The 106868-nt window shown below is 47.8% G+C and overlaps 20 protein-coding genes across 20 annotated transcripts; 10 read left to right on the top strand and 10 right to left on the bottom strand.

The window, feature by feature from the left end:
- Positions 1-5402: 5402 nt before the first annotated feature.
- On the bottom strand, positions 5403-6132 carry N7471_013917 (uncharacterized protein; the record flags this gene model as incomplete). Its single annotated transcript, XM_057286635.1, has 2 exons — positions 5403-6040; positions 6105-6132. The coding sequence occupies 2 exons, from the start codon at positions 6130-6132 to the stop codon at positions 5403-5405; spliced, it is 666 nt and encodes a 221-aa protein (XP_057129114.1).
- Positions 6133-36258: 30126 nt separating this feature from the next.
- N7471_013916 (uncharacterized protein) lies at positions 36259-36477 on the bottom strand (the record flags this gene model as incomplete). The annotated part of the gene is made up of 1 exon (XM_057286634.1): positions 36259-36477. One exon carries the CDS (start codon positions 36475-36477, stop codon positions 36259-36261), a length of 219 nt encoding a protein of 72 aa, XP_057129113.1.
- Positions 36478-46507: 10030 nt separating this feature from the next.
- On the top strand, positions 46508-47055 carry N7471_013915 (uncharacterized protein; the record flags this gene model as incomplete). The annotated part of the gene is made up of 3 exons (XM_057286633.1): positions 46508-46550; positions 46602-46687; positions 46942-47055. 3 exons carry the CDS (start codon positions 46508-46510, stop codon positions 47053-47055), a joined length of 243 nt encoding a protein of 80 aa, XP_057129112.1.
- A 4232-nt stretch (positions 47056-51287) lies between these two features.
- N7471_013914 (uncharacterized protein) lies at positions 51288-51554 on the top strand (the record flags this gene model as incomplete). The annotated part of the gene is made up of 1 exon (XM_057286632.1): positions 51288-51554. The coding sequence occupies one exon, from the start codon at positions 51288-51290 to the stop codon at positions 51552-51554; it is 267 nt and encodes an 88-aa protein (XP_057129111.1).
- Positions 51555-51632: 78 nt separating this feature from the next.
- On the top strand, positions 51633-52087 carry N7471_013913 (zinc finger protein; the record flags this gene model as incomplete). Its single annotated transcript, XM_057286631.1, has 2 exons — positions 51633-51817; positions 51868-52087. The coding sequence occupies 2 exons, from the start codon at positions 51633-51635 to the stop codon at positions 52085-52087; spliced, it is 405 nt and encodes a 134-aa protein (XP_057129110.1).
- A 1190-nt stretch (positions 52088-53277) lies between these two features.
- On the top strand, positions 53278-53565 carry N7471_013912 (uncharacterized protein; the record flags this gene model as incomplete). The annotated part of the gene is made up of 1 exon (XM_057286630.1): positions 53278-53565. The coding sequence occupies one exon, from the start codon at positions 53278-53280 to the stop codon at positions 53563-53565; it is 288 nt and encodes a 95-aa protein (XP_057129109.1).
- A 1157-nt stretch (positions 53566-54722) lies between these two features.
- Positions 54723-56332, bottom strand: N7471_013911 (nucleic acid/nucleotide deaminase domain-containing protein; the record flags this gene model as incomplete). Its single annotated transcript, XM_057286629.1, has 2 exons — positions 54723-55747; positions 55810-56332. The coding sequence occupies 2 exons, from the start codon at positions 56330-56332 to the stop codon at positions 54723-54725; spliced, it is 1548 nt and encodes a 515-aa protein (XP_057129108.1).
- A 511-nt stretch (positions 56333-56843) lies between these two features.
- On the top strand, positions 56844-57326 carry N7471_013910 (uncharacterized protein; the record flags this gene model as incomplete). The annotated part of the gene is made up of 1 exon (XM_057286628.1): positions 56844-57326. One exon carries the CDS (start codon positions 56844-56846, stop codon positions 57324-57326), a length of 483 nt encoding a protein of 160 aa, XP_057129107.1.
- Positions 57327-57650: 324 nt separating this feature from the next.
- Positions 57651-59729, top strand: N7471_013909 (uncharacterized protein; the record flags this gene model as incomplete). The annotated part of the gene is made up of 1 exon (XM_057286627.1): positions 57651-59729. One exon carries the CDS (start codon positions 57651-57653, stop codon positions 59727-59729), a length of 2079 nt encoding a protein of 692 aa, XP_057129106.1.
- Positions 59730-61225: 1496 nt separating this feature from the next.
- On the bottom strand, positions 61226-63067 carry N7471_013908 (fungal specific transcription factor domain-containing protein; the record flags this gene model as incomplete). The annotated part of the gene is made up of 3 exons (XM_057286626.1): positions 61226-62098; positions 62219-62874; positions 62926-63067. 3 exons carry the CDS (start codon positions 63065-63067, stop codon positions 61226-61228), a joined length of 1671 nt encoding a protein of 556 aa, XP_057129105.1.
- A 1290-nt stretch (positions 63068-64357) lies between these two features.
- On the top strand, positions 64358-64976 carry N7471_013907 (uncharacterized protein; the record flags this gene model as incomplete). The annotated part of the gene is made up of 2 exons (XM_057286625.1): positions 64358-64411; positions 64485-64976. 2 exons carry the CDS (start codon positions 64358-64360, stop codon positions 64974-64976), a joined length of 546 nt encoding a protein of 181 aa, XP_057129104.1.
- Positions 64977-65133: 157 nt separating this feature from the next.
- On the top strand, positions 65134-66783 carry N7471_013906 (uncharacterized protein; the record flags this gene model as incomplete). Its single annotated transcript, XM_057286624.1, has 4 exons — positions 65134-65625; positions 65676-66047; positions 66104-66247; positions 66304-66783. The coding sequence occupies 4 exons, from the start codon at positions 65134-65136 to the stop codon at positions 66781-66783; spliced, it is 1488 nt and encodes a 495-aa protein (XP_057129103.1).
- A 2594-nt stretch (positions 66784-69377) lies between these two features.
- N7471_013905 (Male sterility NAD-binding) lies at positions 69378-70191 on the bottom strand (the record flags this gene model as incomplete). The annotated part of the gene is made up of 3 exons (XM_057286623.1): positions 69378-69723; positions 69830-70074; positions 70138-70191. 3 exons carry the CDS (start codon positions 70189-70191, stop codon positions 69378-69380), a joined length of 645 nt encoding a protein of 214 aa, XP_057129102.1.
- Positions 70192-70249: 58 nt separating this feature from the next.
- N7471_013904 (dynamin family protein) lies at positions 70250-71998 on the bottom strand (the record flags this gene model as incomplete). Its single annotated transcript, XM_057286622.1, has 1 exon — positions 70250-71998. One exon carries the CDS (start codon positions 71996-71998, stop codon positions 70250-70252), a length of 1749 nt encoding a protein of 582 aa, XP_057129101.1.
- Positions 71999-82373: 10375 nt separating this feature from the next.
- On the top strand, positions 82374-82900 carry N7471_013903 (uncharacterized protein; the record flags this gene model as incomplete). Its single annotated transcript, XM_057286621.1, is given in 2 exon segments — positions 82374-82802; positions 82817-82900. The coding sequence occupies 2 exon segments, from the start codon at positions 82374-82376 to the stop codon at positions 82898-82900; spliced, it is 513 nt and encodes a 170-aa protein (XP_057129100.1).
- Positions 82901-84187: 1287 nt separating this feature from the next.
- On the bottom strand, positions 84188-85110 carry N7471_013902 (aminoglycoside phosphotransferase family protein; the record flags this gene model as incomplete). Its single annotated transcript, XM_057286620.1, has 2 exons — positions 84188-85027; positions 85081-85110. The coding sequence occupies 2 exons, from the start codon at positions 85108-85110 to the stop codon at positions 84188-84190; spliced, it is 870 nt and encodes a 289-aa protein (XP_057129099.1).
- An 8627-nt stretch (positions 85111-93737) lies between these two features.
- Positions 93738-95656, top strand: N7471_013901 (nucleic acid/nucleotide deaminase domain-containing protein; the record flags this gene model as incomplete). The annotated part of the gene is made up of 2 exons (XM_057286619.1): positions 93738-94101; positions 94161-95656. 2 exons carry the CDS (start codon positions 93738-93740, stop codon positions 95654-95656), a joined length of 1860 nt encoding a protein of 619 aa, XP_057129098.1.
- Positions 95657-97163: 1507 nt separating this feature from the next.
- On the bottom strand, positions 97164-99296 carry N7471_013900 (RNA-directed DNA polymerase; the record flags this gene model as incomplete). The annotated part of the gene is made up of 1 exon (XM_057286618.1): positions 97164-99296. The coding sequence occupies one exon, from the start codon at positions 99294-99296 to the stop codon at positions 97164-97166; it is 2133 nt and encodes a 710-aa protein (XP_057129097.1).
- A 4383-nt stretch (positions 99297-103679) lies between these two features.
- On the bottom strand, positions 103680-104772 carry N7471_013899 (HNH endonuclease signature motif containing protein; the record flags this gene model as incomplete). The annotated part of the gene is made up of 4 exons (XM_057286617.1): positions 103680-104061; positions 104105-104142; positions 104195-104514; positions 104583-104772. 4 exons carry the CDS (start codon positions 104770-104772, stop codon positions 103680-103682), a joined length of 930 nt encoding a protein of 309 aa, XP_057129096.1.
- Positions 104773-105065: 293 nt separating this feature from the next.
- On the bottom strand, positions 105066-106121 carry N7471_013898 (uncharacterized protein; the record flags this gene model as incomplete). Its single annotated transcript, XM_057286616.1, has 3 exons — positions 105066-105112; positions 105544-106033; positions 106074-106121. 3 exons carry the CDS (start codon positions 106119-106121, stop codon positions 105066-105068), a joined length of 585 nt encoding a protein of 194 aa, XP_057129095.1.
- Positions 106122-106868: the final 747 nt, after the last annotated feature.

Here is a 106868-nt window from a genome sequence, read left to right as displayed (position 1 = left end):
GAAGTGCAGCAGCCACATGAGAGCTCCAATTCCACTAACAAGAAGAAGACACGCAATCCCGAGTAATGGAGGGTTCTGGATGGTATGCAAAACGGTACGGCCGGCCTCGTTGGCTTGCAAAACCCTTTCGACCTGATTCAAAGTTTGCAGCGAAGTGAACGTGCCGGGGATGACGAGATAGCCGGCCAGCAGTGCCCAATTAGCCACACCGACCGTGATATTGAAGCTGATGTCCATTTCTGCCTCTTCCCGAAGCATTCTGACATAGGTAGTCTCAATCGGGTGGTCGATCTGGCTGGCTCTAGACAGCGCAGGTGTCACATTGTCAGCTGAGCGGAACGGAACAAGCGCAGGTTTCATTGTAGGAAGGACAATCTTTTTTGATCCCATTTTACCTATCATACTAGGATGATTGCCTACAGAGGTAATGGCCAAGGAATGTTAGGGTCTATCACGATGAGGACATAAGCCAAGAAAGAGCTTTAAAACTCGTTATATAGTCCGTAGTGCAAGTTTGCTACCTTTCTAATATAGAAGCCGCAGTTTTGACTCGCGGTGAGCCTTGCAGCTGGCCTATGTTTCAAAAAAAGGCCTCTGATAGAAAGCGACACTTGTTTAAAACTTGGTTCAAACGACCCGCAGTTTGCAGATGCACACGAAAAAAAATCTGGCGCCCAAATATTTTCGCCTGAGATCAGATTCTGAGACGAGAAAAGACCACGCCAGTTCCAATCTGAGGACCCAACAACACTTTGAACCGCTGCATCTCTTTTCCAAACGAGTGCCCAATTATAAAGCCTCCAGCAGATCCCCTTTTTCTTTAGATCTGCCACTTTATCAAATGGCTGCTTGGCTTGATCTCGTCAGCGAGAATGAAGCATGGAACTTAGTGGATACCAATCGCCTGGGAGAACTCGTGCAGGAATTGCCCTATCCAAAATGTCAATATCCTTACTTGCTTTACTTTACCGGTAATTTAAACCGCATGAAAGCTTTGCGGGCTCTGTTTCCATACAACAACATCACACGCAAAGGCCCCGCAGGCTTGATCCGTCTTCATCTCAGCACCAAGACCGCCCATACACAGAGTCCCATATTGTTTGCTGAAAGCAGTTTAGGCCTAGAGCACAGAGTGGGGGACTCTAAATGGCTCAAGCATTCAATGACAAAGCATCGAAGCTTCTCTATAGCGGGCGCAGAAGGGCTGTTGCCCCCTGCAAGGCTACAACAAGAAGTGAAGAGGCAACTTGTTTTACCATGGACCCAGATCCTGTGTTTATTCCTCGATTCCGCCCTTGACATCCAGGCCGCAAGAAACTTACTTCAACAACCACGTCGACAGCTGACTATTGGCAACGAAGGTATTCCCGCTCCCACGCAGATAATCATTGTCTTGACCAACGGCAAGCATGCAACAAAAGCCTTCGCAGAAGAATGCGCACAGCTCCAAAAGATGATCAAGACCGGGACAGTCACGATTCTCGATCTGCGTCCACGTAGCGGGCTTTCCGACAGCGTCGTTTTTGCGCCACTGCAAACCTTGATCCTCAAGCAGCTTGGTATAGTTCAGGCCGAGCAAATGTCAGCTTGTCGACGGTTCTCAGCAATTCACCTCTGTGCTTTCTGGAACGCTCATATACAAAGCCACAATCGGCTCCTGGATGCACCGCCATTTGATCTTTTGGCAAGGGCCCGAAGGGACTATACGAGAAATGACACGGTGGGCGAATGTCTTCGAGAGGTCAGTCAATACAAAACATCCGTTGACTGCTCAAAGGAGGATTTTGATGACTTTGTAGCTACGGCTTTCCTGATGGATGCCTACCCCCCTGGAATGCATGGTAAGTTCAATTTTGTTTTACTCACACTTCCGTGTCTTGATTTAAAAGCTAATTTGTCCAGGATTCTCGCCTACCGCGATGTTCGCCGCACTTTATGAGAAGCTATGTCTCGGCATCTGGGACGAAAAGTTCCAGAGCCATATTGCTGGCGTTTCATCCCGCTTCGTGCAACATTTCGTGCAGTTGAGCTCTGTGAGGACTTCAGCAGCCATTCGAAAAAGAGACGCTGCATCGCTTGTATCGCCGGTGGGGTGGTCTTCGCTCCACCACTACTTGCTTGGTCTGTCTGTGTCGACCCCCGGAGCATATGCTCCCCTGCAAACATGCAATATGTGACACCTGCGTCGTGATCTTCGGAAATCCAAGTTCGCTTGGGGAGTATCATTTCGAGGTCGCTCAATGTCCCATCTGCGAGGAGAGGTCCAACGTCACTGTCCGCCAACTACCTCCGACTAAGCATCCGGTGATTCTCAGTTTAGATGGCGGTGGAGTGCGCGGTCTGATTCAACTAGGCCTTCTACGGGCTTTAGAAAGGCGCATTGGTGTTCCGATCGCGTCTCTGCCGGATCTGTGCACTGGAACTAGTGTAGGTATGTACGACTATTGGCCGAGTGATTATTGTTGATAGACTAACAAAACCGGTTGTTCAGGCGCATTGTCGGCTATTGACATTATTCTCAATCAATCTTCGGTCACGCAATGTTTCAATGCATTTCCCGACCTTGCGCGAAATATTTTTCGTCGTTCATCAAATAGCCCAGTTCCTCGCTGTATCCAGTGGCTTGCCTCCGCGTTCAACTTGACCACAGATGGTCTTTATGATTCCGATGGGCTGTCACAAATCTTCAAAGCAGCCGTTGGCCCATCTCGCCGCATGTTCGATGTTGCCACGGCTAGCCCTGCGGGTTGCCGAATCGCTATTGTGGCAAGTCGCACCTCCGATGGTAAAGCCTGTGTATTGGCCAATTACCGAGGAACAAGCTCGCGTACCACCAACACCGCCTATCAGTTTCTAGCTCCACGCAACGGCGGAGAAAATCCTGCCTTATGTGACGCGTAAGTCAACCCTCCGCATCCACCCAATTTGGACAGTGGTAGTCGATTTTGCTAACAGTTAGCTTTTGACAGATCGATATGCAGTGTTGCAGCACCCATGTGAGTCCAAGCACCATGAGACATTCTAACACGCTGACATTTTCTAGCTACTTCCAACCAAAAAGGTTGCCAGGCCTTGGTCTCCTGCAAGATGGTGGGGTCCGTGCGAACAATCCGCTAGCCATTGCTTTGCGAGAGTCGGGCATCATCTGGCCCATGGCGAAACGACACGACCTTCTCCTATCTGTCGGAACAGGGTTCTCCACGTCTACCCCCAGCGATCCAACGGGATTCCTTGGTCGAATTTTGGAGGGTGCTCTTCCTCGACTGTATCGAGCCATGATGTCCTCTCCGTCTATGGATGGAAAGCAAGGGTTTTTGGAAGCTCTCAATTACCTTCCCCATTCGTCGACACCCGATATTTTCCGACTGGACCAGGCCATCGATGGTACACTGCCTGCATTAGACGATACGTGCTCGCTGGAAAAAATGTCAAATATGGACTTTGCAGTGCCAGCTGAGCTTGTGAGGACCATTCTTGCGTCGGCCATGTTTTTCTTTGAGTTAGATGAGTCTCCCGTCCAGGGCAATGCTTCCTTTCATTGTCGGGGATCTGTGCTTTGTTCACGACCGAATCCTGCCGAGATCTTGCAGCGAGTGCTTGTGGAGTTCCCCAGCGCCAGGTTTCAGTCTGGTCAGGACCACGATTTGGGAAGCATAGATCCAGTCGACATTTGCCAATTTTGTGGATATTTCAGAAAGCGCGTTGATTTTCGGGTCGCCAGCCTTGAGGAAAGGATCTCAATTGAGATTGCCAATGATACCTTTCGCGAAAAGATTGGCGGCTTCCCCAAATCGGCGCTAGAATTTCTCGATGAGCAGAAGGCTTACGCTCAGTTTGGACGTGCAGATCATCAAAACCTAGATTGGCCGCCACGGAGATCTTGTTACTGCTATCGTGGGTCAAAGCGACTAGTCCACTTCTTGGAGCCTGCTTTTGGGCAGAAAAGACGGCGGCTGTGAGCTGTGTGGATTTGTCATTCGGTGTTCTAGGAAGATAACAGTTAGAAGCAATATTCGGTTTAGACTTTGACGGGAAATCCAGGAAAGTACTGGCACTCAATAAGACGGGGCCCGTGCCCCGTCTCGTGTGCCCATTCCTTTCATGTTTACCCTGGCAATAATAACTAGTTGGGAACAATCAAAACAGATCAATATTGTAATTAGGCAGTCTGAATTTAAGCTCCAACATGTCGTCTCTGTACTTGTACCCTATGCACACACGTGATGGTCGCCCTTGTTTGTGAAAATCTAGATATTGCGTGTAGGGGCGTCACAAAAAAAGATCGTCATGAAGGTCACTCGATGGCAAAGAATCATGCGCCGTCTCCAATATACCACCTTTAGAATGGCGGTGCAATTGGCGCCTAGGAACATTGTTGAGATTATCAACAGGCTGGCTTGGCGCTTTGCCGGTGCTGGTCCGCCAACGGTGGTGAGAATGTGAGGAAAGCCGTTCAGAAAATATCCAAGAGCACCAATCGACTGCGTTCGCCCATAAAACAGATCTTCCGTTCTTAAAGTGCCTGCAACCCTCAAGCCCGACCTCCGTTTCAGATAGCCGAGACGTCGTCAGTCTGCGACCGATATGAACCCTTTTCAACATCAAATTCCCGGTCACTCTCGCGACAACACTTCAAGCATCTACAGTCGATCCACCGACACGGCCAAAGATGCTATCCCTATGACTACCATACCAACTACCCTACAGATCAAGCCATCTCTTCCTGAGATAAATTTACTGGACCACCAAATCTCTATGGCTCGCGGATCTACCATGGCCTTGGAAACCACCCGGCCGCGACTGAGAAAATCCAAAACACAACCCCAAATGTCGATTTTCGAGTTAAAGGCCGAAAGAATGCAGCAGCATAGTCAACAGGGGCTTGAGAACGATTTTTATTCCCAGTGTTTTGAGACCTTCCACCAACTTGTCAGCACCACAATGGACGCAACCCAAAGCCTGGCTCTGCAGTATCATTTCAACCCCGCAAACAGCCCTTCTGGTGATCCGCGCCTGATTCGAGCTATCGTTTCATTACGAGTCGCTCTTGATAAATCCCGAGCAGAGGAAACCAGTGCAGAGCAGGAGTGGAAGCAGCAGTGGAAGGTCTCTTCTGTTAGGCAGTCTTCACTTCGATGGCTTTGACACTTTGAGAGCTGTGTGTGCCTTTGACACCTGTCAAACAGACAATTCAGGACAGACGGTCAAGCTGAATTGGGGATGAAAGCGGACGGAGGACTTGAGACCTAGACCAAGTTAAATCTGTGACTTGGGCTTTTCCCACAACAATTGAAATCATAAGAGCATATCAGAATTGATGCTATGTATTTCTCATATTAGCCACAGCAGAGACGGTGCAGTTCACCGTGCACTTGACGTTGTAGGGATGAACCGACGACCCCCTAGGAATTTTTGAACTCCGCGCGTAAGAACTGTTCCACTTTAGAGACGAAGTCGTCTTCACTGCTCTGAAGCACTCTCTTGACCGCTTCCGGAAGCAAGATCAACCGCCGATCCAAATGTTGGGGGCGGGCTTCACACAAAGAAATCTGTAGGAGGGCCTTTTGCTTTAGCTGGGCTGTCAGCTGGTCGAACTCTGACAGCGCTGTCTTCACCAAATTTTGAATGCGACAAAGACTTTTGGTGTCTCTAAAGCCAGCGATGCGTTTTGAAAATTTAATGGCCACGCGAAGCATCTTAAGGATTGTTTTCCGATCGTGTGGAATGCGGTGCACAGCTGCGTGGCGAATGCTAGTAATCACGCGACACCATGCTGTCAACGCTGTCAGAGTCAACTGAAAACATTCGTCCTTGACTTTTTCTTGATGAACTTTCAAAAATCGAAAGAGCTTGTGTAACTCTAAAGCCTCTGGGCACGTCCATCCGGCCGCGAGGGACTCCGACAGAAGCCATTGCTGAAGGAAGCGGAAGGCATGATTTTCAAGTTGTCGTTGTATGACCTGCAGGATCTGGTGTTGAGCGCGAAACGGAAAGTAACCAACCGAAAATCCGGGTAATGAGCTTATGATTTCCATCGCTCCTATTCGAGATGGTTAGCTAATACATATCCACTGCAGTTGTCAATACCTAGGTGTCCGACATACCCTCATTTAGCAAATCATTATGGGCCATGGAGATGATTGGAGCTGCGAATTTCAGCCCTTTGGTTTCGTCAAAAAAGTTGCAAGTCAATGAAACGACATGGAGCCGGCGAGCTGGCAAGTACTCCCTAATATACACCGCTGTATGCATGTAAGGAACTTGTCGAATAAGCCACTCATAAAATTGAGGTGACTGTGCCAGTGGGTCGCATGAAATCCTCATGTTTTTGAGTGATAACATCAAATTGCTGCGGGCTCATCAATTTAAAATTGTGGCTTCACAGCGGTCGGTAGCTCTCTCATACCGCAAACACCACTTTATTTGTTTGTTTGGATTACCATGGAGGCGCCGGGTATATAACGGCGGATTGTTCCTCTTCTTTGCTTTGCGGTGTTTTCAACTTTTCTGTACAAAAAAGATGATTGCGCTGGGGATCTTCATTCTGAGCGTCCTGCTGGTTGCGATTCCAGTGGTATGGCCCTTGATTTAGCCGTCCGAGTTCGAGACATGCTAAAATTTCACTAGGCCTCCAGACCCTTAAAGGCGATAATGTTCATATCAGAGCCGGAAGTAAGCGATGCTGTTCATACAGTACGGTATCGCGAGGACTTGCGCTGATATTTCTTTTGCAACGCAGAGACCTGTCCCACTACGCGCCCACAGCGTGAGACGAAACCACGACCTGCCTAGTGACCCCATTAGTGAGTGTTGTAACCCTCGTAGAAACGGTATATTTACTTATGGCATGTTCCAGTTGTTCTCGATTCAAGCGCACAACACGGTCGACTCCACCGGCATCGCCGGCGGCACGTTACTGGTAAGGTAGCGTCAGAGACGGATGCGGGATAAGGTTATTCCGATATATGTCAGTAAAAGTGGAGAGGAATCTTACTAGCGCAATTTGATTCGTTCAACACCCACTGCTTCCTGATTCCCAAGGCATCAACTGCTGAATCAGCATATGGGAGTCCCCTGATTTTACTATCAGATCTATATAGGAATACACATCTCAAGTATTGGGCAATGGTCTCATTGCTTAATTCTAGTACTGGTGCATACTGCACCTCTCGGAACCCATAGATTTTCCTAATATGTAGCGTTTTGACCTTGGGCAAGAGGAAGGGGCCCATCAGATTATGTAAGTTTCTTAAATAGGGGGTTCAACTTTTGGAACCCTTCACCATATTCAGTTATGTATCTACGTCGGTCACTGTCACCTACCTCCAATAACTACTAATAATATAATAAAGATGTATCCTATTATTTAATATGTAGCACTCATAGTAATTCTGTCAAGACAACCAGTGTAGAGTATATTGCGAGTGAATTAGTAGGCTCAAATGCTTTGTTGTTATGTATATATTCACTCAGTGTGGGCATATCACTGCTTCCGCGTATCATGAATAACAATTTCATTTTTTCCATCCAAACTCGACATTTCACTATCTTATTAAGTTTTATCTTAACAGAATCCATTCATTATATATTTTTCTACTCATGTGGCCTAAATACGTAGTACAAAATGTTTACGTGGCTAAAATATTGTGAAATTCCGAAAATCTCATGAGAATCAAATTCTTATCAGCAAGTGGCCCGTGGCCGGGTCTAGGAGCCTTGCTGTTTGATGCACCCACCACTGCTTCTGTCAAGCTAAGAATACGCATAAATACACCGTATGTAATTAGCTACAGTGAGACCTCCAAAGTATTAACACCCCCTAGACCCACACCCCTATCATTACATAATATTCTGCCGTACAAAAACTCGACGATTTCAATACTATCCAGTATAATGTTTACTAACTTATGAAGGCATTGAAAAAGAGTTGAAAAAGGCTTCCTGAAGCGACATAAGTACTAGGAACAGAGGTTTAGGCAGATAAAAAAGCGAATATACGCGACCTATAGCTAGGCGGTGTTGCTATAAATGGTAGGCGGTAACATAGTGGGTCTAGAGGGGTGTTAATACTTTGGAGGTCTCACTGTAAGAAGGTGTGCACCTTTTTGGCCGAGCGGTCACGCAAGTTTTCCACCTGACAGCTTCCTGATTCCCAAGGCATTAACCGCCGAATCAGCATATGGAAGACTTTATGTCGGAACTCGGTCTGTACAGTATAGACTAGTACGGGCATAGCCAATCGAGAGAGTGTTTCCTATACTATAGTAGGTGCAAAATAAAAAGGGGTTTGGGACGTTGAATCTTACCCGGGCCCACTAGTCAAGTTGCGCCCCTCATTTGTCGACACCTTATTTTAGTATCAATCAGAAATACGCATCTCAGGTATGTACCATGCAATGGCCTCATTGACCTGCTCTAGTACTAGTGCCTACTGCATCCCTCGGATCAGATTACTGTCCCTCTTATACTATACCACAGTCCACAGAGCATGTATGGGGTACACAGAAAACATAGCAAGATTTGCTAGCAACCCAAAGATAGTGAATGTCATACAGAACTGATATATTGCTTCAGTGACTGCGCTGAGATCTGCTAATTCTCGAATCCCACTGTGCACCAAAGTGAACTAAGTAGGCGCAAAAGGGTTCGATTATCACGAGAACATGCGACGACTATTCTCCAAAAGCTGCGCTAGAGCTTCCCATCTGTTGTATTGACGAACCGGAGCGCAGAGGACGGGGAGGTCTTTGTCGACTGGCTGAGCAGAGGCCATGGAGCTATAATAGCGAGGCGTTCGAACAACAGTAGACTTGGGGCGTATTTTCTTTCACCAATCAGCGGCAAATCACCATTGCTCATGTCAACATCGTCTTACCATGTCTTCCCTGGAGGGTGGAGGGGTATCTGGGTGAGAGTGATATGTGAAAATCTGACCATCAGGCGATTCCATGATGAGCCAGCTTTTCATCCCATATAGAAGCCAAAATTCATTGTGGCGCCGTAATAGATTGTTGCGGCGCTTGCGGAGTTGCTCTCGCTTGACACGGCGCTTGCGGAGTTCCTCTCGCTCGATACGGCTTAAAGCAGGCGCCATCTGTCGATTAATTTACTGCAATCAAACAGCAGTTTGCCACGGCTGCATGCAGCATTTATTTATGTCGCAATGCCATGGCCTGAGCATCGAAGCCTACTTCTTCAACGATGCTCACCGCATTCACGGATATTCACAACGATTCTCACCTGTTACGATTTTAACTGCGGGCTAGATTAATTGCGGGTTAAGGAATTCAAGAAATGCGGCTCGACGTTGACATGCAAGATTGACATTTTCTATCCCCAGCATGAGACATAAAGCAACAATGTGAGTCTATGCGCCTTTGATCTTGCCGCAAATCCTAATATTTGATACATGGGATCATATCAGCGATTTAGAAAAGACCCAATATATTGAACTAGTCAGCTTATATCAGTATGAGACTAAGCGGAGAGACGTTTTGGTCTTCCCATGCTTGATTGATTTCACATTAAGCCTGTAAAGCAACTTGCAATGGAAAGAAACAACTACCGCCCAGCAAACGTACGTATCGTACATGCCTCTATCCCGACTTCCCCATGTTTTCTACGGCATCTTGAGATTAGTTGTTGCTTTTCTGGACATATAGCTGACAAGTACGGACATGCAGCCGGCATTGGCTTCGCAAAAGCCCACGTTCAACCAAGGCACTGACTCTCGGATAAGCCAGGTACCACCTGAGGACAGTTCAAGACTTCACGAAACACCAGTCTCAAAACAGTTTCCCTCGCCGAACTTGCACCGACCATTATACTGTGGTCATTTGCGATCAAACTCCAGCTCTCCAGTCAACACCCTTGCCATTGTATCTGCGACGGAAGTCGACCACAATGGAAGAGTGACCGAGGTAGATCTATCAACTGGTACCACAAGGGGACAACACATCAACACTGGCTTTGATGACCAAAGCATCCTACCGAAAGCAGATTCAAAGAGCGACGCTACAACCTTGCTTCGAAAAGTCATTAGCAAAATTACGCTTATGCCGGTTGCGTTCGATCGTATCCTTCAGCAAAGCTTTGTGAGCTCGGATAAATTGCACCTTGACTATTCGTCGGAATCCTACGTGGCGCCTCTAGACCCTTCTACGAGCCAGGAGCATACCAAAGATGTCATGGGCACGGAAATTGGCAAGGGGAACTTCTCACAGAAAGAGACGACAAGCTATAGACATTCTGGTACGGAGCGGTCTGTTGTTGCTGGTCGTATCAATGAGACGACGAGACATTCTTTACCTGAGGTCCCTACTCATGATTTCCAAACTTTGTCAAGAATGTTGGCAGAAACGACCAGTTCTCATACTAGTTCGCAGATGATAGGACCCACATCAGCCACAAAAACCTCAAACCCTAAATGGCAAGACACGGCAATCTCAGGCAGTAACATATCGGTGGGGCTTTCAAAACAGGGCGTGGTACTGGTACTTGGTACTGTTCTCGGGGGCATACTTGCTTTGATCGGAATTTTAGCTATACATCGCTTTATCCTACTTCATTTCCACAGGCATGCTGGGGGGTCGGTTATCGTTCGCTCGCAACCAGCTGAGGATTTCCCCGATAAAAAAGAGAGAACATTACCTAGGACAGCTGAATTTTCGCACTTTTCAATTGACACTTGAATCCATATCTCATAGTGACTGGCATTCGGTGAAGTTTCTTGCGTACACAATTTGTAATAGCTCTCTAGATCTGGATGTTGATAGTTTAAGCCAACAGTTCTTCTCAGGGCGGCTTGCTCTTCCAACCCGACTTTGGGATACGCAATCCAAGCTTGGTACTCAGTTGATATCGAGAAAACTCTTATTTCAAGTCCCGGCTGCTTTCCAGTGGTCCATGCGAGTCCGAACATGGAGTTAGAACATGGACGCTCCCTAGCTGAACGACAATGGAAGGAGTAAATATGGTGAAGATCATCATGGTCAACACAATGTAAGCTCGGTCGTGCTTTGAGCATGTATGCTACGTTTTCTAGATGTTGGCGTTGGGCTGGTATCCCATAGCGAGGCTACACAGCGTCTAATTCTGCTGCCTGTCAGAACGATCCTCATCCCGTTGATTCTAAAGGGCCCGCAACTATACAAGTAGCTTCAGAAATCGACAATGCTGACCGGGGTGGCATTATAATGTACTGCCAAATTCAAACTCGTCTCAGTTATTATCTCGTATTCAATCACTATTTAAGGTTGTTAGTCCCGTGCAGTAAGGTCAGTCTATGCACAATAGGTCCCACACTTACGGTGCAAGTGAAAGCCCGCGGTATCTGTGACAGCCAGGTCATGGCTTCTGAAAATTGATTGGTTGAGCAAAGTCTCGGCACAGCTTTACAAGCAAAGAAGCCGTCAAATGGGTGAAGTCAAATCTCCGATGAAAACTACATCAGTTGCATGATCCTGTTATTTTTACTCTTTTCGGGTACCTCCCCAGTGTATCGTATCACTGCCGTCGAGAATGAAACAGAGCAGCCAGCAGGTACATCGACGGCGTCAACGCCCAAAGTTCATCTTCCACCTTTGGATCTAGCATTTGCCCCAATGACTTTGGTATCGGATCTGTTGGCCCAAGCACAGCGTACACAAGTTCCGCAGGGAAAGAAGGGAAAGAAGGGAAACTACAAGATAACGTTCCCTATCAAGAAGGCCCGGCTACCATTAGTGAATTTAGTGAATACAAGTCAAATTTTAAAGAAACGAGGCTGGCCCAAGCTGAAGAGATTGAGTCAAGCTGTTCATCGCAATTCGCGACGGATTTCGCTTCTTCGTGCACACCTATCATTATTACAATCTGAGCTCGAAGAACGGACATCTTCTCGAAACGGCTCAATGAAGACAACTGTGTGCAAGCAGGAGCTGCCTGAAACTCACCTTCCCCCGGGCCGGATGTATCTACTTGGATTTCTTTTGATCCAGCATTTTCTCAGGAAATATAATGAGGGGCCAGTTGATGGAAATATAGTGAATATGCCCGATTTGACCGCTCTGTTGATTGACCAATTCTATTGCCTACGCGCCTTATATGATCCGTTTTGTGTTTCCTTGGCTATTTTGGGTGGAAGTGCTGTCGATATGTCGCTTTGTGGGTCATGTAGTAGACTATACCTCTTCCATAGGAATCGACCGAACAATGATTAAATTAGGGCTGATACTGCTTTTTAACGATTTCATACGGCAGCGCGGCGTATGCTACTTCAAATATTTTGAAGAATGTTTCTTGGCAGACGACAGCCTTTAGCACTATATAATATGGGCATCACACACGCACAGGCTTCAAGAAAACCAGCTAACCCATTTTGAGTTCTATAAGATTACCATATTGCAAAGTACAACTTTCGCAAGTCGAATAGATGTCTACATACAAAATTCTGAAAGATCACTTCCATGCTACAATTGATTGCCATACAATTGTTTCTGTCAATCGCCTTCATAGAATAAGAAGACTACGAGCCCCAAAAGCACTCAGGCACAGAAAAGAATCAGTACGGAGAGTACTGGTTCTGTTACCCATATTGCAACCTCTAGCTGCGAGCTCCCGGACAAGAATACATCAACGTCTGCGAGCATGCCATAATCCACAAGCGCACCTAGCGAGACACCTAGCACCACCACAACCCCCCTGCCAAAGAATTCGGGGGTCCTCGGCCTGAACACTTGCCTCATCAAGTAGGTTCCTTTTTTATGTGCTGTGCAAGGCATTTTTTGTTACCTTATTCGAAGGCAGATTATCGCGCAGGCCGTCTTTGTCATTGCGTCTCTAGATCACCACGGATATATACGTCAGAGGAATTTACTCAGCTTCACTGAATTTCAGGAGAAAATACCTTCTTGTCAAATTACTAGCCTAGTGATTTGACTCTCTTTCATCATGTGATATAGAACCCTCGATAGTCCCAGGAGTGCGAACTTGAATTGTCGCGCTATGTATTGAATTCAAGAAGAATATAGAAATCGGAGAATAGTTCAAGTTATAAAGTTCGCGATGGCTATGAGACTTACTGTCTAATGTTTAACGCAGGAATGTGTAAGCTAATGAACATCAATGCCGAACTTCTACCTAGCTTCTTTCCAATAAATATTCTCCCAGCAGCGAACCACATTGCGTCTCATCAACTAAGAAGCGCACAACTACTTATCTCTGAATAGATCTAAAGAGTATATACTATAGATTAGCATACTTCAACTTGTTTTTCCCAGGTTAAGTTCTTTGATAGGCTTATTTATCAATAACAGAAACAGATTGGATAACATAATGGTTTACACGTCTCACTCACACCATCTATAAACTACTATCGTCTATGTCGTGATGTCTCTCAGAAACTTCGGGGGCCTTGGTAGTGATAATCCAAATTCATACCTCCTTTCCCGTCAACTTTCTCCTTCATCAATATTACGCAGATCCGGAAGCTTGCCAACTTGCTCCCGTAACCATATTTTCGCTCTTGTCATCTGCTGACGTTCTTTAGTCCTCCCTCTCTCCCTCCCAGTGCTCATTTGCGTGGATGTACTAAGGTACGCAGGCCACTGGTCTTTTCTGAACACGGCATGGAGCTGCGACGAGGGAAACTCCAGGTAATACCCGTAGCATTGGTCCGGGGTTATGGAACGCCCATCCATCTGCTGGACATTGAAGTTGTTATTAAAAAGACCAGATGAAAATTCACTAAAAAAGGCCTCATGGATTGGTAGGCCCAGGCTTTGTGTAGTTCCTCCTACGGTGATTTTCATGACACAGAACGACGGTGGCTGATCCGCTGCCGGAGCAACAACTACCGCATTATGAGTCAGGGCTGTTGAGGGGGCGAGAGGGCTCTCTGTGACACTCTCAGAATCCACATCCATGTCTTGTGTCGCTATCATGTCCCCACCAACAGCTCCTCGATTCAGCTGTTCGCCGTCATTCTGAATGTCGATGTTGTTTTCGGGAGGATCACCACCGTATGTTTGACCATTGCTATTCCACAGATAGCCAAAGAACGCCTTGAAAACAGACTGTCGGAGAAAGCCAGCTGTCACGCGAGCTGGGATCTGGCTTTGCTGCAGTGACTCTGCGGACAGGGCGAATCGATCGGCCTCGACAGTATTCGAGTATGGCTTTCCGCACCTTTTCGCCACATCTATCTCTTCGGATATGTCCTCTGGGTATTCACACGGCCTGGGGGAAGGTAGCTCCACTGTTGCGAGTGAAGTGTCGTTTGTGACCGGTGCTTGAAATGCCCTTGCCCTCACGAGTGCAAAGAAATGGCGCCAGATATCTTGTCTGGGGAGAAAAGACGAATCGGAGCTCTGCTGATCAAACAGATCTTCGGGTTCACCGTCCTTGGACCACTTTAGGCGTTGGTAATTGGTCATCTCAAATCCGTACTGGAAACTGAAGCGCCAAAACTCAAGTAAGTCGTTTCCTAGCGATTGCTGTCTCAGCGCCATCGAGACGGGAACCGGAGTGTCGTACTTCCCGTACACACCTTGGTCAATGGTAATCTTTTCCCTCTGCGGTTGGACGAACAGTCGCTTCATGACACATTGAGCGACCTCAAGATAGAGCCGATCTTTGAAGAAAGTTTTCAAAGTTGGAATTGGATAATCAATCGTAGTCAAGCGCGCCCATATTTCCCGTCGAGCTGCTTCTGAGAAGTTTGGAAAAAGCCTGCCCTTCTTCATATTATCCTCCAAGAATCTCAAGTCTTCGCTGGAGACCTTAGGGACGCGAGATTGAAGCAGATCAACCGTGACCCCATCTATCAGTGATAAAAGCTCGTCTCTTCCTCCAACCAATCTCGAAAAAGTGCTGAAAATCAATCCCCAGTAGCATGCGATTGGCTGTATTTCCAATAAAGTTAGCTGGGATGAATGCGATTGGCTTTGGACTTCCGATTAGACTCACCTCGTCGCAATGCATGGCTGTCACTTTATGAAGTAGCCCAATCCGCATGCCCTCCCAGAGACCCGGAATAACGAGCAATGAGTTTAGCTTTTGGTGCAAGGTCTGATGTTTGAAGAACTGCTTCAGATATTTTCCTTTCTTGCTTCCTACCACTGCCTCCAGTATAGCCCACCAGTTATTGGCAGCGAGTGCATCCCTAGGCGAGTTGAGATAGCCCTCGTAGAAGTTGATACGCTCGTAAATCAGTCCATCGGGTGGGCGGTTGTCGTTTGGGTATCGCTCCCTCAGCGATTGGACGAACTTGTGACGAAGAGCCTCCGGCTCATTCCTGTGGCCATCTGGCGAAGCTAGGAAATTGTCAACGAGGATCTCCGAGAGCTAGGGCTGAACAAACTCACCTTCTTCATTATCTGTCAGATACACATCTACGATCCACCACTGGTTGTCATGATCAAGGACGCTTCTTGCAGCCGTGATAAGGTTCTCGTGGTCGTATGCGCACAAACGATAGTCCAACTCCATGTCCAAGCTAGGAATAACTCCACTGCCAGATCGCGGGCGTACACAATCTTGCCAATGAGTTCTGGGAACTATCACTGGCACATGGTTTTCCCTAATCAAACGCTGACAACCTTGAATCTTCATCATTTGCTTCAATCGACGGATATTTTGCCGGCCGTCCATCCGTCTTCTGAACCCGGTCTCAAAGACGAGGTGTGAGAGATGCACTCTGGCAGATAATTCGAAATGGCGTTCTCGATAGTCGTATAACTTGCGCTCCCAATGTTCAACTTCTGACTGTCTGGAAGATGACATGATGAGCGCGAACAGGTTATTTGCAGTGTACAGGTAAGTAGGTGTATAGAATGAAGAGAGAGACAAGTCCAGATATTGGAGAAACCACATACGATAGCTTTTATAGCAGCTTGAGTACTGACGCTTATTTGAATTGTGAGCCTTAGAGTCAGATTCCATCGACCTTATCCTTTGACATTGTATATCCTTCTTTTCCAGCGGTCAAAGTAGTCAATTATCTGCGTGCCCAACTGCAGCTGATTAGTATGTGAAGCTCATTTTTGCTGGTAGTTTATCCACCGCACTTATCTACTGCCCATGGAACGACACGAAAGTTGCATCAGCCTCAGGTATTGGTTTGCCGAAGGGTGTTGAAAAAGCATGAGCTGGTCATATCCTAGTATTGTACATAAGATCCTGTTTTCCCTGATTGTCGAATACTGGTACGCAGTTAACAAAGACTCCTTCAGCTTCTCGCTACCGATATCATGAAGTTCTCCACTAGGAGCAGATTGGATCAGCTAGTTTCAACCACGGCATTGTCATTTTCCGTCGCGGTTCTGGTCTGTCTATCTTTTGTCTTTGTCGGATGTACGTCGCCTTCCTCTCCAAGCGGTCTACATTTTTTGAAAGTAAGACACTCCTGAAAATATCTCAAGTTATCCACTTGGCTAAGCATTCGGCAGGTAGACCTGGAAGATTTCCCAAAGCTCCGTAATTTGCGAATTCGGGATTCATTCAATATTGATACTGCACCTATCAGCAGCGGGGGGAGAAATGCCGTCAAAGGAGTGGTCTCTAGCATTGATACCAGCCCAAATGAAACAATCAATGCAGCAACATCAGCTGCCAGCGGTAGCATTCAAGCTCAGATACACGGTTTGAAGTCCCATCTTTCTGGGTACTATTTTGTTGGTCTCTGGAGCTACTGCAAAGCCCAGAATGGCTCGGGGATGGTTTGCTCCGACCCTAGCACCTCATTCTCTTTTGATCTATCTGCCGTGCTTGACTCCACGCCCATAAAGGTCAGCGACATACTTCCAGATTTAGACCAAAGTTTGTTTTCCGGCTACCGTCGATTTTTCCAGAGTGTGATCTGCTTGTATATTTCCGGGTTTGTGACAACCACATTAACGCTAGTTTTGGCTGGCCGCAAGGTTTTCTTTTCAAAAGGCAGCAGGCTACTGGCTATATTTTGCACGGTATGTGATGGTCGAAAAAATATTGAAGAAGGGTGCTAACAAACCAAGCTTTCGTCGATGCTGATCACGACTGCCACATTCGTGGTCACGGTGATGTACGGGGTTTTTACTTCTAAGATAAAAAACACCTTGCAGTCTTACGGTGTCGAAGCCATTCTTGGAGCCAAGATGTTTACCACAGCATGGCTGGCAGCGTTCTTTTCTACTGGCTGTTCAACCATATGGCTGGTCCATCTTTTCTGCTGTTGCATCTGATTTCCAAGCCCGTAAACCGTCATCAGGCTGAGGAGAATTGGCAAATTGTCTATGTGGTCCATAGCTGTTGGTGACCTGCGACATTGTTTACTTTTATGTTGCACATTATGTGGTAATCGGAACTCCTTGATCGCTGTGTCTGAGTCATGAGAAAATGTGTTGGTGAGCTCCTACATGGTGTATGGCCTTTTGGTGCAAACTGCTGTGGTACATAGGATACATTATTGTTGTCTTCATGCGAATATACAGAATCACGGAAATTTCGCCTTTGTATGTAATAATTACTCAAGTAGAGGAAGTTTCCCTCCATCGGCCCAGGCTACAATGCTAGCTGCAGATGTTCCACAGTCAATTTCTGCCTTGCGATGAGACATGTGGGTCGGTGTACATCCTTCTGATGGGATCGAAGACATCACGCGCTGAGAATGATGCATTCACTGAACAAAACCCCTCGCATTCCGCTTGGGCTTCGCAAGCTCTTTCAACCAGGTTGCAGATTGTGTTCTGGAAATTCCGGAGAAGTTGATGGACAGAATTGGTCGAGCGCTCGGTGCCGGATTTGTAAAGCTTTTGTAGTTCGTTTAAAGTATGTTCTGTGAGGTCTTGGAGTAGCTTGAAGAGGGCATAACAAACACGGTAATAAGCATTCTGTGCTTGCTGTTGACCGATCTGACGTACAATCTGTACAATGTCTTCCATTGTGTTCATTTGCTTGAGGCGCTCTCATCCACGGGAGAAAGAAGAATCATATTTGACTCTCAGGCCCTGCCTTTGCATAATGAGGAACATCGATTACACAAATAGAAGGAGGACAGTTTGTATGCCGTTGAGACCAAAAAAACTCTTCGGCAATTCAACGTAAACGTGCTCTTTCTGAGGCTCTACTCTAACCTTTGAAGTGGTCATTAAAATATGACGGTACCTCCCTTCACCGTTCTGGTGAACACCGCACAAAGCGTTATCTCAACTCTTCATGTGCCATAGGAAACACCTAGTTGCCCAGTCAATGAGTACAGTCTGAGCTCCACATTTGTCTATAAAACCACACGCTCGTCCCAAGAATCCTGCCCAAGACGGCCAGTACATATACTTTGACTTTACAAAATGGACACTCTCGATTACCGAAACTTGCGCAACTACGCCATCGGTGCCATCATAGGCATGCTCGGACTGTCCTACTTTGTCATTTATCTATTGATGTTCTTGGTTTTTCATTTCCCTTCATCCCAAGAGTCAATTCCATACGCTCTAGCAGTGATCGCGTTTGGTGGAGGAATTGCCGTGTGGTATCTGTGTGTTGTCCTCCAGAATGGCTTCCGTGCATTCCACAAGAACCGAGAAAAGAGCAAGATTCCATGTGGTTTGTAGGTCTGTTCCTGGTATGGACCGCAGCACTTCCGACGATCGCTTTTCTCTTTCCGGCCCAACCATTGCTACAGCTTGGATACGCGTCGGCTTTTACGATGATCGCTGTTGGAAGCCTCTCGGATGGTTATCTTAAAGATATGGACACAGGGACATTTTCCAGTCGATTGTCTGTCCAATTTGCTTCTGTGGGCCTGTTGGCCTTGGTACCAACCATTCACGCATTGGCCGAGCCGCTCCACGCTCCCTCCCCACTGGCCGCTGCATTCGGCCGACTGGTGCTCATCAACCTATTCGGCTGTCTCTCTACGCTTTGCGCCCTCTTGAGAGAATTGGAATGGTCCAGACTTGGCAGCCTAGTCTCCACGGCATGTACTTGGTCTTGACATACAGCCTCGTGGAGTATTCCAAAGCGGTCATGCAGGTAGCAATTCCTTACATGTCTTGATATTGAGATTCGAATGGGGTGGACCGAAAAGGCCAACACACGTGAGACGCTATATTCTGTTGTCCGATATTGGGGTCATTGCCGGTGTACTGTCCAGATCAGCCGATGGCATTCAATTGCGTGACTGAACCACCACATGGGATGTTTGCTTCATAATGATGATACTGTTTCAAATTTGTTTCTCGCTTCTTATTTCTGTCATCTTTTGTTTCTTAGTTTGGGGTTCTGCCTATATTCGAGAAGCAAGGAGAAACTTGATCAACTTTACTAGTCCTGGTTTCGGGGCAGTTTGAAACTAGACCTAAATAACAGAAGTACTTTCGTCATGTCTATCGACGTTATTTGCACGGTGCATGCTGTAGATCACGGACAGTAATCCGAAATACCCTGTAAACAGTTGCCTGAACCCTTCTGACATGAGAGAAAAAAGGAAAAACAATATTTATACCATTGCGGAGTTTGGTCACTTTGCGCCGTTGGAACAACAACTCATCGGCCAACGCAATATAGAGGCTCTTTGGTCCGCCAGTAAAACCGAAGAGTGGTTAAGACTCAATGAATAGAGCATGTTTTGCTTCCTTTTGAGGTTTTAGTGATGTAGCTATCCATTTTGCCGCGTTCCATAATGTTGCGACGAGTCACAAAACACTATCATGACGATGAACAGATTTTGTAAGCCCTGCTTCCGCAGTTGCATATCCTAACGCCCTTGAAAGGTGACGAGTATTTATTTTTGCCGATGATGGAACGCCAATTGAAACATGGATCATAAGCAAAAGCATCTCCGTTGTCCCAGTTCAAGCGATATCCTCTGGAGCCTAAATTAGCGATGACAGCAAAGGTGCAAGTAACGTTTTCGGCCAAAAGAAACAATGATTATAGGGCAATGAGAGTTCGCCCAGGACAGACAAGCGTTGGGCGTTGGAACTGATAAGGAGAATCGAGGTTATATGAATTCATTATTTGGGTCATGTTCACAAGACTCCGTGTACTGTATATCATTAATCAGCCATCTTCAAGGATGAGAGGCTGTTTCATCAGAGCCTCGGGAGGCTTCCAGGCATATTGTAGCCAACACACACTGTTTTTTTGAGGATTCGGGGGCTGAGACCTGGGAGAATCACAGTGATCTCCAGCGGTAGAGTTAGGTATTCAGATATCCACCAACTTGCTGCATTGCTTCGATATCTGCTGGACAGGACGATGCTGCAATAGTGATTGGCCACTCTGAAACGTTGTCTGGCTGCACCCTATCCCTGACAAAGCCAAATGCAGATGGTCACTTGCTTTTGTCCGCTTGATTAAGCACGATACATATTGGATCAGAAATTATACTCCAGGCTTTCAACACGGAGCCTATTCTTGTGTCCGCACAAAGAAAGAGCAAGAATGTTGCCGCGGAGCCTCAACTGAGGGTCCTCACTTTGTCTTTAGTACCTCAAGGTTGCGGAAAGATGTTTCTTATAAGCAGGAAATTGAGTATGCTGTCCGTCAAGGAGGTCCTAGAACAAGATGAAGAGCTCCTGGGGATTATACAATATTAAATGGGCAATATGCCTCTATTTGAGTATATAAGTCTCGAGTTCTCATTCAAAAAGCATATCGGCTGCAATCAGTCATGGGCATGATTTCAGAAAACATCGTCAAGTCCGTTTTAGTGACCATTCTTCTTGTTCTCAGCCTTGGAAGACTACTTATTTCGTATCGGTTTCCCTTGAATTGGCCATGGCACAAAATCGATTTAGCTTTGTGTGCCTTGCCTTGTATTTTCTTCGCTCTTCTCACTGGATTGTTCTGGAGCAACAGGTTTCCAGCATGGGGTGAAGTGCTCTTCTGGGTTACTTCGATCTTCCCACCACTACATGCAGTAGGTCGACAGTACATGGAACTAGATTATGGTGGGTCTCTTTTAGGCTAACCACGCCATAGTACCTCCCTATAATCTTCCAGCAGCGGAAATACCCAAACACGCCTCGATTACTGCGCACCATGTATCCTTCTTTTGCTGCACTTTCCACCCTGGCTAAAGTGGCATTCTCCCTCGTTGGAACTTTTGTCCTGAGCTCTGTTCATCTGGGCGGCCTCTTTATTCTCTCTGTGGACTACCTCGGTATAGCTGCATGGTATTGGTGGTTGTTTCGACAGTCAACTCTAGGCCGAGCTCAGCTGCGGTTTATCTCGTGTTACCTCTCTGTAGTAGCACTTCTTTTGCTTGTGGTTGCCATCATAGGCATGTTAGGTAAAACATGGATATTTGCACTGGAGGTAATCGCAATCATTCCCATATTACCAACAACACTGACACTCAGCAGATCGAACTGATCCTTGCCTTGGTATCTTCTTTGCAGTTAACCAAGTGAGCCACGGAGATGTACCTTTGGGTACCTCCAAATGAATTACGCCATGTCGACGCCATGGGCAGGGTGACTCAGGCAAGGCTTTTAAACCAGAATTATATGGTTTCCCGCCTAAATGCAAAGAAATTCGCAAAGGAGACTGGAGGATAATTTAAATCCAGCCTTCTCATTAGCTAGAGCAAATTACAATCTGATTGTCCATGAACTCGGGAGATATACCATAGAGTGCTTACTGCTTGAAGTCACTTGATTGTATACAGTGTGATCCTTTCTTAGTCAAATAGTACATGCATCAGGACTGGCGTCACTAAAAAATAGTGTTCGAGAAACAATCAAAGAGAACGAGATAGTGAATCCAATTTCGATCCTCCCTGTATACCAATCGATAGAATGCCTAGCAGAGTAAGCTCCTACATAGAGAGTCCATTTTGACGGGCTGACCTATCGTGCACGGTAGACCTATTTCATACTCATTTTCTTGCAAAAGATTTTCATATATTTAACGATACACGGACGAAACTAGAGATTGCGACATGCTACACTTCGGGTCCTCGTGTGTGCCCTGTATCTGTCTGACCTAGCAACGTCTATGGGGCTTGGGACGAAGTCGTCGCATCCAATCCAGTCGAGTTGCCTCTCGCTCGGAAACCGCTCGCTCTTGGCGCGGGCCATTTTCGGCACCCGTTCTTGGGGATTCGCCAGGCTGTCCTGCTAGGAGCGTAACATGTGAGCCATGGGATCGAAGATGAATCCTCACTTGAAGGATTTTGTTGGCTCGCCGCGAAGAAGGTGGGCTCGGCGAGTCAGCGCGAATGTTGCGACCGGCATTTGTATCATGGCGAGTGGTCATCTTTGATGGTGGGAGCTTGGAGGAGTCACACAGGAATGGCGCCAGGTCGCAGTCGCTTGCTAGTTTTTGGTGGCGCAGCCGGCGAGCTGTTGCAGTCATTGCCATTTGAGCTGACAGGTGCAAGGGAAACATGGAGTCAACCCGACCCTGCCCATTATATATATTTCAGAGGTCTTGCTGAATCTTTTGAGAACTTTGTTAGCGAGCCCTATAGTCTGCTTAGTGGCATCAGTTTTCAACCCGCCATCAATTCATTATGGGTTCCGCCGGAGTTTTGAAGGCAGGAATGCGAGGCAGCGTGAAAAGGACCAGACTAAATAGATTCCGGTGTTTTGCTACCAAATCGCTATGAAAGCAATGCTTAGCAGAAATTGAGGGTCGCGATTTTTGTTTTTTGTTCACGCGTATGGTCATGAGGCCTCAGTAAGTGAAAAGCTTACTGGACTTTCAACCGATTCTCAAGTAATCCGGGTTTCTCAAGTTCTTGAGTCGCAAAATAAGAACTTGCATGGTGAGCTAGTGCAAAAGAGAGTGGGTATCGCTGGAGCAATACAGACATTGAGTTCGTTGCAAACAGAAGGAATTGAGCTTACACTTGACACTCATGGCAGTCAATCATCAGCCATTGGTATGCACTCTGTAGCGAGCGAGGTCTAAGCTTGCCTGGACAGCACCCGACGGATCACCGATATGCGCTGAGAGCGCACCGAATATTCTATTTGTCGTGCATTGCATAGCGTGCATACCTCCGGTGATACGCGCTACATTTTGACAACAAGGCTCATCTAGATCCAAGCCGTCGCCGATGTTGTAGCAAATAAAATATATCAATAATCTTTGTAGGAGGGCTACCAGCGAACGAGTAATAGCTGTCTCGAGCCGGGCGTTTGGCAGACACGATTTCCGAATGATATATGCTGAGGCCAATATCGTATGTTTAGCTTATGAAGATGATTGTAACATGTATGGTTGGTTTCCGTGGAACTCACTTATGTTGTATCTGGAATTTTCAGTCGATGAGTATGAGATATTAGGTCCATTGAGGGCAGAAATGATAGTCAACTTCGTCCAATCAACGACATACAGGACCTGTCAATTTCTAGTTGCGACACGGCGCTTTCTCCTAGAAAAGCTAAGTGAAAGATTACCGATCATCGTTCGATACTCTGCTAACTCGGTCCAGACAAACTCACATTCTATTAGCTGCATCAGCTCGTAGACACACGCCTGGCCGTCCATCAAACATGGAATGTGGCCTAATGATTGCCCTGTCTCGTGACACATCGTCAGTTCCCATCGCAGTATCAAGTTTATTTCAGGTTTCTGCTAAATCTATCGTTTGGTGGTAGCATTACGTATTCTTGCACCTTAGTCGTGTCTGTCATGGTGGGACACTTCACGAATACCTTACTAGCAAGGAACGCCTTCATAGTTGCACCGGTATCGAGGGCACAGTGATCAATGATACTTGTCAATCGAAAGTCATATCTAGCCAGAAGTAGCGGCGTAAACCATATATATGCGGACGTGAATTTTAGGACTGTGAGAACGCCGCAGTTTCTTAGGTCAACCTACGGAGCGTCGTGGAAGCCGGCGACACTCACAAAATACTGTTTTTGATAGATAATACTGAGCCCTGGAGCTTCTGGGTGGTATCTCGGGCCGATTAAGCTTTTTATCATGAGATAGCGTTGTCTGTAATAACGTACATCTTTATGCGGACTTGTTGATCGCATACTCCAGGATAAAGCGGCAGGTATTTTGTGCGTCGCGTTTACGCACAGTACTCAATATTTGATTTATGATCCTGATTTTGCACAGCTGTTGGACAGGAGTGAGACCGCTTTCATTCATTTTCAAATCTTGCGCCTGGGCCTCCACCTATTCCTATATAATATCATCTTCTCGATAGTCACTGCGGAGAGCTCTTTCAGCCCTTCTACATCCCATTGGATAGTTGCTCATTCTATAATCGAACAGACCGAGCATGCCAAAAATTAAAAAGCCTTCTCGGGAGCAGGCAGGCCACAGGTCTGACGAAGTACAGCTGCATGCTGCACCGTCGTGTTATTCCGTTCGGTCTACTGCCTCCAGATCCAAGGATGACCGGAACCCTCTCAAACCGGTGACTAGGTCGCACAAGCATACGGTACCAATCTCTCCTTTCTTCCCATATGCTCTGACTCTTTCGTGACCAACACTGTGCTAGCGGCGTAACTTGATGTACTCTACTGACTATGCTAGGCATCCTCCATCACGAAAAACCCTAGGCCGAAACATGATAAAGCGACCCATAGAAAATGCCTCCAGATTATGAGCAACATTGAGGAAGACATTCAAAAAGCACAAGAGGAAAGGGACGAGGAGAGACGCAAGCATTGTCAGTTCCTGGAACAACTTGAGGCCGAGAAAGTCGAAGAAAATTCGAAATTGCAGCTGGCTCTCACAGCACGAGATGCAGCATTAGCCGAGAGTCAGCGGGTTGTGCGAGAGGTCTGCGAGTTGCAGCAGCAGCTGGAGTCCACAAATGCCGCTCTGCAGGATCAGGTCCCGTGGAATGATATTCAGCTGGTGTTGGATCAGGCACACGGGGACCTGGTGTCAACGACTACTCGATTTTGGAACACGGTCGATGCCCTCCAGAACAATCGACTGGCATCTTATTTGCCGGGCTCTGGGGTCATTCACGCAGACTGGCCCGAGCAGGGAGGCGTGGCTACTCAGGGCCACGATTTCTCCCTCAGCTTGTCCGAACCGAACGTCCCGCTTCTTGATCAGCAGGAGCCCTCTGCAACCAACCAACATGGATCTCTAGAGGGATGAATATGTTCTTTTGGACCTAGTTATTCATGTAGTAGAGCTGGCTATTTAGCATATAGCCAGTACACAAGTAGCTTACGACAAGTATCTGGCAGCACTCGCACCCTACCATGACGAGGGTAGAAGTAACCTATTGAGAGTAATACAACCCGGCTTGAGCCGGTTACCGGAGGTAAACCTTTTACTGTTGGCAAAGTCTGGAAAGGAGGGCCGTGAGTGCTTAAGTTCTAAGTTTCTCCCATCATTGAGAATTGAATCTTTGGCTCTGCGAACTTCTACGGAAACTCAGCACATCTTGTGCGCACTCTCGTGGTTCATCACTAATCTTTGGCACAAACCTGCCATGAATCAAATTCACATCCAGCCCAAACACGTGTGGAGCAGTTTTTTCTATAGTAATGATTTTCAGACACTGTACCGCTTTTATCAAACGTCAAGGATCTTGTTTTTGCAATAATCTCGACCGATGTCAGATCATTTGCAAAAACGTGTGATATTGTAATACTACTCTGAACTTTCGTTGCTCCAGGCAAGGCCTTCGATGATGCAGACCGGAGTATAGAAATGGTAGGCCAAAAAGAGTACAAATGACCAACATGGCTTGAACTAAAGAAAACTTAGATGATTCGCCTAAACAATCTTAGACTATAGCCGGTTGGCCTTGGGAAATCCTTTCGGTATGCTAAGTTACATTTCCACTCCTAGTCCTAAGATGTTGCGTAGCTTGGTGGAGGATTGGCGAAACAAGAGATCTCAATGCGCAATGACAAGATGGTACAGGAGTGGACACGTTGTCAGTTGGGAATCGAGCCCATTGAGAAATATTCAGCGGCCAACCAATGAGCGGCTATTGGCTTGCTCACATTCTATTCCATTTAGTATTTGGCAGTCGAACAACGTACAGATACCTCAGGACTAACACGAGCTGATACCTTGCTCTGGTCCAAATGGCCGAAAATCAAAATTTAACCACTGTTGCCCGACGCAAAGATCGGCCGGTTTTCTGGCCCCCTGTAGCTTTGTTGTTGCCCTGTTTTGCCACTTTATCCATCTCAGTCTCCACGATCGCCAATCGAGCAAAGATATCAGCCAAGTCATTGCGAACGGTTTCATTGCAGGTACTTTGGACATACGATGAGCTCTCAATGGACCTGCATAGAAGATTAGCGCTTTATGCTTTCACTAGAAGGTTGAACCGCAACTGACTTCATTCGGGTATTTAGTCTGGACGTTGTCAGCAGGCAACCCCGAAATCATGTTCTGTGAAGAGGTCGATACTTACTCCGCCACACATTCGAGGGCTACCGCATTGCCTTCTCCATGGAGCTGAGGCTGTTTGGGTATTTCCAAGTCTCTTTCACGTTCACGCTTCATTCTTCGCTCTTGTAGGGCGTCCTCACTCTCGTCCGCTGAGCTGTCGTTTTCCTGATCGTCAGAGGAGCCGTTTCCGTCCGGCAAAACCTCGTCCTCTGTTGTATCGCCTTCCTCAGATGCCGATGGACTGCTCGTTTTCTCAGACTCGGAGGATGACAAAGACAATGCACGTTGCAGTCTGCTTTTAAAGTCTAGTCCTCGATGAGTGTGCGACACTTTTCGAATTCCACCCATGCTTGCGTTTTAGCCACGAGTAGATGGCGAGTGTTCCCGATTATGGTCGAGTGTAGAGTAAAAGGAGACGGTCCACCGGATTTAATAGATATTTGTAGTGAAAACGGAATTGAGTGCTTTGCTTGCTTGCATTGGGGGGCGCAAGGTCAACCAATTCCCACCCATACTTTCCACAACCGGGGCTTTATTTAGAATGAATCTTAGGCCATGACTCACTAAATGATCTTAGACTTTCATCGTTGACACCCTCATATTATGAATTCCACATTTTCTGTCAAACCAACGTTGGCAGATGAATTCATGTGGACGATGGACAAGAAGGCAACGAATGTTGTACGAAGAAAAGGCGGCCTAGAAGCACATGCTCCAACGAAGCGGTAGAACTATGCTGTATGGCCAGGAAAGAAGGGCCCCAGCATTGCCTTCGCTTCAACGTCGCTGTTTCTCAACAGCCCCCTATTTCCCAGGGTGCAATAAAAGCTGAGGGCATGTTTGGACTGGTGAACGATGAGGGCCTGAGACCAGCTCACCAGACTGAGCCATGGCTCATAATCAAACAATGGTCTTTTTTAATGCAACCGTAGGTTCTTTCTTAGTTGACCGAGTACTGAAAAGATTTTTAAACTCAACAAACCTACACCTTCGAGTTCACTTTGTGCTGTTTTCATCACCCGTTCTTCCCACTGCTGCCAATTGCTTGAAAATTACCATGTCCCCACGTAGCGCATCGGGCTGGCCGGAATGGGAGGAGAAGAATCTTCTCTCTTGGCTGGATGCCCATCGGGAGCTGTCGTGGAAAGCCCGCTCCGATGCATATTACGAGCAACACCGCGTGGCCCGAAGCGCTGAGTCTCTACGGGGGAAGAAGTACCACATTCTGCGGAAGTGCCGTCGCACCGGCGCCAGAGCTTCTAATCGTTCAGGCAATCAAAAACAATCAAAAGCTGTTCGCCGCTCGACCAGCCGTAGGGCTTCATTAGCGACTCTCCCAAACAAAGTTTCTACCAAAAGTAACATTGACAAATGGTTTCAAACAATCTTAACGGCTGAGGCCAGCCAGACCGACAGCAATGGATCAAGTCATACGAAAACCCCCAGAACAGGTACGAAATACATTTCCTGGTATCACCAGCTATCATTTACTCATTACAATCTGATCCTCTGTCACAGGTCGTGCGACGCGAGTATCAATCCCGTGTTGGCCTAAAGAAACTCGATCGTCATCTTGGATGTGGGACTATGTGCATCGTGTTTGTGCAGCCAGGAAGCTTGAATAGCACTGAATAGAACGCTCATGCTAGTAGCGTGTTGTTTTCACGCGGTTTACGTCGTGATATCGAGCAACAGTGGTCAACTATCTCGATACCTAGCCCTGGTGCACGTTGCTATAACAAAAACCTGTGATAGCTCCGCAAGGAAGCCGCAGCATGAGGAATTCCGTCGTGGCTGTACATATTCCCCCATGTAATTATAAAAACAAGAGAAATCATCCTTCCTCGGAATTTTAACACCATTGGAGGCCTCCCAGATGTCAAACGTTGTGAAATGGAGCACTGTTCTCGTGCCCTTGGAACACAGCCGTCTACAGTGCTGTTATGAATCAGCTATACATGCACGTTCTTTCTTCTTGTCTCTAATCCAGGAGAATGTCATCTGAGTCCCATGCGGTCTAGAAAATACTGCGGGCAGTGTATAAAGACTCACAGACCTATGAGTGTCCTCGGAACGAGATCAGGGCGTGGTAGCAAGGGGCTCTCCGGAAATTACAAAATTCACTTAATTCTTGTCAGCTCGAGGTAATATTTTTGGTTCCACTTTCAAATGGATTCGGTTAGGTCGGGGTCGAAAGCAGAGTGATTCGTAGAGTAGAATCTGAGGCATACGATTTATCTTCGAGCCACTCCCTAGTCATGTTTGACGAGAAGCGAAGGTTTTCCCGAGTCAGCCCAAGACTGGCAGATTCAAGTCATGAGGAAAAATTGTTTCACACAGACCGTGGAATCATGAGCGGGACCGTCGATCAGTAGTCGAATCCCGAATCAATTCGACAACAGAGTTTTGAAAACCATGGAAACGCTCGCTCGGTGAGAGAAATCGGTTGTCAGAAGGATTCAAGCTTGAACTTCATCGAAAGCTTATCTATAGGCATCTGCTCCACTGGTGTGTTGGATTCCCGTGATTAAATCTGTCCCAGAGTCCGAAAATTCAGAGGGAAAATCGGGTACTCTCTCCAAGGTCTCACGCAGGCGAAGTATAGTATATTGTAGAAGGAAACAACATTATTCGTAAATATTCTCGGTCGCCAGAGTAATGGTCAAGATGCACTGGGTGCTTGAAATAAACTTTGTGGGTCGGCCCGGATCAATCGGTTTTCTCGGTCTCTAGTGCACAAACCGGAGACTTTGTTTAAATCTACGATCTTGTTCTTACACAATTGACATTGATTTCAAAAACTATCTGCTAGAATTGGCAGACTGGCCACCGAGTTGGAGCAGATAGGGAGAGGATGGGTCGGGCTCAAAGAGAGTATACTTTCTACGAGGAAGGTTTATGCAGGACAGAAGACATAGCTTCTAGAACGTTCTATAGACCAGATAGAGGTAGCAGCACCTTCCCACTCCACGGAGGACCAATCACTCTCTTGCGAGGGCAACTGAACCGCGGATCAGATCTCTGTTGCCAAAACTCTGTGTGATATTCCAAATACTCTCCTGCCCCAGCTATACCTCCTAAGTAACAAAGACCGCTGTTCCATCGGGCCCTAACGGCCGTCAGGTTTGGGTTTGTGGATCGTGTCTGGACCCTTGCAGATCCTTCCGATTTCTTCTGCGGGCCACAAATAGAACCTCCATGATCTACTGTCCCGTGGGTCGTCCCTGGGATCTGCGTCGCGGAACCGTACCTGCGTCTGTCTAAGTTCACGCGCGGTGTTTGATTGGTCCGTTGGGTGCTATTTGTGTCCAGGGCCTCGTCAATGTGACAGTAGCGTTGCAATCTTGCGAGGGGGCGATCACGAGGACCTAGCTCGTGAGCCATGGTAGCTAAAATAACTCACTTTATTGTCCTGGAAACTGGACTCGGGTTTATTCTAGGTTTCCAACAAGGTCTAGAATTTGATTCTCTGTCAAAGGAAAACAACCGATACCCTGGATTTGGGAGTACGTGCATAGTGTCTGTACCGACAGTTAGCAGAAGTGTTAGGGGAGGCAACATCAGTTGGTTGCGAGCAACAAAGAAAAGTACCGTTCGAGTAGCGCGAAACTAGAAATAAGCAGAGGATTGTAGTGGGATCAGTGGGAGGCACGTCCTATGGCCAACAGCCGGTACAATCGAATGTCACTGTCTGCCACAGTCTCCAACCCATCATTGCGGCATCTGTTGAAGCACTTCAACCTTCATGAAAGAAACGGTGAACGTGGCTAGAACGGGCAGATGGAGAGTGCCACCGCGTTGAGCGATTTAATTGCAATTTCAATGATATGTAGGAATCAAATTTTTGCGGCGTTACTTTCTGCTCAACAAGTGATGATAATGGTTCACCACGCTCAACGTACGATTTTGAGAGGAATGAGTCCAGGCTAGACTTGACTCTGTAGGCCACAAAGTCTCCAGACATCAGTTCAACGTCGTTGCGATCTCTCAACGCCTACCAACGAAGTAATTGTTCTCGCTACCATCTGCGCAATTGGTTCCTTGGTAGAGACGTAGCCAAAAAATTATAAAAGGGGCCAGGTTCCCAGCCGAAAAAAATCAGGACTTCGGTCTTCACACTCCGATGTGTCATGGTGTCCCTCTTTTGCCTGCGGGCTTGGGAGGTTCCGTGACCACGGCTATCGCTGCCACGAGCCCAACGATGTAAGAATGTGCTCCCTCGCTGCCATGAGCCCCGCGAGTGTAAGAAGGTGCTTCGCAGGACGGGCTCTGCGTTATCAAGTGTGCTTCGCAGGACGGGCTCTGCGTTATCAAGTGTGCCTCGCAGGACGGGCTCTGCGTTATCAAGTGTGCTTCGCAGGACGGGCTCTGCGTCAACAAGTGTGCTTCGCAGGATGGGCTCTGCGTTATCAAGTGTGCTTCGCAGGACGAGCTCTGCGTTATCAAGTGTGCTTCGCAGGACGGGCTCTGCGTTATCAAGTGTGCTTCGCAGGACGGGCTCTGCGTCAACAAGTGTGCTTCGCAGGACGGGCTCTGCGTCAACAAGTGTGCTTCGCAGGATGGGCTCTGCGTTATCAAGTGTGCTTCGCAGGACGGGCTCTGCGTTATCAAGTGTGCTTCGCAGGACGGGCTCTGCGTCATCAAGTGTGCTTCGCAGGACGAGCTCTGCGTTATCAAGTGTGCTTCGCAGGACGGGCTCTGCGTCAACAAGTGTGCTTCGCAGGACGGGCTCTGCGTTATCAAGTGTGCTTCGCAGGACGGGCTCTGCGTCAACAAGTGTGCTTCGCAGGATGGGCTCTGCGTTATCAAGTGTGCTTCGCAGGACGGGCTCTGCGTTATCAAGTGTGCTTCGCAGGACGGGCTCTGCGTCAACAAGTGTGCTTCGCAGGATAGGTCTGCGTCAACAATATTCCTCGCAGGGGGGGTGCTGCGAAACCAAGGACTTCAGAGCTTCCGTGACCACGGCTGTCGCTGCCACGAGCCCAGCGATGTAAGAATGTGCTTCGCAGGATAGGTCTGCGTCAACAACAATCCTCGCAGGGGGGTGCTGCGAAACCAAGGACTTCCCTCACAGCCAATGAGCCCTGTGACTGTAAAAATGTGCTCCCTCACAGCCAACGAGCCCTGTGATTGTAAAAATGTGCTCCCTCACAGCCAACGAGCCCTGTGGTTGTAAAAATGTGCTCCCTCACAGCCAACGAGCCCTGTGATTGTAAAAATGTGCTCCCTCACAGCCAATGAGCCCTGTGACTGTAAAAATGTGCTCAGTCATACATTAATTGGCTCGCCAAGGACTTGTTATGACTCCCCTGCGATGTGCAGGCACCTCTCCGTGGTGCTGGGGACTAGTATTCGAGTATCCCAAGAGTATTCGAAGAAGCAAAGACCTGCGCCACATTTTCATATTTTTCGTATTCCAAACCATCATTGGAGATTTAGATTGAGCCCTAGATAGATTCGAAAATTCAAGACCCAACCTTCGTCGTCGAGCGCCGTATTCCTTACCCTCCTGTCTTGATAGTCTGCGATCTAGCTCTCCCGCCGCAATAGAATGCATCTCTGCCATCAGGGCGTAGAGCGAACCGAGACGTGAGTGTGTTGGCCCGTCGCAGATGTGTTAGTAAAATTGTTGGTTATTGTTGATGAGCGTTGATGAGCGTTGATGAGCGTTGATGAGCGTTGATGAGCGTTGATGAGCGTTGATGAGCGTTGATGAGCGTTGATGAGCGTTGATGAGCGTTGATGAGCGTTGATGAGCGTTGATGAGCGTTGATGAGCGTTGATGAGCGTTGATCAGCGTTGATGAGCGTTGATGAGCGTTGATCAGCGTTGATGGACGTTAATCAAGTTGATCGTCGTTGATGAGTGTTGATCATGTTGAAATATCCCGGTTACTGAGATGATAATGAGGCTGGGATCACGTGCATACATATATACCTGTTCACCAGCCTACTTGTATCTTAGACAACATGCAACACAACACACAATAAACTCCCATCCATAATATGAACACTGAGGCATCACTTATCAATCAACAGATCAAGTTGATAAACGTTGATGGACGTTGATGAACGTTGATGAGCGTTGATGAGCGTTGATGAGCGTTGATGAGCGTTGATGAGCGTTGATGAGCGTTGATGAGCGTTGATCAGCGTTGATCAGCGTTGATGAACGTTAATCAAGTTGATCGTCGTTGATGAGTGTTGATCAAGTTGATAAACGTTGATGGACGTTGATGAACGTTGACGAGGGTGTTGATGCGTGTTGATGGTGGTGGTATATGGCCAGGCGGTGAAGTTGAGTGGTGGTCATCGTGTCACGGCCTAGCGCGAGCCCCTTTCTTACCTACCATCTTTCTCACCCACATACATGACTAGACTTCAGCAAAGCCCAACCAAGCCCATTTCTATGCACACAACTACGGTATTGGCATTCATAACCCTGCTGATTAATGTCTTTTTTTATGCATGTTCTAGTCTATAAGCTCAGATCTCGGCCCGACGTTTTCCCTGGCCCAATCCGGGGGTTCAACCACTCCAAGAAGCAAGATATCAAGGTTCAACGGCAACGACCCGGTAATAAAAGTCATGGAAACAATGGCTACACTATAGACCCGATTGAATAGCAATTACCAAGAAAAAGTCGAATTTGACCAGGATTTTGTACTATTCTGGCACTTAAAGGATTAGTGAGCGTCAGCACATAGATATATATATTTCATATAGACAGAAGTATCTTCCCGTTCAAGTATGACACTTTCATCAGTGGAACTCGTCATTTGTAGGTTTATAGGATTCAATTTCATACCAAAAGCTAGCTAACTTCTCACAATGAGTGTCTGTTCCCACAGATAATTGATACTGGGAAAATCTGCAGTTTTTATGCAAATGCCAAGAATTGGCATGTCTGTATTGTTTTCGGCCCATAGCCCATCTGCGGGTTGGGGTCGGGTTGGGCTTTTGGGCCGGTCCGGAAGTCTACATATGACAGAGATAACAGTTTCATTGTTTCATTCTGCACCATTTGGCATCACTTGCTACGGTGGTCCCCTGGTGTTTACCCAGTAAAGTTCGCACACAGCCTCCAATTCGATCGAGCTGGTCCAATGCAAACACCAATATCCCTCGGTGAAGCTATAATTAGGCAAAACACCCACGATCAGACCTACCAGGTGTAGATGAAGCATTGGATGAGCGCTCGAAATACATTTTGTTGCTCAGATAATTATGGTGATGCGATAGACTGTTCCTCGCGTAGTCGAATTTGCCGCTTCAGGCGGCTTGCAAGTCACTTACTCCTACTCTGCTGTAGAATGCCTACATCCACAACGGTCGCGAGTCAAAGTGGATTCCCAATAAAGACAACGAAGAAATTGAGGGGCTTGGCTCGAAAATTTCCGATTGGCTGCTTCTACATGGGAGCCGTCGCAACCCCGTGAATAATCCCGTAAGCAACTACGATTGATATCGCCTGTCCTCTCCCATTATCAACATCCACTACTGCACCCAAAGCGATCGCCATTACTTTTTGGGCATAGTACCCGAGTTCACGCGATCGAGCATACTCTACTGTGTAGAGAACATGGTTGCAGCTCGACCGGGTCTAGCAAACGCCATCTTGACCAGATCTGGTAAAGGCGATTCCGCCGGCATTTACGATGAACTTTGGTGATGCAATCTACTTGGATTGGAGCCGCAGCAGACATGCGCGTAACCAATCCCGCCGAAAGCAATCATATGAATGCTGATTAGGGGTAGAAATTTTAGCATAGGCTGTCATAGATAGTCAGAGAGGTCGCACAGAGGATGGCTCCGAGTAAAGTTGTGCAGACATCCAACTTTACAAAGGATCTGCTTGAACAGTGATATGCCAAATGTCGTCCAGGGCGCAGTGAGGTTTGACAAAATATATTTGATGCCCAAGGACAGGGGACGTAGGGGACGTAGAGAGCTCGGCCATTCCCTGAGAAAATCGCTTGCACGCGATATGTCAGAAGACGATTTCGGTGATAGATACACGCGCTCGGGTTGACTAACCTGCAGATGCAGTGACATCCAGGGGAAATGGTCTTTGCACACGTTACTCGGCTTGGATAGAAAAAAGCGTGCTTAGGCATCAGATCCAGCCAGCGTATATTCAAAGACACCACAACAGTTCTGACGGTGCTCTTGATGCAGCGTCGTGCGTGTCTGGTTGATTCATTTTCACTTGTTCGTTTCCGCTTGTTAGCTCCACCCGCTGGAATACATCGACCGGCTCAGCAACGCGGAGTAGGATCAGGTGAAACTATCGGACGGCATCTCTTTGCTCGTGCTCTCTAGTTGACTCGGCTATGACTCGACACCCTACCGCCTCCTTTTATCGGTTCGTACCTGATATGGCCAATGTTCATCTGTAGGCTCGAAATAATGGGGTCCCGCCTCACCTTCTCCTTGCACGCAGACTTAGACTCACAGCCTGCTCGTCGGCGAAAGTAGGACTCGTCCGCCATGAGCCAGACTGAAACATGAGCTCATCCCGGTGCCTGTCGAGCTGCCAGGCATCAAAAGACGTGAGATGCGAATCGAGGATAATGAGGATCACCCATTGGACGTTAGGAATTTGATCTACAAGGAGGCTATTCTTTCGTGGTGTTCGAATGCCGAGACACGGTGGTATAAGCCCATTGTGGCTTGAGCTTTGTATCGGGTAGACACATCAGCACATGACTGATGCACAGAGTCGACTGAGAGAAGGGCCGAGACGATCTGGACCTTACATTGGCTCATCATCGATGCCACCAGTAGTTATGTGGAAATGATAGATAGCATGCGATCGCATCGGTATAGGGGAGCTCGAGCAGAGAAAATGAGGGCGTCCTGTTGTACGATGCGAGTCAGCAAGGCTTACCACTTGGACGAGTTGTTATGACTTACCTGTTCATAGAGTTTGCAGAGGGCACGCTGTGTACGCTTGAGACGAGACGATCAGTGAGCTTCGTGGTCATATGAACTTGCCAAACAGATCACTTACAATCCTCTTCGGCAAGGCAATGCAGCACCATTCATGCCATGTTGTATTTTGGTTCGTCGCACTCTCCGGCCGTTGCTCCAAAAAGGCCGGGCTGTGGCGCAACGCGCATTCTCTCGGGCGGCATAGGCCGTGACAACCTCACCAGGCACAAGCAATCATATAGTCGTAATGGATGAATGTTTCGCAATGCGGACGACCAGAGACTCCGCCATTCATGGAGTGAAGGCGGTGAGGGCGAAGACGCGATGGAGCACGCGTCGTAGTGCCACCTAGTCTTATCTCCGATCCGGCGATAGGACTCCCAACAGGGATGTTTCACGGTGGCGATGGGCTGCCCTCATGTACAACGGCACGAAAATCAGCAATTGTGTTGATGTTCTGGAGCACAAGAAATTGCACAAATAACTGATGTAGCGCAGCGGAGGACGCGGTAAGCCACTCACACTATAAGGAAGAATGGATGTCTCAAGCTTCCATGCAACGAAGCTCGCACTCAAATATTCGCACCCGCTATTGGCCCGCTCCTCTGGTTTATTCTTCGTATGTTGCGTGGTTTGAAAGAATTGTGTAAAGGCCATGGCTTGTTTTGGCTACTAACGGGGTGCTGTATTCTCGGGCCCTCTGGTGCGATGTCAATGGTTCACTGTCAATCATTAGCTTGCAGATCGGGGAGACAATCCATGACTCACATTTTCTGGTAGCCAAGTCTTGGGACAAAGAGACGGCAAAGAGCTGTGGTCCTTGCGCTCGTGCATTTGTTCGAATGTACTCGGTTCTATTGAAATCGCATCATCTTCAGGATCAGTGAGACAGGCCAGGCTAAGATTCACATACCTGCGACGCTTTGCGGTTGAGCTTTTGCGGGGCCACAAGGGCCATGATTTCGTTTTGAGAGAGGTAATTGGGCCAGTCTCCTGCACCGGACTTTTGCATGGCAAAGCCCTCTTGTCAGGAACTTTCGGCCGGGTTGGCTGGTGAAGGGGGAGCGACGATGTGATCGGCAGCTGCCCAAGGTGACTTGAATTGGAAGGTGTCCTGAGGTCTAGGGGTGGTGGGAACTAGGGCATCTTTTGTGTTGAACGGGTTGAAAGGACCGGGAGAAGGAAGAGGCAAAATCTGGAGAAGAGGAGGCAGTCGGCGCTCTTCGCCCACATCGGAGGTTCCCATGCTGGTGGTTGATTTGAAAGAACTTAAACCATGTTAGTACCATTTGATATTCAAAGCATCATAGCAAGGTGACTCACGGAAGAGAGCAGCGGCGAGAGTTCTCGTTATTCAAGCTGGCCATCTCTTCATACATTGCTGTTGACATACCTGCGACGCGGATATTCGCCTATCTCTTGGGAGCACACACAGTGGCTGTACAGTAGATCAGCTAGTCGACTGCTGTGGCGGAGGCATCTACGCATAGACACCTTGACCAGCTAATCCAAAGCTCGTATCTTTAACCGGCTGATGTGAATGGCAGTGCATCTGGTGGGAATCATACCTGTATCTCTCACAGGCACTGTCTGGCTTGTATCCTCGATGTATCCTATCAATGTCAGCACAGTGGAAATTCGGTTCTGGGTCAAAGGGGAGAACTTATCAGGTGACTCAGACACAAGCCTGCTCGACTTTGCAGAGTCAGGTGAATGAATTGTAGAACGAATTGCCGGGGGTTAGAGGACGTATTTATAGGCTTCTCGGCTCATCCTGTCGGGTAAGTGCTTGGTAGAAAGCGTTGAGGGACACCTCTTGTAACTGAGGCCTGTCGAAACCCATGTCTTCTATGTACCGCAACTATTTGCAGCGACAATTTTCTGCCTTTAGATGCTCAGCGAGGGAGACGAGCAATAGTGGTGTTGGGACTTTCAACGAAAGTGGAAGTGTGCGAAATATATATGAGCATTCATATCTGGCCCTCAACATCGTGAGGCTTGATCAGTTTCCCGACCGACTCGTTGATCACTATCCCTTCTATCAAATTGACTGCCAACCGCCCGCTGAAATTAAAAATAAAATCTATTCAAAAACTGACTGCGTTGATTGACCAATGTGGTGATCCATAACCACCTCCGTTTGCATATTCTATAAGAGACACCAAGGCCTGATAGAAACGGTACTGCCCAGATCTTGACATTCTCCTGCGGACAAAATGGATGCCCCGAACAGCTCGCCAGACTAGGAAAATGAAACAGAACAGCAGCCCAGTGAATTGCCAATCCTTATCGAGATAGACAACTCACAGGAAAATCCTCATCATGTCCCCCCATTGGTAAGTGAAACGATTCGGCTTCAAATATTTTGGCAGACTATCGCAGTTCTCCCCTTCACAGCAGGAGGTAGAAACAAGACATACCTTGGCGACTTTGCCCTTTCAACCCATTGAAGGTGCTAGCAGACCTCGGACGCGACGATCCCAAGTTCGCCTTTCCAGCAGCTCGACTTGTTGGACTCTATCGACGCCTATGGGAGTCGTGTGTGTCCAAGCACATTGATGGAGAGAAGCTAGAGCAAAATAATCAAAGTTGAAGGAGGCTAGCATGAAATTAAGCAACGAGAGAGACAGCCTCCAGCTTCTCCACGACAAGCAGCTGCCTCGACTGCTCTATATTGAGGAGGTATTGGAAGCATCTCGGGAACGGCTGATTAGCCTGCTCGATGACTGGAATCACCCTTTCAGGCCCAATCTGACAGGGTTTCCGGATGTTGAAAGAGAAGTGTGAGGAATTGCCTATTCCGGATTGCCCTGTCCTATCTTAATGACAGAGAAATACTACAAGCGGCGACGCAGTGCAGGGAAAATTACCGCATGTAAAGCAGCTATATCTTTCCGATAGTTTATTGTAACAACGCATAAAATAGCCATTGATTCATTATCAACGTCTTCACAGAAATGTGTCTGCGAACAATCCCGCTTGATCCGGATCAATCCCACCTGTAATTACCGGATCTATTATGCACAAAAAACCGTGGATCCAGGGATAGCGTCGGGGGCAGCGCAGTCAACTGAGAATGTGTCGAGAGACTCGAATAAGGTAGAGAATCCGTACGAGGCCAAAGGGACAGTCGGAAGCTAGTGCCTGTTGCACGAACAGTATGCCAGGTGATTGTGTCCAGCAGCTGTCTGCGCATCCGACAGAGATTTCCCAGGGCCGTTTCAGCCCGCGGCAGGAAGAACAGATCTTCTCCTGTAGTCTCACCAGATGTCCGGTCAAATTGCACAAATCGAAATTCTATCCAGTGCACGTCTTTAGGGAAAAGGAGCGCTGACATATGGAGGAAAATGTCGCTAGCCTGAGTAGATATGGACAGAGGATCTGGCCCTGTCCACTTGAAGCCTGACAGACTGTCGATATTGGGGTAGAAAAGGCATTCGATCAAGGAAGACCCTGGAGTTTCGCATCGTGCAGGGTCGACTTTGCCAAGAAGATCCTGCCACAGATCATTGGGATCAGTAGCGAGACAGGGAGGCGGTGTCGGTATGCCAGAGGATTCATGCCAGATAGCGTGAAGGTCGAGATCCAAATCGTAGTCTACTAATGTTAGCACAAATAATTATGAAAGCAACGGGTACAGACCATTGTTGTTCAATTCGTTCATTTCTGTTCTAAGACTGGCCGTCAAAGGCTGTAGGGAAATACAGAAGTGTATAAAATAACAATTTAACGAGGGTTGGGAGGAACAGATGCCGCAGGGTGAGCAGAGATTGTATTTATCGTCGATAACGGAAGGTCGACGCAGATTATGATGGTTTTATGGCCAGATGCTAAGTTCTTGAAACTAAGCGATGAATGTATCAACGGCCGTGGAGCGTTGACGACCCGTGACCAAACCCAACGAAACTTCACCGGCGGTTGCATCGGCCTCCTCTAAGATCAGCGATAATATTTAGTAGAGAACGTAAATAGATGGCAGAGCTATCCAAATGTTATTGTAGCCCACGATCGCCCAACAACACTGAGACCTCATCAAGGCCCATCAACATGATAGGGCTGGGGATCGCTCGCTTGCAAGGCTGAAACCACACCGTTACAAAGGGCTTGAACCGCAAGATTTCGATCACGCAACACCATTGCCTGTTCACCGCAGAGCTGCAGAAGGATGTCGCTGTCGCTTGCTAGCCACTCATTTGATTCAAGAAGCTGTCGCTGCTCATCCTCAAGTCGCATTTTGTCGGCAGATTTGATGACATAGCATTCCCATAGGGAAAAGTACAAGTCAAGCAGCTTGAGGGCTGGTGTAGTGAGAGTGTCATTGTAGTGTAAAAGTTTTATAAACTCCACCGTAAGGGCACTGGGTGTCACTGGAATCTGCGCAGTATTAGTGTTTTTGTTCGTTTCCTGCCGAAGAGGATATGACCGACCTTGGCTTCGATAGTTGTGCCGTTTGAAGATTGCTGTGGATGGTTTTCCAACTTGGACTGATCTTTTGCATCCTGCGATACCCGACGCTGTCTCTTGGCTGGCCGGTCGATTGGGAAAGGCAACGTGGGATAGTCCATTTTTGGTCAGTTTGGTCATAAGATGTTGGTTGGGATATCGTGCTGGAGAGGGATTTATAGACCGACAAACGCCGCACCGAGTCTATTGTTATCCACCATTGTCCTCCCGGCCTGGGAATAGACCGCACATTGAAAGCGTCAGTGGAAAGTTCATTCAACTGTTGACATCGATCTCACCTGCTGCTCACCGCAAGCTACTCAATTATATGCGAGAATAAATCACAGATGAAGCATTGAAGCAAGGTATTGCAGAAACCACCTCCTAATGGTAGTTTGCAAGTGTAAATTTGACGCATTGGATGCTATGCATTAAGTAAAAATCGTAGAAGTTTTACTGTGACGTTATTGTGACTGAAAGCTATTCGAAGAGTGGAGGTGCAGATAATTGATTCCGAGTGTTGATATCAAGTGACGCTGAAAACAGTCATTCTCGCATTTTATTACGAGAGGTGTAGATGTCGTTAGCTCTTACAGACCACCAAACCTTGTCCCCGGAGACCGCCTCAACAATGTTTGAGGGATGTTGTCGTCTTCCATTCTGATTCGAATGGCCCTCTTGATGCAATCGTCCCTTGCTATATCCAGGGATCTCTTTAAACTGAAGTATTTGAGTCCGGGATTTGCCACAAGTGCATCAACAATCGAGAAATGTCCACCCTTGACCGCCAGCATCAATGGATCCTCAAACCATCGATTTCTGATGTTGACATCAATTTGGCCATGGCGTAATAGTGCCTGGACCATCTCCAAGTCACCACCACGGGCAGCAATGCAGAGTGCAGTGTCGTGAGATGCGATGGTGCTCTCATTGATGTTCAGACGTGTGCCTTGTTGCACTAATAGCCTGAGCACATCGTGATGGCCGTGTGCGGCCGCTCGGCAGATTGGCGGATCTATTAAACCCCTCCCATTGATCTCCACGCCTCCCAAATTCAGTAGACAAGCAACCGTGTTCACGCATCCGTGCGAGGCGGCAACCGATATTGGAGAGTGACCTGCAACACAGAGGTTCAAATCAATCCCTGGCACCACAAGCAGCTGTCGTAGGATCACGGTATCCAGTCTGGTCGCGGCGTGGTGTAGAGATGTAGATGGCGTCTCGAATCTCCCGCGGCCTCCAACAAAATTAACGTTGATGTCTTTCTCGGCTAACAGCCTTTCAGTTACCTCGTCGCATGACGAGTAAGTAGACAGCCAAAGTGGCGTATTGCCATCTTTGTCTTTGCAGTTCACGTTGACATGGGGGTGACTTAGGAGCAAATTGACCATTTCCAGGCGTTTGCTTTGAATGGCGAGATGGAGCGGCGTATAGCCTTTCCGGTTCTGGATGTCTAAAGTCAGACCCTTTTGTCCGAGAAGTCGTTTGACAGCATCTACCGACCCATAGGATACTGCTTGGTGAAGACGTAGCTCAGCATCCTGTGATGATTGAGTACCAAGAAATACCTCGGACTTCGGATCGTTTGAAAAAATCATTTCCATCATGGGCCTGTTGAAGCGACCTGCCCAGTCCCATGGCGAGTGGCCTAAATCATCCTGTAGATCAGGGTCGCTGCCGCTAGAAAGAAGCAGATGCACGAACCCTATTCTGCCTGCGAAGACTGCTAGGTGGAGCGCCGTTCGGCCGTGTTTGTGTTTGACGTCAACTCTGACGCTGAGTTGTTCTAGGATGCTCTTGACAGTGGAGAAATTTCCATAGTAGATGGCATACGACAGGGCGCTGTCGCGCGCTTGATTTTGGATGTTGATGTCTAAGTCTCGACGATTGAGCAAGAGTTCACGCACAGCAGCGGAAGAGTATTTTAGCGCCCTCATTAAAGGAGTTTTGCCTCGATAAAATGCATTGATGTTGGCATTGTGCTGGAGCAAAACCTCCGCAAGACCAACGTTGTCATATTTGACGGCCAGGTGCAACAGATTGCTGCTCTGAAATTTGATGTTGTATTTCCAGATGCTGGGTTGCAGTCTAAAATGAAGGCTTTTGCATGATTTTGCGAGGGCAAATAATGCACTGCCGTCCAAACGCGACACAATCCACAGCAAAAGCTCGTTGGGCAGGTATATGAGGTTTGGCTGTGATTTGTTAGCTCGTCGGTATATTCAGTAAGAACGTATTGAAACAGACCATGATTGGATAACAGGTTGGAGCTAGGAAACAAACGAAATGTAGATGACGGTGAGGTGAGATTTGTGAAAGTTGGATGGGAGGCCTTTATATACTCGCCTCGGCTAAACCCCGTGGTCAGCTAGGAGTGTAGCCCGTCACTCTGCTGAGATGCGTAGCAATCACACGGCAGCATCAACACCTTGAGAACAATTTTTAGGCGGAGTTGGAGAATCTCTGGATTCCAGCTCCTGGGAACGCCAAATCAGTTCCTGGTAGTGTGTCGATGGCCTGGAAACCGAATATATCTTAGTACCCACTTCTCGCATCTAGCGCATAAGCGTTGAAGCAAATCACAACCTACACGCAGTTCGAAATGTATAGAGGCAACTCGCAATTTTGCCGACTATGCTGCCAACAACAATAGCCAATCCATTTGCCAATGCATGGTCGTCGCAATCTACAGCCACAAGTGTAGCTGATTTGGGCAGCAGTGACTTGGAATTCTATCCCTTCTCGCAGGCCACTGATCGGCCTATACCTGTGCATAATGCATCCGAATACATTCTTCGACGTATCGAGTGTTTCAAGGAAGGCGTCCCATGCCAGCAGCCACGCAGCCACGTAGGTAAGGAGATTATGGCGATGGCATATAAAGCTGGCGAGGGAACGCTGCAGAGATTGTCCAACACCAATTCCCATCCGAAGCATTTTCTGCCTTTGTCCACCACCTCAATGTCCACCATGCTGCCTTGGAATCCGCTTCTTGTTTGTGAGATAGAAGTCAGCCTCAATGGCGGTCCTGGCTTCTGTTGCGGGATGACGAAAAAAGGCGCTCCATGCAAAAACTCGATCAAACTTGAAGACACCAAGATAGGCCATCAAAAGCTGAACACTGTCGCCAGAGAGCCGTTTGACCTGTCAAATTTGCAATCGAAGCTCTGTGCTATTGCCAAAGAATTCCTCTGTGCAAGGTGGCATAGGCAACGACAGGCCGATGGGGTTGGCCAGCAGTGGTATGAAGCAGCCGTCCGCAACCAGGCGCGAGTGCCACATGACTCTAGAGTTGCATCTCCATCCATTGTGCATCCGAGCCAGCGTCAGACATCGTCAGCCTCCAGGCGACGCCCTGCATCAGACAACACTGACCGGTCACCACCTCACGGGCTCAGACAAGACCCGCCGGTGCCCCTGTCGACCAGCCCCGGGCCAGAGCAATCAATCAACCCCTTTGTGACTGCCGCAATGTTGCGGACCAACAGTGTTCCATGGCACGTTTCGCCGGCTCGACCAGCTATCCTGACGTCGGTCACTAATATCTGGGCGGGTGTCCAAGACTTGACGCTCCGGAGTCTCAGCTTGAGTGAAGAGCTCGAAAACATCCACTGTGTGTTTTGTTTGGCCGAAGATGAGGAACAAGCCCACGAGTGCGTGATCCTGCGTTGCGACCAGTGCCGAGCGCTTTCCCATCTGTCCTGCGCGGAAGAGTGGTTGGAAAACCGGCGTACAGGATTTGGCATATCATGCTGCGCGTGGTAAGTATAGATGGTCTCAATTCTGTAATGCCGGGATGCTGATGAATGCAGCCGAAACGAAGGAACTCTAGACGCATTGATTCGTCCACTCCGAGTCCCCTTGGCAGATACCGAAACAAACTCTGTCCACTCGGCAAGCGAATCATCAACCGATAGAGAGCCTGTCATCGTCAGGAGTCCAGCACGAAACGACCCGAGTCAGAGTCAACCGCGTCGGGGGTCAGTGGAATCCCTAGGGGTATCAATCGAGCAGAGTGGGCCCCGTCGCTCAGCCAGACTAGCAGGGGCTCACCTACCGCGAGATTCTTCTACCTCTGCATCGCTTCGCCGGTCGGCACGACTGAATTCCAATCAGCGTAGGTGATTACAATTTACAGCAAACGCGTGACGGAAATGGGAAATTAGCGAAGCGGCTGTCAATCACACGTGACTCCATATCCTGGTGATATGGAGTTTTGGAGCAAGCTTAGCAACCAAATAAATTAATTCTGAACGTCAAACCCCACAGAACACTACGCGATCAGTTCATATTTGCAAGTGCTAGATGTCAATGTACCTTGAAATGCTATTCGAAGCCTGCTTCATTTCAAATATTTCTTAGCTCGAAAACCGAGCGCCGGTAGATAAAAGCGCACATACCTAACGGCGGCGGCTAAAGTAAATGCCGGCAGCGAGTTCAGCTGAGCCTTGTGGAGCGCGAAGACGAACGTTGTTGGCAGAAAACACAGCTCACGCGTCGGCGAGCCTCGACAATTCTATCCACACTGTCTCGCGACCTATTAGAACCAGCTCATCTATTTAATCGTCAATCATTGTTAATTTGTCTCTGGGAATTACAACATTGATCCTGGAGACGCCAAGGGATATTATAGAAGCTGTTTATTCCCTAGGAACTTCTCTTTAGCTCCTAGCACCAGTTCCTGTTTCTAGGAATTTGAGGTCTACCCCTGGGAATCCACTCTACGATCCTGACTGGTTACGAACTGGCTCTGGGAATACAATGGCTAGATCTGGGAGCTGCCGTGCTCCTGGGGCCCTACTTTTGGATCCTGGACTCATTATTCTGCTTTCTGAGGTGGCGGAAAGCCCTCACAAGATACCTTTACCAGACCTGCGCACAAATATGAGTCATTCAACGACTCCTGGAAAGGCCAGCTATAGCCCCAGGAACCGCACCTGAGGTTTCAGGAGTTGATAGGACTGTCAACAGGAACATGACTTTGGTTCCCCGAGGTGGAGGTACAAGAACCCAGAAGCTATTTTGGGCTTCCTGGGGGCTATTTGGCTCCTGGAAGCGACTTCTTTGCTCCCAGAAACCGCACTGAAGCCCCTGGGAGCTACCTTGCTCCCAGGGCCAAGCCGTCATTTCCAGGGCTGATAGAGCTTGATCCTGGAAACCTCAAAAGCATTTATAGGAGCTGTGTATTCCCTGGGAATTCCTCTTTAGCTCCTGGGGCTATGTCCTGTTTCTAGGAAACTAATCTACTCCTGGGATCTTCACTCTACGTTCCTGAATAAACACGAAATTGGTTTGGGGAACGCATTGCCTGGATCTGGGAGCTTTTGCACTCCTAGGGCCGTATCTCTGAATCCTGGAGTCAATCTTCTGCCTCCCAGGGTAGGGTACTAACTCACGAAACACCTTCTCCAGACCTATGCACAAATCTGAGTCACTTTATTATTCCCAGATGCCTAGCCTATGGTTTTAGGAACCGGACTCAAGGCTCCAGGAATTAATAAGCTATCAACAGGGATATGACGTTGATTCTCCGAGGTACAGGTAAAAGCCCCAGAAACTACGTCGGGCTTCCCGGGGCCTACGTGGCTCCTAGAAGCCGCTTGTATGCCCCCATAAACCGCACTAAAGTATCCGGCAGCAAGATAACTCCTAGGGCTAGGATGTGAGTTCCTATCACTGATAGAGCTGTTCATAGGAACGTGACTAAATTGCTAAAAGTAAAGATGGATAGTTCTATAAGTCACGTACGATTTCCTCTGGCTATGTGATTCCTGGACTACTGACATGTCCCAGGGTCAATTTTTGAAGTTGTCGGGACATATCGCTCTGTCAGAACAAGCTGGCGGTAGCTTACCGCCAGCGACTGATAGATCACATTTCTGTGCTTAGTTATCTGCGTATGGGATTGAGGGGTAATTCTGAACCTGACCTGAAGAATACACACATCGAACATACATGAATCAATCAACTTTTGCTTTAGGAGCATGAACACTGTTCACTTAACTGTGTACACGGTACCTAGCTGGTGATACCAACAAAAACAGTATTTGGGCTTCCACTGTCGTCCTCGTCGTTCTCATCTTGGCCAGAGAATGTGGTGTCCATGGGTAATGATAGGAACGCATAATATGACAACGCATCGTAAGGTTAGAAGGCTTTATACTGAAGGAAGACGCGTGTACTGGCTTTTTGGCTGATTCATTCCTGCACGGATTGCTTGCGTGACTTCGACAACTCATTCTTCTTTTTTGGGGAAGCCCACACGAGCGTTGAAAAATCTGCTGGCCAACTGCCTAGAGCCCAACAATGACTGTTCGGAAGTGACCAATGGAGTTGGTCCACATGTTTGCCGATTTTTCACCGCTCATTCTCTTGTATCCTTTTCAGTCTCGAGCATCAAGATAAGTCTTCCCTCTGTAGATCCGGTTGACTGGTTGGATAATTGGAGCTACGAATGCATGGCGACTATTGCAAATTGTCTTGCGTGAATCATGTTCCTCTCGCTATTCGTCGGAGCCTTTGGGTCAGACAGTGAACTTTGGAACAGCCAATGTACGTGATACGTATCGATGTTCTGAATGTGTCGGTGCGAAAAGGATTCATAGCAGCTGCTACGTAGATCCCTGTTTTTTTTTTTTTTTTTGGTTGAAAACGCTCAGACCTTGAGCCAACGCATACTTCACCGGTGAGATCCGTCCGACGCTCTTGGAGGTACAAAAAATTGTCACTTCGTTCTTGACTCTTTCGCTAAATTGCTTAAACCACGTTTTCCCGGCTTCATTTCTCTGGACCCAAAACTATCTCGGGTGCTTGCTGACTTAGAGTATATCGCTATGGCCACCTGTCAATCGTCAACATATAATTATGCTCAGAGCTGTGAGTCTTCTGCTACGTTTATATTTCAACATACATGGCTCTCTAATACAGTTTCAGACCAGCTCGTGGGAGAAGCGATGTTCCGCGCAAATGTCACACTAGCCCTAGCTCGGTCCAGCGAACCCCATAATTTACTGGTTAGTTTCCCTGTCCTTCAACCTGGAAGTAAGTTCTCTGGGATGCTGACTGAGTAAAAGGCTGATACTAGTCGTTTCATTGGGTCATATGACTATGTTGCAGGAATGCGTTACCTAGAATCAGCGCGTGGTCTTTCCTTTCACAATCAGGATAGTGACCCGAAGGTAGCTGTATTTCAAACCATCGGCTTTGCTTATCACTCGCTACCACCTCCAGAGGCGTATGCTCTGCTATGCCGCCTACTTCAGTGTAGTCACACTGGGCGCACCACAGAGCCTCGGACAGGTACTTTGCGCCCATTTACGGAGCAATCACCGCAGCAGTCCCGTTGGAGCAATCCAACAAGCGAAGCAACCCTGCGGTCTGAAACACACAAAAATAATTTAGCCAAGTACACCTCTGTTTTGTTTGAAAAGGGACAGGCAGAAGGCAAGAAAGTTGAACGTCTCGTTTCAGAGCTCGATTTAGATCCTCCGCAGTTTAAAGTAACCATACGTTTTGGAACCTTGCATGCATCAGGAACTGGGCGACAAAAAAAGATTGCAGGACATTTGGCTGCAGAAAAACTTTGCCGTCATCTAGGCATCATAGTTTAAAGACAATTACGAGATCATTTTTGAATCTTTCTTATCGTAAACCATGAAGTCTCATCTCTCTTAGCTAAAGGTATTTCAGAATGCAGTTATTGTTCCCCGCAGACTAGCCAGTTCTTGCAACAATTGAACAAGGTGACTTAACGGGATTATTCGTTGGTGGCCTAACGCAGCCAAGAGAAACAAAGAGAGTGTAATTTGGCTCTAACGGGTCATCTGTCGCTACGGATAGGGCCCGTCTGCGACGAGTTGTCTGTATCGCAGTTAGTTTTATACATAGAGGAAAAGGCAAAATCGAGTCTTGCCTGCTTGAAGGAAGACGAACGAGCAGCATGAACAAGCAACTGACTCTCGCGAGGTGGGTATAGAAGGAAGAAATGTCTCAGTAATATCGGTGTATATATCAAGTGAGTCACCCCCAATAAAACTACTCGCTTTGAGTTATGAAGAAGGCTCAGTGCATTTGGAGGAAGCTAGTAGTTGTTTCCTACAATTGGCTTAGCGGAGCAAAAACTCAAATCCTCGTTTCAGATAAGAAAACGTTGTGATACGAGTGGCTGCTGCGCTCTGATTGATATATTTATTCAATTTGAGCCGCCTGCATGGAACCGGAAGCATGAACCGCTTCGTGGTTATTGGGACAGATTATCACATTCCCAGCTTGGTCCCCAAGGGCTTCATGTCTCAGGATGATCATATTGCTGGGTTGAAAAATATACGAAATGTTGTCGCAGTAAGAGATATCTTGCCTTCCATAGGGGGTCGACGGTTTATAGTCTGCCTAGATGCCTCTAGGCTCTGCAGATGTCGAGCCAAAAAAGCCCAAAATTTCAAAGGAGGTCACTTTACCCCACGATGTGGGGTATTTGACCTGGAAACATGCTTGATCAGAAGGCTTGACGTCGATGGGAGAAAAACCACCAGCCTTCATCAAATTTGCCAACTTTCTGCTAGTGGCAGTAGTTTTTTTTTCGCAGTACAGAGAATGGAAAGCTTGTTGTTGAGTGAAGCGAAAGAGAGAAAGCCCTCAACTAAAGAGAACCGAGTGAAACGTTGGGGAGTGTTTTGCCCCCTGATCATGTAGAAGAGATGCTGCCTGAGCATTTCGACGGAATTGTCCGTACTCAAAATAGATATCAGCCTGCAAGTCTCTTGTATATGACTTGCAAATTCCGATAAATAATCGAAATGGTGGAGTATGCTTTTGAATAGTGATCTGCAATTTCTGACAAAATGCCTTCGCCACAAAATGCGGGACATCCTCTCCCTTTGTACGACCCAGGTATATTCCACTCCTCAGAAATTGATAGCGACCTGGGTCTGTGGGAGGATATAGCGGAACATCGAGCTTGATCGTTTGGGAATCTCGCTAATTTCTTGCTCTTGCAGAATAGCATGGACATAAGGTTTGGGAGACCATCATCCGAGGCAGCATCATTGGGTGTTTCCACGCCGATTGGTCAGTTAACAACTAGGTGGGACCTGTCGTGGTTGGCGGAGTCATTGTTTGTCCACTAAGCCTAAATTTGGGTTCTCTGCTATAACCGTGCCAAGCGCCCAACCACCCATACTGGGTGTTGCGCCCCACCAAACGCAAATTTTTCACCCAATGCAAAATCTTCAATTTGTCAATCTATAAAAAATACTATTTACAAGTAACCACCATGCCTATCTCTTGCCGCCATTGAAGCTTCATGCTCAGCTTCAGCTAAATCCCTAGCTTCCTGAGCTCGCCGCTGAGCTTCCAATTCATTGGCATGCCTTGCCCGTAACCGCTTCAACTTCTTAATATCGGCATCCTGTCCTTTTACCATCATCCTATTTGCACATATAGGTGATAGGGCATTGCATTTAGTCCCAAGAAGAGATTTCCCATTTTTGGGGGTATTTGCAGTTGATTTGTGGGACTGAGACTTCTTTAAAGAGGCCTTCAATAATTCATCTCCTGAGATAAAAGCGTATTTGCATCTATACTTCATTGAATATGCCTGTTTACGCTCTTCTTTAGATGCTCAATTCTCTCCAGATCATTGATAAGCTTAGTATTAAGCTTTTCAACCCGCTCAATTGTATCTGGCGGTGAATTGGTGACTGAGCTTGAAAAGTCTGGGGGAGGGGATGGCGTGAAAATCCCAGGGGGGACCCTTCAAGATCTCTTTGGCGTAAAGGAGTAAGGACAACTTCTGGATCTAGGGGGTAAATACTCCTAGATTTCAATGAAGTTCGGATGGTTCTTTGCGTAAGAGCTTGCTCTCTAACACCTTCAATAACTCGAAAAGAATCCCGCTTTTTACTTGCACTTCCACCCCACGTAACAACTTCATTATTCATCGTATGAAAATGATGCTTTAAGCTTTGAAAGGCTTGACCATCTAGCAGCTGGCATAGATGGGTTGTATGAGAACCATGGTTATCCATTAAAAGTAGCCTTGGCCTGCCTTTTTTAACCCGACCAATTGTAGCTTCATGAAAAGAGAAGAGCCATTGAAGTGCAGTTTCATCGTCAATCAACCATTTGGGGTAGTAATATTAATATTTTCATACCACTCCTCCATAAGCAAACTACCCTTAGGTAGGAACCATGGTAGCATTAACCAGCCATCGGCAGCAATGCATTCAATACCAGTAATTGATTCTGACTGACCACCGGTAGGGATATCGCTAGTTGTACGAGAGGTAATAACCTTATGCTTCCCTTGGCCAATTCGGTAGCCGGTTTCGTCCCAATTATAAATCTTATGCGGTAGGAATTGATGCTGGTTAACCACCCTAGAAAGGTGATTAAACCAGAGAAGTAAAGTACCGTAATCTTCACTCTCTACCCTCGATTTTTCCTTTGGTTTTTGCTTGATATAATTGAGCCTGAGGGGTAGTCTTGCAAGGAAGCGGTACGCCCAGTTATGGCCAACAACCCGATTTTCACCAGCCTTTTTTAAGATGGCATTTGCAGCATCTTCAACTATCTCTGGGGTAGATGATATATGCGCACTATCTAGGGTTTGAACCCAGCTAGTGAGTGCCTTTTCTTGAATTAAATTCAAGGTTCTGGTTGTTTCGGCACGGTCGGCATAGACTGGCGGCCATGACTCCTAGCCCTAAGCCGATGGTATGGTACGTCGAATTCCCGCGCCAATTGGGCGATATTAGGCTTTTTAGCCTCAGAGAAGGCTTTGACTGCAAGCTGGATTTGATTTTCCATTATTTTTTGATTTGATCTGATATCGTGTTGTGGTGTAAAATAGGCAGAACTGGGTAATAAATTGGAAATTTTGCGTTTAGTGAAAAAATTGCGTTTGGTGGGGCGCACCAATACCCGGCAGGTGCATTGGGCGCTTGGCACGGTTAAGGGTCAAGAACGACCTGGGCGAGAAGATTTTCGGCTTATTCGGACTTAAACCTAACTCGGTAAATCAATCCAAGGACCCAAATAAGGTACCGCAGGGATTCTCATTGTTCCTAGTAAATTGCGAAGACACGTGTCTCACTGGTAGGCCCTGGAGGGGGGTGACGTAGTCTGGTGATTTACGCAATCGACCAAATTCGCGCATCTTAAATGTGATTTATTTGCTTGACAGAGAGCAGTGCATCAAAGCGGTTCTCCGCCAGCCGCTGTGACGTGGTCAAATCGGATTTTAGTGTGAAAGGCACTTAGTACATGATATGCGATGCACCTGTTTTCCGGCATTCGAAATCCCTAGATGTTCTAGGCCACACAAACGCATTTATGTAAACCAGGCGGTGAGTAAAGGCCAATGGTGAAGAGAGGCATGGCTGATCCAGATTGGATACCTGCGTGGCTACCCAATCTACACTGATAAGCAATTTTAGATACGATGGGTTTTTCACCCTCGCCTTATCTTTCTATTGCCTAGAGTTTGTCTCTGGACCCGCGGGGTGATGACTCAAGAATCGGTCTCTCGGCTGGCATGGGCTATTTATACCTGGCTTCGGCTCACCATGTTGCACTTTTCACCTCCCATTTGGCCACCATCTGACAAAGCCGACCATGGAGCCTTGGTCACGGGGTAGTGATGACCCAGGGGCCTATATGGCTCATTTTCAGAGTTCATTCGTCGACGACCTACCAACCGGGGTGGGAGGTGCGTCTGCAAGATGTCCTCCGACCGATGCAATTTCTACGATGTCCTCCTCAAATATCACCGATGAAGATCAAAATCCAGAAACTTTCACCGCAGAGCCTGCCTCTCTATATACAACCGGAATATCGTCTCCTGCTCTACAGGAAATCGTCGCTGCAAATGAGTCTCTGTAGAGTACTGTATGCGACGAGTTCCTGACCAACGAAGGCGGCATGTCTGGTAGTTCTTCTTTTACGAATTTGACTGGCCCAATGATCAATACCAACTATGATGAGTCCGTGATTCATGACGCGGTGGCAATGTGCGGCTGGAAATCTGAAGAAGCTGAGATGCCTTCAGATGAAGTGGTCGCTCCTTCGCCACGTGATGAACTATACTGCTATCGGTATGAGGGATGTCAAAGGCTAGAAGACTATGCTCTTGAATGTCAGTTAAAGTATGTTTCACATCTGATCTTACCTTCGCCCATCTTCTAATGAATCTCAGGAAACGTGTTCGGGTACACACTGTACTTTTTAAATGTGCCGAGTGCTCATACATAGCAGCTGCAAAGAAGGACGTTGCTCGGCATGTCAGGGTTCTTCACGGGGAACTTGCTGAGAGAATTTGGGGGCCCAAGGAGCTGTTTGTCTGCGCCGTATGTCAGAAGAAATTCACACGGAAAGACAACGCTCAAAAGCACTACAAAGCACAACACCTTCCGTAGATTCACCAGCCAAATGGCCATGTTAGAGGATCCAGAATACTATACTCATTGTTTGTTGCTTCATTCTTTGTTCTCATTGATGGCTTGCATTATTTGGAGCCTCTACTGCAGCGTAAGTCGCAAACAGATTCCCTTTCGGAGACACAAATATTCTCCCCAGACCGTCATTGAAACGGCTTTAACTTTGGGAAGCCTAGCTATATCTATCTACTTGGTATTTGGTGTTGATCTTACCGGTCATCTCATTCTAGATTCGTCAGGGTTCGCATACTGGCCGGGAAACAACGCGTGATTGTCCCTAGGTGAACCTGTTTTCAAAGTCTGTCACTCTCCAAGTCTGATTACTGAATTCCTAAGTCTTCACAGCCTGGCTATAATAATCTACGTTTCTTTCATGAAACATTTGTTCTGCAATGAAAGTACGCAATGAAATAAAAGTCGCGATTTATCTTATCTTGGGCCGAGGGGTGGGCGATCCGGCATGGAGGAAACGAGATCGTACTACTTGACCTTTCTTCTTTTGGGACTGGGTTTGCGCTCTTCTTGACATTTGACCTATAAGTGATACGATCTGTTCATGGAGTGAGGTGCAACCGACTGCAGAGTGAAGGTGGGGCTTCCAACATTTCCCAGTTTCTCTCTAGCATGCTTGATCAAGGGAAATTTGCAGATCCAAAACGCACAAATGGGCCCAAAGAGAGATACATACTGCATCTTTGAATCCCTGGGATGAACTGTGTATATACACTTAGGTTGAGGATAAGAGAGGCATAACTTGTACGAAAACTATCATACGCATTGTTCATAATAATACTTTTTCCGCGCGCTGCTGACGACAACTTATTAGAGAAACTAAAATTCCCCAGGAATTTTTTAATATTTATGCAAATATCCTATTAACATAACAGTCTGCTTTGGAACGACTCTCTTCAATTTAAACGAGAAGAGACGATGGTTGAAGAGATCGTGGCTGGATCAACCAAGCTGTGTATGGATTACCTATCATTCCATCCAACTTATCAAGATTTGAGAGATTTGAAGAGAAGAGTTCGTCAACACTTCTCGTTTTCACGTTGAAGACTAAACTCATGATTCAGGGATGGTAAGATAAAGGCGGTGATACTTTTTTCGAGAACGGAAGAAAGAAAGCGAGCAGACAGAATCAAAAAGGGAAAGCTTCGTTCTACGAAATGACGAAGCAGGTGGGGAAAGGAATGGCATTGGAAACAAGCATATTCAGACTGGACTCTGTTTGCCCTCGCATGCTTGACCTCTGCATGGCACCTGGTGGGTTTACTACGACGGCCGCAAAGGAAGCTCCAGGATTATTCATTGATGCTGTTACTCTCCCAATCGAAATTGGTGGTTATGAAGTGATGGCCAAGGATATTTGCCAAAATATTATATATTCGGACATCACGATGTATCTCATGGAATGGCCTGGCCTGCCAAGACAGCATTCCGACGGCACATCCTGATTCCAGCAGTTTCGAACTACGCCAGCCGTTCCTTGACAACCGATACGATATAGCAATCTGCGGAGCAGCCGTAGGGAGGTATCACCCCAGAGAAAGTTACCGCAGCGACTGTGAGTCTCAACGTTTGATGGTCTCACAACTAGTATTTGCAATGCATCGTCTGAAGCCTGGTGGCTCCATTGTTCTGCTTCTTCACCGCATCGAATCTTGGGACACGGTATGCGTCCTTCACGCTTTCAACGAGTTCTCCGATATCCAACTTTATAAACACCGCAAGGCACATGCTATCAAATCATCATTTTATCTGGTCGCAAAAAGGGTTAATATGGAACACCATACTGCCAGAGAATCCATGGGTTATTGGAAAAGTCTCTGGAGATACCTGACTTTCGAACACTTCAAGGAAATTCCATTGGGCCGATGAAGTCTGTATGAGTCGGATGATGTCTTCGTGCAAAATCTGAGAGACAATTTTGGTCCTCAGTTTCTTAGACTAGCGGAACCTATCTGGAAAATCCAGGCCGAAGCGCTTCGCAATGCCCCTTTTATATGACATGCGTAACGTTTCAACTTGACATAACTGTTGAATCACAAACGTGTCATGTGCTTCGAGTCTGTTCAAGTTTATGTGCAATTGAAATATCATTATATAGACGTTATTTCTCGAAAGACCGATAAGCGGGCGAAAGTCAAAGAGTGCTTTGCAATTCAACATTGGACATCAGCTATAGAATCTAAGCATTTAAATTACCTTCCCATGAGAATTGTACACAGAGTACGTCTGACACTTCAACCTTCCATGTCTTCGCTCGTGGACCGCAATCTCGCCGCGTGGACCACTTTCTGCCCCGGAGACTCCATGCATGATATAAATTATTTGCCTCCCTAGAATATAGGTGCATCAGAATGCAATTGATACAGAGTGGCGACGAGAGGCAATAAGTAGGGCACCTCTATACAAACCAACAAACAATGTCTCCCCGGCTCCGCTGGCTGGTCCTGGGAAATATAGCCGCCACTCGACTGGCATTCTGAAGCCTGTAAATGAATACATGGTGTAGACTCAATTTATTCTTGTTATTAAATTGCTTCTCGTTGATCTAAATACGTGGTCCTCGAGATGTATAGAATAAGGTTCAGCACGTATTTGAGCTCCTTCAAGTGCTGTCAAAAAGAGGGACTCCCCCATTTTCCGAGCCAGAATCTTCATCAAACTCCGTTTCTGCATCTAAATTATCCGAAAGGTCTGTGTCGGGCGGACTGTTGGACCTGCTTTGATGAATTCGTGAATACGTACTTGGGGGAGTCTTGGGAGTTTCTGCACCGGATACCTCGAGCGAGTCAGAGCTGATGCCAAATTGCCGGACATCCGTGATGTTTGTGATTGAATCTGGATGCCAACGGTTTGATGGTAAGCGTTGCAAAACATGGGTAATCACTTGCTCGCGAAGGTCTTGCGTCATCTTAGTCAAGATATCCTTTTGTTGCCTGGCGGCAGGGTTTTCGTTGTCAAATCGTTGCACATGTGGGGGACTCCACTTCGTCCAAATTTTGCGGTGAGAAGAAGACACCATCACACGGGCTGGATGATATTTCAAGTACATTTCGCAGCAGAGGCAAGCTGGCTTACTACAAGCGATGAAACGATCGTCACCCGCGAATGACTTTTGCATCTTGTAGAAGTACTCCAACACTTGGACCTCTGCATGCACATCGAGCAAGGAGCCATCATACGGACGCAGAAAATCTTTAAAGATCCCGACCACCTTGTCCAAGTGGAGAAGACCACCCTCGAGCATTTTTCTTTCACTATCATTGTTCTTGAACATTCGGTTCAAAATTCCCCGAAGGTTGGTATGCGAGTCGCGAATGGGTGGAGGTACGGCGGATGGTGCATAAATCTTACAGACAGCGTAGTTATCAAGGACGTGACTCAGGTACTGGGTATCCCGAAGCAGCTCTTTAATAGCCCGTATATGGTGTGCAAGCCGCCCGATGTAATGTTGTACGAGGACAAAAGATGAGCGCCTGCTGGTAGGGCCTGACCGTCTCTCATCTTCCAAACCCCTGCTCAAAATCTCATTCATATGATCGGAATGGCGGTCGTCGTGCGCGAATTTGCAAAGTCCGTAATGATCATCGAAGCCAATAGCTGTTTGCAGCCATTTAATCAACTGCGAACCTTTGAATCGATTAACAAATTACAAGAGGATCTATATTGATAGGTGAAAGGGACGGACACACCGGAAACTGCATTTTGTCTGTTCAGCTTGGAAAGACAGTCTTTTACGTTTCTGCGAAGACACTTGCTTTCCTGTTCGATGCGCTCAGCAGCAAATCCAATGCATAGCTGAAAGAACTCTGATTCTCTGCAAGTATCATTTGTGCCAGCTTGAGGGGCTATGGCCCGCAAAACGTTGAGGACGTTTTGGAGAAACGTAGCGATTTTATCGGTTTCGTTATTCGAAGCCACACAGAAGTTGTAGCACGTATCGAGCTCCTCAAGCCCAATTGCAGTGCATGCGCTGCCCCCTTTTTTGAATTCACAAATGTAACAAAGATTTTGCAGAAATCGTCGGCGTCGCGCCCGGGTGGCATCAAGCTCCCAAGATGAAGTTGTGTGGTTGTCACGTGTCTGTCCAAGTGCATTCAAAAGAAACAGCTGCTCGTAAAATCGACCGAGAAGCCTCTGGTATGGGTCAAGCCTGGGGCGACCGACACGTTTTGGATCGATCTCTAGATCTTTGATTAGAGTTGCCGAGCCCATACTTCTAATATTTGGTCTCTCCCGCTTGAGCGCCAATTTTGACTTCCTGTTAAAAGGGTAAGTGAGAACATAGGTAAGGGCCGACGGAGGACTTTGTATATTTATAGTCGGATATTCATCTTTTGACCCAACAGATGATTCCAAGTCAATGATTGGCTGCCAGCCATATTCCCAATAGGTCCAAGTACACCATGTCACCATGCAGGAGGTCGCTATGCAGGAGGCCTACGATGCGGGAGGCCTACGATGCGGGAAGCTCGAAATGTGGAACGCATGCAGTAAGCAATGAAAGGTGGAGAATCATAATTTCCGGATCTGGGGACACCATCGAAAGATGATTAGTTAGTAGGCGGCCTGGCGCGCTTGCCGCAGCAATAAGAATCGGAAACTGAGATGTTCCGTCTCCGATGACGACTTAGATCTTAGCGGCCCCTTTCTAGCCATTGACGAACCCTGCTCGTTGACAACCTGACGATTTGATGACCGTAACTTCTTACCGTTGAACTTCAATATGCATTCATTGGCACAAGTACCAATACAACTGGGGCAAGCAACACTACGGCTATGGCTCAAGAGCTTGAATCTTCCTCGGCAGCCACAAGCGTCCTGGCATCGAGACCGGCTTCGCGAGGAGCTCCAGGAGCTCCGACTTGCAAAAACACGATTTTCTAGACTGAGTGAAGCTTCAGACGTCATGTTTTTAATTACACGGGCTCAATATGACGGATTTACATCTCGCCGGATTCCTTTTCTCTCTGGGTATCAAATCGCTCCAATCTGTGTTTACATGTTGGCCAAGTTCACCTCGCGATGGTTCTTTTTCAAAGTAGCTGCTCTCATATGCAAGGAAAAACGCTGGAACTCGATACATGAAGTGGTGAACCCGAGCAAGGATGAAAAGGTCGCTTCTGTGGCCTGTCGCCATCAAATGGACCCCGAAATATTCCAGCGAGTCAGCCGTGGCCTCCGACGTGTCTGGCCTCTTCTACCTTGATCACCGCGTTGCAGCTCAGGGATTCGGGATATTCGTTGCGCGACTTAATACATGGTCTTGCATGGCCTGCTGGTGATACGTGGCACCTTGTGATCGCCGAGTCGCTCGCTTTGTTTTCGCTCACTTTGTCTGATTTCGATATTCTCTCCCTTTTCGACGCCTACTCTACCCACCGGTCCACGTGTACCCTTAGACCGCTACTTTCTATAGAAGGTCATGATATAAGCCTTGCTAGTATAGGGTTTACTTGTCTTTCTCCATCGAGAACCAACTTTCACAGTTACTTTGCTTGATATCAACTCCTGTTCTACCAAAGCTTCAGTCATGCAGCCTCCCACTTTATCGTGTCTTAATGGCAGTGACAGCCACGATCTCACGTCCACCAACCCGGCGTCAGCCGACTGTCCAAAACCAGTCATCATTGGCCTCTATGGCCTCCCTGGATCTGGCAAATCATTCTTGCTGGATATTCTCAAATGTGGCCTGAGTCATGCCGAGTTTTCCTTTTATGATGGCAGCCAGGTGATTGCAGCGGGCACGCTTGGGGGGCTTGAAGCATTCCAGAAATTGAGCGAAGATGACAAAGAAGGGGTCCGTGATCGTGCGATTCGCAGGATCAAGCAAGAGAGCTCCGACACTGGGAGAAGTGCCATAATCACTGGACATGCGATATTTTGGGCCGAAGACGAAGTTGCTGGTCAATCGGTGTATACACCAGCTGATTTAGATACCTACACTCACATTTTATATCTTGATGTGCCGGCTGAGGACATTGCGGAGTATCGGTCGAGTGATCGGAAACGAAGTCGTCCAGCAGTGTCAATTGCTCATTTGATCAAATGGCAGCAAGAGGAGAAAACACAACTGCGTCACCTTTGCAGGTCCCACAACATCATTTTCACGACCATTACCCAACGCCAGGTATCCATGGGGAAAATTGTTCCTTTCATTCAGGATCTTAAGACCCATACAGACGATTTGAATTCCAGACTGGCCCAGCAACGTATGGACGACTTCATAACGACCGGATCCGAGCGGCCGGAGACCGTGCTAGTCTTTGACGCCGACAAGACACTCGCACCACAGGACAGCGGTGAACTATTTTGGGAGCTGGTTTCCATACCTTCGGCTGAGGCGGACGAGAGATTCCCCTTGAAAAGTTTGTTTAGCAGCCCTTTGCACTACTCATATACTGCCTTCCGCCAAGCGACCTTCCTCTGCGAAGAAGTCATTGGCGACAACAAAGAATATGATGATTGCTGCGACAAAGTGGCCTTCATGATCAAGGTCCATTCTGAGATTTTAGATCTTCTGCACTTGGTGTCAGGTCAGACCCATGTCCGCGCGCTGGTGTTGACCTGTGGGCTTCGCAGAGTCTGGGAGAAGGTTCTGAAGAGGGAGGGTCTGGCGAAAACAGTCACAGTGATTGGCGGGGGGCGCTTGTCCGACGCTCTTGTCATGACACCCGCACTGAAAGCGGCACTCGTGACGCGTTTGCGTGATGTGCACGACTCTTATGTTTGGGCCTTTGGCGACAGTCCACTGGATGTGGAAATGCTCCAAGCGGCCAACCAAGCAATTGTCGTGACGGGCGACAAAGCATTGAGAAGTACTAGCATGGACGAGGCTTTGACAAGATCTATCGGAAAGGCCGGATTTCGGCCGCGCCAGGCTGTGCTCCCGTCAAATGCAACTGCTCGCCTTGATGTGTCCCGGCTGCCTTTAGTACAACTGACGGATCAATTTTTTGTTGAGTCGTTATTTGTCCGGCGCCAAAGCCTTCATCTTCTTCATGCTACTGATCGTTTTGCGGCCAAATTGCTCATGACACCAATGCGCGATGCAGCGATCTCGGGGCCAGCACTGCGGGATGCACATTCCCAAGTTGGATGGTATCTTGCCACTGAGTTCTGTACCCAAATTCTTGGCGTTGAGACGTGCCATATTACCCATGTTCAAGGTCATAAAACAGATGGTTATCGAATGCTTCATGAGGAAGAGACCTTAATTGTGCCTTTGATGCGAGGTGGTGAACCAATGGCATTGGGCGTGAACAGAGTTTTGCCACTTGCCATGTTTCTTCATGCAAAAAACCCAGGCGATATTCAGCATAAGCATCTTCAAGGTCGCGAGACAATCTTTCTCGTTGACTCGGTAGTCAACACCGGCCAGTCAATCTTGGAATTCGTGCAGCACATTCGAAACCTTCATGCCTCTATCCGCATTATCGTTGTTGCTGGTGTCATCCAGGCAAAATCGGTTTCCACCAGTATGATTGCGCAAGAGCTCTCGCGATTCCGGCGTTTGTCCTTCGTTGCTCTTCGCCTGTCGAATAATCAATTCACCGGCAAAGGACCCACCGATACGGGGCACAGACTGTTCAACTCCGTGCTCCTTGATTAGTTGTATGCGAGAGTGTGGTACCATGTGAACATTTTCTTCGTTGGCTCAATTATGTCGTGGTAAACTTGGAAATGTTTGTGTCTTTTATGCGAGCAAGGTATGAAAATAATCATTTCGCATTTTCCTCACCATGGTTTCCTCCCTACTGTGAAGTCAGAAGAACTAGGCTTGAGTACTTCAAGTCTTACCATTTATCGTAGATTAGCTTTGAGTATTGATAAAAGTGAGCCCTGGCTTAAATACCAAGACATATATATTGGAAGCTGTAATAGAGATCGCCGATCGAGCATTTAATAACGGCTCACGGCTCTTGTAGGTAGTTGTTTCATGAGATTTACCAGAAGTATTGTGGGGGCACAATAAGAAACCTAATTGCCTCAATTATATAAAAATTTCTACCTGGCTTAACGCTGTGCCCGGCGAGCCCGGAATAATGCACAATTTCTTATTCGATGAAGTTGTTCATAGAAAGAGTTAGATTAACGCAGACATCAGTTGAGAATCTTTGCCAATGCTTCATGCATTCGGCCAACACGTGCCGGCCTCGCCTCATGGGGGCCATGTGAATGGAAAAACGAAATGTATGATCTTATTCTTCTTGTGAAGTTGCAGCAGGACTAAACCCAGTGTCTGTTGAAAATGTCCGTAAGGGACAAAAGGAATTCTATTAAGTAATTTATAAGTATTCAATTTAATTTTTTGAATATAACGATTATTTTTGACGAGTTTTGATATTGAATCTTAATATAAGAGAATTCCCAGAGTTTGCTTCTTGGATCAAGTTCGGGTTGACCTTACAGATTATATACCCAGCATGTCGGTGGTGGTGGCTGCATGTAACATATTCCCCTAAACACGCACCATCCATATGCGCGGAGCTACACCGTAATCTTCGGTAGATAGAATCCATTCAGTAGAAGTACTCTCATCTAAATGAGTCAGCTCATGGGTGGTTGTAGCCCTGGTGGCTGAAAGTGTTCCGTTAAAGCGGCACATCGTATGCGCGCGCTGCAGCCGCAACAGAATATATTGTTCTATTATGAATAGCCTTGATTGCAAAAAATATGCTACCACCTTGGAAGGTGGTATCTTGCTCCTTATTATGCATTTTGTGGGCATGGCGGTATTTTAAAGGGAAAGAGAGATGCAGACGCGCAAAAATGTCAAAATTGTTGTAGTTCAGAGGTATAAGTTGATTGATTCAGAGGGAAACATAAGGCTATATATACACCACAAGTCCAAGTTGATTTCCAATCAACTTGGTTCTTTGTATTGAAAACTCGGGATTTATCCCGATGGTGCGGCTTGGTTCCTGATCTGCACCAGCTTCATATCACAACAAGTTCAAAACCCACAGCGGCACCCAACTGGCCAAGCAAATCGCCAATAAATTGAGACTGAGGCAGGGGAGAATGCAGAAGCGAGTGAGAGAGAGGTTAGAAGGAAGATGGGGAGAATACCCCATCGCATGTATTGTTGATGTCTTATGTATGGCTCTATGGATCTGTGAGATCTGTGGGATCTCCCAGGAAGCGTACGGAGTTGGAATTGAGGAGCGGTCCATTCGTTAGCGAGTGAGGCGGCTGGTGTTTGGACCATGTTCGGAGCACGGGTGTTGTTGTGCAGAGCGTGGTAGAAGAGAGGTCGGTGGATAATATACCGGGAACCATAGTACTTTGCGCGCATGCGGGCGGCGTTGATTTCATTGGCTGGCTCTTCGGTGTCATTCCACTGCATACTGTCGGGTAGGTAAGATCTATCTTCTCGCTCAAAGCTTCTTGGACGGTAGATGACCATTGTATTTCTCCTAGGTTGGTGTGGACTCGGTTCAGAATTTTGCGCAGGTGGATTTGAGCGGAGTAGAACATCATGATCATACTTGGGCTCGCACTGAGCTCGGCTTGAAAACTGATTGTAAATTGTCCTTTGGGAAGCTGCATCCGACCTTCTAAACGAGAGATGCCACTGGCTGGAATATCAAGCTCTGCAAGCAAGTCACTCTCCAACTGTAGACAGGCCCAGTATGCGGAGCTGTAGCGGTCCTTCACGGGGCCCTGATTGAGTCTTTCATAACGCTTCGGTCTCACCAGGACCTGGCAGGCCCTCGAAGATTGTGAAATCCAACTATGACTCTGAAAAGAATCAGCTAGCTGGCCAGCATATAGTCCAGCAAGCAGCCCTGCCTGAACGTGCTCCAGCTCGTTTGTGCCCTGCAAGTGGCCCAAGATTCCCGTAGCATATCCGTACAGCGTAAGACCAGGGATGACCTGATAGTTCTTCATGTGCCCATGTTCATTGTGAATTGTGGGAGAGAGCACAACATTCGCAGGATATGCCCCGATGTGGGAGGGAAGAGGCGGTATGGTCGGCTAGGTGCGGTAGCTGATCCTCCTATTCATGATAGGCCCTGGAAGAGGAGCAGGAGCTTCGCAAATCGCACCCAGGGCCAGGCATAGCAATGCATCGCAACTGTCAATATTCTAACCCACGCGTGGCCGCGGTGAGTTGCAGAATGTCTTCGTATCCTGGCTGCCAATACTCAGGCTCTGGTTGGAGCGCCTCCGTTTCGTTGACGGCGAGTCATCGCGCGCTGACCGCACGTGGTCGGTAGCCAGATTCGGAGAGATATTGAGATGACAGTAGGATTGAATAAACCTATTAACTTTGTCGTTGAGTTCACTCCGGTCAAAGAACGGATGAAGCTTATACATGTTGCAGTAGCTCTCAAAGTAGCGTTGAGCTGTGACACCATCCAGCTTCACGTTACCAAGCATATCAACATCGAAGTCTTCGTTAAGCCCCATACTGTCTCCATCAGGTCGTTTGCTACAAAAGCCACCATTCAATGGTAATTGGCTGCTGTCCAGAGTGTCCGAGATCTCACCATGAGCGTAGATGCTAAGAAGAATGCGCTTTTCTACCAACTGCATCACATATTCCCCGTCGTATTCCTCTAGTAATAGCAGCTGCTGGATTGAGGGCCACATCAACAGCTTGTGGGCCGCGGTGGTGTGTTCAACGGGGATTGAAAGCTCATAAACAGCCTCAGGCTTCGAGCCGACGTGGGTTGGATCCATAGGGCCAAGACTTTGACCATAGTTCGAAACAGCCACTCCTTGTCTCCCGGATTCTAATAAACTTGTACCTGTAATATGAGTCAGTAACTCGCCTTGTCTGGGGGGAGATACGAGGGTACCGGGATGTTCCTGAGTACCTTGAATGGGCTTGTAAAACTGGTTTGGTGATTTCTGTTGGACAGACAACTGGTGCACCGTTTGCTGGTGGCTTAGCTGGGCCTTTTGTAGCACCCACGTTTGGGCTCTCAAGCGGTGCTCCATCTCCGTGAAACGGTCCAGCAAAGTTCAAGTAGTGCGGCGACACCTCTGTATAACCACAGATCAGATAGTTTTGTCTGCAGTAACTACAATTTGGTCGTTCCTCATCACGCTTGGCCTTTTTAGCCGGGCATTAATCACAGGCCTATAGCCCTGGAGGTCAGCTATATCTCGCTCGGAATAAATTAGCCACTAACCTGCTTGGCCCTCGCCGCCCCACGCTGGCGCGCTCCATGGGTCTGATATTGGTAAAAGGTCAGGCCAACCATTTGTGGATTGGACGTCATTATCTGCGAATGTAGAGCAAAACGACGGGTTCTTGTAGGGCTCTTGGTTGTATAAGCTTTCATTTAAAACATTTAGGGAAGTTCAAAACCAACGAGGTGATTCGCAAACGAACCCGTCTCAAATCGTTTATTCGTGTTGGGTGTGGTAATATAGCTTACAAGTAGGTCACGTAGAAAGTTCGGAGCTTTTATTTAGTGGTTGTACTTGAATGTGCAACGCTGTGGAAGGCTAATATGCTCTCCCCTAATTCACCGTAGGGTATCCTTGAACTGCGTAGAAAGACAGCAACGGCTTCAGCAATAGACGACAAATGACAAGCGCTAATATAAAACCACATGAGAGATTAGCAGGCTGTTTCAAGAAAAAGATGGAAAAAAAGAAAACCGCAAGAGTTAATACCAAACATTTCTTGAGCTTATGATTTAATGGAGAAATGGGATCACGGCAACTAGACCAGTTGAGGATGTGATATTCAGTGAGAGATTTAGTACAGCAATATACGTGCTCCCTTACTTCTTTAAACAAGGCATTCCAATAATAATAGTAACAAATCAAGATAAAGCCCAGTCGCTCATGATCGGACCCCAAAGCCTATCTCTCTAGATATGAACGGTTCGGATGAGACGGTACTCACAGTCAAGGCGCCAGGCAGTTATTCAATATCTACGACCAGCTTCGAAAAGCTGTCAACCCACGACTAAGCTCTGCGATGTTTTCTATTGCCAATGCGTGATTGGTTATATTCTCGCACTGCTTGTCACTGACCACCCACGGTTGATGCCATTTGCTGAACGTCCTTCACTTGGCTTATTACCGCTCACTGCTTTCCACTCCATTTCCCGTGGACCCCCCTTCTTTAGTGCTATTACTTTAAGAACCATTTTTGATTCAGGTAGTGCTGTTGGAAGTATTTATTTGAACTACAATTTCTTTGTCTTTCACTAAATGAGAAGTAACATGAACCCTGCCCTCGTTCAACTTTCGTAGGCATTTCTAGCCGTAGAAATGTTACAAGCCGGATATCACAGGAGCACGGATGCGGGGGCTCACAAAAAGGACGTGAGTTCCGCATGGTCAAGACCAGACTAGATGTAAGATCGGCTCATAACAAGCTTTTTGTGTGCTTCAGCAGGTTCGACTCGTAAAATACGAACTGCAGGCTAAATTTCGAGAGCCGCCAATGCGGGAGGCCACCAATGCGGGAGGCCACCAATGCGGGAGGCCACCAATGCGGGAGGCCACCAATGCGGGAGGCCACCAATGCGGGAGGCCACCAATGCGGGAGGCCACCAATGCGGGAGGCCACCAATGCGGGAGGCCACCAATACGAGAGGCCGCCAATGCCGAAAACGTCAAAGCCAGTAGAGTGGATATCTTCCTTACTGACTTACGCTATCGAAAGTGGTCTAGCGAGGTGAATGCAATACTAGGTCTTATATCCATCTACCAAGTTATCTGTCCTATCGTCCCGCTGCATGAGATACCAAGCAAATTGGCCCAGAGATACACTGTTAGAGCTCTTGTCATCCGAAACCAAAGCACTCAAAGAAAAGATTTCTACACCGCTGTTATCTCGGCATATGGTGGTACACCAAATAAGAACATGAGTTTAGGTCATAAATAAGAGACATCCAGTATCTAAGAACAGTTCGAAATTCCAGAACATACTTTTGAGGATGTCGAACTCCAAATGCAGAGAACAGAATGGTCCGTTACTATCTACCTCGATTATCTCTCTCAAAAAAAATGCGCCTTTTCTATAAATGACGCCAAGGCTGATCATGGATGTAGATCCGAATCTAGCATATCACTTGAGTCTCTTGAAGATTGACGATTCTGATGACCGCGACGACGATATCGTGCTAGCCCCCATTTTTACGGGCCCAGTTCTCAATCAATGCGGCCAGCCTCCATCCCAGTTTGGCCTATTGGGAGGACTGAAGAAACTTGAAGCACCTGGTTTTCCAATTTCTCGGAAACAACTTTTTGAAAAAGACCCGCGACTGTTTTTCAATGTTTCATCGCCGTCGAGTACCTTCATCTGCGGCTCTCAGGGGTCGGGTAAAAGCCATACCTTATCCTGCATACTCGAGGGCTGTTTGATTCCCTCTAAGGCTGGTAGACTTTTAAATCCCTTGACAGCTGTCGTTTTTCACTATGACACTTTCATTTGCGATAATGGCGGTTCTCCTTGTGAGGCTGCATTCCTCGCATCTCACTCTCAGATCAATGTCAGAGTTCTGTGTGCTCCAACAAACATTAGAACTATACAGGTAATCTAACTTTAGCCTAGAAATGTTATTGCCTCTGACATATATATTAGGGGACCTACGCAAGATTCAATATCAAGGTGGAGCCTTTGCAAATAGACCAAGCCAACTTGAATACCAAGCGCATGCTAGATCTTATGGCTGTCGGCCAAGATAAAGGGCCAGTACCTTTGTACATGCATACTGTCCAGCGTATTCTACGGGAGATGCGCCTTTTGCAGCAAGAGCACGCATCCCAATTCGATTACCAAGAATTCAGAAGGCGAGTTCTTGATTCTGATCTTCTTCCTGGTCAACTTGAGCCCTTGAAGCAACGCCTAGAGACGCTTGAGAGCTTCATGCCTTCCCAGCAAGCAAAGCCACCGAGTGGGCTAAACAAAAAAAAGGGAAAATCCCAAGGCGCAGGCTCGAGCTGGGCACCAAAGGTTAGACTCTGGCAGTCAGTCCTAGTATCACAACGAGATGCTAATTGCTTGGCCAGCCATCACGATTGACGATCATTGATCTTTCCTGTCCGTGCCTCTCTCCTGATACGGCTTGTTCTCTGTTCAATATTTGCTTTGAAATATTCATGGAGCAGGACACAAAAATTGGCCGAGTAGTTGCACTCGATGAGGCCCACAAGGTTCGTCACTCACGAATAGGATCTCATACCGATGGCTGTTGACGCGCTCTGTGTAGTATATGAAAGATTCAGTCGAAGCGCGCAGCTTTACAGATACCCTTCTTTCAACTGTCAGGTTGCAACGCCACCTTGGGGCCCGCATCCTTATTTCCACCCAAGAGCCAACAATTTCAAGCGATCTCCTCAGTCTATGCTCAGTCACCATTGTCCACAGATTCTCCTCGCCAGCATGGTTACGTGCACTGAAAGGGCACGTGGCTGCAGCAAGTTTGGGGACACAATGCAATGGGGAAGCAACGGCCACCGTTGAAGAAGACTTAGCCGCGCCCGAAATATCAGGCAAGCTCTCATTGTTCTACCGAATTGTCAATCTTCGGGTAGGTGAGGCTTTGCTGTTCTCCCCTGGTGCCGTATTGGGTTCTGCGGCAGAAAATCCTAGCTCTCCAGGTCTGAGTAGACTAGGTGCTGGGTATTTAGTTATCAAGATCCGAGAAAGATTGACGGAAGACGGTGGAAAAAGCGTTATATCGTCTTAGGATTGCAAGATGAGCAAGTTATTGAACGATTCAACTCTTAGCAAACGACCTGTGTTACGACTTATCAGAATGAATATGAATTATCTTTGAAGATTTTATTAAGCTTTGACTACGCAAGACTTCGGCTTGATGCTCTTGACAGTGAGCTTCGAACCTTAATATCTTCAGCATCCTCAATTGCGCTATCTTTGGATGGTTGGACAAGTCAGAATTCATTGCCAATGCTAGCACTTAATGCTCACTGGATGCCCTCTGCCTTCCAGCAATATCGAGCTTGTATTGAGTTCGTTGAAATTGAAGGCAGCCACTCTGGAGAGAGCCTTGCTAATATCGTTGAGACGGTTCTCGAGGGGTTTCATATATCTGATAAAGCTATGACAATTAAAGCTGACAACGCATCGAATAACGATACCCTACACCGATATCTTTACCAAAAGCTGTCTCAGCGGTACAATGAGTACCTGGCCGAGACCATTATCCGAGAAGGGACGATGAAATTTACCCATAACTCCCAAATCTGCTGCTTTCCTCACATCTTGAACTTGGTTATGAACACTACGTTGAGGTCTCTACGCGCTGGTTTGCATAAGAAAGTCTGTGATCTCCTTGATGATGTTGCTAAGCGGAGCTGGAAGACGGTCAACGCTCCTACCTCGCCTATTGCAAAGCTTCGACTACTTGTCCTTTGGATTGCACGTTCTCCTCAGCGGATACAAAAGTGGGATAATCGACCTGGCTGTACAAAAGCTATCAACTACAATGTTGATAATCGACGGAACTCTACCTTTGCTAAGTAACCGGCCCTTACATTTTTTACTAAAATTACAGACCCTCGCATAGCGAGGGTCCTTCACCCATATGAACAGGATCATCTAAATGAACAATCTTTTCAATCTTCCAATTTAACCTCACTTTTACATACCACCATGTAGTAAATTAATTAATTAAAAATAGTAGAGAAATCAATTAGCCATTTTACTACTATAATACAAAAACAATTTAATCTCCCCGGCGTTTTTTGGCTCTTGCATGCTTCCTGATTTCGATCAACACCTTCTTCCACTTGCGCTTAGTCTTTTCTTGATCCGCCTTTTCGTCCAATTTGTATTCCTTTCGCTTCATTTCTTTCACCTGGGTGGAAGATATGATACCTGTGATCTGTATATGACGGCGAGAATTGTCATATCTGGCGTGGCGCGCTCCCATAATAGCCTGGGTACGATCGAATTCCCGCTGTAGCTGGAGAGCTAATACAGCCTGCGCTTCAGCGCCCTTTGCAAGCTTTTCTAACCCGTCCTTGAAACGCTGAATGGTAGGATCGTACTGACTGAGACGAGAGCTAATTCTTCGAATTCTCTCAGCTGTTTTTGGAGTGCTGAATTCCGTGTTTTGAGAGCCAGTTGACGGGGTATTTAGCCGGGGTAAATTGTCATGATATGGATCGTACGACTCCAATTCATCAGTAATAAGCTTGGAATTGATAGGCCAGAGGCCTGTCAATTTAAATCCAAGCTTAATTGTATGCGGCCGGAAGGTTTTTCGTCTGATCTCGGCGATACAATGTAGGAATTCATCCTTTGAAAATTTGCGGCATCCAGTCATTGTAGCCGCTTCAACAGCCTCACTATGCCAGTGTTTATAGACGCTAAATACTCCTACATCGAGAGGCTGTAGAATATAGCTAGTATGTGAGAGTAAGAAGAATAAAATGATATTATTCTTCTCACAAAATTCAATGAATTGGCGTTAAATGGGAGCCAAAACGGTCGCATAACACCAGCCGTTTTCCACCAAGCGTACGATTAATCGTCCACTTATGGAATAGCTGAATCCATTGATGATTAATATAACCGGTGTCAGTTACCGCTATATGCTCATCTACTTTGACATTGTCAAACCAGCGTAGTAATGCCTGCTTTCCACTTAAAATAATAAGTGGTGGACAGGTAAAACCATCAGCAGAAACAGCCTCTAAAACAGTGATAGATTCTCGATTGGTGACAGATCCATTGAATAGCTTCTTTTTTGGCTCTCTTGTGATAATAAATTGATCCCGTCCGACGCCAATTTGAAAACCAGTTTCGTCAAAATTGTAGATGTCTTGTTGGCATATACCATGCTCAGTCACCACACGTTGATAGTCTTGAAACCACCTTTCCACCACAGTTTTATCAAGTGCAGAAGCTCTCTCGACGTCAAGAGCTCTCCGACGTCGTATATAGTACTCGGGTGTAGGTTGCTCAGAGAGAGGGCGATGGCTTTAAGAATCAGATCCTCTATATCTCTATTGTCTTTAGGCATGGTGGGTGGGGTGGTTAACAATTCAAGAGAAAGTGGTAGGATTTAAAAGAATTGTTCATTTAGATGATCCTGTTCATGTGGGTGAAGGACCCTCGCTTGCGAGTGTCCGTATTTTTGGTAAAAAAAAAAGAGGGGCCGGTTAGTGGATACAGTAGCTGACAAGTTCGACTTCTATAAGATTCACACTCTTTTGTTCTTCCTCAGCGCCGCATCCGTGCACTGGTCTATAATGAGCTTGGGCTGTATATTAAGTATTTTACCTAGTTATCATATCGGATCATACATACGAAGACCTAAACGCACCACCGTTCAAATAAATTTCCAGCAACGGAGTGGATTTTCTGGATACTGTAGGAAATCCATCCAATGGCCAGATTGCCATCCTCAATCGAATATTTCTTGTTCCGTAGGAGACTCAACAGGGTGTTCGACGGGAGATAGAAGTTTGTTGGCAAACCTTCCCTTTTTTTCTTTTTGCTACCCTTCGTTGGAATAGGAGCATCCAACAGCTGCTCCGGCTCTGTAGTATGCTCTTGAGCATGCTCATCTTTGTCAGGTTGCTCTAGTAGATCCGGGCTAGATGATCTGGACTGTCTGTCGACTGGTTCAGAGTCAATCGCATCAACCAAGCTACAAGAGCTAGAAGATAATGTAGCCGGGTTGTTTTGTAAGCTAGCCTGTAATTCATTGATGGAATCTACCGACTCGGTCAGTATAAGTATGGACGTAGGCTGACTTCTCTTACCAAGCAAGGCCTCTGATGCCAACGAAACGTTTGCAAGTATCCGAACCTTTCCTGAGGATCCACAATTTTTTGTTCAATTGTTCCCGTCGGCTTTGGCTCTCCTCAGATTCACCGGCGACTTGTCTGATCAAGTCTTTGGGCATCTCGAATGCTGTTATAGGTGTAAAAAGTGTAGGAATTGCACCCAGAAGCTTTACTTCGATTACTTCAGTGGCAATGTCATCAACAAAACGCTTCAGTGCAACCTAGGTTTGGCATTATACATGTTAATCAAATAATTGGAGAATTAGGCGGTCGGTAACACGTACCTTGTAGTAGGCAAGCATGCAGTCAAGTGCTTCCTCGGACGCAAAGCGTGTCATGTCCGGTATGGTAGTCTGAACAAGAGAATGAAAAGACCTTGAATATCGATGGCGTGCATCACAGGCCCAGAGGTTGAAAGAGGATCAACACCAAAGTGGGATTGAAAAGCTTTACGGAAGGCTTCTTTTTGGCGATCAGCACGAGTTTTTTGGAGTGTTTCGGGGTGAAGTAGTGGTTGTAGGTAATGGGATGACCTCGCTGATGCGGTATAAGGAGCTCTTCGCTTCCCTTCCTCAATGTATGTCGTAAATTTTCCAGAGCCGGCAAAATTACCTTTTGAAACAAGGCCTTCGAGGTAGCCTCATCTGCCACATAGGAAACTGCGTGTTGGAGGAACTCTCTTGCCGCCATCCAAGCTGCAGTAATATGGCTGTGTGTTAGGTCGTCCCACGGGCCGCATTGTTCTTGAAATAGATCCTTGACGATCAAAGGGTTGAAAGTACCGGGTAGCTCTCGACCCCTTGTCCTTTTGAGAAGCGTTTCGATATGCTGAACGTATTCTTTTCTTGTGAGAGGTACTTGACGTTTGGAGATCAATCTCTGGTCTTCACTTTCAAGGAGATGGCGGAAATGGCCACGGTGGGAGATATTATCCGTGAATTTCTGATTCAGATTTTGAATAACTGCTCGGATGCGCTTCTGGTACCCATCATCCGTCTTTGCATCTCCGAAGAAAGGCTCGTTGTAAGTGCCATCCACAGCTGCCTTGACCAGAGACTGGAACGCTTGACTGATATGCAAAAGATATGATCGCTGTTCACCTGATGTTGCACGAGGATCGCCGAGCTTCTGGAGCTGCGACCTGCAGGAATTGATCTTGGAATTGATTTCGTTAATCAGGCTTGGAAGTTCACTTGCAATCTGACCAAGAAGCAGGCTGCTCATACGGGTTCGCAATGAATCCACACCCACAAGAGATCGAGGCATGTCTTCCCAAATCCCCTGGGAAAAGAATTTCCACTCCTGGATATCCCGATCGGATAAGCTCCGCTGGCCTTTCTCCGAATCCATATTCATCAAAACATGCCATCCAAGACGAAACTCCACATCTTGGTTCTTAGCAAGCGAGACAAAGGAAGCCTCACTTTCAGATCCCGGGACTAGCGTATCAGGCTTAGAGATGACGCCTAATGTCTGGTTACCGGACGGATCAGCGTCCCGCGCTAAACGGAGGACGATCTGGTTTGCAAAATCGTTCTTGGCAGAGACAACGGCAAGGATCACGCTTCGCGGTTCCCTCATGTAAGACTGAACAACGTCTTGAACTAGTTGTACATCGGCTGCGGATTGTTGTCGTGTTTCTGAGTGGATCAGACCAGGAAGATCGACAATTGTGAGTTTTGACCGGTCGGGGCCCGAAACTTCAACCCGCAGAAGGTCATTTGAAAACGCTTTTCCGTGGGTGGATATTCCCATCGCTGCCTTTGCGTTCTCTATTAGATTTGCAAGGCCATCGAATCCATCAAGTTTTTCAGAAAAGCTGCCAAGAGAATGTTGCTCTGCTTCGCTCCTCGACTGGTGAGGGACAATGGATACCCGAACTCCAACTGGCGAATTCTTCCGGAGAACTAATTCAGTTGGGAATCTAGTACACAAACTGCTTTTCACTGGAAAGGAAACACCGGAAATCGCCTCGAGAACGGAGCTCTTTCCGGAAGATTGGTCTCCGCATACAATTATTTGCGGGAGCGAGACGTAGTGGCTGATGCCTTGTGATCGTAGGGTATCGATGGAATCCAGAAGATCCAGCTGCTCTTGAGTACACAAGCCCTCGAGTGCGTCCGTTGTAAAGTTTGTCAAAGTCATGATGTAGTTTGATTTGAGATGAATTGGGATGACTAAATGGATGCTCCAATAGCTTTTGGACGTACTTCACAGTGTGCAAATCCCACATATTTATAATTAAAAGAACCTCCAGTCAACAACAACCCCTTTCGCCTAAAATCTCTTTTGCTGTGTATATCTTCGTGCCAGGTTGCAGTGATCATTCAAGCGGCCACTTACCATACCTATGCGCCACTACATTTTAATATGCATAATCTCCTTCCGCATTCCAAAGTCCTGTCACCAATAAAGCGTCTTTGTCACATTCCCAATATACATAAAGACCCATTTTTTGGCGTGTGTCGTTCCTCGAGTTAGCGTACGCTGCCCGCGTGAGAGGGGAAGGGACAATGCAGCTAGGGTAGAAGGGCTTAGCATTTTGAAGGGTGATGTAGGAGAATATTGAAGATAGGTAGGTTGGCGAGACACGCAGATAGGAAAAGAGGATGAAATGATTCACTAAGAGATCTCGGGTTGTCACGTGGGAGTAAAGCCATACTTGGCCAAGACGATGTGGTTAATGCTAGAGATGAGCCACATGGGGTAAAGTCAAAGAAAGAAACGCGATTCGAATGAAGACTGATATAAGGCAGTGGTGACAGCCTCTGTCAAATAGCTTATGTGCCATGCTTAGGCGCTTTCTCTGTTCATCTTCCCTCGTCCTCGATTCAAAGATCTACCACCTTCCCAATGCCTTGTCATGGTGCCTCGTCCATACTTCGGGGCTACCTAGTATTGACCTGCCTAGCAACTACTTGCGTCTACTGCTTTATTTTATCGTGGCTTGGTTCCCTAATGACTGCAGGTATTTCGTCCTATCACAAGTATCCAATGCCAAATATGCCTCATCGACGATCTCATATCTAAACCTGGTAGCCGAACAAGCAGTCACTACCAACAAGGGCCCTCCACTTCCCAACCCTACGAGCCCCTGGGAGACCCCTCGAACCACCAAGCGCTAAAACAATCGATCGCGCAATCCCGAGTCACCATACATGGTCATCTCGAATTCGTGACCAAAAGACTTAGCTTGTGAGAACGTCTGGCACCATACCCTACCTAAGATGGCTGCCAAGGAGGAAAATGAGCTTTTCGAAATCATGTCCTCGTACAGTGAGCCCAATGACTCTGAAACGCAAGGTTCAACCTCTGAGCCCTCGGAGAATGATATCTCGGAAACAAGTGAAGACCGCGCATTCGTGGTGTCGGACGGAGATCAATCACCCTATTCGAACAGATCCTCTGGGTCTTCCAACTACAGCCAGCACTGCCACCACATGCATGACAATGACTCTTTTGATCTTGTGAGTTGCACGGGGAGATCGTTTACAATGAATTAGCTGACATCCCCAGATTGGCCAGAAAATACCGATAAGCACAATTGCCAAACGCGTTATCCACCAGAATGGTAGTTCTATTGTACAGTATTTGGTCCTATGGCGGTCCTGGGAGCAGGAAAAGCCACATGTGAGTGGCATGGTTGGGGAGACTTGATTTGTATTTAGTACTGAGGCTGTGCATATCTCCAGGTCGCCAGCTAGTACGCTGTCCCTATATTGATGCGTGCGAAGCAATGTCATCGCTTTTTACCAAAAGGCCTCGTGATCCTACTTTTTCTCCAAACCATATTTGGCCCTGTCGACATACGCTTGAGATAATACGTATCTCAATCGATAGGCTTTCTGTATCACGTCTAGGTAGCTTTCTTCTTGCTGATTGCATGTGTCTGATTTTGCCCCGTAGCGAAGGGTAGGCTAGTGCCCAGCATCTATATCTTGTGTCCGCTCAAACCAGCCACTTTTATCCACAAGAAAGCTATAAATGTTGTAGTTCAGAGGTATTGATAGATTGTTCTCTCAGAGGGAGACACGGGGCTATATATATATATGCAGTGAAGGCATCTACTTGCATCATGTATTTCTTCCACGCAGAAAGAACTGGAAGCTTCTTGATCTGCAACAGCCTCATAACACAACAACAAATATTCTGAGATCCAACCACAAGCTGAACCTGGAAGCATCTCACTGAAGCAATCCAGCTTTGTGCCTTTCTGGCCCAGCCATAGTCGGAAATTGACCCCTTTTAAGGACCAGAGTAATGATTCAAATAAGTTGACTAGGATTTCAACAAAGGATCTTATGGCAAATTGATCTTCTTCTCCTAAGCTTCTTAAAAGTCAAGTACTTCCTATGTGTGTACGTCGGATGATCAATTACTTTGACTTTTTTGTCTCCAGCCAGGTGAAAGAACTGTGTTCAATGGCTCATACTCAACGTTGAGTAACAAACGTTGACCGATGATGACAACGTGATATCAAGCAGTCTATGAAAATTTGCGGCTTTTCACTGTCACCAGGATGTCACCTTCGACAATGGAAACCCTCTGGGTTCTAGTGACACATGTGATAAAAGAGTAATCGACCTCGCCTGTAGATGCGTTTTCTTTTATCCCAGAGGGATAGAAACACATTTGAACCTCCGATACAGCTTCATGCCCTGATCTCATCGCCGAAAGTCGACCACACTAGTGCTGATTCTGCACATTCACGTCGACAAAACCAGTATCCGCGGATTGCTACCAGAAGCTCTTCCAAAGGAGAAGGATTGTTTGAAACTGCACTTGATGTTACAAGTACTCGAACGTCCGTTTTTCTCGCACTGGCGGCGTGCGAATGGGTACGTACTTTGACTTCCAATGACCATTTGCAAGGATGCTAAAGGCAGCAGGAAGCATATTTCTCATGTTGATCGCTCCTCGAAAATCGCGGTCACCAAAACTCCTTTCATATATTCAAAGACCGAGGAGCTCGTTTGGAAGTGGGAACAGTCAAAGCTCTGTGGCCAGAGTATCAACATCACACTCTCTTCCACCATGATTCCACAAAGTCACCCACCAAACAAAGCTGATAGCCGAGGCGAATTCGTATCTATCGAGAATGGCATCGTTCATGTCTTCCCTCAAGCACAGCTCACGAACCTGGAACCGCACAACTATCAGATCGGAATTCTGGAGGCAGCACATTCAGCGAACCTGAAGATTATCCTTCTCGGTGCGAAAAAGGCGAAGCAAACAAAAAGTCTCAGGGGAAGCCTCATTCGCCTCCAGCATTCCGTGTTAGAGAAAGTCCCTCCTATTTTCAATAGCTGGTCAACTGATTTCTGGATATCGGACTCAATTGTAATTGATTTAAAGTCGATGGAGGAGGCCGAATTGATACTCAAGGCTATGCGTCCAGAGAGCCTCGATGAGACAGCATATGTCTGTGTTGGCCTTCCAGTCACAATCTTCGGGCCATTATTCAACAAACTGATATCGAAATGGAACGCGAGTGCCGCTTCTTTCGAGTACTCCAACGGCTTTATCTGGATATATTCTACAGTGGACCCGACAAACTTTAAGATACACGCGGGCGAATCTGATAGTTCCACCAATCATTCAGTTTCCTCCATGCTGAAGCGAATGAGCGGAAAATCTTGGCTTGTTAGGGCAAAGCTCGTGTTCAGACTCGAAACGGCGAGTAGAGAGAAAGCGACTATTCTAGCTGAGCTCCTAGAAGTTTCTCATATCCAGGTCACCTCTTCTCATAAGCCCATCACTCACTCCTAGGGTCGGCATGGGTGTTGGAAGGGTTTGGTGGCTCGCAGCAACGCTGTTGGCATCTATGGTTTGGTTTGATTGTATCTTTTTCTTGTTTTGTTTTTCTTCTTGAATTCATTGCGAGTTGCCAGTATGGGATATTCATAGGAGAACTTAAATTGTTTGACAAAGAGGTATTCTTGCTGCTCATCGCCGTAGGATCAGAGGAATGCTTGGAATGAACGGTCTTCAGCCAACTCCCTCTCCATCTGGATCCAGTTCGCGCCTGAGAACACTCCAAAGTAGGGAAAGGAGTCGGAGAGAGTCAATCACTGTACATGAACACAACGCCTGAGGCTTGCAGACCAGGGATCCCGATACAAAGATGTAGACTGAGCGACAAGAAGCCGGATTTAACTGCAGAATATCGCTATGCCACTACCATATTACATAGCTAGAAGAAGTCATAGAACATAAATGCTGCGATGATGAGTCTAGCGTGGTTTGTTCGGGACTAAGTTAAATTTTTATTTGAAATGCAGCTCAAAGGCATGTTTGCTGCAACACGACCCCCCCCCCCCCCGTAGAAACGACCCTCTTGCGTCTTCAAGGCATCGGGCATGATTGCATCGATAGTCAAGATGATCTGATCTAAAGAAAGAATTCCGCTTAGCAAACCCCACAGGTGGAGGGTCACATGATAGGTTCCACATCGCCTTCTACGATAGTGTTGGGGTCCGTTGCGCCCCGTTCGCTTTTTGCACTCAGGTGGTTTGTTTGAGTTGCTCGGCCGGAAAGAGACTTGGAAAATACAGAATCAATAGCCTGCTCGGTCTTGTATACGTACGGTTTTGCGCTTTCCTCGCCGTTGCTGGCCGCGGGCGCCTCCCTGATATTCCCAACAAAGACAGTCGCCGCCTGATCAGACAAGCGACCCTGCGTCTCAGCATGTTGACCGACTTCAACTTTGGAACAAGAACCACGGGATAGTTAATAAACGCATTATATGCAGGCACATGTGAACCGCAGAATTGGGGTTCAACGTTGAACACGACTTTGCGAGACGCACCTTCTGCAATCGACATATGGTGAATCACTACTGTTAAGCTGTCGCCTCATCCTAAGAAGCCATAAAATGAGCCTTCTGATCGTTTCTCACCAGTGTCGATTTTTGCCGCATGGCCCTTCCAAGCTGCTTTTGACTGTCCAAATGAAAGCTGTAGGTTGTTTGAACAACCACTGAGAAAACAATACATAATCCTGCTGCTGTCCAGTGTTGCCTCTCGTAAAAGCATGCCCCGCCTCATCTCAAAGTTTGCCGGATGGCTTGCGAGAGCTTCCGTGCAAGATATATTCAGTCTCTGTGGGCTCCTTGCTCTCGTATGCTGGCTATCTTATAGCCTCGGACGCCGATACAGCCATTTGCCGTTGCGGTTGCAGCATGCGGTATCCTGGAGACGCTTCTTCCAAGCGCCAACTCCAGGCCTGCTCCAGTGGCTGGATATCCCATCATACCTACAAGGGGGAGTACTCGCAGCCCTGGTGATTGCCAACATCATTGCAGTCAGCGTTCATGTTCGATCATGGGCGGAAGTGCAGAAGCGAGCTGGATGCTTGCGGTCACACACCTTGTTCCCCTCTGCTCCGGTTTTAGCTTCAGTCTGCCGGCCCATGTCTACCGCGTTGAACGGGGCACGTTCCAGTGGGCCCATCGGTGGCTAGGCCGCATTTGCGTGTTGCATTGCCTGCTTCATGGGTCCATCTTAGGCACAGTCGCTCGGAATACAAGACTTGCAGCTCCCCTCGTCATTCCACTCGTGGTGCGTGAAGCGGGCCAGAGAATGGCAGCCTCCCCGATTTCTCCGCGATTTGCTAGCTAGAAAAGTGGCTAATGTTGAACAGGCTGGTTGTAGTCTCCTGTCGATCTTGCCTTGGACGCTCGCTGCGATTCTTCGACGTTGGCCGCAACTCGGCCTTAAGGCCCACCATGTGCTTGCTTCAGTCGCCACCGGCGCCCTTACCTACCATTTGATCGACCGCGCATCGGCCTACCGCTGGGTTCTACTGGGCGGTATTTGTACCGGATTGGGCTGGAGTGCTGGGACATGTCTGCATACCATGTGGTTCCACAGGTCGTGGCGCATCACCTCTCGACGGGCCCTCGCACAGTCTTTCAACCGGCTCTTATGGCTTGATATTGCGGTTCCCATGGAGTGGGTGGCTCAACCGGGGCAGTATGTACAGCTCTGGATGCCACGCTTAGGGGTGAGGTCCTCGTTGCAGCTTCCAGCATTCTACGTGGCGTCCGTGGACACAGTGCACAACGCGCCAGGAGCACCGACCACTCGCATGTTACGCATAGTGACCCGACCCCGACCGGGCGTGACTGGAAGAATCGCACAAGCTGCTGATCATGCGACGTCCTCGACGATTCATTTTCCGGTCTGTGTGCTGGGTCCGTATGGGCATCCACCTAGCCTTGGCCAGTACGGGACCGTTGTCTTTGTACTTGAAGATATTGGACTCTTCCGCGCGTTGCCGTTCATACTACATCTCGTTCAAGAAAGCCGAAGCCGGAAGAACACGGTGCGACGGCTAAAAGTCCTGTGGCATGTTAGGCTGAAGAATTTCAGTGAGTGCCCCCCTTCTCGGATGCTTTGCCGCGTCGTGTGCTTACCGGAATAGACCATTCCCACTGGGTGGGGGATGAAATCTCGCAAATCCTCGAACTCGACCGTATGTTTGACCGAAACGATTGTCCCGAGCATAGACACCGGGATGACCGGGGATTTGATGTGAGTGAATTTTCCATCTCTCTATAATAGGTCGGGCTTAACTCGGTGGCAGATCCTGCAATTCACCACACATATCCTAGATACTCAGCCCGTGGACCGGATTCGTTACCGCAACAGTACGCGCTTGAAATATCATTTTCATGCCATCAATATCGACAAGGAGCTGGCATGCCTAATGGATGGTAGAGGCGGATCGACCGCGGTTTCGGGTATGAGCGCTCCCTCGTTTACCCACTTGGGTTTTGCCAAGCTAACTGGTATTAGTGTGCGCAAGCATGTCGACACGCGCAGCAGTACGCCGCATCGTTCATTCCAGAACGAGTGGTGATTGTCGATTGATTGACCTCGATCTAGAACCCTCCTGTGAGTGGCGGGCTGACGGTGACCCTTTCGTCCATGACGCATCCGAAACGATTGCAGCGCCAAAAGAACCCTCCAATACTAGCAGAGTGTTTGAGCCCGGTTAGACACCGACTGCCATGCCCGTTGCACATGTTGTTCCCGAGCAGGCCACTCGGCTGTCCGGAGAAACCTTGGTTAATAATAGAGGATCTTGGCAGAGTGATGATTCGGCGGTCAGAGGGCAGAGTGCCAATCACAAAAAGTGGGTTCGGCAGAAAATCACCGAAGGCGGCGTCTAGGTTAGTCAGTCTTAGACAAAGTTGGGGCCCCGTGTCACACGGTCATGAGGTGCAGGACATTTTAGTTGCTCCAACAGCCAGGCATGTCCAAGTTGCTTGGTATACTTCATGCATTGGATGCGGCCGATGTAGCTTTATAAGCCCTAGACCTTCTGAAACAGGCTGGCATCTGCTCTGAAAACCTTTACTAAACGCTACATTGACTTGGAATAAGTAGGTAATCGCAAGCATTGACTTGAATGAAACTTAGTTATGTATTGTTTGTGGATGTGAGATGCGAAATGTTGTGGGGATATGGTGAATAGCCGGCGGCGAAGGGGAACATCTCAAAGTGCGGAGGTTTTCTTTCCAAGTCACCCCATGCTACATGATAAGATGTATTAGCATGCAGCTTTTTGTCAGTCACTCTACTTCAGCAGCGACTTTCCTAAAGCAACAAGACCAAGCCGTTTCGTGTGTCCATCTCCCGGAACGCGAGATTGCAAAGACCCGACTAGCACAATATATATATAACAAAGAAAATCATTTTGTTGATTGTTGAGATTCATGGCGCATTCAGACTAGATACCTGACGCATCAGGCATGAATCTAGTGATCAGCATTAGACCTACCAAGCGGAGTATAGATCAGGAGAAGAGTTCTCATTTATATAGGGGTCTTTCACTCATTGAGAGAAAGGCCAGGCTTAAACAACCTCGTCGGCCTTGATATACCTGCTTCCCAATTCAGTAGACATCCAATTTCCACAGGCGTTCACCCTCAACACCGTTAGGCTTGATCAAATTTCCCCAACCGACTCGTTAATCACCATCCCATAGTCAAGTCGACTGGCAACAGCCCACCGAAAAGTAACCAGTTTCTAGTCAAAGTTTGACTGCATCAATTAACAATGTAGAATTCGGCACATAGTCACCTGTGTTTGCATAGTCTATAAGAGGCACCAAGACCGATGGAAATGGTATTGTCCAGACCCGTGACTTACTCCTGCGGACAAAATGGATGCCCCGAACAGCTCGCCAGACCAAGAAAAAGGAGAACAGCAGCCTAGTGAAGTGCCAATTCTTAGCGAGAAAAAACAATCCACAGAAAACTTCTGATCTTGTCTCTCCATTGGTAAGTGAAACGATTCGGCTTCAAATGTTTTTGCTGACCATTGCAGCCCTCCACTTCGCAGCAGAACGCAGATACCAGACACACCCTGGCGACCGAGCCCTTTCAACCAATCTTGAAGGTGCTAGCCGACCTCGAATGCGACGATCCCAAGTTCGCCTTTCCTGCGGCTCGACTTGTCGGACTCTATCGACGCCTATGGGAGTCGTGCGTGTCCAAGCACATAGATGGCGAGAGACTAGAGCAGAGCATTCAGAACTTAAAGGAGACTGGTACGCACCTGAGAAAAGAGATGAACTGTCTTCAGCTTCGCCACGACAAGCAGCTGCCCCAGCTGCGCTTTTTCGAGCAGGCACTGGAATATTCTCGGGAACGACTGACTAGCATAATTGATGACTGGAACTACCCTTCGAGACTGAATCCGACAGGGTTACCGGACAGCGCAAGAGGAGGGTGAGGGATTGTTTGTTCAGGACTGTCTTGTCCCATATTTAGACACAGAGATATTACAATCGACGTTGCAAATCAAGGGGAATTACCGCATACGAAGCAGGCTCTATGTTTATGACTAAGTATTCATAATAGAAGTGTATAGAACAGCTGCCGATTTATTTCCCGCTTATTCATTGAAAAGTGTTCACGAAGTATTCTGCATGTTCTGGTATCATCTGTAATTACCCGATATATTATGCACAAAAAACGTTGGATCCAGGGGTAGCGTTGGGGGCAGCGCAGTCAGCGGAGAATATGTCGAGAGACTCGAATATGGTAGAGACTCCATACGAGGCCAAAGGGACAGTCGGAAGCTAGTGCCTGTTGCACTAACAGCATGCCAGGTGATTGTGTCTAGCAACTGCCTGCGTACCCGACAGAGATTCCCCAGGGCCGTTTCAACCCGCGGCAGGAAGAACAGTTCCTCTCCTATAGTCTCACTAGATGTCCGCTCCAGTCGTGCAAATCGAAATTCTATCCAGTGCACCTCTTTAGGGAAAAGGAGCGCTGACATGTAGAGGAAAATGTCGCTAGCCTGAGTAGAGATGGATAGAGGATCTGGACCCGGTCACTTGAAGCCGGACAGACTGTCGCGATTGGGGTAGAAGGCCACCTTCCAGGCCTTTTTTTAATTCTATGGTTGGTCGGGGAATATATAGTATATTCCGCGGGATCCACTCAACCGCAGCACAGTAGCATTTCAGTGGCTCCGCTCCATTAAACGGTACGTTCTGAATCCTTCTATGGCCAGCCCTTCTTTTATCAACGCCATTAGCCCATTCACCGCACAGCTTCCCATCTTCATAGCTTCTGGAGTATGCAAAGGGCGGGATGGGTTATTGAAGTTCATTAGGGATCATGGTATGTTAGAGGAACAGTAAAAGAAGAGGGACCAGGCTGCGGACACACGTCATACATCCCACCATGCACATAACCCTTATCAAAGAAACCACGTAACACGATTAACACAGCTCATCAATAATGGGAATTTACGGGGACCCATAGAGTAACACATAATCCTCTCAAGTCAGCATCCCGTAAGGAAGTTTTCTCAACGCAGCCAACAATCAAACGATCTTTTTCTATTTTCGGTAAAACTTTTTGGGGGGCATACTGGAAAGGATCGACTTAGTGGAGAATCTCAAAAACAAAACAAAACATAAACCCTATAATATCGCATTTCGTTGAGGCGCTTTGTTCAGCGCCTACAGTGGCAAAATTATTGGCTTGTGCCTATCTTAGTACAGTATGTCCTGTGTGTGTCAATTAAATGCTGTGCACATCCCCAATCCACCCGTCTCGGTCTCATACCCAAGCGCTAATACCACATAATGGAAAATGTTGTGCATTTTACACTTCTCATTGGCTGAAGCCACCGATTTCGCAGCAATATATAATTCTCTGGCAAAATAAAGGTGATTATCTAGTGGAACCTGGCTAACCGCCGTACTGAGGAGCATCAATCCTCGGACGCCTATACGATGGGTAAGGCAATGGGCGTCTCATGAAACGACTTATACTAGTTTTATTTAGACAATTAACATGGGCCTCCATTTCGGATCTATGGTTATTAAAAGGACGCGTTTTCCTTGACTTCCTTCACAATCCATCCGTGTTCTCTCGCCCGCAAGATCTAATTTGTACAGACTGTACAATTTCTCTCAAATCCTGTGGGTTCTGTATTGTTGTTTTATTGTTAGTTTGGTCATTCTAACTTATCTTTTTAGACTTGCCTCGTTAGCTATGTCTGGTTTTCAGCCCGTTCACTATGTGCCTGCCAGTCGCCAGGCTCAAATATTGGCTATGCCAGTGAAGCGCATCCTCGCCGTTCCACATCGAAAGGCAGGGGGTACTAATCACTGGTGCCTCTACCTTTCGTCATCCCCCACAAGCTCGGTTCGAATTGATTGTCAGCCAAGCCACACTGTTCCGAGCTCGGTCCTTCGGGGAGGCTCCAAGGCCAACCTCATCATCTCAGAATTGCCTTACGAAACCTCTACCGATGCCCAGGCCCAATTTATTCTCGATGTTGCCCCTGGACTGTCAGTGGGGCAAGTTTGGGGGAAATTACTCGATATGGGCGTCATAAATACGAATTTGATGCATTTGGAGTTGGGTGCAGATGCTGGACTACTGATCAGATTAATCTTTTATACCAACTTCAATTTGTCGGTAACGCATCCCAGGTTGCGGCGGCAAAAGCAGGAATTCTCAAGCTGTGGCCAGATCAGACACCACTTCCCCTTGACCAGGGGGCTTACTACCAATGAGCCTCACCTTTTCTCTTTCCCACTTTCCCGATATTTTTCCTACTTGTTTGTTTTCTTTCGGGCCACCAGGTCCATTCCTTGCTATCTTGCACACTTTTCTTTGTTACCCACAGTCCTTTCTACTCACTTTTGTGCCCACCATTATTTTGCAGCCTCCCTTCTCTTGAATTTGAGCCAGGCTTCACCACCCACAAGAAACTGTCATTACATACAGCTGAATTTTGAACTCCTTACCGTGAAAATTAGGCATGGTAGTAAAGCACTTAGCATGCGGATAAGTTTCCGAGCCATACAGCGTAGTTCCAAGACGCGCTTTGTGCCGGTGGGCGATCGGTGGGTCACCCGCCGGAAAATATTTCAACCGATTTAAAAAAAAAACATGCGCTTTACATCGGTTCCTGGCCTCCTGAGCAGGAATCCCGGGAGCATGAGGATTCCCTGGGACTAACAAGTGACTCCCAGGGGCGTGGCATACGGGATGTAGGAACGTTCGTGTTGAACGGCGTCCTTTTTTCTTCGCTCCATTTTCGGTATTTTTAATGCTTTGAGTTAGTCCGTTCATTTGTATCTCTTGTTACAGATTCTCGTTACATATTTTCTTGCACCTTGCCCACAAATGAATAGGCGAGGCGGTTCGTGGGCGGCTCCATCGGGTCTGGTGATGAGTCTCCAAGCAACTTCATTTCTGGGCGCCGTCTCAGGATCCCTCACGAACTGAAGCAAGCAGCTTTCCATCTTCCTGCCCGTCATTCGGCTGTGCGTATGTACCACACGGGAATCATTATTGTCCCATTTGGCGATGGAAATATGTACACGCGCCCATTTGGTTGTAACCAAAATGTCCCGGTGAATACATTGATGATATTCGCTTGCTTTGATGCGGATGCCCGAGATAGTTTCGCGTGTGGCCTGTTCAATTCACGACCAATGCCTTTCATTCTTACAATAATTTCAGTACTGTGTTCTTCCAGTATAACTTGGCCTGAGTGTCGCTATTGGGAACAAACTAGACATCATTGGCCCTGACTCCTATCTCCACTTCTAGGTAGTATTGTCCCCGAGGGAAAAAGTGGGCGAATGAGATGCTTTAAGTCTGTTGTTTTTTAGGTGGACTAATTAGCAATTGCACGTGTTTTAAATATGCGACCCTAGAAGCGAACGAATAAGAGGAATTCTAGCATTGAGCAAATCTTTATTGTCATTGTTGTCCAACTAAATTTCCTTCAACCAGCTAGTTCTAATAGGGTTCGCCGTGACGGGTGTAGTCCGCTTCCATTTAAGCCTCCCTTAGGCCAATGCCGCGGTGGTTAATCCATATGCAATAGAATCAAGTTGCATTTCCTCCTCAGGGTAACGTGGAATGAGGGATAACACCGCTTCATTGAAATCAGTGAAAAATGGCTGGATTGACAATGCCGCGCTTTCAAAGACAGGAGGATATGCACCAGAATATGCCCAGTCAATCAACCACACTTGTTCATGTTGATCTAAGATCAGGTTTCGAGGACTGATGTCGTTGTGTGTAAGGACAAACTTGGTAAAATGGAATGGCGGAATGTCTTTTGGGGCTTGATGCACACTTTTGCAGATATCTAGCTTGTGGTTAAACCAAGCTTCCATTTCAGCAGTGTCCATAAAAGGCCCCGCACTATAATCCGTGAAGAACCGACCCCGACTTGGTCCTCCACCAGTGGGACCAGGCTGTGAAAGCTCAATGGACTGCATCTCTTGGATTATTTCAGCAACCTGCGCAGCGATTTTCCCTTGAGTGTCACGGGATAGGCTGTTCCAGCTCTCATCCAGTGGTTGACCTGGGATAAAATCCATCACAATATACCCAGATGTACCAAAATATTGTGTATCATCTTTGACCTGAAATGAGCGATAGACTCTTGGGGCTCGAATGGTGGTTCTGGAAGCAATAAGATGAAGCATTTCCGCTTCACTAGCCATGACACTCCCGCCACCCTTCATGATCAAGGTCTCTGAAAGCCGCACAACTGTCGTTCCACCTAGCTGATGGAGGATAGGAGAACATGTGAGAAGAGTTGCCAGAGCCTCATCTGTGACGGAATTTAGGTCCTTTCCATCTAGTGGAAAAAATCCATCAGGGTCACGACTTTGTGGCTTGGTGTAGAGATGTCAGTAAATGGTATTCAACAGACTATGAATAAACATACATGGGCTATTGGGCGTATTGATAGTTCCATTTCAGTGAGATAGATGGCAATAAATGTGGGATTATTTCATAGGGACGACCCCCTTCAAGGGCTGCACAGGATTATAAAGAAACCCCGGGTAGAAGTTTTTCCGATCCAACATCTTATCTGTTGGCATTACCCGTAGCGTTCTGCCTACAAAAGCACCGGAATTGCCAACTAACCGGGGGGACTCTGACTTGCCACCGAGAGCCAATCGTGTTACGGACTGAAGCGTGCTAACGGAACTCCCGTTGTCATGGCTCTGGTCAGCCCTGGGCGAATGACGTGATTAATAATAGTAGACAGAATAGTTACAGATACTTGTGCATAATGGATTGCGCCATACCCCGATTCACTCGCCAGCACCGTAGGCGCTGTCAAAAATCTGACTGTGAGGCGTTTCTTGACTTTGTATGCGTTACTTACTGTAACAAGTGCTCAATACGTATTTCTGGGCGGGTCTGGGCGGTGGGGCAATGAGCGTGACAAATTTTGGTGTCGCAGAAAATTCGGGCCTTTTCGAAAGCATCGTTGAACTAGCACAATTGATCGACTCCCAAATAACCGGGCCTTACAATTTTTTGGTAAAAAATACCAGACCCTCCACAGGAGGGTCCGCCACCCACTTTGTAGTTGCACCTAAATTGTAGATTTTTTCTAGAATTCAACCTACCACATTCAACTATCAATTTCTCCATCACCATGCCTAAAGACAACGCCGAAATTGAGATTCAGATTGCTAAAGCAATGGATTCTTTATCCCAGCAATCTAAGCCCAATATCGCGAAAACTGCACGTGAATTCAACGTACCTGAGGGCCGGCTTCGGTATCGATGGAATGGTGGAAAATCCCTATTTCAACGCCAACCTAACGGTCGGAAGCTTAGTTCTGCACAAGAATCTGCTTTATGCCAATTCATTGATTACTTCGATCAAGCGGGCGCTGCAATAAACCAGTCACAAATCACTGTCGCCGCGAATTCAATCCTCGAAGAAGCGCATACCGATCCCGCAATTCCACCCCCTAAGGTCGGCGACCATTGGACTCATCGGTTCTTAAAACGCAATCCTCAATATTACCGACGTCGCCGACGAGCCCTCGATATTGAACGAAGCCGAGCAATGGATAAAGGGGTAGTAGAAAAGTGGTTTGAAGAATACACTCGGATCGTCGAGGAAAATGGCATCTTACCCGGCGATATCTACAATTTCGATGAGACTGGCTTTCAAATTGGTGTCGGTAAAGATCAATGGATCATTACTCGACAACCGAAGTGTAAAATCTTTAATGGCTCTGTCACAAATCGTGAATCTGTAACGGTGATGGAAGCAGTTTCGGCGGACGGTTTTGTCTGTCCACCACTTATTATTTTAAGTGGTAAACAGATGATGCTACGATGGTTTGAGGCTATTCAAACTAATGAATACCTTGCTGTATCCGATTCTGGATATATGACCGACGTCTTAGCATTTCAATGGATTCAAAGATTCCATGAATGGACAATTCATCGAACTCGTGGTGTTAAGCGACTAGTTTTATGCGACCGGTTTGGATCACATTTCACCCGGCAGTTCAGTGAATTTTGTGATAAGAATAACATTATTCTTTTCTTTTTATTGCCACATTCAAGCCACTTCTTACAGCCTCTCGATGTCGGTGTTTTCAGTGCTTATAAACATTGGCATAGTGAGGCTGTCGAGTCCGTAACAATGACCGGATGTCAGAAATTCACTAAGGAAGAATTCCTTCATGCAATTACCTCGATCCGGGAAAAAACATTTCGTTTACGCACTATCAAACTCGGCTTTCGGTTAACAGGTCTTTGGCCTATCAATTCTAAGTTAATTACTGAGGATTGGTTGATTATGACCCTTACCAATGACCATCGACACCATCAACAGGTAGCTCAGGCTATACAGACTTCAGCACCCCAAAACCACTGAGAAAGTGCAAAAACTAAGCTTAGCGCTTAAAGAGAGTGAAGCTCATTCTTCCCGCTACAAAAATGCACTCGCAAAGATCGCAAAAAGTGCTGAAATGCATACTGCTTTAGTGCATACATTACAGTCCGAATTGGATATGACTGTTGTTGTTCAGAGGTGTTAATTGTATTTTATTCTACAGGAAAAGATGAGGCTATATATACAACACGGAGCCAAGTTGATTGGAAATCAACTTGGTTGTCTGTATAGACATCTCGGAGCTAATTCCGATGGTGCGGCTTGCTTCCTGATCTGCACCAGCCTCATATCACAACATTCCCCCTCAGGATCGCTTTGCTAGCAGGGCGATACTGGAATTGCGCAGAGCAGTCAGGCCTCAGTAAAACCACTCAAAAAACCTTCGTGGGAAAATAAAGTGGAAAGAGCGCCCGCGCTGTCATGCATGTTGCTTTGGAGTCTCTGAGGCATCGACTCCTAAGAGACTACAGAATTTGGCAAAGGCCGTAGGTCCCAATGGCTTGGTGAGACCGTCTGCGGCCTGTTTCTCAGTTGGAATATATTGAAGCTCAATCTCGCCTGCATTCAGCACGGCTCGCTGATAGTGAAACTTCACATTGAAATGTTTCGTCCGTTTGTGGAATTCAGGGTTGCGAGAAAGAGCAATGGCGGACTGGTTGTCAGCCATGATGTTGGTGACCGGAGACCGATACAGTTGCGTTTCAGCCAGAAAGGTGCGGAGCCACTGCAGATGCAGAATGGCATTGTACTGTCCGATGTATTCGGCATGTGTCGTAGACGTGGCTACTTCCCCCTGTCTCTTGGACGACCAGGAAACTGGCGCACCTGCAAGTTGGAACACATAGCCGGATGTGGAGTATGCCCCGTCAGTGACGACGGAGCCCCCAAAGTCGGCGTCCGTGTACCCGATCAACTGCCCACTGCGGTAGGTGATACGATGAGACTGCGTGGCTTTGACATAGCGAAGCAATCGCTGCAGGGCGACTTGGTGGTGCGATTGCGGCTGAGACGTGAAGCGACTCAACAAGCCCAGCGCAAACGCAATATCCGGTCGCGTGCCAACCATCAGATACATTAGCGATCCAATGGCGGTCGCAAAACGCGCTTTTGCTTCCTCGTCCGGAAGTTCCTCGTCTGGACGATGATTCAGACTTTGTTTGGGATTCATCGGCGTAGACTTCGGCTGACAGGTCTCCATACCAAAGTCGGAGAGAATCTTCTGGATATACTGGTGTTGGTGGATAGACACAGACCCATCGGCGTGATAGTCGAACTCGATTCCGAGGAACGATCGCGGGGTGCCCAGATCGTTCAGTCGGAACTCCGCTTGCAAGGCTCGTTGCACTTGTTTGATTTCGTGGGTGTTTGCCGCAACAACGAGAAAGTCATCGACATAAACACAAACGACGCAATCCGGTTTGTAGAACACACAGTTGTCCGATTGGGCCATGGTGAAGCCATGAGAAGCCAGGACACGGTGGACGCAGTGGTACCAAATCCGCGGTGCCTGCTTCAGTCCGTACAGTGAGCGGCGCAGCCGGCATACGTACCCTGGCTCTTCGAAGCCTTCGGGCAACTCCATATAGATAGACGAATCGACGTCTCCATGAAGAAATGCCGTGACAGCATCGAATTGGTGGAGTTTCCATCCGCGCAACACGGTACTGGCGACAATGCAGCGGACGGAGTCCATCCTGGACACAGCAGCAAACGTTTCGTGATAGTCAATGCCATGCTTTTGCCGGTAGCCTTTGATAACCAATCGCGCTTTGCGCGTTCCGTTGGCCTTGGTCTTGAAGACCCATTTGCAGCCAATCACATGATCTCTGGCTGGGACGTCCTCTCGCCGAACCTTTTCCCATGTTCCGTGTTCGAGAAGCGACGCATATTCTTTCTGGATGGCGGCCCACCATTCCAGCTGGTCTGTGCCTGACACAGCTTCGTGAAAGGTCGCCGGGTCGACTTGTCTGGCCGGTGCGGTATTCAGTGTGCCTGCCGAGTACACCTTGCCTAGTGATTCCAGGAGACGCCGTGACGGTCTTCGTCTGCGACCATAGATCGAATATCCAAGATCCGATGTCAAGTTGGTTCCTTGTTGACTTGGATTGACCACTGGAGGTGTCTCATCTTCACGCTCAGATGGCATTTCCTCTCCCTCATTCGACGGAGGTAATGGCGATACAGGAGGTGTTGGCAGCCCGCTGGCTGACCTCGGCATTGATGGAAAGACAGGTGATGGAGTAGCGTTGTCCGGGAGGTCGTTGCCTGTTTCCCCCTCGATGAGTGGCGCCACTGGGGTCCTCTCATCGAACTCGACATCACGGGAAAAGACTGTCTTCCCTGAATGGTTTTCATACAGCTTGTACTGGTTCGGTTCACAGTACCCTAGCAATCGGCATTCGGATGACCGGGGTCCGAGTTTCGCTCGATGCTCTTTCGGGATCAATACCCAGGCACGGGAGCCAATGCGTCGCAGATGCGACAGCGAGGGCGGCTTTCCGTATAGTATTTCAAACGGTGTCTTCTACTGTAAAATCGATGCTAGAGCGCGCAGCTTCAGATAGACCACCATGTCCACAAGCTCGGTCCGCCAGGAAGGAGAAAGGTTCGCATCAGACAGGAGCGTGTTAATCCGCTCCCGGATAGTACGATTCGTGCGTTCCGCCAGTCCATTCTGTCCCTTGCAGTATGGCGGCGAGGTGTCAAACTCAACTCCCTGGATTTCGAGGTGTGTTCCGATCGGCAGGTATTCTCTCCCGTTGTCGGTGAGGAATCTCTTGATCTGGGCGCCGAACTGTCGGTGCACCCAGGCCTCAAAATGTCGGAACTTCTGGAGTGCTTCATGCTTCCATCTCATGGCATATGCCCACGAGCCACGAGAATAATCGTCATTAAAGGTGATCACGTACCTGGAGTTATCTTTGGCAATCGGCATCTCCATGATGTCCGAGTGGATCAATTCGAAAATTCTCGTTGAATGCAGACGTGGCCGTCTTGCGCGGGAGTTCCTCTTCTGATGCTGCTTACCCGACATACACGCTGGGCACTGCGGCGTTGCCAGCAGCTGCGCCTGCGTCAGCGGTCGGTACGGAGTGCCGGTCTGCCGGAGGACCGCCCTTAAGTCGCCCCGGTTCAGATGTCCCATCCGAGCGTGCCACAACGCTTCGGAGGCCTGGTCCACTCCTTTGCACGCATCTCCATCGAGTATCGCAGCTTCACCACCGAGTTCAGAGGTTGACGTTGCGCATTCTGCGTCACTTGACTCCTGAGGGTCGTCGACGTCCATGGCCACCGCCTGCGGTTCCAGGGAATCTGCATGGCCATGGGTCGCCGGCGCTCTCGCCAGTTGGACTCGCTCTCGAGATCTTCCGCTCACATGGCACCGCAGAATCAGCAGATCCTCCTCCGCATGGTAGGCGGTCCCCACGGTCCGTCCTCGGCGTTGCACAAAGACATTCTGTGGGTGCGCCACCACCGAGTAGCGGTCTCGTAACAGCTTCGGCACGCTGATCAGGTTCATCCCGACGCGTGGCGCGAAGTATACATTCTTTAACACCAGGGGTTGGTTGAACTTCCCCCGGAGCGTGAGCTTCACCGTACCAATCCCTTCGGCTTCCACTGGATCGCCCGCCGTGTCCAGGATCCACCGGGGTTGCGGTGCGTGGGTATAAAGGGTCGTCACCCTCGCCCTCACGATATTGATCCTCGGTCTCTTGGAAGCCGGCGGGCCCCGTCGATCTTCTCTCTGGCTTGATGGTATATTTTGTAAATCATTTCTTGGTGAGCCGGAAACACTCCGTTCAGTCTTCAGGGCATGGTCCCTAGACGACTGTCCTTCTCGCTGTTTCTTCCAGCACTGCGCGACCACATGGCCGCGCTTCTTGCAATAGTTGCATTTCTTGGCAGTCTGCTGCACCGTATTGACGGACGGGCCAGATGCTGCCTGCAAGGGTGTTGGAGCTTCTTTTCTCCGAACCGTCTGCTCAGCATTAGACAGGCGATTTCCGATCGTGGTCGGATTCACCGGATCCTTGTCATTCTGGATCGCATCCACAACTAGAATGTATTCCGGTCCGATCTGCGTCAATAAGATCGCAATGTGCGTTCGATCGCCAATGGATCCCGGCACGATAGCATTCAATCGATGTACGAGCAATCGTACTCGATCAACAAATTCGCGCGCGCTGCCGCAGCGCTCGCCAGTGGTTTCGCGAAGCTGGGCGAACAGCTCGCAAAATGTGGCGAGTTCCATCCGCCGGTACCGTTCTTCGAGTTCATTCCAGAGGTCCCGGGATGTCTCGAGTCCCGCGACATGAATGCTGATGTGGGGGGACAGATACCGGAAAATGGTGTGGTAGGCCTCAGCTTCGCGGCGCGACCATTCACGGTGGCGCTCGAACGCCTGGACCTCCACTTCGAGACGCGCCTCAATGGCGCGCTGTCTCATCGCCCCAGCGAGGTGTGGTTCCACCAAGGGGTGGATGTCTGCCGTAATAGGCTTGGCGTACTTGAACAGGCAGTCGGGGCGTTGGAGGTCGCCCGACACCACGTCCCAGACTTGCCTCGCTTTGAGGTAAGAGGTCATGAGACGTTTCCAAGTCGCGTAGTTGTCGCTTCCTGTCAGAGGCTCTATGGCTGTGACAGCTCGGTCAGGAGAGTCATGGACCAGAGCAGACATTGTGATGGCTGTGAAAGCGGGGTAGGTATATTAACAAGATAGTTAAGATGATTCTCAGATGAGTAAAGACGGCACCCGAGAGATTGCTTCCGGGCTCATAACCTGTTGTAGTTCAGAGGTATTAATTGATTATTTTCTCAGAGGGAGACACGAGGCTATATATATATACACAGTGAAGGCATCTACTTGCATCATGTATTTCTTCCACGCAGAAAGAACTGGAAGCTTCTTGATCTGCAACAGCCTCATATCACAACAGATTTACCAGTGGCCGCGAATAATACTATGCGTACAAGCAGAGTATATGAACAATTATATATGTCTTCCAAGGCTTTACTCTATCAAAGCGAGAAGAAGCGAGAGATCTAAGCTTCCCAAGTTGTACTCCTGTTATGAGGGGAGATGTATAGCAGCAACCAATAGGAAGTGACAAAAAGAGCCGGATCGGGCCGACTTCTCCACTTGAACCAGTTCACGGTAATCTACACCCTGCCCGAGTAAGTAGGACAATACGACTACTCAGTAGATAGCTTCATAATGTACTAAGTGGTCAACGGACATGAATTTTATAGAGATCACATCATATAGCACAACATTTTTTACCCCAAAATCACCCTCAAATGCATCGTATGAAGTTTCCTGGTCGCTTATTCCCAGGCGTTCATCGAGCAAAGTTTCCTACAACAATTGTCCGCTCGAAGTAGAATTCCCCTGGCATTTGTATATCGACTATAGAAAAAGCATGGCGAGTTAGTCAAACTGCTAAAAATTCTCATGTAAAAGCTATACATACCATGTCGATCATAGTGGGGCCTCCATACTTGATTAGCCAGTGGCGTCGCGTGTGGGTGATTTCCGGTAGTATACAAAGGTAGGGCCGTGATTGGGGTAGCTTTGTAATGCGAACAACGTCAGGCAATTTCTCAAGTAACGCGTTATGGGGTCATTACCTGTTTGCGGACTCGAATATCTCTTTATGTATTTCCAAATGGAGCAAAACAATGGTATCAAGGCAACAATTAGAGCAAAGATTGCGATGATAGCTTCGACAGATATGGATATGTTAGCTTAGTCAGTATCGAAGTAGCCAATGAAGGCGCTGTGTGCCCCAAAAATAATTAGAAGAGGGGGGAGCTGCATTGCGGCGAGTTTCATAAATCAGCCAAGGTAGAAGCCGAGTAGAGACGAGACTCCTGGAGCCTTGGCACCTTACATGTATCCATGGATGTATGTAGGCTGCAGTTTTGGGCTGGGAAGGTACTGTGACTTGGCTGACAGTCCTATTAGTATGGTGATGTTGGTACTGGTACCGTTCCACCTGAACATGTAGTATTATTGGCTAATGCACTCCGATCTCCATTAATGGGAAGGACCTGTCAAGCTCCTTACATAAACGGTGGTGGGCTTGTAACTTTCATGAAATAGATACGGTCGTTACTAGATTATATCATGTTCCAAACCAGATTCTCCCGTGTGTACTCAAAAAGTATTTCTCTGGCCCTACCAATACTGGAACAAGTATAAATTAGGTTAGCCCCTTGACTGTCAAATTGTATTGTCCTGCATGAACCGAGTTGAACAAGCCAGCGTTAAAATACATTAGGAAAACTTTGGTTGAGTTCGTTGAAAGAACAGCCCATCATGTCATGTTCATTGCGAACAGTAGAGTCAGACCCTGCGATCTGGTATTTGTCCTCTTTCTCTTCTTTTACCGTGCACGCAGCCTCCGTTTACACCCATTTATACAAAAGGCGCTCCTTTGCACCAACTCGAATATCGTGCCTGTGCTCCGAACCGTACAAACTCGGGTAGGAGAATGTCATTGGCTCGTACCATGTATTATCTTATCGCGCGTAGAGCTCACTATGTAAATGCCAGCTCACATCGGGTACTCAGAAACGTGCAGATGCCCCGTCGGCTCATAAGTACAGGATTTCTCCCCCTCTCTAGAGCACTCCGCTCTCGCCTTGGCACCTTTCTCCAAACGTCGAATTCCATGGCTCAAACAACCCAAAGCCCCACAACAGCGTGTGCCGAGTATATCGCTCTCAGCTCCTTTTTTCACCAGGTCCCTGCTCCAGTCGTTCGGAATGCGTATGATCGATTGTCAATCAACCAAGAATACGTTTTGCCATTTTCTAAAGAGCGTGGGCTAACCGAAGTTCTTGCCTTCCTGGCAAAAACCAAGGATGGGTGGGATCATATACCGGCTGTCTGCGTTAAACAGGACTCATCTGGGACAACCTTAAATGTCATCCTAGCTATCAACAAAAGAACCTATGCCGATGGGGATCACATTCTACAAAGATTGAAAACAAGCTTTGAACAAGTATTCAGAATACTTCATGACTCAGAATATGGTTGGTCCTTCCTCATTTCCATATCATGATGAGCTCTAACCATTCTCCAAAAATTATAGATAAGTCCGAGCTCCATAGAAAACTTTTGATGTCAGTCATCTCAATGTGCTCATCACGGGTACTATGTCGGTTGCGACTCGAGCGGAAGGCATCTAAGAGGCCTATTCAAGATCTATTGAAAGAGGCCATATTCAGTATTCGACGGATCAAGACTCAGAAGCTTCACAGCGAGGATTTATCGTTCACATCGACATTATTCATATCAGAGGCAAACAAAGTCATACAGCTGGTTGTTCGATGGTTGAAGCACCAGACTCTGGATGAGCTGGGTGATCTTGTGGAAGGAATACATCACTTGCAACAAACAGCACCACGTTTTCATGAGTTGTTGAACATAATCTCGAACAATGACATGGATCCGTCCTCACGATCCAGTTTTCTGAACATCATCAGAAAGGTCTCAAGATACTGGGAAGCCGCTAGGAAACTGTACCGAACGGCCAAAAAATTTCCACTGGTCCGAAACATGAGAATTCAACTGGCAAACCTACCCCAAAAGGCATTTGAAGGTCAAATACACTCCAGCAAGTTTCCGGACCTATGTACTTGTCTATCCAAGCTTGGATTGACTAAGGGGCAACAGGATGTTCCCCAGTTGTGCCAAAATTTGAAACTCGATCAAAAAGCTGCACGTACCAGGTATGAAGAAGCTCAGAAAGCTATCTCAGCGTCCAAGATTCATGCCGAAATTCAAATTGTTGCCTTTTGCGAAATGCATGTTCAAAAGCCATTTCCACGAGTTGTTAGTTCAAGCAAAGATGCATGCTTTCTTTGCGACACATTCATTCAGCTATACGGACGAATGCATACTCCGAGAGCCCATGGTCGGCTATATCCCGGCTGGAGACTCCCGAGTCTACCGGAATTTGGAGCCCTCCAGCAGAGATTTAATGAAAGGCTAGACGAAAGTCTTCGACACAATGTTTCACTAGGCCTAGCTCAAGGGAAACTGCCCGTTCATCCGTTTCCGAATGAAAGCAACTTGCTTACCTTGTCGGACTCTTCAACAACTGTGAATTTACTGGAGCTCGTGTCAGAGAGCTCAGAGGAACGAATGAATTTGATTGACTCGTCCAGTACCTTGTCGCAAGATTCACCCAGATACGGCCCTTCATTGGCACTGACCCGAGATTCAAGCACTGCGTGCTCTTTGAATAATTTCGTCGAGACCGTTTACTTGGCCAAGGGAGAACTAATCAATGATTCTGTCAGATTTAACAGACCTTTCCGTCTTTATATCGCAGAATCGCTTGAAGTGCATCTCGGATTAGAAAATCAATCAACTTCTGGGACTAAAAAAGGATCCTTAGGCTATGGTATCAAAAGGCTTACGGTTGACAACTTCCAATACATGAGAGAGAAATGTCCGGTTGTTGATGTGCAGCAGCTGGATGGTGAAGTCTTGTTTAAGTTGTCTGAAGATAATTCGTTTTGCCTTGCCGCTGGGGATGTGGTATTGAAAATTAATACCCAAGGATGGACCAACGACGAATAAATAGGACGCACCTCGCCAGCTACTACGTACCGCTCCTGCAGAACGAGAAAAGAAATTAGGTATTGAGGACCTGGGATATCGCGTTGAGCCATTTTGAAGAACCAGTAATTTTTTCTAGCCTCGCTATGATTTCTTTGTTTTTAAACAAAACATTACAACATTTAATCATAAAGAGATATAGACACCCCTTAAAAAAACGGCACATTTTGTCAGCTCGTCTTATTAAAACCGTCAGAAGCGACGCCTTCAATTATCTATTTGCTTCAATATGAAAGGACGGTCAATAAACAATCTGCGGGGCAGATGGTGTTCGGTGGAGTCCAGCCACTAAGTAGATACTGTTGTGATGTTTGACCTAATGTGGAATGTCATGGAAATGCACGGTCTTTCATAGTCACTAGTACATCTCCGCTTCTCATTCTCCAGCATCCGAGTTACGGAAACATAGTCTCTCTGCCTTCAGGCATGGAGGATGTTCAGTTCTGTAGTTCAGACCAAACAGTAGTATCGAAGGCCTGCAGTGGGGTGTTCACGGTTTATTTTGATGCATACCTTTCCCGGTGGAGAGCGACTGGGTTCGTTTCCGAAGCTTCATATACACACACACACACAATTCATTAACGCCCGGCGGCTGAACCGAAAGGGCAGCTATCACTGATCTAAATATACATGCTTTAGCTAATACTGTGTCACCTTGGAGCCCATACCAGATTCCTTTCAGTTTATGTCATCTCGGCTTTCAATCTCACAGCTGGTCCCTGTGGGTTAGTATCGTTCAGTAGACTAGCTTGAAGACGCTTCTTCAAGTGTTCAACATCCTATCCTCGGTAGTTGAAGCGCGTCTACCGTCTGTCACAAGGTGTTGGGGGTTAGTAAGAAGAGCTATTTTACCACTTCGTCGGCAAGGCCAAGTGGCGTCAAGTCGGCCCGTAGCGATGGCAAACCGTATCGAGGCTCGCACTGCTTCCAAATCGGGCGTCCAGTCCTGGTCATCGGACGGTGACTTTCCACCCAGAAAGAAGGACATGTTACTTCGATGAGTGTGGGTACATTGCAGCATTTGCGTCCGGTGTGCGGTCCACTTCCGACATCGAAACAGGAAATGGTCCACGGTCTCTCTTGCCTGTCCACATGCACATTGATCTGTCTCGGCGGCGTTGATTCGAAAGAGATATCCATTGAGTCTTGCCATGCCCGTGCGGAGCTGAGCCAGCACGCTTGCTTCTTTCCATGATAATCGGTCATACAGCTGTCGCGTGTGTTTCCCTGGAAGTGCGGCATCCACTCGTTTGGAATGCCTCCCTATGTTCTCGGGCAGCTCCCTGCTGGGAACCGCTTGGGACCGAGCAATATTCAGAGTTGTCGATTTCATCCTGGGGACCTGTCCTTGCGGAATGGCATCTTCTTGCGTTGCGGCTCTGGCCTGTTATTTCGCCAGACCTAGCAGTTTGTTATCTTCGCTAGTGGGGATCCACCGGATGCTGATCCGATTTCCATTTCTCTGCAGTCATCTCATCAGCTTGTAAATTTGGCAGACAAATTCCTGACCCGACTGTTGTCGAGGGCTCTTCAGCGTGAGAGCCGCCGCTTTGTTACTCGTGAGCAGTTTAATCCTGTAGTCTTTCAATCCCACGAACGACTTCAGTGTATGCGCCATTGCTGCTAGCTCCGCGGAGAATGGATTTTGCTCTATTCTTGCGCCCAGCGTAATGGAAAAGGCCCTCAATTTCACTTTCCGGTAGCGAGGTGGTTGCTTTTCGATCGTCACCCCGAATCCAACCAGCTCATTCCGCGCCGAGCTGCTGAATGCGACCTGCATTGACCCGCCGGGTACATCTGATGTCTCGAGAATGGCCTCATCATCAGTTTGCATGCGTGCTTCCCATGGTGCCAGCGTAAACGGATTGATGGTTTCCAGCGATTCCATCTCGATGTTTTTCATCGCGTCCGCTACTTGGTATAGTGGTGAGCGGTGGTATCTCCTGAACTTCCTGATCCGGTCTGTATTTCTGCGAAGAGGATTGGTTTCCGGTAGCGTGTGTATGTCTGTCCACATCTTCACGGCCCGTCTCCAGAATCGCTGCTGTGCAGCGGCAATGTGGGCCTCGGCCTCAGCCACGCTGGTCGCAACTGTGAGGAAGGTCCCCACGATCGCTTGTGCTCCTACCCTTTGGACTCGAACTCGATTGATCGTTCCCATGTTCTGATTCTTGAAAGCGTGCATCCAGACATTTGAGGCATAATCAACTACTGGGGCCACCGTCGATGAGAACAACTGCCGTGCTGTCGCTGGGGACAGACCTCGGAGTCGTCGGAGCTCCATTGCTGCCTCCAGACCTTTGGACGCTGCTCTCGCGATATGCTCTTTGTACTTTAGTCTCGTGTCCATCAAAACCCCCAGGATCTTGACCTTCTCTTTGGGCTCAACGCTTTGCCCTTTGATGATAAAGGGCTCCTGTTCCAGTTTGTAGGTCTTAGGGGCGAAGTGTATAATAGCTGTTTTCTCCGCCTCAAAAGTCGCCCCGCTCCTGCTTTCCCATTTCAGTGCGTGCGTGATTATCGCTTCAATTCCTTCCCGGTTGCTTCGAGCGGTTGGCCCGGTCACCCATGCGGTAAAATCATCCACGAAAGCAATTGCTCCTCCCTGGCTGTCGATCTGTCTCTGCACGAGGTCTGCGTTGAAGAAGAGAAATAGGATCGGGGACAGGGGTGAGCCCTGAGGCAACCCAGCCTGTGGAAGGGTTTGAATCTCAGACTCCTGCCCATTGATCTGGATGGTCGCTGTTCGTTCCGAGCAGAACGCCTCGATCCACCGGAGCAGCGTTTCTGGTATCCCCCGCGCCTTCATCCTCTGGAGTAGTCGTTCTTTACAAACCCCATTGTAGGCCCCTTTGACATCGAAGCTGACCAAGCTCAACACCCGTCGACCGCGCCACGCCGTATAGATTTGCTCTTGCAAGAGCAGGAGTGCCTGCTCCGCGGACCGCTGCTTTCGGGCCCCGAAGTGGCTGGTCGGAAGCAGGCCGTGGGTCTCCACGGCGTGTGAGATCCTTTCTGCCACCACCGATTCCAGGATCTTGCCCAGTGTCGCGAAGAGTGAGATCGGTCTCCATGCCTTGGCAGTGGTGTAGTCTTCCTTGTTTGGTTTTCTCAGCGGGATGATCTTTGCGTGTCTCCACTGTCTTGGCAGTGTGCCATCTTCCAACGACGCTTGGAAGAGATCAAGGACCCGGTGCTTGACCGCGGGCCATGTCATTTTCCACACTATTGCCGGTAGGCCGTCCTCGCCCGGTGCCTTCCAAGACTTCGTTGCGAGCAATTGCCGCTCTACCTCTTCCATGGTGATGGGCGGCATCTCTACCGGTGCTCTTTGTGGTCTTGTTCCTTCATCTTCAATGTTTTTCGGCAGGGGCGGGAAGAATTTGGTCAGGAGTTCTTCTGCCTGCTGCTTATGATCGGCGGTAACCGTTCCATCTGCTTTGAGGAGCTGCGGTACCTTCCCGAAGGCTGCGTCGTCTCCTGACTTCAGGTACTTAGCGGCTTTCCATATGTTATCGTTGTTCGCCAGAAACTCATTCCAGTGCTTCTTCTTTTGTTTCCGTATTGCGTCGTGGTATTGTTTCGCTACACTCGCGGCCATGTTCAAGTATTAATTTGTATTACTAAGTTAGGCACGCTTGATAATACATTATAGAGGTAGCAGCATGTCTACCTACATAGACCCTCTACCTTGCATCCCCTTCGATCCTCATCCGCATCCTTCACGGGGCACAGCCAGTTCAGCAAGTCAATACCAGTTTGCACCTTAAGCCTACTTCCATAGCGGCCTTGAAGACTCCATCCTCGATAGCCATCTTCAAAATCCTATTCTCTCAGTAGACCGACACGCGCGTCCGTCCTCTCGAGCCATATAGAAAGTGTCGTATCTGCAGTCCGCACACCCAGTCTTCCGTCGCTTCCATTATATGCTGCGCCCCACGGATTGTCAAATCCATTTCGCGCTACCTTGTAAGATCTCTCTGACAAGGCGGACCGTGTCTCGCAGGAGTTTGCCCAGTTGTATCCTCTCTGTACCCAGAACAGCCAAGCAACACAGTGTTGCCCCTCCTACTAACCAAAGTACCTCGTCGTTCTCTGTGTGGATTCAAGCATGCTGGGTTGTGCCGTGTCGTTCGTGGTTTTGCTTTTGACTCTGTCGTTCGTGTATCCTCAGACCCAGCGACATCCTCCTTTCAACAGAGCAGCCCGAGAGCACCCCAAGGGTGTCCTATCCCACGACCCTAGTGTCCACTGATTGTAGGATCGGTTTCGCAGTCGTGTGTCGGGTGGTTTTCAAAGTGTTCCCTTGTCGCCTGTGCGTGGGGTCAGGGCCCCTGACCCCTGAGCTCTCGCTCCCGCCGTAGCCCTAGCCAGCGGACAGTGCTGGCCAGTGGTGACTCTTCTTAGCTCTGCAAATACCTCCCAGGCAAGGCATTCACAGGTTCCCAGCCGGCACCACGGGGAGGTGAGAGTCGTCGCCAGCCATTACCACATACACACACACACAATTTATTAACGCCCGGCGGCTGAGCCGAAAGGGCAACTATCTCTGATCTACTATACATGTCATAATATATGCAGTGCTGTGTCTCCTCAGAGCCCATACATAAAGCCTTGCAATATATGTCATCTCAGATGTCCGTATCGCAGCGGATCCTCGTGGGTTAGTAATTTTGTTAATAGGCTGGCTTGAAGGCGCTTCTCCAAGTGTTCAACATCCTATTTTCGGCAGTTGAAGCGCGTCTACCATCTGTAACACGAGGTGGTTGGTGGGTTAGATCGGCGAAAGGGGGGTGATTTATGTTCGTCGGCATGGTTAGGTGGCCTCGAGTCGGCCCGTGGCGATGGCGAATCGTATTGAGGCCCGTACCGCCTCTAAGTTCGGCGTCCACTTCTGATCATCGGAAGGCGACTTTCCTCCTAGGAAGAAGGATATATTTCCTCGGTGGGTGTTGATACATTGTAGTAGTTCCGTCCCGTGCGCCGTCCATTTTTGACATCGAAATAGGAAGTGCTCCACGGTCTCTCTCGCTTGTCCACACGCACACTGGTCCGTGTCTGCTACGTTGATTCGATAGAGATATCCATTGAGTCTTGCCATGCCGGTTCGGAGTTGAGCCAGCACGCTCGCTTCTTTCCACGATAATCGGTCATACAGCTGCCGGGTGTGTTTGCCTGGGAGTGCTGCATCAACTCGTTTTGCGTGTCTCCCTACGTTCACTGGCAGGTCATTGCTGGGGACTGCTTGGGACCGTGCGATATCAGTGTTGTTGACTTCATTCTCGGGACGCGTTCTTGCGGGAGAGCATCTTCTTGTGTCGCGGCTCTGGCCTGTTCTTTAGCCAGACCCCGCAGTTTATTGTCTTCGCTCGTTGAGATCCACCGGATATTGATCTGGTTTCCATTTCTCCGTAGCTTTCTCATCAACTTGAACACTTGGCAGACGAATTCCTGGCCTGACTGTTGTCGAGGATTCCTTAGTGTCAGAGCCGCCGCTTTGTTGCTCGTGAGCAGCGTAATCCTGTAATCTTTATGTCCAACTACCATGTTCAATGCATGTGCCATCGCTGCTAGCTCCGCAGAGAACGGATTTTGCTCTGCTCTTGCACCCAATGTGACGAAAAGGGTCTTCAGTTTCAGTTTTCGATACCGAGGTGGCTGCCTCTCGATCGCTACCCCAAATCCGACCAGCTCGTTCCGTGCTGAACTGCTGGCTGCGATCTGCATTAACCCGCCTGGTACGGTCGGTGACTGCGGAGTTGCTTCAACGCCAGCCTGTACGCGTACTTCCCATGGTGCCAATGTGAACGGATTGATGGTTTCCAGTGTTTCCATCTCAATGTTCTTCAGCGCGTCTGCTACTTGATACAGCGGCGAACGATGGTATCTTCTGAATTTCTTGATCCGTGCTGTATTCCTGCGGAGAGGGTTGGTTTCTGGCAGGGTATGTATGTCCGTCCACATCTTCACGGCTCGTCTCCAGAAACGGTGTTGAACAGTGGCAAGGTGGGCCTCCGCCTCTGCTACACTGGTCGCAACTGTGAGGAATGTTCCTACAATCGCCTGCGCTCCTACCCTTTGGACGCGGTTGATCGGCCCCATGGCCTTATCCTTGCATGCGTGCATCCAGACATTGGACGCGTAGTCCACGACCGGCGCCACCGTCGATGTAAATAGCTGCCGCGCTGTCGCTGGGGATAAACCCCGAAGTCGTCGAAGCTCCATCGCGGCCTCCAGGCCCTTGGATGCTGCCCTCGCATTATGTTCCTTGTACTTGAGCTTCGTGTCCATGAGGACGCCCAAGATCTTGACACGGTCCTTGGGCTCAACGGTTTGTCCCTTGATAGTGAAAGGTCCCTGATCCAATTTGTAAGCCTTGGGAGCAAAGTGTATGATGGCTGTTTTGTCTGCTTCAAAAGTCGCTCCGCTCCTTTTCTCCCAGTCGAGCGCTTGATTGATAATTGGTTCAATGCCTTCCCGGTTGCTCTGGGCGGTTGGCCCGGTCACCCATGCGGTAAAATCATCCACGAACGCCATCGCTCCGCCCTGGCTGTCGATCTGTCTTTGTACGAGGTCTCCACACGTTCATACAGTACGTCCCGAAACCGGTGAAACCACTACACTCTTTGATTGATTTTCCTGGCCCTTGTGCCAAGACACATTAGTCTACATTTGGAGTTCTTCCGGTAGTCACGTGCGTATTATTTCGTACGTATATTACATAGTAATCTGAAACATGTATTACCTTGTAATTTTAATACTATTGACACCTCCATGCCCCTCCTCCGAAGAAACTTTCCTCGGGAGGCGCACTTAAAAATCTATCACGAGGGGTCCAACCAAGATGGCTCCAAACCTAGCCCCTTCCAAGCATGAGCTTATCTATGACATGATCCACAGTGGCGAACTATCTATAACTAAGATGGCACAGGCCGCTGGTTGCAACAAGAGCACCATCTCGAGAATCTCTTCCAATATAAGAATGTTTGGCAGCGTCAAAGCACCGCCAATTAAAGGCGGACGACCCCGTAGTATCACTCCAGTTATGCTCGAGGCTTTGTGCGACCATCTAATTGAAAAGCCTGCCTTATATCTGGACGAGATGGTGATTTTTTTGTGGGACGAATTCGCTCTCCAAGCAACGAAATCGAGCATCAGTCGCGCCCTTGAGTCCAAAGGCTGGTCAAAGAAGACCGCTCGGGTCAAGGCACGAGAACGCAACCTTGACCTTCGGGACGAATATCACCATTTTATCTCGGACTTCAAGTCTTACCACCTTGTCTATGTCGATGAATCTGGATGTGATAAAAGGATAGGCTTCCGGCGAACGGGTTGGTCCCCCCTTGGTACCGCACCGGTTCAAGTGTCAAAATTTCATCGTGATCAGCGTTATCAGATTCTACCTGCGTATGCGCAAGACGGAATTGTTTTGTCTCGAGTGTTCAAGGGTTCAACTGACGCATTCGTCTTTGAGGAATTTATCGAGCGGCTTCTCCAGCACTGTGGGAAATGGCCCGAGCCAAAGTCTGTGCTGGTGATGGATAACGCATCCTTTCATCGCTCGGACAGAATTAAACAGATCTACTCGGAAGCTAGCGTAAAGCTAGTGTATTTGCCTCCATATTCTCCTGACTTGAATCCTATTGAGGAGTATTTTGCTGAGCTGAAGGCCTTTATCCGGCGTAAGTGGCAATCCTACGAAGAAAATCCAGCGCAAGGATTCGATAACTTCCTTGAATGGTGTGTTGACGTTGTTGGTGCGAGGGAGAAAAGCGCGGAGGGGCATTTTCGGCACTCTGGCCTAGCTGTAGAGAGAGGTACAGCGCTACTACGGCAGCAGAGTTCGGGACTAACCCCACCGGCTAACTAGAACGAATTCGTTTATGGGAATTATTGCGAATCATGTTGTATTATGAGCTTCTGCAACATTCAGAGATACAAAATGCATATATTCTTCGATATGTCAATGTCATCGTACCAATCTCTAATGCACTGATAGAATATCTAACCACCCGCCAAGTCGTAAGCCTGTAAGATATCCCAAATGTGTCGATCCATCTTCTCTGACATCTAGCTCCTCCATATCACGAAGAACCCGCTCAGTATATTCGCCAGCGCCGCTAAGTTTCATAATAAGTGCGATGGCGCGGTGGACATCAAGAAGCCGGGGGGATGGCGGATCTACCGTGCGATGAGGACTTAGGGTAAGCGATCGTGTGACGGGAAACGAGGGGTTACGTAAGAAAGGACTGCGTTCTGTCGAGTCAATCCTGTACTTGTGTCGTGTGCCAGTGGGTTCGAAATATATCTTGAATTCGCCGAATAGCCGGTGGTAGTTCAGCGTTAGAGTGAGGGCGTTCATGGGACTGTCGATTTTTGGTCCATCAATAAGTTATTCCGGGATCAAACATGTCCAAGATCCGGAGAGCATTTTTCTTTGGATCGCTCTAGGCAAAACTTTAGCACCATCAAAATATCAATCCCAATAACCGGACATACCAAATCGGTTTCACCAGAAGCTACCGTCGTCAGACAATGAGGGAGAATGTGGGCAACCTCCAAGTATTGAAATTGATCACTGGGCTCATCCTTCAATGGGTTCCCGTCATCATCAGCACAAGATTCCGCATTCTCCTCGAAACGCTTTCTGGCTGCTGCTCTATCGAATTTCCGAGACACTACACAGCGGTGGCGGTCGCGCATAAGACATTTCTGTCGTAAAACAGATACACGCTGCCTCGTGCCGGTCGGTGTTGAGCTCTGCAGCGAAGATAACCACGTGGGCGTTGGTTGTGGTGTCTTGACTGATGATGCTCTAACTGCAATTGTGCATTAGCATATACTCAATGGATATCAAGCAATATGTATATGTAAGGAATTAACGAACAGGGAAGGAGAAAAATTTCAACGATATGCTCAGCAAACTTTTCTAAGCCTCCGTGAAGCTTGTTTATTTGTTCTGGTTCCCATGAAGAAAATCCCTCGAAGAATACCAAGGCGTGGGTAATATCAGAATCAACGGCATGTCCTTCATCAGAACGCAGGTCCTCATAGGTGTATGTGAGGAAGAAAGTCATAAAGGTATCCGGCGATGTAACGTGCTCGAGAGTAGCCTGGATTATTTACGGCAGCACTGTTCTGGTAATGATACTTGAGTCACTTTTATTGTAACGTAATATTGTAGAGCCATATGGAATCGCTTTTGCAGATCTGGTTCGCAAACGTAACTAAAAACCAAATTCAACGACGCCATCCCAGCTTGGAATTGGAAGACCCCTTCTCGCAAGCTCGTCTCTTTTTTCAGCTCTCGTTTGGCCACAGAATTTTCCCCAATCGGCATACAAAGCTAAGTCCGCAACCGAAATCCTAGTCAAAGAATTCTGTTCAGGCTGAGCTTCAATGAAAGCTTCCGAAGCACTGGATAGATTTTCGGTAGCAGGAGCCCCATGTGGATGTAAATGGGCATTAGGCCAACCTTCCACGGAAGATGCGTCGGGAATAATCCATTCCTCGACAGGTTCTTCAGGGGCAGGCTCTTCGAGGGCAGGCTCTTCGAGGGCAGGCTCTTCGGGGGCAGGCTCTTCGGCGACAGGCCATTCCTCGACAGGCGCTTCGGCGACAGGCCATTCCTCGACAGGTTCTTCAGGGGCAGGCTCTTCGGCGACAGGCGCTTCGGCGACAGGCCATTCCTCGACAGGCGCTTCGGCGACAGGCCATTCCTCGACAGGTTCTTCAGGGGCAGGCTCTTCGGGGGCAGGCTCTTCAGCGACACATCTCCCATTAGCCCATAGTACTTTTCAGAGTTCGTTGATCAATATTCTTTGAGAACAGCGTTGCGGGGCTCTCACCGTCTGTCAATGCATCATCCGAAAGGTTTACCGCTAGCATATCAACCACCATTTTCATCACAGTGTTATCAAACTGATGATCATGACCAAGAGTACTATAAAGCTCTGCCAGGTTGTTGTTTGGATTTCCAAGCTTCAGCCGCAGCAAATGACTTTTGATGTAATTCGGGAGCCAAGTCTCGCCTTCAGGAAGGGTCGAAAACACATCCCTTGTTAGGCGAAGTACGTCACGCAGAGACAGTTCTTTACCGAAGTGCTCAACGTAATGTTTAGCAAGGCATTCGAGACCCGGAATCTCACACTTTCTGGATGCATGGTAAACCAGGATGCTTCTTCTGTACTCTCCTGCGATGCCGCACGTGTCAATATCGGGTGGCGAGAGTATCGTCTCGTAGTTCCCTGAATAGAAGAAATGCACCAAAGTATGGCCGGCATCTTCGTAGACATCCGGCAATGCAATTTCTGAAGTCAAGAACGATTGTTGTTGAAGCTGTGGGCATTTGCAAAGATATTCCTCCGGAAGCTTATACCGCTTGTTCCCAATCACAAGGGTAATGAACGGCGACTCGTAGGGTCATTTCAAAGATCAGAATGAATGCAACACCAAAGAGTTCAAAGGGCTTACGAAGAAAATGGTTGATTATAATCAATCTTCGAAGATCTCAGGACCGGTGTCGTAATTTTGGATCCCATTCGCATCTTGGAACTCTTGGTTTTCTTTTTTGGTGCCATGTTAACAGTAACGTTAGGCAATATTGTTGAAACGAAACTGAATGAGTAGAGATTATGAGAAATCGAAGACAAAATTTCCTAACACCCTTTTATATTAGCCCGAGAGAAGGGAGGGGAAATGCAAGTATGAGTTGTTCTGCAAGGCTTGCGAGACACGTCAGATGTACAGGAAAGGGGGTTTGGTACATTCAGCTTCTTTCGGCCATCTGAGACGTGGTAAAGGACTGGCTTTTGATCATATCACGGATCAGATGAAACTTCGAAGTAAGAAGCCTAGCAACCAAGTGGTTTCGCCTGCTCTTAGATACTGACATCTCAGGCATGTGCGTGGCTGCAGTGGCAACCTCCCTCCGGCGATTGAGGGGCTTACGACGTAACAGACAGAAATAGGGATTGCATTGTACAGCCAATTGCGTGTAAGATACACCTAGCGGTGTCTTACTACTGTATTATAAGATGTCGAATACTAAGATTGAATACATGGTGGAAACAGGGTATTTTGACGAACTGAGGGAGTGGTCAAATACCACTAGGACCCTTTGGGACAGGCTTATTCATCGTTCGCCCAATTCCCCCTAGTATTTGTACGGTAT

The sequence above is a fragment of the Penicillium samsonianum genome (genome assembly GCF_028829775.1).
Source record: "Penicillium samsonianum strain IBT 33392 chromosome Unknown utg000010l_segment0_segment0, whole genome shotgun sequence".
In the NCBI taxonomy this organism is placed as follows: domain Eukaryota; kingdom Fungi; phylum Ascomycota; class Eurotiomycetes; order Eurotiales; family Aspergillaceae; genus Penicillium; species Penicillium samsonianum.
This window is presented reverse-complemented; position numbering and strand designations above follow the sequence as displayed.